Source organism: Beta vulgaris, chromosome 2 (assembly GCF_026745355.1).
Source record: "Beta vulgaris subsp. vulgaris cultivar EL10 chromosome 2, EL10.2, whole genome shotgun sequence".
Taxonomy (NCBI): Eukaryota; Viridiplantae; Streptophyta; class Magnoliopsida; order Caryophyllales; family Amaranthaceae; genus Beta; species Beta vulgaris.
This window is the reverse complement of record NC_079203.1, coordinates 51,863,680-51,986,021: the sequence shown is the minus strand read 5'-3', so window position 1 is coordinate 51,986,021 and position 122,342 is coordinate 51,863,680. Positions and strand designations below refer to the sequence as shown.

At 33.5% G+C, this 122,342-nt stretch overlaps 8 protein-coding genes and 1 non-coding gene across 14 annotated transcripts; 3 read left to right on the top strand and 6 right to left on the bottom strand.

The window, feature by feature from the left end:
* Window positions 1-2,938: 2,938 nt before the first annotated feature.
* Window positions 2,939-5,151, bottom strand: LOC104906661 (heavy metal-associated isoprenylated plant protein 21). The gene is made up of 3 exons (XM_010695448.4): window positions 5,024-5,151; window positions 4,376-4,451; window positions 2,939-3,329 (listed from the first exon to the last, which is right to left on the bottom strand). Exons 1-3 carry the CDS (start codon window positions 5,093-5,095, stop codon window positions 3,034-3,036), a joined length of 444 nt encoding a protein of 147 aa, XP_010693750.1. The 5' UTR covers window positions 5,096-5,151; the 3' UTR covers window positions 2,939-3,033.
* Window positions 5,152-9,078: 3,927 nt separating this feature from the next.
* On the bottom strand, window positions 9,079-13,587 carry LOC104906667 (uncharacterized). Its single transcript, XM_010695453.4, has 11 exons — window positions 13,396-13,587; window positions 13,258-13,320; window positions 12,402-12,536; window positions 11,749-11,851; window positions 11,485-11,555; window positions 11,287-11,391; window positions 10,915-10,948; window positions 10,434-10,534; window positions 10,288-10,347; window positions 10,025-10,228; window positions 9,079-9,532 (listed from the first exon to the last, which is right to left on the bottom strand). Exons 1-11 carry the CDS (start codon window positions 13,501-13,503, stop codon window positions 9,413-9,415), a joined length of 1,104 nt encoding a protein of 367 aa, XP_010693755.2. The 5' UTR covers window positions 13,504-13,587; the 3' UTR covers window positions 9,079-9,412.
* Window positions 13,588-20,051: 6,464 nt separating this feature from the next.
* Window positions 20,052-23,087, top strand: LOC104906679 (mitochondrial intermembrane space import and assembly protein 40 homolog). The gene is made up of 4 exons (XM_010695467.3): window positions 20,052-20,247; window positions 21,941-21,972; window positions 22,081-22,206; window positions 22,756-23,087. The coding sequence occupies exons 1-4, from the start codon at window positions 20,154-20,156 to the stop codon at window positions 22,933-22,935; spliced, it is 432 nt and encodes a 143-aa protein (XP_010693769.1). The 5' UTR covers window positions 20,052-20,153; the 3' UTR covers window positions 22,936-23,087.
* Window positions 23,088-24,063: 976 nt separating this feature from the next.
* Window positions 24,064-31,460, bottom strand: LOC104906689 (uncharacterized). Its single transcript, XM_010695480.4, has 13 exons — window positions 31,217-31,460; window positions 29,996-30,078; window positions 29,751-29,808; window positions 29,609-29,668; window positions 29,038-29,167; window positions 27,921-28,144; window positions 27,722-27,814; window positions 27,550-27,621; window positions 26,650-26,682; window positions 26,352-26,492; window positions 25,659-25,715; window positions 24,747-24,842; window positions 24,064-24,615 (listed from the first exon to the last, which is right to left on the bottom strand). The coding sequence occupies exons 1-13, from the start codon at window positions 31,310-31,312 to the stop codon at window positions 24,577-24,579; spliced, it is 1,182 nt and encodes a 393-aa protein (XP_010693782.1). The 5' UTR covers window positions 31,313-31,460; the 3' UTR covers window positions 24,064-24,576.
* A 5,397-nt stretch (window positions 31,461-36,857) lies between these two features.
* LOC104906695 (pyridoxal kinase) lies at window positions 36,858-44,150 on the bottom strand. Its single transcript, XM_010695486.4, has 13 exons — window positions 43,841-44,150; window positions 43,618-43,735; window positions 43,037-43,130; window positions 42,830-42,934; window positions 41,933-42,016; window positions 40,874-40,947; window positions 40,625-40,689; window positions 39,949-40,012; window positions 38,811-38,876; window positions 38,502-38,558; window positions 38,121-38,165; window positions 37,984-38,037; window positions 36,858-37,359 (listed from the first exon to the last, which is right to left on the bottom strand). The coding sequence occupies exons 1-13, from the start codon at window positions 43,924-43,926 to the stop codon at window positions 37,219-37,221; spliced, it is 1,053 nt and encodes a 350-aa protein (XP_010693788.1). The 5' UTR covers window positions 43,927-44,150; the 3' UTR covers window positions 36,858-37,218.
* Window positions 44,151-45,720: 1,570 nt separating this feature from the next.
* On the top strand, window positions 45,721-53,826 carry LOC104906711 (transcription repressor MYB6). Of its 6 annotated transcripts, XM_010695499.4 has the most exons (8): window positions 45,723-47,092; window positions 47,329-47,466; window positions 47,559-47,709; window positions 48,632-48,789; window positions 49,908-49,988; window positions 51,886-52,034; window positions 52,220-52,349; window positions 53,146-53,826. In XM_010695499.4, the coding sequence occupies exons 6-8, from the start codon at window positions 51,905-51,907 to the stop codon at window positions 53,483-53,485; spliced, it is 600 nt and encodes a 199-aa protein (XP_010693801.1). In that variant the 5' UTR covers window positions 45,723-47,092; window positions 47,329-47,466; window positions 47,559-47,709; window positions 48,632-48,789; window positions 49,908-49,988; window positions 51,886-51,904; the 3' UTR covers window positions 53,486-53,826. The 6 variants fall into 6 exon arrangements, 3 of the variants coding, with proteins under 3 accessions (XP_010693801.1, XP_019107766.1, XP_048495416.1); XM_019252221.3 differs by lacking the exon at window positions 49,908-49,988; XR_007271621.2 differs by lacking the exons at window positions 51,886-52,034; window positions 52,220-52,349; window positions 53,146-53,826 and adding an exon at window positions 47,811-47,873 and having other exon boundaries at window positions 45,722-47,092.
* An 11,479-nt stretch (window positions 53,827-65,305) lies between these two features.
* On the top strand, window positions 65,306-66,716 carry LOC104906722 (hypothetical protein). The gene has a single exon (XM_057392777.1). It carries the CDS (start codon window positions 65,453-65,455, stop codon window positions 66,101-66,103), a length of 651 nt encoding a protein of 216 aa, XP_057248760.1. The 5' UTR covers window positions 65,306-65,452; the 3' UTR covers window positions 66,104-66,716.
* A 15,809-nt stretch (window positions 66,717-82,525) lies between these two features.
* On the bottom strand, window positions 82,526-82,632 carry LOC125495313 (small nucleolar RNA R71). Its single transcript, XR_007271954.2, has one exon. It is a non-coding gene; the product is annotated as a small nucleolar RNA R71 (small nucleolar RNA).
* Window positions 82,633-92,580: 9,948 nt separating this feature from the next.
* Window positions 92,581-93,421, bottom strand: LOC104906731 (uncharacterized). Its single transcript, XM_010695531.4, has one exon. The coding sequence runs from the start codon at window positions 93,163-93,165 to the stop codon at window positions 92,935-92,937; it is 231 nt and encodes a 76-aa protein (XP_010693833.1). The 5' UTR covers window positions 93,166-93,421; the 3' UTR covers window positions 92,581-92,934.
* Window positions 93,422-122,342: the final 28,921 nt, after the last annotated feature.

The following is a 122,342-nucleotide window of genomic DNA, read 5'->3' as shown; positions in this document are numbered from 1 at the left end:
TCTCTTTGTCTTTTAATGCTACATTGTGTTTTACACGAGATTTTAGGCAATGTCACTTTTAAACTTTTTGACCCTTTAATGTAAATAAGAGGAAAAGGTTAAAAAGAGTATTTTTTGGTGGAAAAAGTGAAGAAAATATTATTACTTCTTGGTAGGCCAAATACTCTAAATAAGGAAAATATAAAGAATATAATAAATAGAGAAAAACAATTATTTAAATAAAATGTAACAATAAAAAAAATGAAAGGAGTCTTCAATAAGGTAGAGTATTTGATGTTTGATATGACAGCACCACCATGTTTGAAATACATGGATAGCTCACTTTTGATCATGTTGAGATCAATTGTATAGTTTGCATCTAGCACGTTATTATAGTCCCTTCTTTTAAACTGAATTGAAATTAACAATAACAAGGTTTTTTTTGTAAAATTAAATTTTTTAAAAACGGTTTTTTTTAACACATTTTTCTAATAATAATAATAATAATAATAATAATAACTTAATTGAAAGTAAGTCTAAAAAAATAGGGCTTATATGATTTAACTATATTATCGGTTGAAAATTGCTTGAAACCTTATCTTATCGGAAGCATGTCAATAGAAAACCCACATCACCACATGTGAGGTTTGTGTTACATGGAAGGAGATGAAGGATGACTAATTAGATAGTATTAAATTTGAGGGGCTATTATCTGTTAGGTTGCTATTTATTGGTTTTATCATGCATGGAATTCTTTTAGATTTGTATGAGGTTAAACTTTTTCTTTAGTGAGCATGTATTTGCAGTCTTATTGAAGATATGTTAGAACATATATAATTATGTTGATATTGGTAACTTATTATAACTTATCATAAACTTATTCAAATGTACGTAAGTTAATTTATCTTAATACTATAAGTTGATAGATACACATTTAGTGCGTTATCCCTTATTTCGAGAAAGTACATGTCTTTTGGCAAAAAAAAGAGTAAAATGTACGTGTTTCTATATGTTCCATTTTACGTATGTACGTCTTTCATTTTAAAGAAGTGTTATTTTTTTTTTTTTGATAAGTTTTCTCATTCATTCAACAAGAGAATCAATACAGCTTTATCTCAGAATCTCAACAAAATTCCACTAAACCTAAGGCTAGCAAAAGATGAGGTTAAAACCAAGCGACAAATTCTGAATTCCTGTTAAGCCCTTGTTTTGCAAGTGCATCTGCCACTGCATTTGAGTTTCTGCTTCTGTGATGAATTTGGATTTTTAGTCCTCTCATTGATGCAGATCTGATGAAGTTGAGAATGAAGGATAAATTCATGGCCCCTTTATTGCTGTTGCACCATAGGACTGCATTTCTTGAGTCTGATTCTATTTCAATGGGGTGGGATTTGAAGGTTGGGTTGTTGAGAGATATTTGAATTGCCCTATGTATTGCCAAGACTTCGGCCTTATTGATATCCATAGGGGGAATGGGGCAGGAGAAGATGCAAAGAAAGTTCCCGGAATTGTTTCTAGACTCCTCGATGGCGGCGCGAGCGGTTGCGGGGTTAAGTGATGCATCAACGTTCCATTTTAGTGTGGATTGGGAGGTGGAGACCAGTTTTGCGGAGGTATTCGGGATGAAGGGTTTGGGGTTTTCAATTGATTCCATTTGAGGCATAATGGGTTCCTTCTGACTTCATCTGATGAAAAGGGGAAGTTACATTCCCAAGTTTTAATCCACCACGACATTCTCAAGGATATCATCTCTTTGATTTCGTTCATGGAGCTAGGGGCATTCTTGAATACTCTTGAGTTCCTTTCTTTCCAGTTTAATTAACATATCATAAGGATTATCCAAGTTTAATTAACAATTACGATAAATACAATTAAATTTAGCTAAGTTGAGATTTTTGTAAATAAGTTTACTTAAATTTACTTATTGTAATAATTGGAACTTTACTATATTAATGTAAGGACAAAGAGTCAATCAGGTCAATAAGTTCCAATTAGATTCAGTAAGTTTCAATTAGGTTCAATCAGGTCTAATAAGTTGAATCAGGTCCAATCAAGTTTAATAAGTTGAAGAGAATGCATCCTTAGCAAGATTTAAATTCAAAAAATTATAAAATTTAAGGTAAGAGTGTTCACAAGCAACTACACTAGGACTCTAGTCTCTAGGATGAGGTGTTTGAACAACATAATTACATAATGAGACATGATAGAATTAGAAGATCTTTACTGTTGTGGCAAAACAACTCGCCGCGCTGCCACTCTTGAAATGGACATCAAAAATTAACTTTATCCCAACCTTTTCTCTCTTTTTGTCCAAAGTCCAAACTTGTGGCAATTGTAAAATTTGTATTTACCTTACTTTTATAAAAATTTATGATCATAAATAACCTCAAAATAAATTAAATAAAAGGCTATCTGCATTAATATTCATGTTTCTTTAAAATTCTGAATATCAGTATTAATACTAACATGTTGCACGCATCACGTGCATACGAATTAGTGCAACAAATTTGAACTCAAATTTTATGTCCAAACTAGGATCACTTTGAAATCAATTGACTATATCTCATCCAAGTTTTATATTCATCAAATTCAAATTACTTTACATATAATAATTGGGTTTTTCTAGGTGGTGCATAAATTTAGCTATTTGTTTTTAACTTTATTCAATAAAATTGATGAATATGACATAGTTAATTAAAGATATTATTCTCGTAATAGAAATTAAATATCAATTATGAGATTTATATCATTAATTAACTATGCCATATATCAATTCTGTTAAATAAAAGTAAAAACAAATATTTTATTCGTTTCAATTTAGTTGTGACACTTTTAAAATCACAGATTCTTCGGCAGTTTTTTGAGAGGAAAGAGATAGAGAAAGAAAATGAAAGGGTCCCATGTGATAGGAGAAAGATAGAGAAAAGTTATTACCCAAAATGAAAGTATCAGAACTAAATTGAAACGGAAGAAGTAGCTAAATTTTACATTAGGTACACTGGTAAAGATTGTTACATCATTAACAAAACTAATCATATATTGCACATAAAATTGTTACATAATAGAACAAGCATTAGGATTATCATCACTAAATAGTGAGGACATGTTCTCTTGTGGTACACTATAAGTAGGATAAGCTTGAGGAACATCTTTACAATAGCCAGCAGGTGCTCTCTTATCATATGCTCCGGCAATATAAGGATATGCCACTAAGTTATGCTCAATGTAGGGCCAAAATTCAGCTCTTTTCTTTCCTGTGTTCTTCACTTTGTTTAATACTTTGTTTGGATCTACGTGCCCTGTTACTGTCACCTTGCTTTGCTTCCTGCTTATCTCTACTGATTTCACTCCTACATGAGAAAAATTACAAGCTATGAGATTATGGAAAACTCTTACTCGACACGAAACGGTTTAGTAGCGAACAAGAAAGTGAAAAGATACCGGTGTCTAACTATGTAGATGTAATATCATTTTTGCCTTCTATCAAAAATCAATTAAAAAGTGCGTAAATGTTATTGCATGCATTTTTTGGTATATATCAAATCGTTTCAAGTTTAATAATTTCGTTACGGAATTTTAAATGACATTATAAACGTTTTTGTCACAATATGCTTAGTTATGTAGTTTTTTATCATTTATTGTTTAAAGAATGCAAAATACAATGTTGATATATATTTTAGGGGAAATTATATAATAAGGAGAGACGTGGAGTAAAATGAAATAAGAAGTCCATGTGACTGAGGATTATATATCAACTAAAGTATATCGCACTCATTATTTTTTCTAAATAAATTGTAGTCTGTAATTTTATTGATATATCGTTTTTTAAAAATAAGATGAAATATCCCTCTTAGCGAGGGGTGAGACTCGATCTCATGATTTCTGGATTAAAAATGATATCAACACCACTAGACTAGCACCTGTTGTTCTTTAATTATATTGATATTACCTTCTATTGATATTATAATAGTAGTGTCATATAGTACTATTATAAATTAATAATATGTCTAGAAAAAGTTGGCAATGGTTCAAACATAGTCTATGATGATTCTTCAAAGTTCAAACGTTGTTCACTTTTTCAGAAAAACTAAAGAAAGTATTGATAAGAAGAAATCTTTTGGGTTATCCTCGAATATGACTCCCACTTAAAGACCCATTATAAGTCAGATATCCCCAACCCCCTCCCTCCCTCCTCCCCTTAAATCCCAAGCAAATGACTGGAATAAGAATTGAATCCTAGATTCTTTTGAGAAAGATGGAAAAGCTCGCCATTCAAGCCTATCCCAATTCGTAGTTTGTAAATATGTAATGGCCTAATCATACATGTAGTTCAATGGAAAAGAAATACTCCACGAAACTAATTGGGGAAGAGAAAAGTATAGTTTATGAAGAGAACCTTTGAGATTGGTGACAGCATTTTTCACTCTTCTTTCACATCCATCACAGTCCATTTTGACTTTGATCTCTACAGTCTTAAGACAACAAAAACAACATCAATGATCTCATAAGTATAATATTTCCTGTCTAAAAATAAGTCATATTAATTTTAGATTTTTTCATCCTACTGCCCCTACTCCTTTGCTCTCATAATATTTGCTTCATCTACTTTTTTTTTGTGTGTTTTTCTTTTAGAAAAACTTATCGTAGGTTAACTTGGCATTCAATATATATAGTGGATATAATACAGACCTATTACTATGAAAGTACCCTTCTACCTTTTACAATATAATATTATCCATTTACATATAATATTATCCAATACGTGTATTTTCAAAATAACAACTTTTTTATAACTTTTGTTATCATGTAACCAAAAGAATTAATGATCAAAGTTTTGACTTGAAAATCGTAAAAACTAGTTTGAGATGGAGATACTAACATAATTTTTAAGAAAAAACTAGTTTAAATACAACAAATGAATATTTTATATCTCATAAATAATACTCTTTTGTTGCGTTTAAAGCGAAACAGAGGGGTAGAAGGAAGTTTCATTAGATGGGTGTTGTATTTGTGAGTTAACATGCTAAAGGAGGTGCTTAATTACCTGAAGAGGTTTACGCCTGGTTCTTGTGCTGGTGACAGTGCAAAAGTCGGCAAAATAGTCGAGTGCACCCATTTTCTTGTTGTGAAGAAAAGCAAAGCATGCACTTCAAGCAGAAGACATATATAGTGAAAATTATTGCACTATATAATAAAGTTTAATATTATTCAAATGTCACATAAAGTAACTTGCCTTAGTTGTATTAAGAGGTCCAAAACTTGTTTAGTTGATTTAATATGCTGACAGGGTTGTTTTGGGCCAGGTTATATGGTGTAATTACCTATTGCCAACTTTCTGTTCGAAAGAAAATAGAAATTAAGAGGTTTGTTTATAGAATTATAGAAACTGTCTCCAAATGCTTTAGAATTGTTTCTGTTTTAACAGCTTGGATGAACTAATAATTAGTCTACTTAATTAACCTTCTTCCTTGGATTAATTATGAAAAGTGGAGTTGTATAAAGATTGGTTTTTTTTTTTTTTTACATCGAGAAAATTTGCATAAAAAAGATGGTTTACATACTACTTTACTATTTGGGTCATTAGTTTGCATAAAAAAAAAACTATTTGGGATCATTAGTGATCCTTACAATACTTAGAAGAGAAAGTAAAACCAAATTACAATAAATTAAAAGGGTAGGAGAAACTCCTCCGTTGTAGGGTTACTTAGGTTTTTAGGATTTTTAGGATTAATGATTAACAGAGTTAACCGTTGTTAGTCATTAAGGATATTTGGATGTATTTTTTAGAAAGTTATGAGTATATATATGGTCAATTTGGGAAAAAGTTGGGGTATTTAGTGAATAAAAAATTTTGTCAGGAGTGTTTGGTGAAAAAACCGCAGAATGTAAGCTTCGAAATTGAGATTGGTTCGTAATGGTCTAAGGGAAACTATTTTAAGGTATAAATCTAAGGCGTTTATTTTATTTAAAACTGATAATAAAGTTAACTGTTAACATAATAAATCATTGTAAATTAATTTTTCTTTTTCATACACATAGCGAATTTTTTTTTTACTTTAACAACAAAACTAGCGAAATTTACATATATAATTTCATCAACATGAGCTATGATTTTATCTCAAGGAAAAATGAAGACACATATAATATTCAATTAATAAGTGTACATTCTAGCTAAGATATTATTCTAAGTCAAATGAAGAATAGAATCTATCAAACAACACCATCTTAAGCAAGAGAAAATGATAAATCTAATACTACTATAGTTGTTAGATAAAAAGGAGCTTGAATGATTGATCAAAAGTATATATCATCTAGAAATTAGACCAAATTTTAGATCAAAGATGCCCAAATTGCATGCTATAGTGTCTTGATATTAACATTTATGAGTGGGTGAGGTAGCTTTTTTTGATAAATAAATCATTGATTAATGTTAATGGGGAGAGGATTTTTGAAAGTGCCTTTGTTTTTGCTTTCATCTTTGTTCGTTAGATGTGGTTTTGCTTTCTAAAACAAATTTATTATTAGAAAGGGGGCCCGAATAAGTCAATAATGTTGCATAAAAAAAGAATTAAGTCAATAATGGTTGTACAAGGTTGATTGTCTCCGTGTAATTAGCAAATAATCCTGTGGATTTTGTCTTCATTATTGCATGGATTTCCTTCTCACGACCAAGAGATCATCTTGTTCATGGAGTAAAGATGTAAATGTCAGTTAGTTTAATCGGTAAAGTTATATAAAGATGACACTCGAATCCTTGGATCGATTTCCATTAATAGATCTGTCTCTATGAAACTCCATACACCGAAAGAAATGAGTAAAATAGATGATGATAGATTTTTTGTAGACTAGTAATGTGTTTTAGTAGCCTCATGCATGCATACATACACACGCTCACTCTCATATATGTGGTATATAGGCTCATACCAAGTTAATTCACCAAATTGCTCCCTTCTAATTTGTTGGTCGTTATTTATTAGCTTTCGAGCCTGACTTTGTTTTTGCTTGGGTTTGCTTATTTATGTTTCGTGTTTAGACAAAGTTGAGCTCTAATAAATTGCAAATTGGAATGGTTAATTTACACACCACCTTATATCGATCAATCTTCAATCTTAATAGCCGTCTGACCTCATAACTATAAATTCTTGGCTTCTCCCATGGGAGAACTATTTTCTAGATAGCCCAACTGATTTAGAAACATTTCACAGATATCTTATTTTCACTTCTGCAAATCTTTTTGCTGATATCACTTTCTGAAATTTCAAGTTTGTGAAAATCGACTATGTGATAAACTGATCACTGTAGCGTGTGGAATCTGCAAAACAGCATAAAGGGTGTGCCCTACATTGGCTACATATTCCCTGATAATTCCTCATTAGATATGATTACAATTCACAAGCGGATACGAAGAGGATCAAACTTCGTCACTAATCCTTTGGCGAAGCATATCTTAATGCATAGAAGCTTATGTTAGGTATATGAGGTACTTCCTCCGTTTCGTTTTAGATGCAACAAATGAGTATTATTTGTGAGATATAAAATATTCATTTGTTACATTTAAAATGAAACGGAGGGAGTATAATGAAATGAAATGAAATGTCTGCCTTTATTCAATGAAATAGAAGAGTGACAAAGTCTAGAGATAAATGTACTTTAGATCATATACCCGGAAGCATGATGTACCTGATGCACCGAGTTTATGTTCTTGCCATTACACATGCATGTCTTTATTTATTTTCCTTTTTTTTTCCAGGTTCTTAGCATAATGATTTTCTGAAACAATTGCATGTTTTTTGTATGATACATTTATATTCTTCTAACTTGGAAATGCATGTGTAATGAAAAGAACATGTGCATGGATAAATTTGAACAACAGTTAAGTGTCATTAATGCTCTCGGGTCTAGGATCTAAGTGTTCGCAGACAAGTGGGAAGTAAAAAAAAGTTTAATCCTGCTTTACCCTTATTTGATAGCTAAAATTTAGGTCCTGTTCTTTTGGACTTATTCTCAGTTCAGTTCAGTAATTTCCGCTCACAGTTTTCATTAAGTTCAGTTCAACGCAGTTCTATTCAATTTGGTCTAAAAGAACAGAACCTTAATCAAATAATCTTAAAATACCGCCCCAAAAAGGTTGGATCACTATATCAACATGCACGGTGCATGGAAGTTTCAGTGTTCTCCCTCTTGATGAGAAAAGAAGCTGCCTCCTAAGTCCTAAGTCCTACCAATAATGAGCATTGAACCCCTAGCTAATTACCAGGTTTGAATACCACTAACACACAACCTCAAAAGAGCATCTATATAATGCACTAAAAATGATGACTACAAATAGTTCCTTCTATTTTGGCGGGAGGGATAGTTTAGCTAGCTTTAAAAAGACCCTGCTGTAAAAGTACTAGGAATATCATAATATACCCTAAAAAGAAAAAGGAACCAACATAGATTATGATGACCTATTTAATTAGTTTGGTAGGTTAATGGATAAAAAAAAGGTTCCTTTCTTAATAAGCTTTACAAGACAGAAGCTTAGTACTCGTAGAGATGGCGAATTACTCATTGATATTGCCTATCGGGTTTGGTACAGGTCAGGTCATATTTGAAAGGCGAGTTATCTTATTCACAAGGCACATTAAATTCAGGTAGTTTTTGTTTTTGTTTTTAGGCTTAATATTCTATGAATGACTAATCATGTTAATTTTTAAGTGTAATCGGTCCATGTCAAAATTGGGCTATGTAATTCAAATGCGTCTTAGTCTGAGTTAGCTATTCGGATCATGTCATCTTGGTTAGGTCAGTTTTGGCAGGTCGATATTTTTGTCTGTTTCTCTTAGTTCATACTCTAGACAAATTCAGTCCAAAAGAACAAGGCCTCAGCAATGCATACACCAATAAAAGAGGAAGTGAGCAACTTTATGCTTTTTTTATGATGCATCTAGTTTTTAAATGCGGTTAAGCATAGGCAGCACATAATGCATCCCAAAGAGTGAAGGGGACTGCATGAGACAAGCATAAGCATCTTTAATATGCAATATAAAACCACAATTTTCCTCCATGCCATTGCACCCCCTTATTCCCACCAAAATTTTCGATGTATAACAGAAGTAAAAGACAACACAGTAAGATTTTCATCATAAAAATATTAGGTTACATATTATAATAAATCTGCAGGTATCAGATGTATGTATCAGATAAATTGGAGTTCAAAAGAAATACACATTACTAAGTGGATGAAATTTATTTGGACAATAATAGTCAGTAGATAAATAAAAGAATGAATTACTAGTGCACAGGAAGAGCAGTCAGTCTTGCCGAAATTCTGCATGTTGTTATAACTAGTTCTTCAACTTCAGTAGATAACTAATTCTGCATTCTGCATGAAGCTTATTTCTTCTCTAGAACTTTTCAATGAATGGAAGAAGCAATTACTTACTCACTTTTACGCTTGTGACATTGCAGCTTCCTTGTCTTTAATGTTTTTTAGCTTTTGACCTCGCAATCCATTCCAAAATGCAGCCGACTTCACTACTTTTTTGCCTGGTAGCTGAACTTCCAGGACCTGCAAATGTAATTCATATTCAATCCTGGTTAATGGACAGGGTAGCACACTGAGCAAAAGGTATAGTCAACTTAAAAGGGTAGCTGAACTTCTAGGACCAGCAAATGCATTTGACATTTAGTCCGGTTAATGAACAGGATTAGCTCACTAAGCATAAGAGTATAGACAAGTTAAAGGATTTTTATCGTACTGGACCTATGATGGACAGTGTCTTCATTAAAGAGGGTCAGTATAAAACCAAAAAAGAAAGCCAAAAGGAAAGATAGGGTACGAAAAATCCGCTTATGGTTTAGTTTTACATGTGCTAAATAACCAAGTCTAATGACGTCATCTCCCACTTAAAATCTAAATGACAATGTTGTATTCAACAAAGAAATATTTGATTTTTAGTTATCCAGTCTTGGAAATCATACTCAGCATGCATCTCTTACAAAATGCACGGTGAGGACAATTTATTACTACTTGTAAAAGTTTGAAGATCAAGAATCTGACCTCCAAAGCTGTGCCTCCACCACACGTGAAGATCAATGCACCATTTCTAAAAGCCACGTAATCTCCCTTAGCATTCTCAACACTAGAATTGCTGGAAACTTTAGTTGTGATAATTTTAAGGTCTAGGATATTCTCTCGAGCATTCGATGCGTCCACAACTTGAACTCTAGCTCGAGTTCCTGGCCAACCTGCGAAAGCCCGGACCTGGAAATGTGGTGTCATGATTGACTCACATCACATAAATAAGAGTAAAAGAGTGTTACTTTATTATGGAGGACAGTAGCCTCCTCGTCAAATGATAGCCATGATTCTTCGGGAGTAATCTGCACAAAGGTATCACCCCTTAGCTCAACATGCATATTGAAAAGAAGCACAACATGCCATCTTTTGAGAATAAGAAATTTCACACCTTTGGAGCTAAGGTAGCTTTACAATCATCCTGAGGTTGCGCTTTATTTCTTGCTGTTCCGTCAAGTATAAAAGGAAGCTCGCGCAATAGAAGTTTTGATCCTGTATAAATAATATAAGTGAGACAACCGCAACACAGCAGCTAATAGGCACTTGCCTTTTGGGTGAGGATGGTTAATGTAATGAAATTTGAAAAGGATACAAACTACATAAGGGAGGATAAAATACAATATTACAAAATCCCAATAAAGGTCATCAACTATCAAGATATCTATCTGAACAAAAGTTATTGTTTCATACTATTTATATTTACATATAGCTGCAATTTATGAATAATATGAGTGCGTTCAGCATTATCGCATAATTGTTGCAAAGCAGAGGCAGTTAAGATCACTCATATAGCTCGAGTCGAGGTTAAGATATCAGCAGTTTAAGTAAGAGAACAGAAATTGGCAGCAATATAAAGGAAGTTAACAACGCACCAAGATCAAAAAGAGTATCCAGTAAATCTGGTGCCTGCATGCAAATTTGATTGGAAGGATATTTGTTAGACAAATGCACTCTGGTATATACATCGTGCTCCATAAAATGTTTCTGAACTTAAGTACATTTCACTTAGACTATCAATTCCAGAGTGCCCCATAAAATGCACTCTGGTATATACACAATTATTGAAAAGTAAGAAATGACATCTTTGTTGTACCTTCAGATACAAATTAACAGCATTTTACTTCTATGTCTAAGTAATTACACTTTCTTAAATAACTGTTACTTGAAAGTCAACACTTCACATAAACTCAGGTTCCAGGTACAGCTAAAAACCAAGTAATTGGGTTTCAGGTAAGTATTCATACCTTACTATCATCGTCAACACCAATTTTTTGAGATGTGATGACAGGCCCAGCATCCAGTGCTCTAACAGTGAACGCTAATGATACACCAGTTTCCTTCACACCATCCTGGATAAAAATTGAAGCACCCCAACATATGAAGATTGCAATAACAAGCATGCGTGAAGATATAAATGGAGATCTATCAAAAATTATTTCAACCTGCAATGCTCTTTGAACAGGAGCAGCACCACGATAAAGGGGAAGCAAACTTGGGTGTATATTTACTGTGCCTATACAGAATTTAGGTTGAGGATTGATGAGCAGAAAAACATGAAGGATAAGGATCACAGTGATTAGTTATTGTCTATCGACTAGAGAACATAAATTACCAAAAAGATGCCCTATCTATCACTCTACTATTACAGTCATTGAGTATCAACAAGAAATGAAGACTTACGCATTGTATGGAATTGACATACCAACCTTGCTTTGGAATGTTTAGAAATTTGCTCGATAGAATGTTCCCATATGCAGCTGTAACACAGAGTTCAGGTTCCAGGGTCCTTAGATTGGCCAAAAACAATTCCTGCATCAAATAATCACACATGATAATCAACCCAATCATCTCTTATCAGACGGTATCAGGGTTACAAAATAGGATACTGTTGAAGTAGCTATTGTTATAAGTTCGGAATCCAAAAATACTTGCAGTGCCAGTATGACCCCTGAGGTGAGGTATGGCGAGGTCTAATATACGTAACCTCCATACATTACACACTAAGAAATAAAAGACTACAATATACAGGGAAGCCTTTTTATCAAAATTATGAAGATTAAAGCATGTAGAATCTCAATATAAGTCAATGGCAAAATCAGGATCAATTTCATATGAAAAAAAAAAAGATACACAATGCATGAAGTACTAAAGCTCTAACAAAGGCCAACATGCACAAAATTTCTTATATATAAGGCAGCGCATGGGACCAAGAATTCCAAACTTCTATGCTCACACTACATCCACGAGAAACAATTACAGTTCCCTGGTGACTCCAATGTAATTTAAAAAGTTAACATTTCCATGCTAAGTCATCAAAAGCTTACAGCATATTCCTTAACTGTAAATCATATATAATCACCTCATTGGCACGCTGGGGTGTGAAAATGAGATCGGAAGAGAATCCCCTATCAAGGGCATGCTGTGCAACAGCAGAAGGCAACACCTTTCTACCCCTATTCTTCTGAGAAGGCGGTTGGGTGACAATAGCTGCAACCTAGAATCACATCAATTCATAAGAGTTTGAATAAAAAAGAGCAATTAATATGACACTCAAAATTTCGAAAGAATCAAAAAAGAAAAAACGAAGATTTCAATGTTTTTTCCATAGAATTTGTAGATTACCCAAGCAAAAATATCTTAAATCTCCAATTAATTACTCAACAGCTACAGCGGTATATATGCGCTTTCGAAAATTGAAGTTCCTAAAAATCAATATACATACGGAGAATTACAATAGACCGCACATTCAATCATTTGTCTGCTTATTGTTTTTGTTTTCATTACGAAAATGGCACTTGATTAGCCTATTTAGCATCGCCTAGATGAACCGGGAACTGCTCAATTTTGTAATGGCACAACATTTTCAAGGGCGTAATAAACTAATAATAACATGGAGGATGGTGCATTAGCCTAATTTTCTACTTAATCAAATACACAAGCAATCTGCAACAGTAGGAAACTAAAATTTAAAGGCACAAACTAGTGCCCAACGAGGGAAGTTGATTACATCCACATAAAATAAGCAATTAAAACCCTTAATTGCAACTAATAAAAGATTGAATCACTGAAATTAAACTCTTAATTGGGTTTGTAATGTCAAAAAATTGGAGAACATTTACCCATAACACCAATAAAGTTAACATCTTTGCTAAACATAACTCAATTCAAGCATAAAAAAATATCAGAAATTCAGAAAATAAAGGAATAAATTCGACCTCAAAAGATGAGTCTGAAGATTGGGATGCATTGAAGAGAGCATCAAGAACTTTTACAGACACCTGTAGAACAACCCACAAACATCCAATCAGAAAAAAAAAAAGAAAATTGGTATAGAGAGAAAGAGAGATTACAACCTGAGGGGAACCCAAGAAAACAAGAGGCCTCTTTTTGAGAGATGATGAAGAAGAAGGAATTGTTGTGCAACAGAAGCAGCGTCTCAGCAACAGGGTAGTGTTGTTCATTCTACTCTCTCTTTTTTTCTCTATCTAGTTGCAAACTACCAAAGTACCAAGTACCAGCAATCAGTATAGTAGCGTGTGGCCGATTTAGATGATTAAGGCCGGAGGGCGTGTCCGGCATAAGGTTTTTAAGTAGCGAGTCAAAATACTAATCATCATATATATATAATATTAAAGCAAGAAAATATTGTCCTACATGGCGATCAACAGTGAAATAAGGCATGAGAATGAACGACAATGCACAGAAGCAACCGAATAATTGCCACGTGTCAAAACAATACTGTGCAGTGAGAGAAGGAACCAAGATTTTTAGAAAAGATGAATCCAAATCACTTACTGGGATTTTGGAATAATTGCCTAATTTCAAGCAACTGATTTCTAAGTAAATCAATTAGAATCTTCATTTTAGGAAAGAATATAAATCCCGCGATGCAATAAATGAATTTCCCATAGACATTTAATACTTGACACAAAAAATTGAATCAAGATATTATAAACCGGCTAAGACCTTTCTTTCGGCATAAAACAGCTGAACTGAACTGAAAAGCTGAACTGAACTGAATAAAATTGAATGTAATAAATATATGAATAATATTTAAACCATAATAATATGAATATTAAATAATAATTATAATAATAAGTAATAATAGTGAATAATAATAATAGTATTTTGGATATTTTTAAATGATAGTTATGAATAAATAATATTAATAATCATAAATTAATAATAATAATAACAATAATAATTAATGATAATAATGATAATTAATAATTATTATTTAAAATTATTTATATTAATATATTAATACTTGATGATGATTATATAATAACAATAATAAATAAGAAATATATTTATATTACTATTTTAATAATTATATTTTATAATATAATAATATTTAGTAATAAATATAATGATTCGGTCGGACCACGCAAAATTGCATCATAAACCATTTTGACGCGATTTGATTGGTTTATGAGCTAAAAAACGTGGGTTTATTTGTGCTTTTGACCTAGACCATGTTCTTTCTAATAATAATAGTAATAATAATGAGTAATGCTATAATCATATATAATATTAAAGCAAGAAAACATTGTCCTACGTGGCGATCAACAGTGAAATAAGGCATGAGAATGAACGACAATGCGCAGAAGCAACCGAATAATTGTCACGTGTCAAAACAATATTGTGCAGTGAGAGAAGGAACCAAGATTTTTAGAAAAGATGAATCCAAATCACTTACTGAGATTTTGGAATAATTGCCTAATTTCAAGCAACTGATTTCTAAGTAAATCAATTAGAATCTTCATTTTAGGAAAGAATATAAATCCCGCAATGCAATAAATGAATTTCCCATAGATATTTAATACTTGACACAAAAAATTGAATCAAGATATTATAAACCGGCTAAGGACCTGTTCTTTTCGGCATAAAACAGCTGAACTGAACTGAATTAAGCTGAACTGAACTGAATTAAATTGAATTGAATGTAATAAATATATGAATAATATTTAAACCATAATAATATGAATATTAAATAATAATTATAATAAGTAATAATAGTGAATAATAATAATAGTATTTTGGATATTTTTAAATGATAGTTATGAATAAATAATATTAATAATCATAAATTAATAATAATAATAACAATAATAATTAATGATAATAATGATAATTAATAATTATTATTTAAAATTATTTATATTAATATATTAATACTTGATGATGATTATATAATAACAATAATAAATAAGAAGTAAATTTATATTACTATTTTAATAATTAGATTTTATAATATAATAATATTTGAATAAAATATAATGATTCGGTCGGACCACGCAAAATTGCATCATAAACCATTTTGACGCGATTTGATTGGTTTATGAGCTAAAAAACGTGGGTTTATTTGTGCTTTTGACCTAGACCATGTTCTTTCTAATAATAATAGTAATAATAATGAGTAATGCTATAATGAACAAAATAATATATAGAAATAATAATAATAATACTTAACAATAGTAATATATAAATAAATAATAATTATAATAAGAGTAATTAGTAAAATAAAAAGATCAACATATTAATAATATTTAACAAAATGGTTATAAAAGAATGGAGGTGAACAGAGTTGAACTGAACTGAAAATAAGCTGGGGAAAACATGCCCTAAATTTGGTCAATATAATGTTACGAAATATAATTTTACGACGATGTGGAGCAATAATCCCATCTGATGCTATTTTTACATATAATATTATAATGAAGCGATAATCCCATCTGATACTATTTTAAAAAGTAAGAAGATACTATCTTTTGTGATTAAAAAAAGAAAAAGAATCAATATAATATTACGAAATATTACAATTTTATATTTCATAAAATTCATTCGAAAAAACTATACAAATTTCGAAAGCAAAAGCAAAGCTATTAACAAATCGGTTTTTATATGTCTTAATTAACAAATCCGTTTTTGAATATTATTCAAAAAAACACGATCGATTATGGTCCTATAAATACTGATATCAATTCTTTAACGGTGACTACAATACAATGCATAAATCATCTCATTACTTAATAAGATACACGTTGACTATGGATGCAACTATCAAATTCACAAAGCTAGGCAAACTCCAAACATTTCAAGTAACTGACAACATTGAAATAGGTATTTATTGACATGGTCCAATACAATATATATTATTAATTTTAAATCACACAACTTGAATATTCAACCCATTGTTTATTATAGGTGTATTAGCAATAGTTATATATTTAGGTGTCGTGTAATTAAATATTTATAAACCCAAGTTTTGAAAAACAATCAACAACGACACTGTTCAAAAAAATTTATTTCTATTTCTTACTAGAAAATATAAGTTCAGATAATGAATAATATGGCTTAATAAGTTCAGATAAGTTGTATAAGGCAAAAACAAGCAAAGACAAAGTTTGACATACTCAAACAATAAATTCTAAAAGTTAAAATATGTCTAATAAGGATTAACAAGGTGTAATAAGTTCAGATTAGTGAGAATATTTATAGTACATCTGGGTGTACCATGGGCATGGTACACCCAAGACTATTTTCTCCAAATGAGCAAAATGAACAAATGAATAAATGAGCAAAATGAACAAATGAATAAATGAGCAAACATTTCTACTCATTTAAGAAAATGAGCAAACACTTTTATTACAAAATGAGCAAATTGAGCAAATGAGTAAATGAGCAAATTAAAATTCCCATATGAGCAAATTTGGTGTCAAATGAGCACCTGAAGTTCTAATTTATTACAAAAATACCCTTAGGTGTACCATGCTCATGGTACACCCGGGTGTACCATGAGTAACTCCAGTTTAGTTCTTAGATAAGTTTATTTAAGTTCAAATAAAATTACATAAGCAAAATAAGTTGAAAAACATATACAAGACCAAGAATGACAATTTGGAAATTATATAACTTAAAAAAATCTTATGTACATAAAAGATTCTATTACTTTTTCTGTAGGGTGTTGGCATAAAAGTTATTTTGCTTATTATGGGCAAAAGTATTACAATTCTATAATCAAGAAAATATTTTCTCTTAATCTTCTACAAAAAAAAAAGTATAGTTAAATGGGAATGTAACTATGCGTAATTCTGTAAATTTGCATTATTTTTGTGAAAAGTATAGTTAAACGTAATATAATACATAATAAAAACAGAACATTGTTCTTTTTTAACCTTTAGGTCTTTGTGGGAGTGAGTATTAACTATTAAAAAACGGGTCAAACTCTAATCCTATGATCTAAATGATATCTATGACTTTACAAAAGATATCATCAAACACGAAAAACAACCATTATATGTAACTAGATATACCTTAAATAGTTTAAAGCTCAAGCATATTGAGAAAATTAAAATTATTATAGCTAAATGGGCAGTGGTCAATGGGTGGCTAAATATGGTGCAGCTGTGGTGCAAGAAGGCAAGAGAGTGGGTGAACGGGATTGCCATAAGTGGGAGTGGAAGTTGGTGTATTGCCGAGTATCAGTCGTGGTGCGAATTGTGATTTTATCAGGGCCTCTAAAGGAAGTACTTTAGTAGACAGATTAAAGATTTTTTCAATTAACTCTTTTTTTTAAAGATGGGTCACGTGATCCACCATGACGTTAACTACTTCAACAATTGAACACACGGGTCATAAATCAGTTTTAAATAATTTAAATACATGAGTTTTAAATTTTACATCACGTTGGAGGCTCACCACCACGATTCTTGAAGAACTTCTTAAAATCGTCAATTTATAAAATGACCAACTTCCCGTGCAGTTTGCACGGGTCAAAAAACTAGTTAGAAAAAATAATAATATTTGGCAAGGTAATACTGTAAATAGCTTTTAATGGTACACGTAGTTTTTTAGTGGTGTTTGTCAAAAGCTACAAACTCAAACAATATGTAGCTTTTATGATAGCGTTTAGTGGTGTATAAATTATATTATTAAAGTTTTGTTTGAGTTTTTAACTAGTTATTTGTAAATTACTACTTTGACGGCTTCTTTTACCGAACATCAATATCTTATACCGTTATTTGGACAGCTAACAGTTACACACTAACGACTAACATCTACTCTCGCAGCTAAAAGTTACCACTACAACTACTGTTGCCGAACACGTCCTAAATCATACGGATCGGGTCATTCTTTAAAAAAAAAATATCGTTGGTAGACATGTACTTTAGTGTTTTATATTCGGTAATCGTAGGTGTTGTTTTTAATGTTGCTTCTCAAATATGACCATAATGATGCTTTATGGCTAATTATATGTTATTCTTGACAATAATAATTTATGTTTTTAGGTTGAGTATCGGTTAATATATCATACTACTCTCGCTCCGATCCATAACTCATGCAATCCTAGTAATTTTAGAGTATCAAATGTACTACTTTGACAATTAACAACTTTAATTATGTATCAATAAAAAAATTATGAAAGATTAAGCTAAGTTTTTCCTTTGTTTTGTCATGTTCGGATAAGTAAAAATTAACTTTAATTCCTAATTTAAAAAATTCATAATTACAATGATTGAGTAATAACTATTTTTGAGCGTGAGTCTTTTGTATAGGATTATAAATCTTTGCTCTTTGATATTTTCTTCTGAAAAGAATTTGCTTTGCTACGATGATACATGTGACTATTTATAGTACATGAGTTTTGGAGTTATTTGAGATAATTGTGATATGTGTTGTCGCTTGGAATAAGAAAGTGCATTCTTTTGAGTTGGCATCATCACTTGAATTTTGTAATTTTTCTTGAATGGAGGTTTTGTCTTTATGTGGAAGAATGAGTGCTTTTCTGATCATCCACGAAAGATTGAGTGCTTCATTTTGAGACATATTTTTGGTGAAATGGAATATTATGTTGGACATTGTTGATATAAATGACTACCTTTGTCATTGATATTTTTTTTTGGTTTGTGTTGATTGTCTGATAAGTCTTGCTTCATTATTAATCTGGTTTGCTAAACAACATCCTAAAATTTCCTAGTAACGCCTTAAATACGTATAATATATCGTATTTTCTCATTTTCAGTTTTTCTCCCCTTCTTTCTTCACTTTCCCTCCCATCTTCCTCCACATCCCCATTGGGCACCGGTGCCGACACACCACCGCCGCACCACTACTGGTGTCGCACCCTTCTTATCTCATCTTCATTTTAGTGATTTTTTTTTTTAAAAAAAGCGAGGCGTCCACCATGGATTCCCCCACCGCCGGTGGAGGTGTCCATGGCAGGCGCTCCACCACAAGGTGAGGCGCCTGTCATGGCCGCCTCGGCCTCCATCGATGGTGGGGCGTCCATGGTAAACGCCTCTATACTTTTTTTAAAAAATTTTCAAAAAAAAAAAAATACATCCATGGCAGAGGCTTCCATGGTGGACGCCTCTGTAATTTTTTATATAAAAAAATCAGTCTCCTCGTCACTTAGCACTATGGGCCGTGATGGTGGTTGTGATGTGTGGTGGTACGACGGTGGAGACACAAGTTCTGGTGTGGCGGTGGTGGTGTGGCGGTAGTGTTGATGGTGAAGGGAAAGGAGAGGGGAAAGAGAGAAGAAAAAAATGGAAGTATGAATATACGATATAAAAATACTGTAGTTAGGACGTTAGTAGAAAATATTAGGGCGTCAAATAGCAAAATCCTTGGTATTGATAAAATCTTTAAACCAATTTGTGACATTACACCTATGTAAATACTTCCTTTGTTTTCTTATCAGATGCAACAATTGCTTATTTCAATTTTATAAAAAAAACAATTGATTATTTTCGTGCACATATCAAATGTTGCATCTAAATACCAAGTAAGTGTTGGCTCAGTGGTGATGGGGACTGGCTTTGGTAGGACGGACTCGTGTTCGAATCCCCGCAACACCCTTAGGAGAGGAATGGAACATAACCACCCCGAACTTGGCCTCGATCCGGATGTAGCCCGAAGGGTAAACCGGGTGAAAACATTAAAAATGTTGCATCTAAATAAAAACGGGGTGATATATAATAACCCATGATAATTTTGGTCCCGTTGATATGGAGCTTATTTTTTCTTTCCTTCAAAGAAAGTTCAAAGCCAGTGTATTAGCTTAAAAAGAAAGTCCAATTAGAAACTTGGGTCGAATTATAGGAAAATGGGTCAATCTCAAAGTGATACATCCGCCATTGATGAGACCTCAAAGGAGAACACCAATGCTCCGCCTTCTTCCATGGAATCTCTGATTGCAGGTATATCTCCCTATAATCTTTGCTGGGTTTCGTTTAATTTTAGTCATTTGCTCTTTAATTGCTACTCTAATTGCACTTTGCTTTGGTAATTAATTTCGTTTAATTTTTGTTGATAATAAGAAAAGATTTGAAGATTGAATTTTAAGTTTTATGAGAGTTGTGATTTTGAGAATAATTGTGCTGATTTTTTTTCCAGAAATTCTTAATCTTTAAGCTTTTTTAGTTCTTATATCTATTAAATTTACAATTTTCACATGAAATTTCAAATACCAGCAACTAGAAAATAAAGTAAAGTATTACTTCTTTGGGATGCTTCATGCCAGCATAAAAACTCTTGAATTTTGAAGAAAATTGCATACAATATTGAGACTAGTAGTTCAGTGTCTAACTAGTTTTACTATATAGAACTATATGTACTTATGTAGTAGTAGTAGTACTCATTGGGGAGAATCGGCACATCGGTTTTGCTGTTTGAGTTTTCATCTCTCTGAATGATTGAAACTGTGAGCAGCATTGTTTGATTTCTTATGTGTTTTCGGTTCTTGGAGACGTGTTCGCTGATTGGTTGTGGACCTTGAATCTCTTGGAAGATCTTGCCATATGCCCTATCCCCTAGGATAGGATGATGGGAAGGGATTATATCTCTTTTTCCACTATCATTGACTAACCGAACCCTTGTGAATTGCAACATGGAATAGGTGATTTGGTGCATACAAATTACAATACATTTGGCTGATTTCACATAACTAGGTATCGAGTTGTGTTCCCGTTACTCCATTTTTGTACCGCCAATTAGGTAATGGTGGTCATGGAGGAATAATATTCTTACTTGAGAATATCCTGTAAAATCTCTCAAATCATCATGCATGTTGAATGCCTCCTGAACAAGATTGCCAAGCACTTTGGTTCAAGAGAAGTATCATTGACTGAATTACAGGGTTTAGATAAAATGATCAGATATCTGTTGTAGCTGTTGGTCCAAGCTCTCGAATTCTCTCTTCTAACAGCAGCCAATGAGGGCTTCCTTAGGCCTTCTTCCCACATTTTATTAGAGTGTTTTTCCCTTTATTCCTAGCTAGCAGACTTGGTATGGTATGTTTATTGGATACCATGGTCAATAATTAAGGAAATTTTAGAACTAATGTCAATTTAGTTATGTATTTGCGAACCAGAAACCACGTTGCTTAGGGAGGGTCATTGAGGTAGCCATCCTGTATTCCTGTGTTAAACGGTTTCTACTTAAAAAATTAATTAAGGATATCATTCCTTGATAGACATGTGCTTGAATGTATGGGTTCTGGAAAACTGATTGTACTAAATGGTATAGCCCAATATGCGTCAAGATGTGGGTATCACAAAGTACCTCTGGTAAGAAAAAAGAAAGTTGCAATGATATTTCAAGAGTATTCTTGTTTCTTGTACAGTGTGCTTGAAGGAGGGAATTTGGGGGGCAGGGAGAAGTGATGGATTTATTCTATTTACTTTCCTCTTAGAATAAAATTTTCCAACCTTACAGATATTTGAATCCCAAAGTCCATCAATGACAGAACATGTCTTTGCATCTTTCAAAATAATATCAAGATTCTTCTTATTTCTTGTAATGTCAAATTGATTAGCCTTGATGATTGTATCTCTCTTCCAATGAGAATGTGATTTGTTTTTGGACCATAATATGTTTCTTTTGCCTTTGCAGAGGCAGCAGCATATGGTGATGATGAGAACGAGGTCATAAAGCTTCAGAATTGAAGTATCTTCTTTGTTATATTCTGAAGAAATGATTTCTTGTGTACTTCTATAATTTCTTTCTAAATGAATTATATTTGTTCTTTTCAGTCTATTGATGCAAAAGCTCAAAAGGCTTTGGAATGCCCTTGTATAGCTGACCTGCGAAAAGGTTCATGTGGGAGTCAGTTCTCCGAGGCATTCCTTTGTTTTCTCAAGAGCACTGCTGAAGAAAAGGTGAGTGCACAAACCACACATGCTCTTCAATATCTTTGTAAACAACATGAACCAAGATCAAATCTAGTGACAACTTCAATATTTATATGTAGAAGTTGGATCTATATTACTCCATAGCAATTAGGTAGCCATTATTTGAACCTAGCAAGCCCTTATCTGCTATTTTTGAACTCATTTTTCCTGAAGTAGGTGAAATAGAGTAAGGAGAGCAGAGCCTTAGTCATTAACATTGTTTTGAGATGCTCGTTTGCATAAATCCCTCATGTCCAAAATGTATGTTGATAGTTCCAGATATGTATTGTTTCTGAAAGGACGCAAAAAATCTTCATCAGAAACTTGGTCAAAAGAGGTCTTCAACAGGTCCCTCATGTGCCTTAGCTTTTGGTGTAAGAAAACAATGATTGCTTGGGTGATTGCACACACTCAATTGACAGACTTGCTTTTATTAGCTCGAATCAGAGACACTCACTTGGACTTACTCCATTCTCGTGACTAATGGAGGACATGTCTTAGAATAATACTACTACATTTTTGTGTGTCCATTTTCAGGGCTCAGACTGTGTGAATCCATTTTTGGCATTGCAAAGTTGTATAAAATCCAATCCAGATGCATTTCCGAAGGACATCACGGGAGATGATCAAGTCAAGGAGGAAGAGTCTTCTGCTAATTACAGTATACTTCCACCAAAATGGGCTTTGGAATCACAAAGTCCTAAACCAAGACTTTAGTGTTTAGACCTTAGCTAGAAACCCCACCCCTCTCAGAAAAGAAAGAAAAAGAAAAAAAATTCCCTCAATTTTGCATCTGTATTTTTCTGTGGTATCTACGTACAACAAAGTTTATCGATCACACTCTTTGAATAGGAATCCATTTTCTGAAAGATCCTGGCTTTCGTGCTTTGGTGGGTCTCCGAAATCCTTTCGCAGCTTATTTTCATACATGCAATTTTTTTGGGTATGTCATTACACGAATTTCCTTTCATACTCGAATCTACAGTTTATAAAATACTTTGTTTAAAATTCTGCGGTCATACTACTTCCTATTTCTTCTAATGGTTTTCAAGAATGGATTTTGACCACGATTTCTCTTATCTTATGTTAATATAAATTTTGAAAACACTCTAAAACAATCTTGCCCCTTTTGGCTACCAAACTGAAACTATTGACATGCAAACACATGAACAAGGTATTTACTCGGAAGAATCGCATGAAAAGCAAGCCACATAATTACGAGAATGCTACTTTCAACTATTGGCACAGAATAGAAAGAGCGACGCTGCAATTTCGCAACTGATGAAGTTATATAGTGACATAAGATATGTGGTTCTTAATTCTCATGGCAGAAATGCCGTCCAGGTCGTACTTGTGTATCAAACCCTGAAGTGACATAAGATATGTGGTTCTTAATTTCGCAACTGATGAAGTTATGTATCAAACCCTGAAGTTGAACCAGGTACCTAATCTTAATGCTATCAACTCCACAACTCGATGCACAAGAAAAAAAATCACTTCTCCATTTGATCATCCACCCGCAGCTGCACACGTTTATGAATGTTTAACAGTGACTTTTTTCTTGTTTCCTTTTGTTTTGACGTAAAGTATCACCCGCAAATATAAGCCTGAAGCAGCATTAGTAAGCGCCCTTACTCTTCTGCTCCTCAGCAATTGATCCAAAGAGTCCTTAAGCTCCTTCTTAGGCAAGTGGAGTGACCTCCACTGATGCTCCAATTCGAGAAAAATGGGATATTGGCGAAGAGCCTTTAGGTTAGGCCGGTCTCATCATTGCATAAGCTCCATTTGGGTACATGCTACATGCTTTTTCACAAGAAGTTTTGTTGTCAGTTTGCAGCACAGGACTTTTTGATGCAAATCCTCTTGTTATTGTTTTGGATATAAATAATAGCATTATTCAGAAGTTCTACAGAGTTTACAGTTTCGAAATGCATGAATGATAGAATAAATTCATGCTAAGGCAATTTTTCCTACACATTAGTTTTAAAGTAGAATAAGACAATGAAAAGAACAATATCAAAGATAAGCAAAATTAATGAACAAAAGGTGAAGCTGCTTCGATAAGCAGGAAACTTCCTGAAGTGCGTCAAAAGCTATTGTATCCTGGAGCTATGTACCATCCTTTATCTGCAAACAGCCCACTGTTAACCCGCTCCACTCAGTGAGTGTACATTGCAGAGAGGCCATTTTTTCCGCTTGTCGAGGGTTTAATCCAAGGGGTGAACATTGACTTCTGTTGAAGAAGAGGCAGATTTTGAGGGGGGCCTCCGACAAGGATGTATAGTTCTGGACTTCTGGTTACATAAAGCAGTATAAACATCGTATTAGTCATCTCAAGCTGTCAAGCAATTGCTTCATCTAGTTGGATTCATCCAGCATCTCAATCACTGGGGCATACTGCAAAAGTTCATCCAAGGAGAGAAAGTGGACAGAAAATGGTGAGGATGCAATTGTGCAATTGAACTTTGTTCTGTAACATATAGAAGAGAGTTTTTATACATTGGAAAAAATCAGAGTATCAGACTGACCTCATCATCTTCTTCAAAATATAACCCGTACACATCACTTTTTTTTTGGAACTCCCAGCCAAGTGTCTTCTCAAGCAATTCTCTGAGTTTTCTGGTCTGTTAAGATTATGGAACAAAAAGGTGTTAGGTTGTCATCAATCTCCTCACCATAAGTGCGTGCATAATTTTTAGCAAAAAAGGGTATGAGAATCAAGCATGAGCATATCTTCATTGTTTGGTTTCCAATGTGTTCTTTCACATGATCACATCCATAGAGATAAGTATGATCAGAAATAAGATTGTTGTAAGAAATGTGTGTAAAAGCCTACAATAGCAATGCAACAGTCCTCTTTCATAGAGCCGGGCTTGTGCGGCCCGGCCTGAGTTCGCTACTAGCCCAGCGCGATCTGGGAGGCACAATGGTGGGTCGTGGGTCATTTATGAAGATCATTTTCGAACTTTGGCACGACCACAAACCAAAACATAAACATAAAAATGTAAAATTCTTAAAGTGCCCGGCCCCACACATGGGCGGGGCGGTGGGCGGCGTCTCTTTCAAAAATTTGGCATGAGCCCATCACTACATGACTTTTAGTTTTCCTGCTCAAGGCGTAGCCGAAGCAATACGAAGCCGCTAGCCTGGTCATGGCGCCTGGCGGCATGTGCCCAACTCTACGCTTTAACTGTAAAAGTGTCATAAGATTGGAGTAACCTACTTCAATAAAACCACAACCAACTGCAATCCCAAAAAGGAGAATTCTTACACGCAATTGCTATAAAAAAACCTAGATAGCAAAATTGCTTTCTATACGCATTCTAATACCGAAATCAGGTACCGTAGCACAGTAACATTGCTTGAGAATACTATAAAGGAAGCATATCAGAAAGAAACACAGTTATAAAACACTTAGCTATAGTATATTAAGCACTCACCCATGTCAAAAGATCACCATCAATAACTGAGGCCTCATTAACCAGCAAAAAAAATTCCTGCATATAGGCAAAGAGAATGTCTAGAATTAGGAGTTTACCACCAGCCAAATAGTAAGATCTATCAAGTTCCAGATTAACTCTATTCATCTGTCAATGTATGATCTTATGAAGCAAAAGTGTTCCACACCATCCTCTGCTTCAATTGCTTTCTTTTTTATTACTATGCCACTATGTTCAAGGTCGTCGACTTTACCTGGTGCTTGGTGGATGACGATTTAAGGAGGTTATTATTTAATTAATGTACCCTTACCCATGTTACCCGGACTTAGTATCGCCCAATTCCTCTGTTTATCAAATATTCAATATTTTGGACCATAATGAAGTATCAAAGTATCCATATCCATGTTGGAGTGTCAAAGATCCAACACGATCCATACCCATGTAGAAGTGTCGGGGTTTCCAACACGGATACTCAAGTTAAAATGAAGAGTCTGAAGAGAAGTATAGGCTACTAGATGAGCCTTACATGCTAAGAGCATCAAACATTACTGGAGAAAAGTTTGAGCTCGGTAATTTCAGGAGATACAATGCTCATAAGCCATAAGAAAGGAGGCAGGGTCCTTCAGCGGACTCAAGTTCTAATAATTTTGATTCTGTATATAAACATGAATATTAGTTTGGTGGCAAGATTACCTTGCAAAGATGATGCAGAAAGCTATCAGAAGAAAACCATGAATCATCAAGAAATAATGACGATTCCTTCTCTATGTCGCTGTTCCTTGCTTGGTCCCTTTGAATACCATACTTTAGCTGATAGTATATGCACTTGATGAACTGCAAGAAGTTTTCTGGAAATTAGGAAGGAAAGAAACAGAGGAAAGTACCAGAAACACTGCCCGCATGAAACCAATTACCACTTATCCCATCTAAGGCCATGATCCAAACTTGAAACTGGAAAAATACAGGGAACTTACAAATGATTATATATTACCTTTACAAATAACTGGCTCCTTGTTTGAAATGGCTGCAAGATATAAGCAAAAAAGTAGCAAATTAGAAAATTTGTTCAAATGAGCATAATTTCATACTAAGCAGTTAAGCACACTTAGTATTTTCTAAAATAAAGCCATAGATTTTCATATAAAATCCCAATGCATCACATCAACACACAGAACACTTATTTCTGATAAAACCTCGTGTTCCAGAGAGCTATGAAACTGACACTTCAAGGTTCAGAATTTCGATATTAATATTGAAAATCTCAAAATAACAAGGCTATTAATGGCTGCTAGAAGGTCATGTCAAATCATCACTTGACCCTGCCAGTTTGAAAGTAGTCCAGATACTCCAAAAGGGTCCGTGGACGTGGCTGTGGCCATTCTTACAACGTAAGAGAAAATGTCGTTTCAGTAACGAGCATTATTGGGCTCTTGGCAAGTTTCTGTCTAAAACTCTGAAACTATAATGACATACTGCATGACATCTCAATTTCATGTTCAGTGCTGACAGCAATATTTCAGCTTGGACAGTTGGACCATGGAATAAATCAAATTACAAAATTTAATCTGCTTATATTGTGAAGTAGCAAGCCAACAATGAATTCCACATCAACGGTCTAGCAGAAATAAGGACAAAAACCACATAGATTTGAACGCCCAAATCCCACAAAGGCACACACCTTGTGAAAAACAATGGGTTGATGACAGCTATGGACTCATTAACTTCCGAAAATGTTGAAGATGTACAACTGCTTAAAACAACCCACAAATCGTTACAGGAACATCAACCGCTGGAAGTATTCATCACGGAATTCATATCTTAAACACATGGAATTCTGATAAGATGATTCTAAACTGTAAGGCAGGGGAGAATCATGAGTAAGCGAACTTACAGCTTCGGTACATCCCAATAAAAGACTAACCAAAGATTTCCATTGTAGAAATCCATCAAGTGATTGCCCCATCTGTGAAAGATTCCAATAGTCATCAAGACACTGGACATAGGAATATTAAGATGCTACTTTTACAAGGTGACTTGATTTATTACAGTTCTTTATATCATACCAGAAACGCAATAAACGCAAACTGCAGCTCACCGAGAAGTCTTTCTTCAACGCCATCATACTCTTTCATAAGAATGTTTTCCAGAATATAAGTCTGAATGAATAGGTGACAGAAGCATCAAAGCAAGAAAAACAGAATTAATGGCAAAAGTCAACAAACTCTGTTTAGCACAAGCACAGACAGGCAATACTCTAGTTACCTTATCAAGATTCACAGAGGTAAGCTCTGCTCCAGAAATTCCTTTCTGCTTGATGACCCGAGGAATTGGTGTATAGTAGCATCCGTTCCTTTCTGAACTCTCAACCTCTCTATGTAGTTTACTATCTTTCAATTGTTCAGCTAAAGCTTTCTCCATGGTGGTCTTGGGAATGCTACCAACTAGGCTTGATTCACATGCCACAGTAATTTCCCCACCTATTGGTTCTGTGAGATAGGACATAAATGAGATCAAATCCTGTAAAAGATGCAGATAATTCTTTGAAAATCTTCACAGATAATCATGAAATTCATGATAAGGAGAGAATAGAAAGGATACAAGTTCACATTCCATTACTACATATTATTGTTTCGAAAGTGAAAATTCTGATTTAGGCAAGGAACATTTGTGGTCATGAAACTAGGGACAAATAGGAATGAGATATCAATTGGATGTTAAATAACCTCCAACAAGTTCAACTTAAAAAACAAGCTAATATGATCCCAAGTTCAGCAATTAATGCAAAAGGTGCTAGGTTAGCAATCAAAACTGCTGAATCCACCTATACAGGGATGGAATATGCTTGAAAGGCAATATGAGGTAAAAACCTAGCCGTCAAACCATCAAGATTCATTCTCTTACTTGAGTTAAGGCATTCAATTGAACCAACTACTCCGGTTCCATATCATAAGCTTCACATTCCCCATTATGGACCCTTAACCCTTGCTCCACGCACATAATAGTCATATTAATATTGTAAGCTATTTTTACAATAACAACTTACTTCAATCCACAAAACCAACCATAAGGATTCATTCTCTTACTTGAGTTAAGGCATTCAATTGCACCAACTACTCCGGTTCCATATCATAAGTTTCATATTCCCCATTATGGACCCTTAACCCTTGCTCCAAGCACATAATAGTCAATTAATAATTGCAAGCTATTTTAGAAATAACAAGTTACTTCAATCCACAAAACCAACCAAAAAAGAAGGCAATGCTGATGGTCAACTCAATAATAATTGTGAAGTTCACAGGCCAACAACATACACAAATAAGTTGGCCTTACAACACAAAAATGTAAAAGGTCGCGTACAAAATAGATGAAATGTTCATACCAATACGCTCAATGACATCCTTACAGATGTAATTCGACAAACGTTTCCAATCTCCATAATCATTTAATGAGTAAGGACCCAGATGCCTATCAAATTCAAAATGTTTCACAGCCTGGGCATATCTCTCATCCTGAAGTGGATAAATGTCATTAGAAAGTCAAAGTTGGAAAACAAATCACATAACAAGGGTAATAACTTCTCACACAAGCTCAAAATAGTGAGCTGTCAAACCAAATAATTTTCAGAAATGAAACAACCACCAACGTGTATATGCTGAACATGAGCTTCTCCTTGCCAAAATGAATGTTATAGATCTAAATCGACTAGTCCAGAATCATGACTAGTAAAATATGTCATATACGTATGTGGAGTTAACCAGGCCAGTAACCCCAGTGTTAATAACTACAAGATAAACTATTTTATGCACAAAGTTCCTCATATAATAATAAGTAATTTATGTCATATGTGTTATGCTCTACTATAGGAAGCTAGATAGCTGCAACATCATCAAATCAAAATGAGAGTGACTATAAGGATCGTCCATTAGCACATCGATGCAACAAGTTCTAACCTCTTCTTCTGGAACTCTGATCAATCTTTCTTCTAGTAGATTCCACTTACGAACAATAACCTGTTGTAACCAAAGCAAATGAGCTGCCCCCAGTAATCGGAAACCGATTAATAAAGTCAAGGGATTTAGTAAGCAGCCAAACCTCGGATGGGGAAGTCTCAATAAAGAAGCCAACAATGGGTGAAAACTCCTTCCCATCTCTGCATGGAAAATGAAAAACTCCATACAATTAAACCACTCATCTGACAGATTAAATGGCCGACCCAGAAAGAAGTAATGAACAAAATACAACTTAGTTCAGATGGACACATTTCATCCAGAGAATACAAATAAACAATTGGCAAAAAAAACTCAGACACAAACAAAAAGAATAAGCAGGGAGCATACTTATTTGACGAACTGTAAAATACAAAGTGAATGCCTGGAGGAATCATCTTGATACCCTTGAATTCAGGTCCCACGGAGAAAACCTGAAAGAATAAATTAACATATTCAGCAAGTTGCATATCCATCAATGAACCAAGGAACAAACCCTCATGACAAAAAAAAAAAGGTTACATGGATACTCCAATCAAAGTAGTGTGCATGATTACTAAACAAAGGAGCTAATATTAGATAGAACAATTCAAACGAAGGAGAGACTAAACATACATGGAGTACAAATTTAACTAGCCGTATTCAGATGTAAGAACACACTTCCATGGGATTTTGTTGATACCGTACGGAGCCAGTGTCGTGAACAGTATAACATGTGAAGGGGTCTCAAGCTCATAGGAGGTCACAACTCTCCGTCTTGAGTTTTTTCACGCCGTAGTATAAAAACCCCAAAAACGAGTAGGTCTCATCACAAGTTATAACTGACTTGGCAACTATAGTTGATCACTAATCCAACTCCAAAACGTCACTATAACTGTTATAGGCATTCCATAGTGAACTATTAAGTATATTTCAGTCTCTAGATCATTTGATCAGCAACAAGCCGAGTATACTTCCACAAAATTCGACTTTTACCTAAGTTTTCTACAAATTCTTAGGTATTCTCAACACACCTACAGGCTACAACTCTACAAGGTTACTATTTTTTACTCATTTGCCTACCAAAAATCCGGATAGCTTCGAATGAGCAAAATTAGCCCTGAAAATGGGTGAAAATTTTACCTTCAGTATGCCGAAACATGATAAGACTTGTTGTAAGTTTTCACCCAAATTTTAAGGTGACATATAGCCCTTTTTAAATTACAGGAACCTAGCCATTATTTCAGTACTAGTATCATTTTATCATTATAGTGAAACAAAATGAAGTACAAAAAGTACACCAATTCAACAGGAAATAAAAATAACCCAACCATCATAATCATTGTATACCTAAGTTTCTTGCACATATGAAGTGATCAATAATCCTAAATAAGCTAAAACAAAACAAAAGCTTAGTTCTTTTAGACAAACCATAACAAAGATAAGTCTTTACCAATTAATAAAACCCCCTAAACTTAAAAACCCAGCAACAAGAATCCAAAAATGTAAACAAAAAACAGAAAAACTTGTTTTTTCTTCATTATTTTCACGAACACAGAAAAAAAAAAGTGGGAAATAGAGAAGATGAAGGACCTGGGTGTCAATGCCAACGAGGGTGTACTGAGGAACGTCGAGAAGAAGGAGAGTTGAGCCATGCTTTACCAATTCTGTAGCTTTTTCTGGATCCATTTCTCTTATTTCGACTGAAAATTTTTTCTGCTCGAATGTTTGCAGTATAAAAAATGGTAGCTTAACTTCGTTTTTTCCAAACTAGAAGTCTAGAACTCTACGACTACGAGTCCAGAAGTGTCTTTGGAGATAGGTGTGTGAGTGGGCTTGGACTGGGTTAGATTTCGTAACTTTTTCTTGAGTTCAAATTCAGTTTAATTATTGTAATATCTTCTTTCTTCGATTTAAATTCAATGATTCACAATGTTTTCTTATACTTCCTCCGTTTTTTTTTAGATGTTACACTTTCTATTTTAGGAAGTTTTAAATTAGATGTTACATTTTTATTTTGGGTAATAACTTCTCTCTATCTCTCTCATATCACTTGTTCACATGGGACCCTTTTGTTTTTCATTCTCTCTATCTCTCTCCTCTCCAAAAATCACCTAGGAGTCCGTGATTTGAAAAGTGTAACATCTAATAAAAAACGGAGGAAGTAATTGAATTTGAAAAATTAAACTCATTATATCATTTCGTAAAATAGAACATATATATCTTTTATATTATATATAAAAATATGTTCCCTCAAAAAAAAAATATATAAAAATATGTTTAGACTGGATTGGACTGAATTTGGACTTATTGGACTTCAAAGAGATAAGTCCAAATCCAATATAAAAATATTTGGACTCGAAAATTTGAGTCGGGAGTCCAATCCAAAAAAATTTCAATTCAATCAAATCCGTAGTCCGCTTACACCCCTATTTGAACTATTTGAAGGTGTAGAGTCTAGAGAACGAGAGATGAGGGTTACAAATTTATCTTACGCTTGCTATTTAATTTTGTTGTATGATGACCAAAAGGTCAAAACTGATATAATCAAAGATATTACTCCACTAAGGTAATTATTTTTGTTCAAGTAAGATGACCATAAGAGCATGTCCATTGCCTACTCATAGTTTTTTTTACATAAAATATGGGGTTGCATTTATGATTTTTTCATATTTGTTGTTTGGGTCAAGTTATGACTCAATCTATGGTTGGTCATCTTATGATTCAAATTATGGTTGGTCATCTTATGATCCAAACCAACCATTTGTGGACATGTATTAGTGCGTCATAAAGATTACTTTTGGTTATTCAAATTTTGCAATCTGAATAACTTTAAAAATACAAATTTAAAAAAATTGACCAATGGTCCTATTTTTTTTAGATCTATAAATAGACATCCATTTTGCTATATTTTGACACACTTTTGAAATTAATTATTTTCTCTTTATATTATACACACATGAATAATTATTTTGAAAGCCTTGATTCTTAAAGATTTTTTTTAATCAAAATTAATTACTACTAAATGAATTTATTTAGGATCGTAAATACGCAAAATATATTATATTATATTATTTGGAAGATCCCATGGATGATCCATTCTATTGTAGTCGATACAGCTAAAGATTTGGGTCAGTTTGAAAATGTGCAAGTTAGTCATGTTTTTAGGGAAGCTAATGCGGCAGCAGATTGGATAACACTCGTAAAATACTATGAGCCATCACATTGCTATCTATTCTAGAATCCATAAACTGCAGCATAAAATTAGAAGGGCTGCGAACAAAATCCAACCTACTATTCAAATGCTCTCAAATACATTTTTCCATTAGACCAAGCACCCTTCACGGCAAAAACAGGGAGCATGTTCAGAAATTTCGTACAGTGGGAAACATCACGATTTAATGTTAATATACCTATTACTATAATACATGTTTTTGTATTTTGTAGGACGCATTGCGCGCATCTTAATCTAGTTACCTATACTAATAGCCAGACAAAAGCTTTCTCAATTGTGAGTTATGGCATGTTTTCTTTGACATAAAACAACTTAAGTGAATTGAATTGAACTGAACTGATTGCAACTGAACCAAATTGAACTGAATTGAACTAAATTATAACTAAGAAATGATAGTCGTTGGAGCTGAGAACTAAACTGAATTGAACTTAACTGAACTAAACTGAATTGAACTGATTGCAACTTAACTGAACTGAAAATAAGCTAAGGAGAACATGCCCTTAGTCCATTAAACTACTGCTACTACATTATTTTTTTAAAAAAGAAAAAGAATCTGATACTTTATAGTATTCCATATAAACCGATTATTTTTCGATTGATTTAGACGATCATTAATTACTAGTTATATTTTTCGTTTAATCTTTTTATTTTTTGCGTAATGAAAATACTTAATGCCAGAAATTGAAGGCAAATGGGAATTGTTATATAAAATTTTGTAAAAAAGAAAAACTGAATTCATCATAATAATGCTAAAAAGCAAGATTTTCAATAGTATATATTCAATCAAAGTAAAATTATAACACTCAATGTGAAGATTATGCTCCTAGAGCAAGAAGACAAGTAAAATCCCCACCAAAAAACCCAAAACAAATAGTTGACAATGACAAATATACGAAAAGAAACACCCTCAGCATTAAGTAGATGATGATTACACAAACTATTCTGTTAGGAAACAGGGTGTTGTAGTTTGATTAATGCGGAACAGAAAATCAATGAAATAATAAAGGTGAGTAAACAATAAAGATGAACAAACAAAGAACACAAGGATTTACGTGGTTCAGTCAAATTTGACCTACGTCCACAGATGGAGTATTATTAGAGCTTTTTCACTATTATGTAGAAAATCAGAGAGAATGATACATAGAGTCCTAAATTCTAGAGGCTAAAAGTATTTCATAAGTTGTGGGTAAATAATGAGCACCAAGAGGTCCTTTTATAACATAAGGAACCCCCACACAAAAAAAAACCCTAGAATATACTCCGTACAAAACCCTAAAAAAGAAAACTGATTCGGAAACCGATCTCACACACCGCGAGTCACGAGGGCTCTCGGCAGTTCTTTGTAAAACGGGTAACCATTTATAGATTGAGAGATATGTGCATTCAAAGTCAGCCTTATACCATTCACAAGATTTCAAGTCACAAATAACGGAATCTATACTTATCTACTGTAACCATTGTTTAGCATGAAGGTGATCGATTAACATAAATAATATCTTCAAGCTCAGGTAAAGTCTTCAAAGTATTTCTCCAACTCCAACCAACCATCCTCTTGATCATTGTAGTCGCAACCAATGTCGTCGTCGATGAGATCGATAGTCGAGACATCAACTATAACAACCATCTCATAACCTAAGCTATAACCATTATCACTACTACTAGTATCTAAATTGATATACTTGAGTATGTAAGATAACATATCCTCTTTAACATGAGTCCAAACCCCAGGAGTCACATAACCTGGTAAACCTTGTTTAGTATCAGCAGTTAAAACTTCAAAATTGATTGTACTATAATTGATTCCGAACGTAAGAGTAGCGTAAAAAAACACCCGAATCCATATCATATTCTTTCGAGATCGAATTTGAGTTAGCTCGACAAGGGCAATCTTGTTTTTTATGGATTTCACGCCAATGCTGAAAATAAAGAATAACGGAGATGATGTTGGAATGACAACTACATTTAGTCATGCAGGCTTTGGTGTCGTCGAACTTAACCGTGCATGTAGTCTTCCATGGTAATGACTAATAAATGCAGAGAATTGAAGAGGGAAATTAAAGAAAAGAAATTTATGAGGTACGTAATATTTGTATGGAGTTATATGAGCTTATAGTTCATTATATATAGATTATAGGCTATGCGATGATCCCAAGTCCTAAGCATACTCGCATTAGGATATGACGATATGTAATCAGAAGTGTACTAGGTTTTGGTATTAATTAAGTTGTCCTAATGATAGTGGCTTAGTGGGAAAAGAGAAAAACGTGGTCCTAAATTTAACTTGTATAAGTTTATCTAGTTACCTTGCAAGTTAAAATTGTAATATTGACCATTAGATTCCATATCTAGAGTTTGTCTTGTAGGAGACCGCCTACTTTTAAATTAAAATTAGGCAATGGTTAGCCCAATATTAAAAAAAATAGTCCAATAATGACTAAGTTAATTTCTTTTGGTGACTAGTTTAATTTAATTCATTTAGTGACTAGGTCTATTTTTATATTAAAATTAGACCGTCTGTTTTAATAATTTTTGTCATATCTATCTATCTATAATAATATACTGAAGCAAAAATTAGAGATGATACATGTCACTCTCTCATCATACATTTTACCGTTTTAATCATTTATAAGGTATACTTCATTGCATAGGGTTTACACTTCACATCTTACACTTTGATTATCTTTGGTGATTTATATTTTAGGAAAAACATGGTCATATGGGATCTTGTTAGATTTGTCTCAATGTATATTTTTTTAATATTAACTTTTTACTCATTGATAATTAAAAATATTAACGTTTGAACCATGTATCGACAAGTGTGAAAACTTGAAACGGTGCAACTATTTCTAAATGGAGGAAGTATATATTAAGTAAAATCTACAAATGCTCCTTTTTAACGGGAAGTTTATTTAAATAATCTTCTTAAATTGATAAACTGATTTTATGAAAAATATTCACATTTAATATAACCATTTGTTTCCTATATATTATATTTTTTTTTGAGGGATCCTATATATTATATATAACGAGCTAAACTCGAGCCAAAAACTAGTAATATAGTAGTATGATGGAAGAATTCTTTTGGGGTGATATATATTCATAAGTATAGAGTATAGATAGATGTGGATTAAAAATCGAATACTCCCATATCACTGGAGAATTTGAAAATACTCATGTAATATAGGGGGACTTTTTAAAATACTTTTATGTGGCTAATTATTTTTCAATACCCATATAGGCATATAATTAAAATTTTAAAAAGGGGGACTTACCGAGTCAGCCAACAACCGAGCCAATTCACCTTGATTTAGAACTAGTGCTACTCCGATACCTTCATTTATCTCAAAAACGGGGTGTCGTGTCGTGTCCGACATGACACTTGGATACTTTAAAAACTTGTCTTTTTTCTATAAAATAGCCGAGTCGGACACTTGGACACCCGTATCTGAGTAGACACTCAATCCGTGTCTGAGTAACATAGTTTAGAACACCATTGGACCCACACCATACAAAGTGCACCTTACTAACTTGTCGTGCCGCCGCCATATCAGCACCTCGAGGGAGTTGGTTCCACGCACCACGCACCACGCACCACGCCTAAGAGTTGTGTTATCCTCATTTATGTCACTAGGTAAAAGCGGCCCAAACACCACCCTCACAAAAAGGCTCTCATGTCCTCCATGCTGCTGGTGTTGTGTTGGTGCATGTAAAAATGCATAGCAAATGACAAAAATTAAGCCGCCTATATATAACGAGTCTAGATGTTCAAAGAAAAATTCTTTATTTATACTGTCACAAGACTGCTACATCGTCAACTCATACCTCAGTAGAAAACTACAGGATGTTAACAGTTCAGTCATAATGAACATCAGAAGTTTATAAACCTGTATACATGCACAATGCAGAATTTCAATCTCACTCTCAACCAAGATTAGAAACAGAGAGCACGCAACTGAGGTTACTTTCTCCAAAAGAGCATTAGTCTTTTGGGGAGTTAAGTCAGACGAATAGACGATGTGGTACTTATTGAGCTTCTGTGCAGATATAATAAAATTGTTTTTACAGTTGGGTACAAATACAATAAGTGTCTGATTGACAGGAAAATCAATTGAAGTTATAATAAGAGGTAACTATGAATCTGGAAAGGTGCTTGGTTGACCAAAACACCGAAAGTACAACTTCCCGAGAAGTCCAGACAAAAAGATGTAGCTTCCTAACCTCCATAGGTGAACGCGACTTCATATAGGAAGTTCTACTTCCGAATGTCAACCAAAAAATTGGAGCACTTCCTGAGAAGTTAAATTCTAAGACTTCTTCAGAACTGCAACTTCCAAAAGTGAACCAAACAAGGTAGCAAACACTAACTATATATCTCAGCATTGAATTTGACATGGGGGTTGCGGATATCATCCTGGCTCTGAATCAATCGAATCTCTAGACTGCTGGTCTTGGGATCAAATCCTGCAAGTCTGTAGTCGTTTATTGTCTTATGCAGAAGTGCCTGTGGAATTTGATGTTCTGTAAGAGAAGATATATGCAATGCAAAACAAACATGGCACTGACCATATAAAGGCCAACATATTGAATCATGTTCTTTATTTTATTTAAGTTGCATCCAAGCATAAAGAGACATGGGATCAGGTTAAAATCAACAGCCTCTAGTAGACACAACATTTCAATGACAAACTCAAAGAAAACAAGAGCACACAGCATAAGCAGTCTTTTGTAATGAAGTGATAAATCAGAGAATAAACCAGCCCATCACTCAATCTATTTTACTTAACTCAGCTAAATTCTCTCGGATCGCGTTCTATCCAAGTATCAACTCGGCTATTTTATGAAAAATTTCAATGATTTTGGCCTAAAATGAAGTGTCAGTATCCTAGCCATGTTGGAGTGTCCAGAATATGACACGGGTACTTGAGATAAAATGAAGAGTCCGAGTAACATAGACTTGGTATATCATGATGAAAACCAAAAGTAGAGCACCAACTAACCCACAACTCAAATTTCCCTGGGTTACTGTCAGAAATTAATTTCATTAAGTGATGCAGTATAAAGGTCTGTCATAGTGTATTTCATCATATGACTCTATTACAAGCAAGAAAAATAAGTGGGAAAATACCTGCAAGCTTGAAACAGCAAGCTCTGCTGCTTTAGCAAGATTATCAGGATACTTCTGTACAACAAAGATGCCAAGGTAAGCTAAATGAGTAACACAGAGACCAAGTCAACTTAAGCAGATTAAGGAAAGAAAATTACATTGCTCCATCCGAGTAATAGTGCAGTCATTAGATCTCCTGTTCCCTACATAAGAAGAAATCAGTCTCAGGCAACGGGAACGGCATTATGAGATGTAGAACTTCAAACAATGCAATAAAGCACAGTTGGCCAAACACTAGAAGAAGCTTCCAACAGTTGCAGTAACATACATAACTGATAAGGTTTATACAAAATCTACAGTGCGTCTGTCAGTTCTTATGAGTGTCAATGTGTCATACTATTTACAGACAGAAAAACAGGTGATGGTTACAGCAAGGTACATAACTCTTATGCTTGAGCAAAAATTATTCAGATTAGCAAACTTTAGGTTTCTCTCCTGTACAACAGAGTGACAGATAGATAAGATAAGAAACTACATACCGTAAAATATGCTGGGATTCTCGGTATCATTATTTTGAATTGCTCAGGAGCCACATTCTATATACAATGGTAGCAAAATTCCGTCAATAGAGGTTTATTCATGCACAATGAGATCATTAAATCAACTACTATATGAAAACCATGTCCAGAAAGCAGTATCTCATGAAGATCCCATGACTAAAAAGAACATTATATGATTTTCCAATAAAGGAACTATAATGTCAGAACACGGATGCTGACATAGCAGCTTACATGCTGAAATGAAGAAAGCAATGCAGGAAGAATTCACAGGATCAAATTTACACAAACCTTTTCTTTCTTACTGCTGCCAATGAGGTAGAGATTACCATCAATATTTATACTCGTGATGACAACCTGGAAAGCATCATCCACACTCATCACAATTGGATACAGTATGAAAGCTGGATCAAGATATATATATAAAAAGGAGAAGGAAAAAAAGTCAAGAATGATCAACTCAGTTGCCAAGCAAAATTTACTTGTATATGTTGTCATTAAATAATGACCAGTATCCATCTATTCCAGACTGTAAAAAGGAGACTCATACTATCAGACACTCAGTAATACAAGTCCAAACTCCAGAAAGATAGTGGTCTTGTCATATTTGTGTCCCTACTCCCAAGTATTTCCTCAAGTACTCCAATAATTTTTCTTAAAAAACTTTATTCCCACTTTCGTAACATGAGCTTTGCCTGATTTTCAGCTTCAAATCTTTTTTTGAGTATCTTCACAAGTTTGACATCGTCGAAAGCCTGGATTACATGGGCGTTTCCTCATATACTCTCTCAAAAGTCTATACTTTCCCAAGGTTTAAGATGCAATCTTCCAATGACTAGTTGCAGAGAAGATCAGTGATCAAGGGTTACTCTACATAAGATAAGGGATACTTCTATTTCAAACCTTTAAGAGCAAGGGTGACTTCAAAAAAATAAAGAGGTAATCTCTAATGAGGAATAAGATTTTTTCCATCCTATTGTATACACTCATCTTCTTATTAGACTTGGTTTTTGGTCAATTAAGCAATCCACTACTTTCTGCACAACCCGCAAAGTTAATCGTTAATTATGGGTGACACCCCCAGCTAGCATTTCCTCATCTTGGAAGAAGTAACAAATACCCTATAATCCTGTATTGTAACATCAGTACGCATGCTAGGTTTTTTTCAGATTAGTGAATTACAATCAGTCTTAAGCCAATAATATCAGCCAGCTTAAATATCTTAATACCAGATGAACTGCATGGCATTGCATTTTTTTTTTTTTTTGGCATTGCTTTAGGCCTTTGGCAACAAAACATATTGACACGAATTACACATATACTTATTACATAGGAGTTACATTACCCAAGAACACTTGAGATACCTTAAATACAAAGCATAACATCTTTTTAAAACTTAATCTCATGATAGAAGCACAAGAAGAAAAACCTTTGCTGGTCCAGCAGCATGAAGTTTGCTACAAGCTTCCCTGCCGTCTTGTTCTGACACAATCCTGTAACAAATACAGGTTCCAAAGGTGTAGAACACATATATTGAAAGACTAACTTATTTGCAGATTGCAAATATACGAAGGGTAGGTTCATTCCCAAACAAAATTCAGTAAGGAATCACATTGCAGGATGTGTCACTTCGACCAACATTAAGAAAGAAAAAAAGAACTCATTAACAAAGAGTCACTCATGTATGTCAACAATCTTTACTTGCATGCCAAACAATAGCATAAGATTGTACAATCATTTGTAGCAATATTCTTAAAATGACGAAAAACCTTGCACCACAAGGTCCTTGTTTCACATTATATATTGAATTGCAAAATATGTCAATGTGTATCATCTACCTCTAAAAATGCCATGTTTTCAGCTTTACCTAGCCCAGTAAAAAGAATCACAAAAGAACATTAGAAAGAAAGACAGCGAAAATGTGGGAGAAGACTGCAAAAAGAATTCTCATCTTTCCACTGAAAATTTCCCCTCTTATTGTTGTTTACTTAAGTAACAGTATTAGTGCTTTAAATAGAAGAATTTACTATATAGAATCCTCAAGTTCAAGATAAAATAACTGGCATGACAGATCTTAGGATGCAGAACCAGAAAAGGGATGATACCTCAAACCAGTCAGCAGTTCAGCTTCAAACTGGTTAGGTGTCAACATTGATGCAACAGGAACAACCTAATCAATAAATTGATAGCAGATATCAATGAAGCTATAAACAAGACCGGAATTGAGATCTAAGAGCCTGTAGTTTTGACCGCTGAGGCATACTTGCATGCTTGACATCTTTAAAATAAAAATCCTAAACGTTGATACTGTCTTAATCTAACATAATGGATAAATCTACAGATAAACCACACACCTTTTCCCTGTATACTGACACCAGATCTTCGGGAACATAGAGCTTTCCTTCATCACCCATGACCGGATCACAAACTGAAAAGGAAAGAGCCTAGCTGAAAGTCTAAAACAGACATAACCTTCTCAATTAAGTAAAGATATGAAAAAGAGCAAATAAAGTCCCATCCATCACAAATAAAGTTCTGCAAACATAAAAGAAACTACAAAATTACAATACTCTACTAGGAATTATAATACGATATTAATGTTAAAGCACTAATACTGTCCATGAGGAAAAAGAAAAAAGAAAAGCTGATCGAAAGTTGTTTAATTCCAAACATAATACTTCTTTGACTGGATAATTTGTGGAGGGAATTCGCAACAATAAAAGCAAACAGAAGAACCTTAGCTATAGTGAGAATTTATTTCTTTTTTACTCTTATATTTTTTTTAATCTGGAAGAGAAATGTAGTAAAAGGGGGAGTAGATGCAGCTCTTTAAAACAAATACACATGAAAAGTTATCCCCCTTGAAATTGCTTTTAAAATTCCTGTTACATAATCAGGATCTTCGAATAATGCAATTTGAAGCAGTAAGCAAAGCATTAGTTGAAATTTGCTACTTGCTAGCGTACCAAATATATCGTAGTGTGAAATATATCCAGTGGCACCGGTTCCTTAATGTTTAATCCATGAGGATATGTAACCCCATGTACCGACTACTGCAACTCATAATTTTCATCTCAAGTCTAGTCTGCACTTCCCAAATTACACATCTATGATGGGATAATACAGTCAATATGAGAGCATATACAACATATTAGACCCCATGGCCCTAAGTTTCTACATTTCAATCTACACTGTTCTGCAGTTTTATTGATATTCCTTGTAGCTAGATGATTTGAATTTTAAAAGACAAACATACTTCTAGCGTGAATTTGCTAATACACCTAGTAAGGTCAACAAGAAATAAGTCCCAAATGAACAAAAGTCTCTAAAGAAGAGCTTCAGAAAACCATATCACTATCGAAGAAAAAGAACTACCTATATCATTATATGAAGAGAGAAAGTGAGACTGTTACCATAGAGAAGCCCAGGATTCACGGATCGTAGTTTAGTAACAACTTCCAAGACATTATTCAAAAAGGAGACTGAACCAATGTAACCTGCAAAACCAAAGAAAGCAACTTAGATTTTCAAGGGGGTCCACAAAGAGAGACCTACCTCTAGGAAGCGTCACAAGCATATAATAAACATATACTTCTAAATACAGTGTAGCTCAAGGAAGCATGATGACTCATGTGCATAAAGCACCACTCATAGGCTAGAGCATAGAAAGTAGAATGGTGAACATAAACCTCATATTGTTGGCTAACAGGATTTAACTGATATTAGTTGCCAGGTTGCATCAGAGCTGATCTGAATGGTTTTAAATTTCTAATGGTATAAATGCCTATTCTTATCAACCAAAAACATGTCACGGAATTCCTGCGGATCAACTGTAGCGATTTGAGATGGCTATTGTCCCCATAACAAAACTAGGCAATTTGCATATTATGATGCTCTTAAAAAAACTGAACCTCATAAAGAACTTAATTGTTGGAAAGTTACAGATTAGTTATCCAAAGATGGGGAAAGTGTTAAACATACAGGGAGCAACAGCTACAAGCCTACAATTCTAATGCATATAAATGTCTCTCTTACCAACATAAGAAAACTAACCCTGGAGATGTATAGACCCCATGTCTAACAAAAACACGAGGTCCACCTTACAAAATGAACCTTACCAATATTGGCTAGCTGAGCATTAAGTTTTAGATAACCTCCAAATTTATCCTATAGATAATATATTCGGCCTTCTGATGAACAAAAGACGATGCACAAGCTTCTTCATTTTGTATCACTTGGTAGTTTCCCATCTTCTACCAATGTCAGAATTCGAGAAAACTATTTTACATGAAGCATAGCCCATGATTTACCTGTCAATAGATGAGTGTAGAACAACAGACCATTTGCTTCTAGACCTTCTACCAAGTCCCATAGTTCTTTCCCATTTAATACCTGACCTTTAAATGTTGGATATCCTGCATGGTCCACAGCTCAAAAAGTTAATAAGCAGAAGAAGCTCATCAAATGTCAAAATTTCTGATGGAGGAATAAAATACATTGGCATTAAACCAGCTTGCCTGTGTGATTCGAAAACTGTACAGAATTAATCGGGTCTACATCATATCCAAGAAGTTGAAGCGGAAACACAGCCGATTTATTGCCTACATAACCCTGAATACAAGGGAGCACAAAATCACATGATTCAGCCTTTTGGTTGATAAATAGCAACAAAAGGCAGTGATACCAAAGGGATTCATTTCCCACCTCCTAAGACTTTACAAACTAAGCTACTCGGAATCGCATTACAAAATCCCATTACTAAAGCAATCACCAATTCCTCATACATATAGATATAATCACCAATTTGTCTTAAAAAAGATATAATCACCAATTTATCATACATATAGATATAATCACCAATTCATCATACATATAGATATAAAAACTATCATTATGTCATAGCTTACCCTTACCCACCAAAATAATTGAAATTTCACTACTGGTTAATACAATCATTTATTCAATTACCCACCAAAATAATTGAAATTTCACTAACTGGTTAATACAATCACTTATTCAATTACCCACCAAAATAATTGAATTTTCAACAACTTTAGCATAATCCAGATTATATTATTTGGCAAAAAACTTCATTTACCTGAACAGTATGAGACTGAATGCTGAGAACACGACCAGTCTCAGAAGGCAAAGCAACTGATAAAATGGGAGGCTGCGCCATTGACGAATTCATAGAGCTTATTTTCCAATTAGTTGACCTGATCAATCAGCACAAAAGAAACCCCATTTTTAATCAATTTTAAACAGTTCAATGCAAAAAAAAAAAGTACAAATTAAAAAAAAAACAAATTTTTAAGGGTCACCTAAAATTGCAGGATTTTGGGATTTTTGAGGATAAAAAAGGGTGAGAATTAATCAGCAAAATGGTAGAAGAGTGAGAGTTACACATTCAATTCTCAAAAAGAGTTCATTTTTATCTTGTTCTTCAGTTTTTAAGTTATTTTGGGTGAGAAAGAGAGATATAGCATAGAAAATTTAGGAGAGTTTGACTAAATAAGTTATTGTTGACTAGTGAGGCTGCTAATGTCAAAGGAGATGAACTCATTCGTCATTCATGATACATTTGATACCAAATTACCAACTTTTTGTAGTTAGGGAAATTGCCAATCTTTGTACCCTTATAATTATACGGTTAGTTATACCATCTAAGATTTGAGATTGGATTTGATTTGATGTGAGATGTTATTTTTAAAAAAAAAAAAAATGTTTGGAACAAAAATAAATTGTCATGTGCTTGAGAAAAAGATCAATTTAACTCATTTTTTTTTTTTGTTTAGAAAGATTGAAAAAAAAAAATTGGAATAAGAGGAATCAATAGAGGAGCGTGGCCGCGTGAGATAGTTTATAAGAGCATAACTACTCATGTTCCAAAATAAATTTATTTGGTAGTAATAATTTTGATTAAAAAACTTCTTCAATAATAAAAACATCCAAAAATAATTATTCATGTATGTATAATATAGAGAGAAAATAATTAATTTCATAAGTGTGTCAAAATATAACAAAATGGATGTTATAGATCTCAAAAAGATAGGACCATTGGTGAATTTTTTTTTTTAGTTTGTATTCTTTAAGTTTTTCATATTACAAAACTTGAATTATAAAAAATAATCCCTATGACACATTGCCACATGTACACAAATGATTGGCTTAGGTCATGAGATGGCCATCCATGGTTTCGGTCATAGGATGACCAACCATGGATGAGTCATAGCATGACCCAAATACAAACATAAAAAAAACCATGAATGTAATTTCATGTTTTTTTTTAGCAAGGTTCATGACTCAAATTGATGTCCAAAAAAAACCATGAGTGGACATGCTCTTACCTTTTGGTTGTAAAGGAGAAAAAATAACTACATTAAAGCGGATTAGGGTTGATTTGACAGCTATATTAATATATTAAAAAGCCTTTAAAGTGTTTAATTCCATGTAATTCACGTACAAACAAATATATACATGTAATATATAAGATTCGATCACATGAACACAAGCACATATATTAAATTCTTAAGCATTAAATCAAGTAATACTTGATGTTATCATTTTAAAGTAAAATTTAATAAATGAAAGATATAATTATCATGGATGCAACCCGAGCCTAAAAACTAGTATGTGATAATAAATAGTCCATAAGACTTTGCAAACGAGTCAATGGATAAATTGAAGTGATATTTTTTTTAAGAAGTAACTGGTCGTGTTAATTTATTCTTCAAATATGAGATTCATAACTACATTAAACGGTTTCCTAAGTATATGATTGGATGTGAGTGCAACTTTTTATATTCTCGTAGAGTATATCCAACTAACTATGTAAGTTAACATATGAGCCACGAAGGCGGTACAAAGTACAAAGAAGGGGAGGGGGGATTCGAACCTGTGACCTCGTTCACAGCACCTCAATCTTAACCACTAGGCCAAGACATCCTTGGTAACTTGACATTATGTTAGTTATTGTGAGTATTATAAACATGTAAAACTAGTACTGCCATGATAACTCATATACGCACAAAAGTTAAACTATACTCAGATGAGAAACAAGCCAAAAAAAACATTATTAAGTTTAATAAAAATTGCACATATAGTAAAAATATCTATGTACGCCTTACATTGAACTGAACTAAAGTAAAATTATAAGACAAAAATAACTTAACGGAATAAAGCTAAATTGAAATGAATTGAAACTAGGCCAATAAGATTAGGATTCAATTTCAATATGTATATGGCCACCAAACACTAGTGAAACATAAAACCTCATGGACGATCTTCAATTCTTCATGTTGTGACAATTTGGAAAAATTTGATCAACCAAAAACCGCCGAATGAAAGCTCAAAACCTTCATTTTCTAACACAAAAGCATTCATATTCATTCAACAAAACTATGAAGCGCAAGAAATGGTCAGAACTCGAAGAGAAAACCCTCTTGAGCAGATATTCAGAGCTCCAAAATTCAGGGACTTTAGCAAAATTAAAAACCAGAGAGAAGAAATTCAAGCCAATTGCTGATCATGTAAACGCAGTTCATCATCTTCAAGATCCAATTAACTACCCATTTAAGTGGACATGGAGAGATGTATCAATCAAGGTCCAAAATATGAGGCACCAGTATTTGGGGGTGAAGCAGAAGATCAGAATTTCAAATGGGGATTTTAATTGGGAAGATGGGGAGAATCATTGGGAAAATTTTATGAAATATAAGGAGGTTTTTGGGGATGTTGAGCTTGAATTGAAGGAAAACAAGAAATTTAACGAAATTGGGTATTTTGGGGGAAATGGGGATGATGGGTTAGGGTTAGGGTTAGGGTTTGAGATTGATTGTGATGAATTTGAGGAGAATGAGGAAGTGGGTGATGAAGAAGAGGAGGTGGGAGATTGTGGGGATTTTGTTTGTGGAGAGATAGAAGAAATTGATGGTGGAGGAGAGGGAAAGAGTGAGAGTTTAGGGAAGAAATTGAAGAAGAGGAGGATTGCAATGTTGGGTTCTAGGGTTGTAGAGTTGAGAGATGTTTTAGTGAAGAGGGAAGAGAGGAGAAAGGAGAGAGAATTTGCAAGAGAAGATTGTGTCGCGGCGAAGGAGGGAGGTAAGAGAGAAATGGAGAATTTTAAGGAGAAGAGGGTGAGTGAGGCAGAGGAGAGGGTGGAGGAGAGAGAGTTGGAGTTGGAAGAGATGCAAATTAGGTGGGCAAGAAAGGAATATGATAGGCAGTTGAGGTTGGAGAGAGAGTTAGACGAGGAAAGGCGGTGGAGAATGAAGATGGAAGAGAAGAGGGAGGAAGAGGAGCTTGAGTGGAGGGAGAGAATGTTGGGTCTGCAAATTGACCATGAGAAGCAAATGATGCAAATGCATGCTGATGCTTGTCAAAACCAATTGCAGATTCTTGGGATCATGGCGCGCTTTATGTGTCAATTTTTCGGATCAGCTGCTGATGGTTTGGGTGGTGGGCTAGGTGGTCTTCCTCCTCAGATTCTGCAGAATCTGCAGCACCCAGGTCCAGGAGATTTGGGGGATATCAGCAAGCCTGACTCCAATTCGCCTCCGGAGTTTATATAAATTGTAATGATACTATTGCTTATCCTTTTTAGTTTTTATCTTGGTTAATAAGCACAATTGAGATGTTATCTTGTTGATATCTGTTGTATTGTATAGTATTGAAGTGCTTTAATTTTAAAATTGGATGTTTTAGTCTTTCATTTCAACAGCTTGGTATCCCTAGTAATGTATTTCTGCTAAGTACGTTCAATAAACTTAATGGCTACATTTGAAAATCCCCGCATTGAACAATTTTGCAGCTGCAATCTTAGCAGTATGATCAATTTGCAGCAATCTTGGCCAATATGGCGATTTACCTCCCAAAGTGAACAAATTTGCCAAGAATCAAGTTTTTCCTTGCTCTAAACATGTTTATATCATTATTTTGTTAAGCGAAGGTATGAATGATGAAACTACTGCTGCTGTTACCTATGTATTCTTTCTGTCTCAACCCTGCATTGACCTTTGCTCCATCACTCTCCCTTTGCAGTAACTGGTCACATGCGCTTTGCTGATGCCTCGCTATTTTATCATAGTTTGTTAAGGATATCAAAAGTGGCTGATCAGAAGATCAAAATTGCAAGAATGCACTTCGTCAGCATAATCATGCTGTTGCTGAAGTTCTACATGCTGAGCATACCGTAAGTTGTGATATCTTTGCATTAGTTGACATATGGCCCCTCCCCTGTGTCTAGCACAATTGCTTTCACCATCCAATCTAAATGCTGGCCTGCGTTGCAAGTCCTGAGTCAACAGCATCCAATAATCTCTGTCGATCCGCCAGCTTTCTTACATATACAGCAAGGTTAACATCATCTTCCCTGCTTAAATTTGTAGCCTTCTTTTAAGTAAAAGGCTCTATATCAACAATGCCAAAGCTGTTAATATCAGTTCTATTAGTTAACTAATAATCTGATAGTATTCTGGATCAAGGTCATAGTAACCTTGCATTCTTTGACCACAAGTGGAAGTACGAGTCACCTTAATGTCAACAAGCCTGACTAGGTCAAAGTGAGAAACGTGAAGACTTCACCATATCCACTAAAACCAAGAAAATTTTCATGAAGTTTGTTGCTGCCTTCATCTCTCTTACATGATTGAAGAGCTTAGCAGCTTTCCAATAGTTGTGGGCACTCAATATGTGTTCCCGTTGCTTGACCAATTCACATTGAATTTCTCTCTTGATGTGCTGCTTATGCTGGTGAACTGGTACCAAAATAAATTAGGATTGCAGATGCTTAACCTGAAAATAACGTTGAGCAGCTGATCTGAATTTTAATCGGTTGCAGGAAAAATAAAGTTTTCTTTTTTCAAGATGAAGGGTGGGGAGAGGTGGGGTGGTGGTAGTTAGGGCTTAGACTTAGCGTCTACCATGATATACTTGCTTATGATTCATGTGATGATGAAGTCTGAGCTTTTAATTCTATATTTTAGAAGAACTTGGAGATGAAGTTTTCTTTTAACTTGCTGACTACACACTTTTATCTAAAATTCTGCATTCATTGGGATTTGAAGACACGATGTTTGGTTTCAAATCCGAGTAACCTAAACATTTTGGAACAGGGTAAGTCTTTGCTGCAATCAGGAGCAAGATGAAGCTGGATCTGCCTTTTGATGAGAAAACCCTTTGAATGGTAGGAGGCAAATGATTATATTTAGCAAGAAGACATCCGGTGAAACGTGGCTTACAAGTTACAACTGCCTTGTCAGAGTTGCATTAGGTGATCCTTCTTCTATATTTTGTGATTGCATTAATGCATTTCATTTCTTCTGCTGAATCCTTTAGTATTTCTTCTTTTACTCCTGCTAACATGATATTCGCTTCATTTACAAATAAAAACCCGTGAAGCTTGGGCTGGCATATGTTGGTAGAAACTGTAGAACAGTAGAAGTATTAACAGAAAAAAGTTGTTTGATAGATAGGTAAGTGGAGGTGGGGTAAAATGTACATTCAAGGTAAAATGACGTTTATATGTGAACAAATCAAAATACATCATTAAGGATAGGAGTTAGCTACCCTGAGGTCAGGGGTTCGATCCTTAGTGCTGGGGTATTTCCTTAGCATGCTATGCATGCCTTACCAGCCAATGTGTTGGTGTTTCCTACAGGCTAGTAGCCTTGTAGGGGTTAGTCATTGGGCTGACTTAATTTCCTAATCAAAAAAAAAAAAAATCAAAATACTTCATTATACAAGGTGTCTCTGTTTGTGGTTGGAAGTGTTATTATGGTAACTGCTAGTGGAGTGCTATTTCATGCATATTGTATTCTATGCTCCCAAAATTGTCAATGAAGTTATACAGGACGAGAAGAAAAAGGAAGTAAAGCAGTTGTTTTTCATAATTTGCTGGGTGTTGTGCAATAAAATGTGCATTTAGGTTCAATGAGTGAAAATTTCTTTTGTGTTCTATTCTAATAATCAATTGCAATAATTGCACTTGAGATTGGTTAGAGTTGAAAATTTTGTATGACTGTATATGAATTGTCTTTCCCTTGGATTAACTAGTCAAGGGTTTGTTCTAGCTAAACTAGAGGTTTAAGGTTCGAGTTTTGGAAAAGTGCCAACATGTCGGAAGAGCTTTGGCCCCTTGATCCACTTTTTTCGGTTCAAATGTGAATTAGTTGGAATCTTATAGACTCTTGACCGGTATTTATCACCAAAAACAAAAATAATTCTCCGTCTTGACAAGTTGAGTGCTAAAAGTTATACACCTTTTTTTTTCTTTTTTGGTTTTTAGTGTCATGCACTTTACAAGTTGACATAAACTTCCTTCCAATATTTCCCGAGTTTTTCATCCAATTACGAAAGACAATGAGTTGATTCATACTTCATGTAATCCAGGTTGATAACTTGACACTATTATAGTCGTTTCCTTCCAATATGCTTGTGAAGACTGACAATTTTGTTCATAACTCGATCAAGGTATGTTTATTAATTATAAACCAACTCGAAGTAAGTTATAAGCTTCTTATAACAGGAGTCGAGCTCGATACCTTGATCATTACATTGTTCTACTCGCTATAACAACTCGATTGTATTTGTTATAACATTTTTTTTTACGCATCATTATTGGCTTACGCATCTATATGTCCATCTGTGAACGATAGGTCACAGGTTCGAATCTCCCCTTCCCCTTTTTTGTACTTTACTGCTTTCATGGCTCATATGGATAAAAAAAAATCTATATGTCCATCTGTCATTATGTATTTTACACCAACTAAAAATTATCGCTTAAAGTTCTGACCTCTATTGTCAATTTTTCCTGTTATAATCGTCGAAAAAACCCATCCTGAGCAATGATAGGAGAAACTTAAAAGGTTATTAGATATGCTAACTATTTTTAAACTCACTTTATCCAAAGAAAGTGGAAACTCATGCTATTACCAAATTCTTAGAAAGAGACAGGATGGTAATTTGCTATTACCAAAAGGTTATTAGATATACTCTATAGTGCTAATTTGCTATGAGAATACTGGATGGTAATCCAACAATTCTTAAACAACTAGTCAACCATGAATGCCTTCTCCACCAGTCATACACACTCATACTTGTGGAAAACGCAATATTTTGATGGTTTTTTCTTCATTCTTTTTCTTTGTATAGCTAGAAAAATAAGTTCCAGATTAGTTACCTATTCTTTTGATGAGAGAGCACTAATCACTCAAAAGTCGAAACCTATATCGTATACCTAAGGCTATTAGCTCAGTTCGAGAGCAAAACACATTGTTTTCTCTTGTATATGGTACATTAGTGTGTATAATATTAATCGTACATATTTACTAGTTTAAAAGTGTAACAATGTGGCATTTCACTTGTTTTCTTGAACTACTTGATTATTTAAAATGTGAGTATTGTTAATTCATTACTTTCATTTTTATACTAATATACGCCCAACTTTCTTATTTAGCCAAAAAAGTACATTTCAATAACTTTTGTACACATTGAGGGGCTTGGGATAAGTTCGTTCATATATCTTTAACTATTTCTATTACATTATTATAAAATATTAATGTTATGTTGAAATTAAAATTTTTAAGATTTTCTTAAATATTAATCACTTAAAACCATCAAAATTTCCATCTGACCACATGAATAGCAAAACAATAACAAGTATTACAAGTATATTACTATATCACAAGAAAATAAATCAACCAATGTTTTGTAATCCTTTGCCAAACTTTAAGGACTTGGAAGAGTAGTGCATCATATATACTTCATCCGTTTCGTTTTAAACGCAATAAAGGGATATTATTTGTGAGATATAAAATACTATTTTGTTGCTTTTGAAACGAAACGGAGGAAGTATATTGATATGCGTGCAGTTACCCACTACTAAGTTCTAACTCACATTCAGCCTCTAGTCCTGTGATACATCATCCATATTGCATATTGCATAATGCATAATGCATAATGCATATAGCTTAACAAATCAAATCTTTCTACAAATTGCATGCAGTTTTATCCACTCTACCTCTAATTTATTGCAGCTACTTACTTACCTTGTTTTCCTTCATTCATCCTTCCTTACGCAAAGGGTAACAAGTGAATACATGCTGTGACCCACCTAATTATCATGCATGATAAAACCGCCAGTCCAAGTCAACCTAATAAGTCATATGGCTAACTTTGTACATACTCCTATATATATGCATTTGTTTTCTCTACTTCTCTTTGTTATAGAACTATATACAAGTATTATACAAGAAGATAATGTGAAGTTGAATTTCTTCATTCTCTATTTTTCTCTCTTATGTACAAACATCTAGCTACACACACCTCTTACTTGACGGTATATATATTATCACAATTTCGATTTCAGAAAACTAGAACTAAAGAAGATGAGGAAGCCATGTTGTAATCAGGATGGAAGAAACAAGGGTGCTTGGTCAAAGCAAGAAGATCAAAAACTCGTTGATTACATTAAACTCCATGGTGAAGGTTGTTGGCATTCTCTCCCCAAAGCTGCAGGTTTGTTCGTTACCGACCTATACCTCCTCCTTTCGCATATATTTACACGTAACTTATCTTTGTACACTATCCGATGCTATATCTATATCCATATCTATATTTATTTGTATTATTTATATTACGAATTTAGTTGATATATGCTTGTTTTTTTTGTTTAACTTGGGGTGTTCAACTAATTCTTTTAGGATTAGACCGTTGTGGCAAGAGTTGTAGGTTGAGATGGATAAATTATCTAAAACCAGATGTTAAACGAGGAAACTTTGCTCAAGATGAGGAGGACCTTATCATCAAACTTCATGCTCTTCTTGGCAATAGGTACATTATTCATCTCACTTATAATCATCACTTTTTTAGTCTGTTTCTTTCTCTACCAAAAGAATCAATTACAAGGGATGGATGTATATTTGTTCACGTGCCATGGGCCCATGTTAGTAACTATTTAGAAAATTTAGGTTATCATAAAATAAAACTTCTACTATCATAAAAAAAAACTTATACTAAAAAGGTTAAACCTTAATCTTTGACATAATTAATTATATTAACATGAAAATAAATTCATCCATTTCATAATTTGTGTAGCACTTGCAATTTCAAGGTCTAAATTAATTAATAAAATTGGACCACAAATTTTATCATTATATAGGGAAAGATAGACAGATGGACTCTTGTTAGATCTATAACTAATTATTAGGCTCGGGCTATGTTCTGAGTAAGAAAAAATTTCATTTATCAATATAATACTTTATGATAATAACACTAAATACAACTTAGTCTAGTGGTTAAGACTTTAGTATATGTACTTGAAGTCTCGGGATCAAACCCCTATACTATGCAATTTCTAATTTTTTTTTATTTTACATGAATTACATGAACTAAAACTCCCAAGGGATAGAGCGTCACGTGACACATTTTCTTGTTTATGTACGCCTTTTAATATATTTATATGTAGATATTTACTCATCCATACAATCGAAGGTATTAATAATCATAGTAGGTCATCAACAAAACCGCGTCATTGCATGTGTGTGCTTGATGATGAGCATTTGCATACTGAAGTTCCTTAAATTTTTGTTGTTATTACAATTGATATTGCAATATATATTGCTATTAGGTGGTCATTGATAGCAGGAAGATTACCAGGAAGGACAGATAATGAAGTGAAAAACTATTGGAATTCTCACATAAGGAAGAAGCTAATTTGCGAGGGAATTGATCCTAATAACCATAAACTCTGTCATCATCATCTTTCTCATCCACAAATGTTTCCCATCACAAATTCATCTGAATCAAAGAAGAATGATTCATGTAGTAGTAAGCCACCATCGAAACCTTGTGGGAACAATGCTCGTGATATTAATGGCAAGTATGAAAATGGCGCGATTACTTGCGTTGAGGAAGAAACATCGTCTATGTTGGATTTGAACCTTAAACTCACTATTCATATGCCCTAACATATACTATCCTATTTCTTAAAGAAAGAGTGTGAAATAATCAAAAGTGTGCACATTTTCATGAATTAACTAGTTATTAGGCTTTGTGATATCCCGAGTTACTAATATTTTCATGTTAAAAAAAGTAGTATATAATGTTGTATATTTTATTGGTTAGAACTTTACTTTAGTAACTTGAGGTTATGTGGTTAAATCTTGTAAGGAGCATATCAGGTTTCTAATTTTTTTAATATATGTTGATGACAAGGAACAGAACTAAAGGGACAGTGTCACGTAGCGTGTAAACTTGTCAAGAATACTTTTTAATATATTTGTATAGATTACTCCATCTGTTTTTATTAGTTTATCCACTTCTCTAGGCACAATTGTTTTAGCAGAAATAAGTATGTGGTTCATAGAAGGAAAGAGAAAGTATTAATTTATTGGTAGATTGAAGTTAATGTTGTAGGTCAAGAAAAGTAGAGTGAGAAGTTAAAGATATAATAAATAATTTGTGGGATCATTCCAAAAAGCAGAATAAAAGAAGTGGTTAAACTAATAAGGACAACCCAAAAAGATAAGTGGATAAACTAGGTGAACCGTTAATTGTGAATTTAAATGTATAATTGTTAGTTTTAATTTTATAATAAAAGTTAATTAAATAAATGATGTAGATTTTAAATTAAAAATAAATGGTCTAGATTCCTAGGCCATGGCTATAATTTTAGGATAGTCATTGTAAAATTATTCCATAAATATTTATATCATATTAAAAGTATTTGAAACATTGACTAGTAAAAATTCTCCAAGTATTTATGAGAGATGAGGTTACTAGTCAATCCCTCAAATAGTTGGATTATTTGGGTTATAAAAAATATGACTCAATCCCTCAAATACTTCAGATTATTAAATTTTTACTATCATATATGAGGGATGATGTTAAGAAAGTTTTTATATGATTCCAATAGTTACTTGTAAAGGCATGACTCTTTGGCATTTCTTTTCTTTTTATCAAATCCAACTAGTTTACTTGTTTTGACAAGAAAGAGAATTTTACAACTCTTCTAGAAACTCAAAATAATAAAACTTGGATTATTAAATTGATTTCTTGGATAAATTGAGTTCATGTGATTAGGTCATTTTCATAATTCTCATAGTTAGTGCTTCATTCGTTCTGAACAAGCAAAGGCCCTCACTTGCCCATAGTATATACTATATAGACAGCAAAAGCGAGAAGTTGATTTCTCTCTCCATCCACTATGAGCTTTTGCAACAAAAGAGAGATTTGTAAATTGTAATAGACATTTGAGCAACTATAATGAAAAACTATAATCATTTGTAGCTTTGTAGGTTTGTGTGTAGGGATGGCAATCCAATCCGAATCCGACCCTAGTCCGCTCCGATTCAAAGGAAAAAATCCGAGTTAACTCCGACGAAAAAGTAATCCGACTCCGACTCCGTTTAAAAAATCCGACTCCGAGTCGGAGGAGGGTCGGAGTCGAATCTCATAAAATAATCCGACATCCGAATCGGACTCTGACTTTGAGTCAATCAATCATTTTTTCTTATTTATGTAATGTATTATTTATGTATAATCTGACTTCGACTTTCAGCCAGTTGTATTATATAGCCTTTTCCCACAGAAAAAATAATTAAAAAATTGGAAGAAAATAAGTCGGATCAGGTTCGGAGTCGGATGTTCGGATTTTAAGTCGGATGTTCGGATTTTAAGTCGGGTCGGATCTCGGAGTCGGATGTTCGGGTTTTAGGTCGAGTCGGATGTCGGTATTTTCAATAGTCGGATTTCGGTTTCGAGTCGGATCTCGTCGGATCTTCGGATTTATAAAATCCGACTTTCTGTAGGGTTGGAGTCGGATTATGCATAATCCGGTCCAAGTCCGACCCGTTGCCATTCCTATTTGTGTGACACATTAGATTTTCAAGTTACAATCTTTCCTAATAGAAAGCTACTACCACTTATAGTTTTTGTGGGTTTCAGTGGAAAGTTAAAACCAATGAAAAGTGAAAAGTGAAAAGTGAAAAGTGGGGCCACAAAAGTAAAACAAAGCAAGTAGCTTTGTGGAGCTACTTGGCTTTCCCAAACAACATGTTTTGCACTCCAACAATCAAACAACTAGCTTCAGCTTTCGAATTTTTTCCTTAAATAATGCAAAAGTGGGTTTTAATTCCCAAAATATGCCCAAAAAAACTAAAATTCCCTGCGTACCGTCCACGTAGGACGGCACGCGAGAAAATTATTTTTTTTTGTTTGAACCCACGGACGCCGCTACTCTGAGTAGCGGTTTAATTTTAAAATAAACCGCTACTCTGAGTAGCGGTTTACCTGCGCAAAATATGGTAAGCAGATATCAGTTTTCATAATAAACCGCTACTCCGAGTAGCGGTTTACAAAAAAAAAAAAATTCTCGGCACTTGTAAACCGCTACTGCAAGTAGCGCTTTCACTAAAAAAAAAAAATTCTCGCGTGCCGTCCTACGTGGACGGTACGCAGGGAATTTTAGTTTTTTTGGGCATATTTTGGGAATTAAAACCCAATTTTGCATTATCCAAGGAAAAAATTCTTCAGCTTTCTCATATTTGCAAGTTGGGACCTCAAATAGTCCGTTGGAGTGATCTTAGACAATTACTCCTTTTTCTATTAGTGGAGCAAGAGTAACTCGAGTGGTTTAATAATTATCTATCTTTTGTTTTTGCTTTTGACTTTATTATTTCCTAACTTTACTACTCCCTCCTTCTCAAAATATAGTTCTCATTTCCATTTAAGTTGTCCTAAAATATAGTTTTCATCTCTATATTTAGTTCCACATTTTTCCGTAATCTATTTAGGAAAACCGTGTCCCATAATTTATTTGCTCCTTGAATTTTGTTTTTTCCTTTGTTTATTCAACCAAAATGTTACAATTAATGCTCTTTCACCAATTATCTCCATTCTCTCCTAAAATCAGCTTTTCCCATATAACATTTATTTAAATAAACAAAAAATCTTTACTATTTCTCTTAAATCCTACTACTTGCTTAAATTACCGTAAAAAAAGAGAAATGGGAATTATATTTTGGGACAGAGGGAGTACAATTATTTAAAGGTTGTTTGGTTCACTTCAAATTCCCTGAAATTTGGATTTCCTAGAAAGTACAATATAAGATAGTTGTTTGATACGCAAGGAAATAGGGAATTCATGGAAAATAGAATTTCCAAGAAAATGAAAATTCCTATGAAGTGTAGGGAAATAATCACCAAGCCCCCTTGGTGATTAGAAATTCATGTGTCAATACAAATTCCTATGCTCAACCAAACACTAAAAGCCATTTTCTAGGAAATAGACAAAGTAATTTACTTCCCATAAAATAAGACTTTCCATGAAAATTAAATTCCAACAGTAACCAAACAAGCTCTTAGTTTAATTTTCATCTTTATTCCATGTAAAGCTTGCATGATTGTATAATGGTGTAACATGTTCCTTATAAGTAAATCTCATATGTAATCTAATTACTAAGATATGCATTAATGACTCCATATGATTATATAATTATCATTAGTAGCCATATATGATATATATGAATTACTAGTAACCCAATAATCTCATATTATCAATCGATAACTTGTTTGTTAATTAATCAATAATAAGGGTAAATCGTACCATCAACTAATGATGTAGCACATTACACATGAAAATATGTATTTTGTTGTGAAAACAGTGGAATGACCAATTCCACTGTTGAGCACAATGAATTCCACTGCCATGCATTCAATGCATGGTAGGTTTTTCTCGCCGTATTTGTTGATTTATGCAAATACACAGTAAGTTTTGTGCCTATAAATACTACCATTTGTGAATACACCGAACATCAATGCAATATACAATACTCTCTGATATATTTGCATAACTTCTCTCTCTATTTCTCACAACACGTTATCAGCACGAGTGTTCTACCGGAAATTTTTTTTAAGGTATCTTTAAAATTTTTACATCCATTTTGTTTTTAAGTTTAAATTTTTTTCCAAGCCCAACCTTTTACTACCCAAATGGACCAACAAAGTAACGGGATTAACATTGTTTTACACAATGTCTCTGTCTCGGGTATTATTTTTGGATAGAGCGAAACAATGTGCCATTCACTACCAACCCAGCGAGGGGAACTGTAATACAGCCCCGACCCAGTAACCGTAACAACGGTACAAATACTCATACCAGAGAAAACCCACAAACCCCTGTTCCCAACACCAATAATAACCCTCCTATACAACCAGCTGAAAATCAACCTCCGCCCAGTAATAAAAGAGATAGAGATGAACAGGAAGAAACTAGTAGTAAACGTCACCATACTACTAACGCAGAAAACAAATAATTTTAACGCCACCTTCATGGAGGGCAAGGACATTTTATTTACTTTTTTTTATTTTATCTGCTCTTAAACCGCCTATATGGACAGGTTAATTTTTTTATTGCCCCTATATGGACGGCCTAGTGAAATGATAGCATTATTATGTCTTATATGTGCAATAATGTCGTATGTATGCAGGGAACAAGCATTCAGAACATTATTATATATTATTGTCTCTAATCTTCTACTTTTTTGCATTTATAGTTACATATATTATATTACCAATTTACTAGCATCTCTAATATATATTTGTCAATATTAGAATTTTATTGCTTGTATATTTTTTAACTGTATATGAACTGCACAGTTAGGGATAACCCTCTATAAAAGCGGATTACCATCCCCATTTTCACCACATATCCCTTATCTTCTTCCGATTTTTTCTCTCTAAACCCACAAATTTTTTTCCTTCTTCCTCAACCTTCCGGCCACCATGTTTAACGCCGACGACAACCGTCCTCCACCCTCATCTTCCTCTTTTGAAGAGGATTTTAGGAAAATAAAACTCTACTTATTTCTTATAGCCGGTTTCTTTTTCCTCCTCATGGCATTAATGATATATCTCCTAATACATAAATAGGAGACAAAAAAAAATTTCCCCCGGAAGAATGGCGAAAAATGCACATGAATATCAATTTTTTTGTCTTTAAGTGCATTTTAGGAATTTTTTTTGTTTATTCACTTGTTGTATTTTGTTTCTATTTTTGGTATTTTCTTGTTTTTTTTGCTTAGCTTCATTATTGTTGTGCGCTATTTTCAGTTTTTTTTGTTTGTATTATTTATCTATAATAATAATGATATAAATCAGGGGGAGATAATATATATATGTGATTTATCATCATTACTAATTTCAAATATTTACCTATTTGTAGTCAAAAGAATGGGAGATCTAGTGAAAAGACAATTTAACATACTAGATCTATCTGGGCAAAAGTTTTTAGAATGGACGGTGGACGCCCAAATGAATTTAAAGGCCCAAGGACTGGAACATACAATTAAAGATGTGACAACCCAACAAGGGGATGCAACTACAACAGCCGCATCAGTTAAAATTGCGACTGTACAAGAAAAGGCAAAAGCCTTAGTCCTCCTAAGACATCATTTACATGAAAGTTTAAAAAGTGAATATCTACTTGTGGATGATCCAAAAGAACTATGGGATAGCCTAAATGAAAGATATGGGCATCACAAAAATGTGCTTCTCCCAAAGGCACATTATGACTGGACCAATCTGAGGTTCCAGGATTTTAAAACGGTCAGTGATTACAATTCAACATTGTTTAGAATTGTATCATTGTTAAGATATTGTGATCATCCCATCACAGAAGAGCAAATGATAAACAAAACGCTCTCCACTTTCCACGCCTCTAATATCATATTGGCAGAACAATACAGGTTCAGAGCTTTCAAAAAGTACTCTGAGCTAATCTCAGTACTACTTGTGGCTGAACAAAATAATGATCTTTTGCTGAAAAATCATAATCTTAGACCTACGGGGTCTTCAGCCACTCATGAGATAAATGCAATAGAAAGCTCTAATCCACCAGAAGCAAATGCTATACATAGTGGTGGACGCGGTAATTACAACGGTCGTGGGAGAGGACGTGGTAATTACCGTGGCCGAGGGCGTGGACGTGGAAGAGGCCGATTTTCCCCAAGAAATAATAATTTTAAACATTCTGATAAAAATTGGGGACAATCATCTGGAAATCAAGGCAGACGTCCTATAAAGGAAATGATACTTGCCATAGATGTGGCATGACCGGGCACTGGGGCCGCACATGTCGTACTGCCAAACATTTGGTAGATCTATATCAAGCTTCAATAAAAAACAAAGGAAAAAATGCTGAAGCAAACTTTGTTAATGAAGCCACTACATCCATGCCCAGCCTTGATGTTTCAGATTTTTTTATGGATGATGCTGAAGTTGAAAATAAGTTTGTTTAGATCACAATCGATTAATGTGCTTAGTTTATTTAAACTGCTTCAATATCCACTTTCATGTATTTTGTTCCTTTATTATTAATAAAAATACGTATTTTTCTTATACTAATCATCGTATTTATTATTTATGAAGATATGAATTCATCAGAAGTTGGAACTAAAGAACAATGTCTCCTGGACAGTGGGACAACACACACCATATTGAAAAATAAAGAGTATTTTTCAAAACTTACAATATTCCAAGCAAATGTTAGTACAATTTCTGGGACAGCCAAGCTAATTGAAGGCTCTGGAAAAGCTTGCATTATATTTCCAAATGGGACAAAATTGATAATTAATGACGCATTATATTCGAGTAAATCTCGAAGGAACCTCATAAGTTTCAAAGATGTACGTCAGAATGGTTACCATTTGGAAACAATGACAGTGAACAAAGAGGAATTCATATGCCTAACGGCAGAGAAAAACGGCAAGAAATACATCTATGAAAAATTGCCAGCAATTTCCTCGGGACTATATCGCATAGATATACGTCCGATTGAAATTAATATGATATCTAACCAGAAGTTAGATAATAGAAAATCATTTACTCTATGGCATGACCGATTACATCCGGCACAGGAATGATGCATAGAATCATTGAAAACTCAAATGGACACTCTATAAAGAATGTCAAAATTCCTCGGTCAAATGAATTAACATGCTCTGCATGCTCACTTGGCAAATTGATAATCAGCCATCTATAAATAAGATTGCCACTGAATCTCCAATGTTTTTAGAAAGAATTCAAGGAGATATTTGTGGGCCTATTCATCCTGCATGTGGACCATTTCGTTATTTCATGGTATTAATTGATGCCTCTACTCGATGGTCACATGTGAGCCTTCTGTCAAGCAGAAATGTTGCATTTGCAAAACTTTTGGCTCAAATAATTCGATTAAGAACTCAATTCCCAGATCATACAATAAAGAAAATAAGATTAGACAATGCTGGGGAATTTACATCCCAAACATTTAATGACTATTGCATGTCTATTGGGATTATTGTTGAGCACCCTGTACCTCATGTACATACACAAAATGGTCTTGCTGAATCATTAATCAAAAGACTACAATTAATTGCAAGACCATTAATAATGAGGTCAAAATTGCCATCTACTACTTGGGGTCATGCTATATTACATGCGGCAACATTGATAAGATTAAGGCCGACAGCCTATCACAAATTCTCACCATTACAATTAGTATCTGGTCGAGAACCGAATATCTCACATTTGAGAATTTTTGGGTGCGCTGTACATGTACCTATTGCTCCGCCCCAACGTACTAAAATGGGTCCACAAAGAAGGATGGGAATATATGTTGGATTTGAATCTCCATCAATTATCAAATATTTAGAGCCAACAACTGGTGATCTATTTACGGCTCGATTTGCCGACTGTCATTTTAATGAGTCGGTATTCCCATCCTTAGGGGGAGAGAAAGTGGACCCACAAAATATAAAATCGGAAATTACATGGAACGCATCGCAAATGTCGTTTCTGGACCCGAGAACAAATTCATGTGAACAAGAAGTCAAGAAAATTGTTCATCTGCAAAGTATTGCAAACCAATTGCCAGATGCATTCACAGATTCTAAGAAAGTGACAAAGTCACATGTACCTGCTGCGAATGCTCCGGAACGGATTGAAATTCCTAATGACAATAAGGCAATTGAAAATGAGTCAATAGCACGTCGAAAACGTGGCAGACCACCCGGTTCTAAAGATTTAAAACCGAGAAAAATGAAAAGGCAAGGGGAGACAACGAACGAAATTAATATAAATCTCCCAACAGAGCATGATGAAAACAAAAATGAAGAGAAACGTGTTCAGAAGAAAAGGAACATGAAAGCTAGACAACAATGAAACTTCAATTAATTATGTTTCTACAAAGAGACAATGGAATCGAAAAGATGTTGTCTTGAATGAAATTTTTGCTTACTCGATAGCGGTTGAAATGACATACGATGAAAATGATGTAGAGCCAAATACAGTTGATGAATGTCGCCGTAGAAAAGATTGGCCAAAATGGAAAGAGGCAATTCAAGCAGAATTGAGATCACTTGAAAAACGTGAAGTATTCGGTCAAATAACCCAAATACCAAAAGGTGTAAAACCAGTTGGGTACAAATGGGTATTCGTGAGAAAACGAAATGAGAAAAATGAGGTTACTAGATATAAGGCAAGATTAGTAGCCCAAGGCTTCTCAAATGCCAGGGATTGATTATGATGAGACATATTCTCCAGTAGTCGATGCAACTACACTAAGATTTCTGGTAAGTTTATCAGTTTCGAAAGGATTGCAAATGAGATTGATGGATGTAGTGACCGCATATTTGTATGGCTCACTTGACACAGATATTTATATGAAAGTTCCTGAAGGACTAAAACTACCAGAAAATTGCATGCCCAAAGAGATGTTCTCAATAAAATTGAGAAAATCACTCTATGGGTTAAAACAATCTGGAAGAATGTGGTATAATCGTCTTAGTGAATACCTATTGAAAGAAGGATTCAAAAATAATCAAATCAGTCCCTGTGTTTTCATTAAGCGATCTAAATCAGGATTCGCGATCATTGCTGTATATGTCGATGATTTGAACATTATCGGAACTCCTAGAGAACTTGAAGCGACTGCAAAATACTTGATGAAAGAATTTGAGATGAAAGATCTCGGGAAGACAAAATTTTGCCTTGGCCTGCAAATGGAACATCTAAGAAATGGGATTTTTGTCCATCAATCAAACTATACAGAAAAAATCCTGAAACGTTTTTTCATGGACAAAGCCCACCCAATAAGTTCTCCAATGGTAGTGCGTTCCCTGAATGAGAAAGATGATCCATTCAGACCACGAGAAGAAAACGAGAGATTCTTGGTCCTGAAGTACCATATCTAAGTGCAATTGGTGCTTTAATGTACTTGGCTAACAATACTCGACCTGACATAGCTTTTTCAGTAAACTTGTTAGCTAGATACAGCAATGCACCAACCAAGAGACATTGGAATGGAGTCAGACACTTATTACGTTATCTTCGAGGAACACAAGATCTCGGATTATTCTATCAGTCAAGACCAAATGCGTCACTCATTGGATATGCAGATGCTGGCTACCTCTCAGACCCACAAAAGGCTAAGTCTCAATCCGGATATGTATTCACTTATGGAGGTACTGCAATATCTTGGAAATCTACAAAGCAGACTTTGACGGCCACATCATCAAATCATGCGGAATTAATTGCTCTTTATGAAGCTGGAAGGGAATGTGTATGGCTAAGGTCAATGATCAAGAATATCCAAGAAGAATGCGGGATGGAAACAATAACAACAAATCCAACTATCATCTACGAAGACAATACTGCATGCATCACCCAAGTAAGCGAAGGGTACATCAAAGGAGACAGAACTAAACATTTATCACCAAAGCTCTTCTTCACTCATGACCTCCAAAAGGAAGGGACGATCAACATTCGACAAATCCAATCATGTGAGAATCTTGCAGATTTATTCACCAAATCCCTTCCGGCGAAGAAATTTGAAGAATTAGTCCGAAAAATTGGAATGCGTCATCTTCTGATTATGCTAATTCAGGGGGAGTATTATATGCGCTGCACTCTTTTTCCCTTCGATCAGGTTTTTATCCCACGGGTTTTTCCTGACAAGGTTTTTAATGAGGCAGTTAATTTTAAGCATATAAGGATATATTATAGTTATACTCCTTTCCCTAGTTATGGATTTTTCCCACAGGAATTTTCCTAACAGCATTCTAAATAGGACAACATCTGTTATGAGTTATCAGTGGACATTCAAGGGGAGTGTTGTGAAAACAGTGAATGACCAATTCCACTGTTGAGCACAATGAATTCCACTGCCATGCATTCAATGCATGGTAGGTTTTTCTCGCCGTATTTGTTGATTTATGCAAATACACAGTAAGTTTTGTGCCTATAAATACTACCATTTGTGAATACACCGAACATCAATGCAATATACAATACTCTCTGATATATTTGCATAACTTCTCTCTCTATTTCTCACAACATATTTTGATTTGTTTAGACCTATTTAAGAAGATAATTCTTTTCACACTATGTCACTCTTGTGGTGTAAGCATCACAGACAATTTTTCTAAAAAGAACTTAAAATATATAAGACACACATATGTAGTTGATGTTAACTTTATTCTCAACTAACTTGTGGTCAAGTTATGGTGTGCTAAACAATAAACATATAATCTATATATCCCAAAAATTATCAATGATAGCTGCATATTCAAATTGTTGCTAGCTATCAATTATCATCATGCTTCTACTTCAAGGTAGGGTTACTAGATATAACTATTTCTATTCGAGGGTTAAGAGATAAGGATCATATATAATTAACCGATTGGTTAATAGATAATGAGTTGCTCCACCTGCGTATATTATAAGGGACTTTTTTTTTTTTTGGAGGGGACGCTATATGGAAGATTACTTACATTTAAAGTTGAAGTTTAACCTATAATTTGAACTTATTAATTAGTTTTAGAGTTTGTCTTGTAGAAGACTGCCTACTTTTAAATTAAAATTAGGTAACAATAAGCATAATATTAAAAAGAGAATTAGCCTAATAGTGATTAGATTAATTTCTTTCGGTGACGAGTTTAATCTATTTAGTGACTAAGTCTAGTTCTATATTAAAATTAGACCGTCTTTGTTGAAACTCATTGAAAGTTCACTTGTGTGTGTCCCACATTGGAGAAAGATGAGAGAATAAACCACTTTATAAGATTATGAGTTACTCTTCCTATCACCAATTGATTTTAGGATGGAACCTCCTAGCTTGTAAGTGTGCTAAACTCTCCTCCTCCTTATTGTTTTACCCATAAACTGGCTATTTGATCGCTATCTTTCACTTGTACATAATATTTCAAGTTATTAAGCATCAAATGACTTATATACCTTCAATTACTTGTAATATATCAAATTTTCATTTGATATATTAAGTTTTCGTTTGATATAATCACGTTTTATATAGTCAGTTTTTGTATGATATAGTAAATTTTCGTCTGATATAGTCGATAATTACTTTTTCTATGATAAAGTTAATCTAGATGCACAATAAAGTTTTATGAACTCGCCAAAATTTTTTTTTACATGTATAAAGAAATGGAGTTAGTATATACTACCTCCGGTCTTTATTAGTTTACCCGTATTCCATTTTTGACGTTCTTTATTAATTTACCATTCTATTTTGTTTCTACTTTTAGAATGAGACCATTAACTTTATATCACAGATACATTTAACTTTAATATAAAATAATAGTTTATGTCTCACTATATCATTTCTCCTAAAAGTTTATACAAAAGAAACGGGTAAATTAATAAAAATCGAGAGGAGGTAATACTACTTCAGCAAATCCAAAAGAATCTTGTTTGCATTCACACTTTAATCACATCACCTTCCTAAAAACCCAATTCTCTCACCAGGCCACCACCCCAAAATAAAAGGATACTTCTATTAAACAACACACACCAAACAAAAACTAATCATTTCCTCATTCTCCTCTTTCTTCTTCCATCTTATCTGACCCTTTCTTCTTATTTTTTAGGAGAGAGAAAAAATGGGCAACAACATGGGAAGTGGAAGCAATAAAGCTGCAAAAGTAATGAAAATCAATGGCGAATTCTTCAAATTCAACACACCCGCAAAAGTTATCGACATAACCAAAGATTACCCAGATCATATTTTATTAGATTCTGAAGAATTCCTAAGATTTAATCTTAGAGCTAAACCTCTTAACCCAGAATACCAACTAAAACCCAGAAAAATCTACCTTCTTGTTGATCTTCCCAAATTTCCAAATAACAATCTTAGGAGGGTGCAATCTAGTGTACTCGCTAACACTGTAACAACAAGAGTATCTCGTAGATCTGTTTCTGATGATCTTACGATCAAGACGAGATCAACGGTTGATATGAGAAGTTTTGATGATGATGATGATGAAAATGGTGGGTCCCATTCTCCTGTTGTGGGTCCTACAAGAGTTAAGATGAGACTGCGTAAGACGCAAGTGGAGAAGATTATGGAGGAGAGTAGTGATGATGTTGAGGTTGCTAAGAAGATTGTAAGGCTTTGTTTGGAACAGAGCACTGCTGGACACGTGGCGGAAGAAGAGGAGGAGAGAGAAAGAAGACATTATTGTTTGAGTGTTTGTGGGATGTGTAGTCCTAGCTCAAGTTACCGCACTAAGTATAAGAAATTAACTTTGTAGTGGTAACTGGTATCCCAGGTCAGTCAGTCCAGTTATACAGATTAACTGTTGAGAGTAAGGGGTGATAAGGAAATCTCTACTCCGAAAAATATGTTAGTGTTGTAGTGGTAACTGGTATCGCAGGTCAGTCAGTCCAGTTATACAGATTAACGGTTGAGATAAGGAAATCTCTACTCCGAAAAATATGTTGTTTTAGTATATGCCGCCTTTTAGAAATATCCTTGTTAGAATTGAAGATTGAGTAGCATAAAATTTGTAGGAGTGAACTTTTTGTATTATCTTTTTTAATGTTGATCTTATTAGAACTAGACGAGGTTAAAAAAATGGGGGTGTTAATCTTGGTGTGTATGTAAATAGTATGGTTAATGGTAAGATGCGATGAATTAGGAGTTTATGTGAAAACGTGGTGATTAGCATGGGAAAGCTATTATTAGTCAGCTACATATTAGAAAATTAGATGCATGTATGATAAGATTGTGTGGTGTATAAAGCATTAAAGCTAATCAAGTGTGTTCTATATGAAGTAAAACTATTGTACATAGTTTGGTCAAAGTTCTTATTGTTCAAGGAATTACAACTTACAAGTATATATTATTAAAGAAATTGCCAAGTATATTTGCGTGAAAATTTTGTATTGTTAGCATGAGATTTGTTATTGATGAGTTGTTTCACTTTTTGTTTTTTTTTTTTTTATGCTAAGAGTTGCTTTTCTTTAATATTATGAAGTCAACAACATAGAAATATGTTAATCTTACAAGTCTATGTTGGTCTTCTATTGTATAGTTAATTAAAACGGTTCAATCAAAGGAAATCGCATGAATGTGCCGCTATAATCATGGTTGTTAAAATCTCATTTGGATCTTACTAGCCGAAAAAGTTCCCTTTGTCTCTATCCTTAGTATGATTTGAATGTTTGGAAATGAGGTAGTCTTTACTTCTCTCTTTCAATCACTTTCAAAGCTTCAACAATGACGACGCCGTAGAACTCCGTCAGCGATGCACCTACTATTGTGTTCGAAGCTTCAACAATGGCGAACTCTGCAGAATTCTCACTCGTTTCTCCCTTTGGAATCTATATTCATAGGTTTTAAGAAAGCCTATGTGTTTTCTTAGCAATAATGAGTAATATCATTTAATCTTATGAGTAACCCTAAAAGGTTCATAAAAGGAACCGTATTTATTCAAACGAGTAACCCCATTCATTCATAATTTTAAACTGATTAGTAACTTCATTTATTCACATTAGTAACCTCCTTTGTTCACAAAAATAATCTCGTTTTCTGTATGAGTAACATCGTTAGTTTACAATAGTAACCTTATTTAATCATTCGATGATCCTATTTGATCAAGTAATCCTAATTGTTTACAAAAGTAACCCCATTTTATTATATGAGTAACCCCATTTTTATCATATGAGTAACTCGATTAATTCATATTAGTAATGTCATATAATCTATGAATAACCTCATTTAATCTTATGAGTAACCCAATTAACTCATACTAGTAACCTCATCTATTTATACAAGTAACTTCAATTAATCATACAAGTAACCTCATTTACTCATGTGAGTAACCCCAAAGGTTCACAAAAGTAACTGCATTAGCTTATAAGAGTAACCACATTTTTTTCATAGGAGTGACACCCTTTTATTGTTAAAAGTAACCACGAACTCATACAATCAAGTAACTCCATTTGGTCATAAAAGTAACTCCATCTATTCATAAGAGTAAGCCCATTTGTTCATAAGTATTTATGCATAAGGGTCAACTTCAAAAGGTCATATCTCACAGCATACATAATGTTTTGGGAAGATTCAAGTTGGAGATGAAAATTTGGCCGATAGCTTTCCAACACCTAGTCAAAAGCTCGATTTCGATGAGAAACAAGTGAGATATGATCATTTGAAAATGAGTTGATGGGTTGATAGACTGATAGACTGTTGCGCGCGATCACACTTGTAATTTCGCGTGTGGCGAACCACACGGAAGACTCACTGTACAGCTAATACAATTGAAAGTAGGCTGAATGGATAATGATTTGGGTCGGTAGTTACAGTTTTTTGAATTTTGACTAGTAAAATTAATTCACCAACCACAATCTTCAAAATTCAGTCAAAAGAGTTTGCTTTCTCGATTCTCCACCAAAAGTTGCTAAAGGTTAGAGAAAAGAAAATTACACAAAGCAACAAAAATGTGGTCAAATGAGTAGGAGTTTGATTTACTAAATTGATATATCCTACTAAGTCTAACTTAATTATAATTAATACTTAATACGACTTAGTGGAAGTGCAGCAAAAACTCCACGAATTGCCAGTCATGCATTATAAGGATAGACGATGAAGGTTCTTAGATCATACTAATGACACTTCATGTGATTACGACGTACGTTAATGGTCAATAAATATATGTAATTATCGAATTAATGTGTGGTTAATAACTTGGTTATTATTCTTAAAAGAAGACCTTGTAATTATCAGTAGAGCTCATATATTTTTTTTTATTCATATGAGCCACGAAGGCGGTACAAAGTACAAAGAAGGGGAGGAGGATTTGAACCTGTGACCTATTGTTCACAGCACCTCAATCTTAACCACTGGGCCAAGACATCCTTGGTAGTAGAGCTCATATTAATAGTGTTTGATTTGATCTTGGCCATTGACATAGCCATTAGCCACAATTGATTGTTGCAAATCTCAACATTTACCTTTTTTTTAAGCTAAGGGTGAGAATTTGACAGGAATCGTCATTGTAAATTTAGTGCTCGTTTGGTTGAAGTTGGGAAGTATAACTACCTATGAATTTGCATTTTTCATGAAATTTTACTTCCTAGGAATTACATTTTTTTGTTTGGTTGAACATGGGAAATTCCATTTCCCATGGGAACTTCCACTTACTTAGGGGGGGCTTAGGTAAGTTATTTCCTCCATTTTGCAGGAAATAGAACTTCCTAGGAAGTTTTACTTCCCATGTTTTTGCCAATCAAACAACAACACATTTACTTATTTTCTCGAAATTTTAATTTCCCATGTATTTGAAGGTTAACCAAACAAGCTATTCCTTGATTGCTAAAGCAATAAACGGATAAATACATACAAATTTTGACCATCTTCGAGACGGAACTCAAGTTATATAAGTAGTTGATGTGACTAACAACAAAGAGATCAAGGCTGTATAAAAATATATAATAGTGCCAAAAAATATATACTCTCTTTATATATAAATAATTATTACAATTACACTTTTCACTTGTATCAATGCAAAATTTTGAGTACTAAAAAAGTACATATTAATAAAATGCATATTAAGGACGATTCTAACAAGCTTTTACATGACTATGTTTTTTTATTCACATATAATATACAAACGACTATCAAAATGAAACTTGTGAATAGTGTAAAATGTCAAAGTGTAACAATTTAAAACAAAAGGAGAGAGTATATAGTATGAGAATTGGCACATGATTTTTTTTGAGGCCCCGCTGAAAGAGCCCATGATAAGATAAAGGACACTGCCAAACTGACACTACTCGCAGGTTAACTCGGTTTGGATTAGCGTACAGACACTTTGAAATTGAAGGCATTATAAGGAAAAATCTAATGGGTATGTGATGGGGATCGAACCCCAAGTTTGAGTTTGAGAAATGGCACATAGATGTATTCAAAATGAAAATCACATTATCTTTTTAGTTCGTTCTTTAGTAAGAGATCCGAGCGATGTAAGTTGGCCCAATTAATTAATTAGTTGAAGAAAGCTTCTGACTGGACATGAATTTTATTAATTGATAATATTATTATTTTGATGCTAGGGTTGACTTTATTTTAAAAGTAGGACTATTCTCATACGTGTTGATTTGCACTTTTTTTATTTCAAAATTCGTTTCATATAGATTTTTCAATGATATTCAAAGTCTTTTCAAAATAACTAAGAGACTTCATACACTCTTCACCATAAGTCAATAATCAATTCATCTTAAACTCTCTATTTCCAATATTTCTCATCAAATTATGACTGCTTTATTGGAGTAAGGCTTTGTAGTTGGTACCAGAAATTTTCATTCAATTAGCTAATTAAGTCTAGCTAAGCTAATCACCCAGGGGCGGATCTAGCGTGGGTTCAGTGGGTTCAACTGAACCCACATAATTCCGTGAAAAAATCTGGAAAAATACGCTAAAAATTCATAAAATTGTAACGTATATATTAATAACACGCCCTTTTTATTCAGTTGAACAACTCTTGGTTTAGTGGTTCTGACTTCTGATGTCCCGTGTTTTTTCGTAACATTTCCGTATGACGCGGGATCAAATCCCAAATACAACATTTTTTCATTCTCTTTTTCTTTTGCTTTTTTGACAACTCCTCATGTCATTCTTATTTCTTCGACTTTGTTTATTTCTTTTCTTTTTCCCTTTTTTTTTTTTTTCCTTTTGTGTACTTTCTCTAAGACTTCTTTTGGGTTGTTTTGTTTTCCTTCCATTTTGAGTTTTTTTAATCTCATTTTCCTTTTTGTTTCTTTTATAACTCCTCTACTAATATATTTTATTATATGTCTATCAATTTATTATATGTCTATCACTCCTCTACTAATATATTTTTATACTTGTTTTGTTTTGAAATAAGTAAAACAATTCTCTCTTTTATATAAGAACTTTTTGATAGAAGTGTTTAACTTATTTCATAATTGAGTTAGAGGCCATCATCATATCGGTATCAATAAAAAGGTCTTGCAAATTATCAAAAAAAACTTATTTCATAATGGAGGAACTATTATTTTCTTATAACTTTTTATTGCAAACGGTTGATTTTTCTTGTTTCTAATAAACCTCTCTCAAAATGTTCAATATTTTTTTGTAGTCTTTTTATACATATGTATTTTTGAATGCTTAAATTAGTGCTAATCAGTTGCTAATTATATTGTACATTATTTTGTTCATTCCGGGATAATTTGAACTCTTCCTTTTTTTTTTTTTTCTAAAACGGGTTTGATCACTTTCAGTTTTAAAATTATTCATCTATCATAATGTTGGTTTTCAGACATCACTTTGGTCCACATAATTGATAAATGTAAGCCAACAGGTTAAATTTCTAGTCACCGATAGTAATTTATAATTAAAATAAATACATCGCAATATTTTGATTAATACTTACTCTGTTTTTTTTTTTTATAGATGCTACATTTCCCTTAAATGTAAATGTCATAATAAATGTTACATAACATAAATGAATTCCTTTTAAGTTTTAACCATAAAAATCTTTTTAAAATACTATTAAAAAGTTGGTGGTCTCTCACTTTCTCCTTTAAAATACCCATTCTTTTCTCTTTCTACATTTCTTAAAAATCACACACTTTCTCTATGTAGCATGTATAAAAAATGGAGGAAGTATATTTTGATTTTTTTTTAACGACTTCGAACCCACGCAGTTCAATTCCTGGATCCGCCACTGTAATCACCTTGTAGTGTTTCGGAGACGGAGGGAAATCGATCAAACCCCCCAATATCTATGTAACTAGTTCCACAGGCACCAACATGAATTTCTCAGTTGAATTATGTAAATAAAAAGAAGAAGCTTTAAGAAATTTTAGGACATTAGAGACTTTGTATATCTTCTTGGGATATTTTTTATAAGTATCTTGTTATATATATTTTTACATATGAATCTTGAAATGAATTCCATAATCACGTGTCAATCAGGATAATTAATCTTTAGATTCATTTAATATTTTTAATTTTAGTTATCTTATCTAATGCTCCAAGAGCGCTTGTTAGCTTTTGCCTATTTATAATTTTTGAGCTGAGAAATCTATACTAATATATATTAAAAGGCGTGCCTAAGCCAGAAATGGTGCCACGTGGCGTTCTTCCTAAGGGAGTTTTACTCCATGTAATCCACAACAATAAAAAAAATAGAAATTGCGTAATGTAAGGTTCGATCTCGAAACCTCAAGAACATAGACTAAAATTTTAACCACTAGACCAAATAATATTTAGTGTTATCATCTTAAATTATAATATTGATAAATGAAAATTTTCCTTACTGGAGCGTAGCCCGGGCCTAATAACTAGTTTATTGTTAAATACTGACACAATAAATTCAAACAAGGGACGCAGGAGTTCACTCAAGGTACACCCAGGTGTACCATGAGCATGGTACACCCAGGGGCATTTTCGTTATTAATCAAAATTTCTGTGGCATTCTCGTAATTTCCGAGGCTTATCATCATCTTCCTTAGCAGCAACAGAAGTTAAACTTTCCTCAGCATCTTTCATGGAATGATGATGGATCTTCCTTCATCTTTTGGAAAAGCATTTGCTTTGTGAAATTCAACGCCGGCGAAGCAGATTTCCACCGGAGATTCGATCTTCTTTCTCGCTCATTTCTTTGTCACTCTTCTTTCGCTGGAATCATGAAATCAAAACTTGGAAATTGAAACTTCAATTCCCAGATTTGAGTACTTTGCATTTTACTCATTTGTTTTGTTTGTTGTTGTTTTGCTCGTTTTCTTCGATTTATTTTTGCTAGTTGTTCGAAGTGAAGACTTATGAAGTGGAGGAGAGAGAATCAACCACCATTGTTGAGGTGTTTGTTAATGGCATATTATAATTGTTGTGGGAGGAGAAGAGATAAAGTAGTTTGTTCATGGTGGTGGTGGTTTAGAGCAGTGCTCATTTACATAATTTGTGCTCATTCAAGTTTGCTCATTTTATAAATGAGTATAAATGTTTACTTATTTGCTCATTTTGCTCATTTTGCTCAATTGCTCGTTTGCTCATTTTGCTCATTTGGAGAAAATAGTCTTGGGTGTACCATGAGCATGGTACACCCAGGTGTACTATAAATATCGCAGAATCATAACCACAATGTTGATAGTTAATTAAATCAGAGCATACCATGTATGATGCATCTTAGGTTCTCTCAACCCTCTTCCAAATAATGTTTATATCATATATAATTACACATTTTATAAAAAAACTATCTATATATATGACTAGGAAAGATTGAGATTAATATTTTATTTTGTGGGGAATAGCGAGAAGTTCATTAATTCAAAGACAAAGTATCCATCAATATATAAGGGGCAACTACTTCAGGGAAGTGATTCTCCCACACTTATTCAATACCAAATGGAACTATTCGCTAAATGATACGCAACACAATTACCATCTCTATGATCATGAAATCAAACCAAATAAATGAAATTAGAATAAAGCGACAAAATATCTTCTAAAACAATAATCAAACCAGCAACAAAAGCAATTCCTTTTGAGAGGTGGTTTATAAGGCCTTAACAATCAGAATCCTAAAGATCGAGATTAACATAGCTACCTACTTACCTCAAATCTTCCTCTCTATTTTTCCATATTCGATGCAATAACAATTAATGCAAACAATAAATCACAATTTGAAGCTCATATCTTTAATCAAAATATTGCATTTTATATGTAACAACTCCAAATATAGTAGCACCAATTTATGCCGTTCTATAATTTGTTGAAACTATTATAGCACCCAAAAAAACTCGCTTAGTTGCTTAGACGACATATATTGATATATATGACATAATAGTTGAGGACCAACCTAATAAAGAAGGCTCATATCATTTTCTTGATTAATGGTCATATTAATCTTTATTTCTCTTGTCCATCTCAATCTCCTCATTTCCTTCTTGGGCTATTTTCTTTGGAATACAAACCAAACATGTTTGTATGATAGGCTTCTTGTTTTGGGCCAAAGCCTAGTTGTCTGGGCCCAGATTATGTCAATTTACCACTCATTTGTAGATATCTAAGTGGACTTCTACTCATATATCACTTCAGAATAGAGACAAATCTTGTCCTGTTTCTACTGGCTTTAAGTGGATATATTATTCGAGAATCAATGTTTAAACGGCAAAGACAGGACTTTTCTGTGATTCATTTTTCAGTAAGCTTGACGATGGCAATATGGCGGGTCTAGGTCCGGGTCCAGGTTACGACATGACAAGTGTTTACGTACTCATATTCTATCGATTTTTATTAGTTTATTCGTTTTGACTTTTAACACTACTTATATACATGACTTAAACTATTTATTGTAATTTATACTTAAGGAAAAATATAATCATGTGAGATATTTTATATTCGTCTTAATATGTAGTTTTCACTTATTGCTGATTAGAAATATTAAGGTTTAAATTAGTGTCTCGACAAATGTGTGTTATATAAATAGATAAATTAATAATAATAGGAGGGAGTATCTTGTATATTTTCTAACATTTTAAATTTGAAGAGGGTGTATTTTCTAACATGATAGTTCAATAATTTTGCTAAGAATTAATCATATATTGAATATCCATCTATTGTTTTAAATTCTTTAATTAAATTATTCCTCTCACATGCTATATCAGAGAAGCTTGAATTTTGAATCTACTGACTTTTTCTTTCTAGATTAAGATTTTGATATTATTGTTTCAAATTTTCAAATTTAAATGCACAATGATATGCATTAAATATTACTCTAGTGTGTGAATTAAAAAAAAAATACCCAAATGTGTAAATTAAAAAGAAACATAAAAAATATATTAAATTGAATTAGCTCTCAAATATAATTCATTGTAAGTAGTTTGGCAAAAAAAAAAATCCCCATCTTCATCGTATATCACACTGCAAAGAACTTGTGCAAGGAAGTTCGACTATTCTACTACATTCTACACAAAACGGCAAAATGCTAGTCATTTCAAACAAAATTTCCCAAACATTGGACAAAAGAATGAAAATGAACACACACGAATTTTTTTTTCTTAACATAGAATTGTCAAAAAGTTACAATAGACATGTAATTTCATTTTTTTTATTCTCACTGGAACTTCTATATGTACAAAAATTCCACACTTTAAAGCAGCACTATCTCAAATATACAAGAAAATATAAACTTACTTAACATTTTGTACATCATCATAACTTGTATAAGTGAAGACATTATTAAATCAAAACAAACTAACACAATAACAAAAGCGCAAGGGTAACTCATGAACTCGTAGCTATTTTTGGATGACGAGTTTATCTTAGATAGCGAGCCTATCCCGGGCCCATGTATACCACACTGAATTCTAACATCAAAAACTCAACAAAATCATTACCACTAAGCAAATTAATTAAGAGACAACCACCTGTTTATTATTGGAGCTAATTATCTCGTTCTTTTCACATACAACAGATTTATCAGGCAAAAGATTTCCCTCAGAATCATACTCAATCTTGCCAGAAAAATCAAATGGTTTACATTTCTCCCCTTTTATAATAGTCTTCTTCCAAACAGCACCTTCCTCTACAAAACCATCATCATTAACAGCAAAATAATCATGATTCTTATTATGATTATTATCATAATAATCATGTTCATCGTCTTCTTCATGTTGAACTTGTTTTCGCCACGAAACCATCTTCAAAAGAGCCTTACTACTAATACTATTAGCTTTAGATAAGCTTTCAAGCAAATTTTTCCTACTAATAGTAAGTTTTTTCCTAGTTAAAACCACCTCTTTTTGCCTCCCGTGTGATGCACATAAAAATGTCACAAGGGAAAATATGCTCAAAGTTGATAATACCGCGAAAATTATGTTAATAGAGGGGATTATATGAATTGATGAGGTTGATAAGATTGGAAAAGGCCTTGCCATGGCTAAAATTTATGTGAACTTTTTTTTGAAAGAAAGTTTAGAATTTTATAAGGTTTAGATTGGTAGGTGTTATATGAGTGTATATATAAGCTAAGGGTGGAAAAAGGAGAGGTGAAAGGTATGGAATTGGACTAACAGTAGCGTACGAATAGGGAGGGTTAATACTAGTTGTGTTTGAAATTTGACTGAGTTGTAGTCTACAAACTAGAAACTCGTTTCATTCTTACTCTTTTTCAAGACCATAACGTAAATTACTGCATGTGTTTCGAAAATTTTCCTTTATTATTCACCATGATAATGTCACATGCATTGTTTGTTGCTATAATTTAGATGTATGTTTTCTAGTACAAGATCATAACTATTGGTGAAGCGCAATTCAACTCAACTCATCTACCGTCTACATAGGTGTAGGTGTACCAACTGGGGTTTGTGTGAGTGGTTAAGAGTCTCTTGCTCCTTAATCATGGTCTCAGGTTCGAGTCTTGGGTATGGAAAAAATCCAAGCCGGAAGGGATGTTGTCCTTTGAGCTACCCATGTAAACTCTCGCAGGAGATTAGTCCACTCACCAAAGGGAAAAACTCCTTGTAGAAGACAGAAAGAAAAAAAAACATAGGTGTAGGGGTACGTGTTATTGGTGTATGGTATATCAAATGCTAATTTTTGCCTATTTGGAGTTGTAAGCCGAAAATGTCATTAAGGATTTGATATCTTCACATAAACTAAACTTATTAAACCTGATTGAAATTAATTCGTCTAGATTTTACCTTATATTAACATCTTATTACACATGGTTAGACTCGAATTATTTTTCAAGGTGAATAGAACATACCTTAAGTGTATCATGCATACTTATAATCTATTTGTAATAACTAATATTTTTTCTCTAAGACCTAATATGTATTACTCCATTTTTTAATACTTATCCGAGTTTGATTTACACGTTTGCAAATGTATAATTTTTACAATTAAATTCTTTAGCTATATATAAGCGCAAGTATATAAATAAATATCAATATTATGTTGTACATATATATTGAAACAGATAATGTAATAACATTTTACAAATTAATATTTACTTTTATGAAATTATATAATGGGAAAAGATATATGCAATCTTAAGGGTTGCATATAAGAAGTTAAAAATGGAGATAAGTTACATTAATTGATTATTTATTTCATCGATTGATGCATAATTTTTCTATAAATTTACAATTTCTTTCTATTTTAAGTAGTATATTTGCATATAGCATAATCCTTATATAATTAAAGAAAAATTATGTCAACAATGAAAAAGTTAAATTGACTTCGCTATTAAAAAATGGATGGAGTATAATTGTTGATGACTTAATTGTCTAAGCCTTTCGATTAATGGCCATAAAATTGCATATGGAGTCACTTTCGAGATTGGAGGTGGTTTCTTTTTGACGTTGACCCAGTTGACTTAACGGTGGACCTGAGAAAGATTAATAAGTGAAGTCTTTGTTTGGTAGTTATCTAGTGGTCCGGGTTTTAGTCGACCTTATTGTGTTACCTCAATCAAACTACTTCCCTCGTTTCATAAGTTTTACATTAGTTGCTACACTTTTTTTTTGGACATTAAACTTTCTCTATCTCTCTCCTTTCATATAGGTCCCTTTTCTTTTTACTCTCTACCTCTCTCTTCTCCAAAAATTGCCTAGGAGTCTGTGAATTGAGAAGTATAGCGAGTAAAATGAAACGGATGAAGTATAACATATCTCTATTATATAAGTCAAGGGGAGCTATAATGTCCATATAAAAAGTCTTTTTGTCCTTAGCTAAATATATAATTTCATATTCAGATTCTCTACAATTATATCCTTTCCTAATATAAAGATGGGGTCATGGTGTGTATTGGCGTCTCCTTAAAATTCCAATAATAAACTAAATAAACATTAACTAAGTAACTTGACAAAATGAAAAAAATGATTACTCGATTAGAAGACTTTTACAAATTTATTTGACTATAAGACTTTACATCTAAATGTTTTTCAACAATTTCTAAACACTTTATAGAGTACATTAGGTTGTACTATAACATTTATAAATTACACTTTCAAAATTATATTTAGATGAAATTTAAAAATATACCAAAGCAATCGATGGCGTGCATTGAATACTAGTATCTTATATTTGGATGTATTGTGGGCAAAATATATTAAGGTTATTGTTAAAATATGTACTTACTATGTTTCAATTTAGTTGATACTTTTAAAATCATGGACTTTTAGATAATTTTTGAAGAGGAGAGAGATAGAGAAAGAAAATAAAAGGGTTCTATGTGATAGGAGAGAGATAGAGAGAAATTATTACCCAAAATAAAAGTATCACAACTAAATTGAAACTTTCTAAAATAGAAAGTGTCACAACTAAATTGAAACGAATGAAGTAATTAAAGGCTAAATAATTAAAGAAGTACAACACAAAGATTTAATTAGTTAAACTTAGCATTAGATAATTCAAGACATATTTTAACCGTTATTATTTGCTCGTCATTCATTTGAAATCCCGTAAACAAACAAAATATATACTCAAAAGGGAGAGTTAGCAAAAAAATAAACTTAGTTGTACCATGCACAATAATGAGTGTTTGATGAATATACGCAAATAGTTAAACAAAAATCATTTTAATTTTTTTTTTTTTTTTTGATTAGGAAATTAAGTCAGCCCAAGGGCTAACCTCTACCAAGGCTACTAGCCTTGTAGGAACTACCAGCACATTGGCTGGTAAAGCATGCTAAGGAAATACCCCAACATAATGCTGGGGGTAAGGATCGAACCCCTGACCTCAAGGATCAGAGGGGAGTGCTCTACCACATGAGCTAGCTCCTCATCCTTACAAAAATCTTTTTAATGGCTACGAGTGACTTTGAGTGAAGGACTGAGGCTACTTTAACGAAAATGTTGCTACTCTTAAAAAATTAGAAATGCTAACTCTATACAACAATTGATTGAGGAGAAAAAAAATTCTACTGCATATTAAGTGATTATTTGGTTTATATAAAAAATTGATGTAAAGTTATTAGTATTTGGTTGAAGAAAATATAGGAAGTTACACTTCCTACAACTAAAATGAAGAAATATGTTTATTTAGGTCTATCAATCTATTTGATTAATCAAATGACTACCAAATTTACATATCTTCTTAAATTGCGCTTACATCAGATAAAGTTACTTGTTAGACTTAGGGGTGCTTATCGAGCGAGCCGAGCCCGAATAGCACTGGGCTCGGCTCGAGCTCGTTTAAAATTTTCCAGGCTCGGCTCGGCTCGTGAGCTCGCCGAGCTTGGGAGAGCCGAGCTCGAGCTCGGCTCGTGATGGAATTTTGGGGCTCGAGCTCGGCTCGCGAGCTCGTTTAGGCTCGGCTTGCGAGCCCGTTTAGGCTCGCCTCGCGAGCTCGTTTAGGCTCGCCTCGCAAGCTCGCTTAGGGCTCGGCTTGGCTCGAAGTAGGTGAGCTTGTTCACTCACCCATCATATAGTTTTATAACTTGATTTCCCTCTTAGCATTGCTAAGATTTCAATGTGGGACTTCATGGTTTGTTAAAGAAAAACAAACTCATTATCCCCATTTCAATGTGGAACTTTATGTTTTGTTTAAGATAAACAAACTCATTCTACATATGCTTAGCTTATATAACTTGGAATCCCTCTTAGCATTGCTAAAATTTCAATGTGGGACTCCATGTTTTGTGAAGAAAAAAAACTCATTATACCCTTATTTTGTTTACATATGCTTTTATAACTTGGAATCCCTCCTAGCATTGTCAAAATTTCAATGTGGGACTCCATGTTTTGCTAAAGAAAAAATTATCAAATATTTTAAGTATTAAATAATCAACTATTTAAAATTATACTTCATTCCCTCTATGAAGAAAATACATTATAGTTTTTGTTTTCCAACCAAGGAGATACAAAATTAAACTTTAAGTTGAAGTAAGGAATAGTAGCTATTTATAAAGAAAATAAGGTTGATCCTTGTTTTCTTAACCAATGTGGGACTTTAGTGCCTAGTGGAGTAGAGGTGAAGTTGGATCACAAATTAAAATATATAATTTGTAATCTAAATTAAAATATAAATTAGTATTAAATTTTTTAATATAAAATATTTATTTAATATAAATATTTTTTTAATATAAAATAATAAACGAGCTGCTCACGAGCTTTACGAGCCGAGCTTTGCCTAGCTCGGCTCGGCTCGTTTAAGTCTCGAGCCGAGCCCGAGCTCGAGCCGAGCTTCAACGAGCCGAGCTTTGACCGAGCTTTGACCGAGCCGAGCCCGAGCTGCTCGCGAGCCTGTCAGGCTCATTATCACCCCCTAGCACTTAGACTTGTCAAAGAAAGGTGGAATCTTTGGGCTACTTATGACAATTACTTATGACATCAAATATAGGAAGGGTTGAAATTAATTTACGAAATCTTATATATAGTTCATTTTCATTTGAATCCGTATTTTTTAATTTAGTTTAAAATTCAAGTACATTTTCTAGATTCAGATCAGATTTCTAGTCTAGAATTGGGATGAATTTCAATCATATTCATAAGTTTATTTCAAGGTTACATTTGCTCTATCAAGACTTCAAACCATTGGAATTGTAAACTATTGATTGCTTGAAGGAGATAATATCTCTATTATATAAGGGAAGGGGGAGCAATGGTGTCCTATTTTAAAATGCCTATTTTACCCCCCTTCCTTTTCTAAATTACAAAAGGAATGTCTGATAACACGTTTATATACTCATTTTTATGTGATATATTTGTGTGTTTCCATCATATTTTTCCCATATATTTAATCTCTTAGAGCTATTATTCTTTACTTTTCGCTATTGCTCTCCTCGGGTGTATTTGTTTTGTTTTTGTAGGATTATGGCGTTTATTGGAGTTGATTGGATTTGCACGAAAGCTTGGATGATTGCGGAGCATTCAGATGGATTGATAGCTTTATCGGCGATGATTTTGAAGATATATTGCGATATGGGTTGGTAACCATTAATTACCATGCCTAAGAAGCTACAAAATAGACTTTTGATAGCAAGAGAACAAAAAAACAGCATAAACCGCCACCCTTTGGCGGTCCTTTCAAGCTTACCGCAAGGCCATGGCGGTCTCCAATTTCAATATTACGTAATCTTAGTTTTAGAGTGTTTTAGGAGTCCAAATCCTAGTCAAACTCCTTGTATTTGGATAGATATAAATAGGTTTTGGATAGAATTTGAAAGGAGATTCTTTTAGAGAAAAATACGTAGATTGTTTTTCCTTGGACGCTTCACGTTTTATCACGCCATTCTCCATTTTTTCTCAAGTCTTGTTTTCGACATTCAAGTTTGCAATTTCATCAATTAATTCAAGTATTATTTTCTCTTCTCTATTCTATTTATTATTATTGTTAATCATGCTTTCTTTTAATATTTATTTTGTTTATTCAATCATCATGTGTGAGTAGTTTTCTATTCTAGGGTTAGGTTGAACCCTAAATGAATTGATGCTTGTTTAATTCCCAATTCCCAAACTTTGATTAATTTATGATTCATTTATTTTAGGGTTGGTTTTAATTATCAATTTATGACTAGAAATAGTATAATTGAATGTGATTATTTTTGCAACGAAAGTTGAATCTTAATCGAATCTAGAACCCTAATTTAAGATAAAGGAAATCATCACGAAAGTAGTTGATGGAATTTATTAGGATGTTAGGATGCTATGTCTAAAGTCCTTAATTTGCATGACTCCATGAAAATAGGCATGATTGCATTGTTAGGGAAGCTATTGATTGATCGAAAGAAATCCTTAGTATTATTAGGGGCTCTATCCTATGAGTTATTTATTAGTTAATTAAGGGAAAAGGGATTGTTTGTGGCATTAATTCGTGTTAGTGGGGATACTTAAACCTAGATGTCTTTAGTCTTTGATTCACTCTTGATAATTTCATTTGCTTTAGTTATTTAGATTAGTTCATCATCACTTATATTGATTACTTGCTTAGTATTAATTAGAGTCAATTTAACTACTTTGAATCAGTTAGTCTCTTGGGATTCGATCCTTACTTGCCCGACTACATTAGTTAGGAGGAATAGTTAGGTTATTTTTGTTAGGTACGCGACAGCCTTTCAAATTTTGGCGCCGTTGCCGGGGACTAACGGTATTTAAATTAGTTATTTTTGATTTTATTTTTGCTAAGTTTTTCTTTTAGTTTGCTGCTTCGGCTATCATTTCTTGTTTATTTGATCTTTTGTTTTTAGTTCTTTCTTTGTTGCATGCAAACTCGACGTAGAGGTCCAAGAATTTGATTCCTCTAGATCTTGAAATCGAAGCCACTGCACGCAAGCAAGGAAGTACAAAGAGACGAATTAAGAATAAGAATCAAGCAATGGGTGAAGAAGCAACTAAAACTCTTTGGGAGTATGGTGTACCAGATACTACAACTGGTGCATTATCGAGCATTGTTCGACCTGCCGTCAATGCTGCAAATTTTGAACTTAAGCCTCAATTCATCCAGTTCATCTCCAACGATTCATTTGCAGGGTTACCCAATGAATGCCCTGTGAGTCACATTGCTAGTTTCTTGGAGAAATGCGACACAGTGAAAATCAACAATGTGAGTGAGGATGCTATTCGACTACGCCTTTTTCCTTTCTCTCTTCGAGATAGGGCAAGGGAGTGGTTGAGAGATGAAGGTGTCGGAACTTTTGATACACGGGGGAAACTTGCCAAAGCATTCTTGGTGAAGTTTTTGGGGCAAGAAAAGACTGCGAAGCTGAGGAACGAGTTAGCAACCTTTGAGCAACATGACGACGAATCATTGTATGAAGCATGGAGAAGGTTTCTACGTTTGCAAAGACAATGTCCTCATCACGGGATTCCTGAATGGATGTTGATACAGACTTTCTACAATGGTTTGACACATGAGTTTCGTATCTACATTGATGCTGCTTCAGGGGTTCCCTTATGACTAAGAACCAACGAAGCAAAGGAGTTGATTGAGAAGATGGCGGCCAATGACAACTACCATCCAAATGGTCGCAATCGTGCTAAGAAGGGGGTAAATATGATGTTGATGCGCTAACCACTTTGACTAATACTGTGCAGGCACTATCTCACAAGTTTGATCGACTCCAAGCTGGTTCATCTATGATGGTCTCATGTCAGATGTGGGAGTACAAGGACATGCTGCTACGAATGTCAAATCAACAATGATAGGATGACAATTGAGCAAGCCAATGCTCTTTATAACTCCAATCCAAAGCAGCCATATGATCCTTATTCTAACACGTACAATGAAGGATGGAAGCATAATCCTGCATTCTCATACAAGAACACTCAAGCACAACTCAATCCACCTCCTCCACCTCGCAACAACTTTAATGCACCACCAGGTTTTCAAGCTAGAGCACCATTCAATCATCATGTCAATCAAGGTGTTAATCAGCAACCTCCTCCAATTCAACAGAAGAGCAACTTGGAGATTATGATGGAGAACCTTTTAGCCCAACAAACTAACTTCATGGCTCAACAAGGTAAGCAAAATGAGAAGACTGATAACGCAATTCAACAAATTCAAGCTCAGAACAAGCTCTTGGAAAGTCAAATAAGCCAACTTGCACATCAGGTGGGCCAATTATCAAAAGTTCCAGGTCATTTTCCAGGTAATAGTGAACAACCATCTAAGGTCATATCAATGCTGTGATTTTGAGGAACGGAAAAGAGCTACAAGATCATCCTTTGAAGGAGCCATCAAAAAGAACTATGGAAGAGATGGTTCAAACTGAGAAAGTGGTAGATAACGAGATTGTCGAAGAAGAGAGGAAGGAACCTACTCCTCCCCTATTCGCCATACACGCCACCAGTTCCATTCCCATAAAGGTTGTCCCATGCAAAATTAGAGAAGAAATATGAGAAGTTCCTTGATATACTGAAGAAGCTGCACATAAACATACTATTCTTGGATGTTATCTCTGAGATGCCTCTTATGCAAAATTTCTAAAGACATGCTCTCAAACAAGCGGAAGATCGAGGAGAATGCAACTGTTTCACTTACAGCAGAATGTAGTGCTATTGCAGAATAAGCTTCCCAAGAAGCTAGGAGATCCGGGTAGCTACTCTATTCCTGTGAAGCTTGGAGATATTGAAATAAAAAAGGCGCTTTGTGATCTTGGGGCAAGTGTTAGTCTAATGCCTTTGTCAATTTGCAAGAAGCTTCAATTGGGTGAACCAAAACCCACACGCATCTCCTTACAATTAGCAGATAGAACTGTAAAGTATCCACTTGGTATCCTTGAAGATGTTCCTCTCCGTGTTGGGAAGTTTTTCATTCCATGTGACTTTGTAGTAATGGAGATGGAGGAAGATGCGCAGGTCCCTATCATTCTTGGGAGACCTTTCCTGGCCACTGCTGGAGCCATCATTGACATGAAGAATGGAAAGATTACCTTTGAAGTGGGTACTGAGAAGATGGAGTACAATCTCACAAACTCCATGGAAGCTCCTTCTATGGGAGAGACTATCTATAGAGTGGATGCTCTAGACGAGACGATAGAGGTAAAAGCTGCTAGTCTACTGCTTAATGATTCACTACAAACCGTCCTCATGGGAAGTGCTGATGAAGATGATTGGGAAATTATGGAGTACAAGAGGCTCTTAGAGGAACCACATTCATTACCTAGTGTTGAGCCTATCAAGGAGGTGTTGACACATGGAGAATCTAAGGAAAGTACTAGCTTCCTGAGGTAGAGTTAAAAGCTTATGAAAACTCAAGGTTGTACAAAGAACGAAGGAAAAGGTGGCCTGACAAGCATATCATGCGGCGAGGATTTCATGAAGGAGAGTTAGTTTTACTATTCAACTCTCGATTGAAGCTATTTCCTGGTAAGCTTCGCTCAAGGAGGTCTGGTCCATTCAAAATCCTTAAGGTCTTTCCGTATGGCTCGGTTGAGATTTGGAGTGAAGCAACTGGCTCTTTTAAGATAAATGGACAACGTCTTAAGCACTATCGAGAAGGTGAACCTATTGAAGGGAAGGCGGTTTACACCCTTTCCGACCCTTATTCAGAGTGACGTGAAAAGGTGGTCAAGCTAGATGACCTTAAACTAGCGCTTTTTGGGAGGCAACCCAAGTTTTCTCTTTCTTTTTCCTACTACTTATTTTCTTTTCTTTTTTTAGTTAGTTTAATATTGTAGTTGTATTATATGATTAGTTAGTTTAAGTATTAGGTATAGAATTTAGAAATTTAGCATCTTATTTTTCTTTTTAGAGTTTAATTCTCCTAATTTTTATTTTTTGGTGTGTTTTTGTACAGGTGAAAAAAAAAAAAAAAAAAAAAAGAGAGCTGAGAACGTCCCACAGATCAGTGTGTATTGCGAAGGGGCCGCAATTCGTCATCCCCTACTGCCACCCTCTCGCATTTCCTCCTGTATTCCAACGCAGCCCATCGAAAAAAAAACAAAAACAAAACCCCAACTGCCAGCCCATCGCAGTTCAGTTCTACCATTGCCACCACCTCGCATTCTTTGCTGTGACACATGAAATCCATCGCAGCAACACAAACCGAAACAAAAAAAAAAAAAATCCTCCACCCCCTGCAATTCGACGACCCCTACCGCAGCCACAACACCAAAACAACAGAACTCCATTGAAACAAAGAACGCAGAGAGAGAAACTTACTGAAACAAAAACCGAAGGTGGGATTCGTGCTCCATTGTTGTTGATTCTTGATGCTCGAATCTGGCACTTCAAGGCTGAAACCATTCATCCCTCCCTCCTTCGTGTTTCTTTTTAGTCACTGAACTCCATTGAAATTGGTGATTGCTGGTTGTTTCCCCTGTTCTTGGTCGAAATTGGGCTATTGGGTTCGGTTTTCATCTATATTTGGCTGAAATTGCAATCACTCCTGCTTACATTCGCTGCCCCTTACTCTCCTATTGCATTGGTTTCTTGAAGTTTGATGAATTGCTGCGAATTTCATCGATTTTAAATAACACTTGACTATTTTCATGAATACATTGCTGCGAATCTGATGTTTTGGGTCCTTCGTGCTTAATTCGCTGCCCTCAATTCGAATTATTAACCGGAATTTGACACTAACGAATTTGGGGCTCTATTTCATTGCTGGACTACTTGGCGAAAAACAATTTGGCGTGATTTTAGAATATTTCGAGAATATTTGTGACTGAATTGTTCGAGTGTTTTGGTTTTGATCGACAATATTGTATGTGGGACTATTTTATTCATCAATCCACACGCCACTAAGACTTGTTAGTGCATTCGCTATATTTTAATGGCGCCCCCTCAAAGTGCTTGACAAAAGAACGTGCTTACAAGCTCCACTTGTAAGGTCACATATGTTTCTATGAAAAAGGGTCCTACTTCTAAGCGTCAACGAGCCGAAGGACATGATTAAGCTCTTGGAGAATTTTAGCACTTGGATGCAATCTGGAGGGTTCCCCAATCTTCCATCTCTCCCTCCTCAGCGAGATCTTGTGAGTACCTCTCCCCTTTCTTTTTATTCCTTACTATTGCACTGTGGACATTGCAACATTTAAGTATAGGGGAGGGATTCATTGTATATAGTCGTTTGTTAATGGCAATCCAAGTGAGAACTTTGAAACACATTGCTTTGAATGTTTTGTTATGAATCGACTTGCACTGAATTGATGATCTATTGCATGAAAGATAGCATAAATCCCTCTGTGATTTGGTTTGTGGCTAGAATGGTCTCCTTTGATATTGACTCGACCGACAATAATAGCTTGAGTACCTTGGTGAGGAATTTAAGCCATATTCGACTGTTGCACATTATTTCAGTCGTGTTCTTTTCATGTGTGTTAGTTATCCTTCATGTAACTTGAATCTTGGATTTGCTCTGTGACTATTTGAGACTTTGCGATGCAATATGGAAGAATGATTGATGTTCTATCTAGATGATTAGAGCTTCAACATCTTAGGGCCACAATAAATTTTTTCCTTTTTACATTTACCCCTAGGATGAACCAATTTGAGCCTCATAATTGCCTTTTTGATAGCCTTACATCATATGCCTTAGAGCCTTTTTTTTTAGGTTTTGTCTTGAAGGTGGATCAATTGGTATGCCCTATGAGTAATTCGAAACTTGAAAAGGAAAAAAAGAGACATCGATTCTTGAAAACAAAAGGAATTTGAAGAAAAAAAAAAGAAAGGAGATGAATTTGAGAAAAAGAAACAAATTGGGGAAAAATGAAGAGAATATATCTATATATATATAATCCCCAAGTATGTGCATTATCTCCTCAATGTAAGTTTCAATGTTCATACAAGTTCCTTGGTTTTGTTTGAAAGAAATTATTTGTGAAGAAAGAAAAGGGCAAGCTTATATGGAGTTTGGTGGATATAAGGTTGGATTGAACCCGACATTTGGAATCTGTAGTGGGATTAAGTTTTCTTTTATTTTTGACACCACTTCCCAAATAACGTTATCCAACCCCTTTAACCAAGCCTACCCTTTTTATAGAACTCATGACTTCCGTGTTGCATCCTAACAGTATAAGTGGAGAAAGTCAATTTGCAAATCTAAAGAAGACAGTTACGTGAAGTTGATGTGCTTTATTGCATTTAGGATGAGTGATTCTTATTCTAACCTCTTAAACACATGAGTGGCTTCTTTGTTTTGTTTTACACAACTAGAGTGAGAAGCTGTTATTGTAAACTGAGTCAAGTTTGGGAGATGTGTGGTAAGACTGGTTGATCGCTGAGGGTGCAAGTCTTGTTTGCATGAAAATTGATTTGTGCTTGTTGGTTTGTAACGCATAAGTTGATTTCGAAAGAAAATGAATTTTGTTTCTCATGACTATCTTGTTTCTATTCGGTTTGGGAATTCATCATTTGGCTTTGTAGATATGCCTTCTGAAAGCCTTCACGAGACCTTACTCGTCCACTAGGGTAGCCTAGGGGTTTAAAGGGCTTGTTGCACGTGCTAAGTGCAATCGTGATTCCTACGACAGATGAGTATAGTTTTATGCTTCCTTAGAATAGTTTTTTTTTTTTAGTTTCTTTTCTCGAGGACGAGCAAAGGTTAATTGGGGGAATTTGATAACACGTTTATATACTCATTTTATGTGATATATTGTGTGTTTCCATCATATTTTCCCATATATTTAATCTCTTAGAGCTATTATTCTTTACTTTTCGCTATTGCTCTCCTCGCGGTGTATTTGTTTTGTTTTGTAGGATTATGGCGTTTATTGGAGTTGATTGGAATTTGCACGAAAGCTTGGATGATTGCGGAGCATTCAGATGGATTGATACTTTATCTGCGATGATTTTGAAGATATATTGCGATATGGTTTGGTAACCATTAATTACGTGCCTAAGAAGCTACAAAATAGACTTTTGATAGCAAGGAGAACAAAAAAACAGCATAAACCGCCACCCTTTGGCGGTCCTTTCAAGCTTACCGCAAGGCCATGGCGGTCTCCAATTTCAATATTACGTAATCTTAGTTTTAGAGTGTTTTAGGAGTCCAAATCCTAGTCAAACTCCTTGTATTTGGATAGATATAAATAGGTTTTGGATAGAATTTGAAAAGGAGATTCTTTTAGAGAAAAATAACGTGAGATTTGTTTTTCCTCGGGGACGCTTCACGTTATCACGCCATTCTCCATTTTTTTCTTCAAGTCTTGGTTTTCGACATTCAAGTTTGCAATTTCATGAATTAATTCAAGTATTATTTTCTCTTCTCTATTCTATTTATTATTATTATTAATCATGCTCTCTCTTAATCTTTATTTTGTTATTTTAATCATCATGTGTGAGTAGTTTTCTATTCTAGGGTTAGGTTGAACCCTAACATGAATTGATGCTTGTTTAATTTCCAATTCCCAAACTTTGATTAATTTATGATTCATTTATTTTAGGGTTGGTTTTAATTATCAATTTATGACTAGACGTATATATTGAATGTGATTATTTTTGCAACGAAAGTTGAATCTTAATCGAATCTAGAACCCTAATTTAAGATAAAGGAAATCATCACGAAAGTAGTTGATGGAATTTATTAGGATGTTAGGATGCTATGTCTAAAGTCCTTAATTTGCATGACTCCATGAAAATAGGCATGATTGCATTGTTAGGGAAGCTATTGATTGATCGAAAGAAATCCTTAGTACTATTAGGGTGCATCTATCCTATGAGTTAATTATTAGTTAATTAAGGGAAAAGGGATTGTTTGTGGCATTAATTCGTGTTAGTGGGGATACTTAAACCTAGATGTCTTTAGTCTTTGATTCATTCTTGATAATTTCATTTGCTTTAGTTATTTGGATTAGTTCATCACCACTTATATTGATTACTTGCTTAGTATTAATTAGAGTCAATTTAACTACTTTGAATCAATTAGTCTCTTGGGATTCGACCCTTACTTGCCCGACTACATTAGTTAGGAGGAATAGTTAGGTTATTTTTGTTAGGTATGCGACACGCCTTTCAATGTCAAAATCAAAATCGGCAATCAAAGAAAACTACCGAAAATTAATTTACAACACTCACTCAAAAATCACTTAAAAGAAGAAACTTTACAATCACTCATACAATTGAGAAAATCACGTTATATAAATCACGCAAATCACTCAAATAATCGGAAAACTTTATTAAAACTTAAAATTAATATACAAGCTAAAACTAATAACCTAGAACGTCAATACATACAAAAACATTTACAAAAATTTACTTACAAATCACTATTCTCAAGAACCATTCACAATTAATGGTGGGTCATGATAAAAATAGAGGTGTATTTGTAGTGAAATCAGAATTTAGAAGCTAGACAAGGAAAAAAATTATTTAATTTTTTATAGTGTTTAGAATTTAGTACTATACTTAATTCAAAAATCAACTAAAGAATTATGATATTAGAAATCATAAATAAATTCAATAAAATTTCTATTTTGTTCATAGAATTTAACTTTGAAAAGTAAAAAAAAAAAGACAAATATAATGGTGAGAGACTTAAGTGACAGAAACTAAACCAATCAAAATTTGCAACTAAAAACAACTATACTTCATATGTCTAATGTTCAAATTTTGACTCTTATGTTGAAGAAATTTGAGTTTCTGTTTCGAAAAAAATTCAAGCACGCATCGCGTGCAAAAAATTTCTAATACACTATTAAGCAAAGTTCATTTTTCTACCAACCATAAACAGTGTAATACCACCAACTTCAAGTTTCCCCCTTAATTGGCCCACTTATTAGTATGTATCGTAATTATCTTTCATTTATGCAACTCCACTTTCTGGTGATATGATCAACACCAAACTAATAAAAGGCATATGACTATATGAGTGATTTCAGTGATATGATCAAAAGCCTTTTGTGTGGAAATAATGGCTTGGAAAGCAAGGTCGTTTCTCATATTTTTCTAACACAAGGTACTCATAGCAGTTTAGTTGGGCCAAAGCTAAGTTGAAAAGGAAATAAAGAAAAAACGAGTTGGAGTATAAACATTTTCCTCCAAGAATTGAATGCAAACTATTTTTATCCGATCTTTCTTCTCCAACATCTTCATTTTCCACTTCTTAACTTAGCAGTTTTCCATCGAACCAAATAAAAAAAACCAATATTTATTTGTATTTTCCATCGAAAATTATTTTTCGTCAAATCAAACAGACTTTAGAAGAACTTGTGTTAGTGACACTAGGTATTGGCGTATCTCCACGGCTCTACCTCTTCACCCATTGAAGCTCAAAATTTGTTAAAATTGAAATTCTTGCAGATTATAAGTTATAAGAATGGACTATGACTAATACCCCTTGACTAGTATGATTAATTTGACATGATAAGAGAGCAATTGAATATAAAATATAAAAAAACCCAACTAAAGATCAACTTAGGCTATGTTTAGTTCACCTTATTTTTGCTTATTTCAGATCTAATCAGATCAGATCAGATCAGATCAGAAAAAATAAGTTCAGATCAGATCAGTTCAGATCATGCTTATATTTAAAAATCATTATATATTTCATTACATATTAGTGAAAATGATAACAATTGAATATTAATAAAGTACTCATTGAGACGAATCAAACAAGACCCCACATGACTATATTTTTTCTTATATATTGAGAAAAATCTAAACGATAAGATCATGTAATCAGATCAGTTCAGATCAGATCAGATCAGAAAGAATAAGTTCAGATCAGATCAGATCAGATAAGTTCATATCAGAAAATTTCAGATGAACTAAACATAGCCTAAATTAGCTTACTGACTCATCATTAGATATGACCAGAATTCAGCTTGATTTATTGACTCATTACAGATATAACCTAAACCTAGCACAATTTGGATTGTCCTAGATAACCTTTTTTTTGTTTATTTTATTAATTATACAAGTTAAATATACATAAAAATTGTTGTGAGATATAAATTAAGGCTCCGTTTGGTAGGGCGTAAAACATTTTCAGTGTAAAATGATTTTCATGGAAAACAATTTACAATGGAAAACACAATTTCAAAATTAGTTTTCCGTTGTTTGGTTCGATGTAAGAAAAATGATGAAATGAAAGGAAAATGAAAGGGAAAGTAAGGAGGTAGTGAGAGGAGTGTACAAGAGAGATAAGGAAAATAGTTTTCCCTTCATTTTGAAAGGAAAATGGTTTTCCATCATTGGGAGAGTAATTTTACCCCAAGGGAAAATGATTTTACACTCTTTTGCCAACCAAACAATGTAAAACTGAAAATAGAGGAAAATAGTTTTCCGGGAAAACATTTTACACCCTACCAAACGGAGCCTAAGTGTAAGAAGCTGAAGTTTTAAACCTCGAAGTCTCATATTTTTCACGATCCGTCACTACACACTTCTAAAAGTTATTTTATAATAAAAAGGGAACTACTAACTAATCTACTAATCCAAGTTCATTAATTGTTGCATAACTGGGCCTGGGAACCATTTCAACATGGACTTTGACCCAAAATAATTGGTTCAGTCACAAAGTAGTATATGGCAAACATGATCAAATGATTTGGGCTTAATGTAGGTATGATGAAAGATTTTACATGGCCAAAACCTCTTATATATCAATCCGTCCTATATTAAGCATGCTAACACATCAAGAATGACAAGTGAACCTCCAAACTTGAGACTAAAAGTTCTCTCCTACTTCGAGTTCGAGTTTTGACGACAGTTGCTCAATATTTGACAAGTAAATTTATTTCATGTGTTTTCTTACTAGCTTGAATTTGTGTTATTTGAATATATATTTGAACATATAAAATTACTTTATTTTTGTCTAAAATACGCTAAATCAAGTCGAACATGCTCAACTTAAAATAATCAATTGATCATCTCTTTCGCGTCAAGAACCTTATCGATTAGGATTTTTTTTTTATTAGGATTGTTATTATTGTCTATAAGGAGTAAATAGTAACACATAGGAACACTTATTATATGTTTATAGTTATTATCTATAAATGCTTCACACTTACAAAAACTAAACATAATGCTCAAATTATCCCTCAAAATTCCTATTACTTGCTCTTTTCTAAATAGTAGCCCTTTATAAATCGAAAGTCAATCTAAAAATATACTTCCTCTGTTTCTTTTTACTTGCAACAGTTTGACTTGCACGCTTGCCAATGTATAATTTCAACCATCAATAAGTTTAATTGCCGATAAACAAAAATTATAAAAAATATATATTCGAAAAATATACATTCAGACGAATCTAACAAGATCTCACATGAATATGTTTTTTCTTAACTATAAATCACCAAACATAAACTAAGTAGAGTTGGTGAATAGTATAAAAGTCAAACTGTTGCAAGTAAAAAGAAACGGAGGAAGTATGCTAAAATATTTAAGCTAGTGTTTTTCTATTAGCAAGGATTGGTAGATCATGTTACAAGCATAGTTGATCATAAAGTTTCAAAAGACCAACAAAACATCCACATTCCACCCCTTACACCTTACGATACTTACATAGAACACAAAGGAGTCATTCAAGCAAAATAGTAAAAAGTTAACACGTGTCTTATTACCAACTGAAATATAAAGTAACACATTTATAATTGGTCAAAACCAACGATTACAAAGTTAACGAGCCAAACCAAGACCGAACATAAGTAAAGCTCCAACCGAGCTTAAACTCGAGTAGTTCACGAGCAGGCTTCGCTCATTAGTCATTAAACAAAACCCCTATCAAATAGGAATAGCATTACTAACAGAAGGATAAACCACAGAAGCAGGATGACCCATTATCTTACGACCTTTCATATGCTTAAAAGGGTACACCAACAACCCCACTGGCCACTCCACCACTGCCGCCACAGCAAACGCTAAGAACCCTACTGTGGGACCCACTATTTTGCACCTACAAGGGTTACTCCTGGTCCCACACTCCACACATATTGGAACCCCCAAAATTGGCATCTTTTTTTTTTTTGGTTTCTTTGGAGCAAATGATCGAACACTTGATGTGCGTGAGAATTTTTTTTGGAGATTTTAAAAGTATCTAGCAATAGAAGGTACAAGGAATTCGTAAAAAAGACAGATTATGAGAGTGATTTTTCTAAATATGATGAAATTATAAGCTAAACGTAACATGATTTTATAGATTGATGATGATGAAGAAGATAAAGTTTATTGTTTATTGGGAGTTTTGAGGTGTTAATTCTTTTTTTCTGGGTTTTGGATTCGATATTTTAGGGATTTTAAAAGAGGCGGTGCCAGGTGTCGGATAACTAGAGCTTTATCTTGTAAACGTGTCACTTGCTCGTCGTTCTGAATTTCGCCCTTTCTGGAAATATCTTTTTGCCATTGAATTAGAAATGATAATAATAATTTGACCTTTAAAGTTTGAACAAAAGTTTGTACAAAATGGTTGAGGGTGGTGTTATCCAAAGGCCCAATATCAATGATAGTTTTATTGTTTTAAGCCCAAGATTTTGGTGTGTTTGAAATTGGGTTGTAGCAATGTCTTCGTTGAGATTGGATTGATGTCCAAAGTTCTAAGTGTGAAGTAATTGTTGTCATCTTCGTTATTAAGAGCATGTTTGGTTCAAGTGTTACGGAATAAAAGAAAAGGGCATTAAATTGACAAGTGGAATTGTACCAAAATTTGTTATCTTATTGAGTGTTTGGTTCGAGCTTTGCAATGAAAAGGGAAATGAAATCATTACTACAATAAATTGATTTTGTTACTTGAGTGAGGGGGAGGGAAGGTAACAAACTAGCGCAATCCATTATCACTAAGTAATAGTAATGGATTGGGGAGAGGTTGAATCAAAAAAGAAAGGGTATTTGATTTTGTTTTTTATAGCCCAAAATTGTTGAACTAAACATGCTCGGAATAGGTATCTGACTCAGTTTCTTAGAACCCGAAATTGATGAGCCTAAAAAGCTCTAATTGTTGTACTAGTTGGTAATAACTTACATTATTAACATAACAACTTGAAGAAGTCGATGTTTAGTAAAAGAAAATACTTTAATTGGTTGGATTAGCAAAAGGAAAAATTGATTTTATCAGTCCCAACTATGGGCGCCCTGATAAAAACAATCCCAACTTCGATTTATTATTGTTCAGTCCCAACTTTTGGGGGTATTTTACAATAATGGTCCAGGTTAACCAGTAACCGGTTTAAGAGGTTACCTCCCCTTCCCACCTCCCCTTCCCCCTCCCTTGCCACCTCCACTCCCCTCCCTGCTCTAACCCCCCCTTCCCACCTCCCCTTCCCCCTCCCTTGCCACCTCCCCTGCTCTAACCCCCCTCTCTCCCCTAACCCACCACCCCCAACAACCCCATAGCCCCAACACCCAGCCCCCCTCCCCCTCCCGCCAGTCGCACCGCCCCCCTCCCCTTCCCCGCTAGTCGCGCAACCCCCCTCCCCTTCCCCGCCACTCGCGCAACCCCCCTCCCCTCCCCGTCCCTTCGCGCACAGTCCTCTTCGGCTCTTCTCAGTCGTCGGTCTTCATCTCCTCTCACTCAGCCCTCGTCGAGTCGTCGCCTCCTCTCGGTGTTCGCCTCGTCGCTTCGCCGCCTCGTCACCGTTGCAGCGACGTTTGCGGGGAAGGGGAGGGGAGGGGGGTTGTCGGCGGTTGCAGAAGAAGGGGAGGGGGTGTTACGGCAGTTGCAGGGGAAGGGGCTGCGGAGGGTGGGGAAAGGGGGAAGGGGTGCGACAGTTGCTGGGGAGGGGACTGCGGGGGGTGGAGGAGGGGTGGTGGCTGCGGGGAGGGAGCTGGTGGTGTTGGTGGTGTTGGTGGTTTTGGGGGAGGGGGCTGGGTAGCAGGGGAGGGGGTTGGGTGGCAGGGGAGAAGAGGAGGAGAGGGAGCAGTGAAGAGAGGAGGAGGAAAGAGGAAGAAGAAGAGTTTACCTGCTACAGCAGGTTAGAAACCTGCTGGGACCATTATTGTAAAATACCCCCAAAAGTTGGGACTGAACAATAATAAATTGAAGTTGGGACTGTTTTTATCAGGGCGCCCATAGTTGGGACTGATAAAATCAATTTTTCCTTAGCAAAATCAAAATTGAACTATATTCTACTTTGCAAGTTACTCCACAAGTTACTTTTTCATCCCTAAAAGCTATATTAGCCTTTACAAAAACACTACCATTTGCTAAATAGGATTGTCTTAAAAATTTACAGGGTCTTGTTCTAAAATGAAAAATTGGGCCCATTCTTTCTCGTTAGTAAGAAAAAAGAATGATATGAAGTGTTTGTCGTTTACGGTGTACAAAACATCATACTTTTTCAAATTAAGCCCTAAAAAACTAATTTTTTTAGGAAGGACCTGTGCAAAGGGGCTCTTTACACCGCCACAACTACGACCCCGTCTGTAAAGCCTAAAAACGTACTTTTTGGGTGTTTTTTCACCGCAAATGTTTGAACTCAGCAGCGCTATTCGAATTTTTTGGAACATAATAACCCAATTATTGAATTCTTTATAGGGTTCAGGCGTGCAATTCAGCAGGGGAAGGGAATAGGGAGGGGGCTTCGGGGGTGGTGGAGAAGGAAATGGGGGGCTTCAAGGGTGGTGGGGAAGGGGAGGGGGGCTACTGGGGTGGTGGGGCAGTGGGGGAAAGGGGAAGGGCTAAGCTAAGGGGTGGGGAGTGGTGGTTTGGGTAAGGGTTAGGGTTAGAGTATTAGATAAGGGGTTAGGGTTTAAGGTTGTTAATTAACGTTAGGAGGGATTAGGAGTTAATGACTAACGTAAGTCTAACACCATTAGTCAAAAGGCTAATTTGATGTATTTTTTGAAAATTGAAGGTTATATGATGAATTTGGAAAACTTGTAAGAGTATACGGTGTAAAAAAATAATAATATTAGGAGTATATGATAGAGAAAACCATATTATTAAACTTATGACTCACGCGGTATTAGTGATAGAAACACAACGAATGCACGCTATTTCCAGTGGAATTTAATAAAGGGAATGCATGACAACATCAATACATATCCTACAAATTCCTACTTGTTGTGACTTGTGAGTAGATTACGCCATTAGGGTACAATGATAAAGCAGGTAATATGTAGGCGTTGTTTTGTTAAAGAGTTGATAATCTTGTAGAATCTTCGGATTTGGTAAGCAGTGGCCTATGATGACTTCTGCCCAGCTGTTACGTGGTCATGCTTGAACAGCATATAATAGTATTTGGATTTTGGTGAACCACCACATTGTGTACAACTGTCTTCTTAGCTCATGTTTCTTTTAACTGCATCATTAATATAAATTTTTACTAACCACAAATATCTTTCATCACATATTGACGAAAACTATAAGTAATTATATAATAAAAATATATATTAAGACGAATCTCTCAAAATTATATGTGTATATATATAAAGATACTTGTAGGTTTGATGACAACTTTCTTACTTCTTGAATGCACTCTTCACAGTATGCAAGTTGATGGGTTTCGATTTCAAATGATATTCATTTTTACAGAAACGATAGTTGATGGTTCAATAGATACCATACCCATACGATATTTGTACCCTTTGGCTTTAATAACATCTATAGTGTATTTATGAAACTAGGGGTATAAATGAGATAAGACAATTCGCGAGCTACTTGAGATCGACTTGGTCAGAACTCGGTCAAAGCTCGACTCGAGTGAACTTGAATCGAACTTGATCTTGACTTGAGATGTTGGCGAGTCGAGTTGCACAACTCGATACTCAACTCGAGAACTCGTGAGAAGCTCGATTATCCAATTATCAATAGCAAAATACCCAAATTTAACAATTTTCTACCTTATGATTGCTTTTAACATGAACCACTTGCAAGCACCAAAAATCTACTAGATAAAAGCTCGACTTGGTCAAAGCTCAATTCAGTCAAAACTGGACTCAACTCGAGCTCGACTCGAAATGTTAACGATCCGATTTGAGTAAGCTAAACTCGAACTCGACTTGCATCATTTTACACCGCTGTAAAGCAACATTTATCATTTATGCACTAATTAACATTAGTTTTTAATCATGAGGAGAAATTTTCATCATTTGGAACTATATGTACTAGTTACTCTATTAGCTAGTTGTAGTTTGTAATTTTGTAAATATTATATCCTTGAAATGTTGCTAATGAACAAAAAAAAACTCCTAAGAATAAAATTTATTCATCAACCATAAGATAAAAAAGGGGAAGAAAGAAGATAGGGAAGTATGGATGAGACTTTGCAACAGAGAAGAGGGAGAGAGAAAAGTTTGGTTCACAAAGGAATATATGCCCAAGCTGGCAGTAAGATCATAAAGTTCTTATATAAGTACCAAAAGGAAAGAAGTTATGGCTAAGAATTGAAATTCTTTCTCTTTTTCTATGTTCTACAAAAAAGAAGCATTTGATTCTGTTGTAATGCAAACTTTTTGTGTCACCGAAGGCTTCCTAGTTCCTACTTCAGCTGCTTAACTTGCACAAGGTAAAACTAGAATTCACAATTTTTCTACTCAAGAGGTCTCTTGTCAGATCTTTTAATCTAGTTATAATACTAACTTTATATGTATTTTGTTTAATTATGTACCTCTGTACAACTTTATAGTCTAGTAAGGATTTTGTAGTATAAACTTTTTATAGATTTCTTTTTTTAATTTTTTGCAACTTATCTATCTATCTATCTAAAATTTGTATTATTTATTGGTGTTTGGTTAAGAGAGCTTTGAGGTAAAAAGATAGGTTTGGGATATAGATGATTAAATCAACTCGACCCGAATTTTGGACGGTTTTGGACAATTTTTTCCGGCTCGGCCCGATTTTTTATACTTTGGGACGGGTTTTGAGCAACACAAAAAATGACTTTCTAATCTATTTTTCCAGCCAGATTTGACCCAGAAGCCCGAACTTTTTGGTCTGAAATACCGGGCTTTGGACACAAAATTTTGGCCTGACCGAGCCAGCCAATGGGAAATTTTTTAAGGCACGACCCAACTCAGTCCATGATCACCTCTAGCTTTGAGATGAATATAGAGGTTTGACTAGTCCAAACATCTATGGGAGTGTTTGGTTGAGATAGGATTGAAAGAGAGGTCTGAGCCCAAAATACTAACTTTGAAAAATTCACTAATACTAGGAGCTATTTAGAAGATAGGTTTGTAAATTTAGTTCTGTAATGACCAATATATCATAAAGTTGGTCAAATTTACCAAAAAAAAAAAACTCCACCAATAAATTATTACGATATCCTTATTGGTAATTTCACCTAATAAAGTATCGATCAACTAACAACTATCTACCAAGCACTTTCACACAAACATATAGTCAAACCAACTAATAAAATAAGCTAACCGCTAACAGCTAATGCAAATAGCTAATCGCTAACAACTAACCTCTAATTGCCAAACAGGACTTATATATATGCTAGGTATGCTATAACTAAACAAAGTATATACTTGCTTCGATTTTTAAAGGATATGCTACATTTTGCCAAGGGGTAACTTTAAGCATCAATATCTTTAGTTATCTATGAGTTTTATTATAAAAATTGATATTTTGTAAATAATCATGAATCAAAATCCAACAATCTCTTACATATTCAACTTTCTTGTTTATATAGTTTGAAATTCTGGTGAAAGTTAATACATGAATAATACATATTCAACTTTCTTGTTTATATAGTTTGAAATTCTGGTGAAAGTTAATACATGAATAATACAAAAGTCAAAATATCGCAATCTTTAGAAAACATAGACATTATTCTTTTTCTTTTTGTATAAAGATAAACAAAGTATAATTATGTATGTAAGCTTAGAGCTAGTACTAGTACTCTAGTAGTATTTATTTTCTATCAAGTTTAAGAATGAAGAATAATGCCAGCCTCAAACTTTCTGTCACATGGACAAAATTAGAGTCCACTCATTAAATTAAAATTTCTATGGCTTGTATACATCATTAACTCATTAACATGTCATGTTTGAAGTTCCCATATTGTATTATTATATTATCTCAATCAATCACATGAAAATCAATAATTAATTAAGCTCTCACCAACAATTTAGGAGTACTTCTTATTACAAGGCCTACCTTTCAATATCACAAACCAAATGTAAGTGTAAGTCCATTGCCATTAAATAAGCCTAAATCGGATCAATTTCGTGTGAAAGTAAAGTTTGCAATTTCAGTCAAGGGATCGATTTCTTCAATTATAACCGTCCCATTAATCATTTAATCATGAAGTGCAACATTCTGGCCGACCATATATATACACTAGTGAGATTTGAAGTCAATAATAATGCCGGTTCATTCATAGGAAGGAATCACTTCACATGGCTTTCCTAAATGATCATCTCTACATCCATTTCACTTTTTGTATGTTTTGTCAATTATTCACATCCTTTGCCACAATTATTTTCATCTCTACATGAGAATTAGAAAGTAAAAGGGTGGTAATTAAGTCTTTCGATTTACGCAGGACCGTTCCAAACAATATAGAGGCCGTATGCTATTCAATAATATGAGAGCCCTAATTTTTTTTTTTGGAGTGACCTTGAAACTTTTTTTTTAATCAAAGCAAAAATGCAAGATATGTAGAATAATATTTTTAAAGCATTTGTAGATAATACGTAATATGTTAAAATTGTCTCACACAACACAAAACTCAAGAAATAAATCAGTACTGTAAACTACCGAGTATGACATAAAAAGAAATAAAAAATCAAATTCAACCTCCTAGTCTCCTTCCTATATGTATTCTTGTTCTTATAATAATAAATTCTCGTCATTCTAACAATCTTTGAGTCTAAGAATTCAAACATTCGAAAACGAAAAAGCAATTCTACTTTCTCACATTCTGTTTTCAAATTCCATATGACACAATCCGGCAAATTTTGAGTTGAGTTGGAGACTTGAGCTGAAATTACGAAGAAATCATGAAAGTAAACCACCAAAGATATTAATTGCAAGTTATATTTTTTTTTATATATTTACTCTGTATAAATCCTAATTTCATGGAGAAAAACCAATGAGAATTTTTCAGAGAAAGATAAGGAAGATACTCCGTAAAACGTATCAGCATTAATCTTGCATGCCATTCAATGTCGAACACTTTAATCCTTACTTTTTACTGCCTGTTGGGTTATAGCTTTGATGGAAGACGAAGATCATGTTTTTTTCCAAAGGAAATTGGGCTTCTAGAAAATTTGGGGCCCTTGAATTTATGAGGCCCTGTGCTAATGATCTGTTTGCACATGCCATTAGCCGGCCTTGTATTTACGGTGGAGGTTGGGTAGGTTGTACTCTAAATGTATTTTACAAAGTTATCGTCGTAATTTTTCTTATGAAAAAACAAGAAATCATAGGTATAGAGAGATGTATGACCTATATGGTATCATAAAGGGTTATATATACATGTCTTTCGAGTTCTTTATTCTAGAAGTGGCGATCGAGTTGCTCTGTCATTTCGAACATGTACAATTTGAATTCACTCGATTGAGATCATATTGAGGTGATAAAAATCTCAATTCTATTAGGTTAAAGTAACTTTAAGTCAAATAATATCTCAATGTATTGATTAGATTTCATGAAAAAACAATCACTCATTGTCATCATAATTTTCTATACTAATTTTCCAATTGGAGTAATACAAATACTGATTAATCTTGACAAATCTAATTTGACCTCTCCTTTTTGTTTTAACATTGGTCCGACCAACTCGTTCATCGTGTAGTAAAAGTCACAACAAAACATCCTAATCCAGCTTCTTATAACTGATTGATACAACTTCACATTCATAATGATCTCTTAAACATTATAGTAATTTGTCAACCACATGAAAAATTGAAAATCATCATCCACACACATACATAAGTCGATCACTAATTAGTCATATACTACGCGTACAACCAAAACCACAAAAGAAAGAAAAAGAACCTTCCACCCCCACTATCACTTTAGGAAATTCTCTCTTGCAAAAAAGTGAAAAGTCCACCTACCAATATGACCATTATATTACTCATATAACTTGACCTCAACACACACTTCCTTCCATGCACCTTCATTAACGTACAACAACCTAAAACTTCGCAATTTTTTTTCTTCCTTCTCTTTTTTACTTCATTTGAATGCAACAAAAATGTATTCAATCCAAAGAAAACTCCACAACCATCTTCTACTTGTTATATTTTTTCTAATCTCAATTTCTTGTCAAAAAGCACAAGAAATTGACTCACCAATTCCTGACCCTAGCATAAAGTGTGACACTTGCCCTTGTGATACATGTCCTGAACCACTCACCCCACCGCCACTGCCGCCACCACCACCGCCTCCGGAAGTTCCAATATGTCCTCCGCCACCACCACCACCATCACCACCACCGCCATCGCCACCACCGCCGAAGGAGCCACCGTGTATTCCTTGCATGAGCGCCCGGCCACCGCCGCCGAGGTTTTACTACACTCCGAATAACAATAACAACTTGTATGTGACTGAGTATAATTACTCAGCTGGTACTAGAGCTAAGGTTGTTATGAGTCTTGTGATGATGTTTTTAGTTGGAGTTACATTGTTTGAAGGGAACATATTTTTATGATAAATAAAATATATGATGGGTAAGTCATAAGTGTAGATTATTTTAGGAAATTGATGTTGGGATTATAACTTCTCATTTCTAGCGTTATTCTGAATTCTGATCTTAATTCCACTTTGTTAATTAGTTGAACTTAATCAATTTAATCATTTGGTGATGATTGGATCGTGTAACTTTTTGATTTTTCATATTATTTGATCATGTAGTTCTCTTCTATAATGAAATTTAATTCTTATTATTTTTCTAAAGAAACTTTTTTGGCATGTGAGAGCACAAGAGCAATATAGACGAGATCAAATTTCAAGTCTTAAGATCAAATCTTGAGTTCTTCCTTGATACCACCGCATTTCATAGTAAACTTTACCAAATAATCTAGCTGTCATTCATCATAACAACATTCTCAAAGCATTAATGTTGCTTGCATTATGTATACTAATATATTTGATTTTTTTGATATTCTTGTCCCTATCAAAAAGGAAAAGGAAAATGAAAAAAAAAATCATGCTTAATAAGACAAGGGAAATTATATATACGTAACGTAATAACTGCAACAAATGGATATCATATATGAGGTATATAATATTTGTTTGTTGCGGTTATTGTATTACGAAGGATTTTTTTTGAAGTGGGGAATAATTTCATATTGTGCTTGATGGAGAAGAAAAGAAGTGGTGGAGGAAGAAAAGGTAGATTCTATTCAAGTTCTATCAATAATGGAACAAAGAAAGTTGTTAAGGTGCATATAAGAAATTGGGTGGCAAGAATTCTTTGGTCAGAAGACATATAGGTTAGATTGCCGTGAAAGCAAGTTCCGCCATCATTTCTCTGCCTAATTTGTGATTGAGATCATGGTGCATATGCATAGTGTACTATCCTAGTATGTCAATCATATATTTGTATACATATTGATATGGTTACAAATTTTAAGTGTTAGTTGATTTATCTATTTATAGTAAGTGTTACATTACAATTGAGCAAGGGGCAGAGCATGCAACTTATTATGAGCATTATGCATGTATGGAATATGAATTGTGGTTGATTTAACCAAGGATGTCTTGACCTAGTGGTTAAGCTAAGGTTGAGGTGATGTGAACGATAGATCATAGGTTCAAATGACCTTTCCCCTTTTGTGTATTTTGTACTGCTTTCGTGGCGCCAATGGATAAAAAAAAAACGATGGTTGATTTTGGTACACAAATTATATTTTATAAGCCACTTTATTCTAAATCAAAAATATAAGTTCTATAACTTTGAATTTTTTTAGTTTCCATTCACCTAATTTAATTTGTTTGCTCCATAGCTTCAAGTCTTAATATCGTCCTCATATATTTCTTTTGTAGACAAATACATGTAATGATGTTGGTGGATAATTTATATTACCGGGTTTTACGCGCATACCACCATCCATCTATAACTTCAACCAATAAAACCCCCTCAGTTACTCATAAAAATGGATTCCATAGCTAAAGTAAATTAGCTTTATGAAGTGCATATAACTTTAGTACGCTCTCATTTTTTGGCATCATTCACATGTTTTAATCTTACCATAGTTTGTGATTAATTCGTAAATAAGAATATAATCATATAAATTTTGTTAAATTCGTCTCAACATACATTTTTTTAAAATATTAATTTTTCATAATTACATCGCATTCTACATAATTATGAATATCAATAATTAAAATTTTATATTGACAAGATTGAAAGTTAAGTGTATAAATTACAAAGAATTGGAGGCTGTGAATTGTGATTAGTTAAGAATATATAGCACAGGTATACATCACCATAACATGTTTGCACATGTATCATCTAAATTCTAACCTTCTAGTTCAAAATATACCCACAAACCTGTGACCCACAACACGTATGACTATAATATTCTCCATATTTATCAAAGTTGCGTAAATCGGTCAATCGTCAAATGTTTATTTGATGTCTCATCAATATTATTCATAGTCTCAAAATATACTAATATACTACCTCCGTTTCAAATTAATTGTTACACTTTGACATTTTATACTATTCACAAATTGCACTTTGACTCTCGTTTGTGATTTATACGTGAATAAAAACATAGTCGTGTGGGATCTTGTTAGATTCGTATTAGTATGTATTTTATTAATATGTACTTTTTATAATTTTTACAAATACAAAACTAAAGATATATATCCTCAAAGTTCTGCATCGACATGCGTGAAAAGTGTAAGTGTACTAATATAGAAGTTTTTGATGAATTGTGTCGTTTGTTTCAACTAGGGGTGAAAGTTCGGTGTACGGTTTAGATTAGGGCCTAATCCAATTCGATCTTAATAAGATTTGGATTTCAATTTTCCAATCCGAACCCAAATCAATTAGAGTTTGAATCCGATCCAATCCGATCAGAATCTTCATAATCTAGATTGGATCCGATCCGAAAATCCGATTATTTAAAACTCTAGTTTTTCGATGAAATAAATTAAGCACAACAATAACCTAGTAGATTTAGGAAACGAGGAATTAAGTGTTGTTAGGGTTTTAGGAGAAGGGTTGACGTGATATGCTTATTGGGCTATGGACTAGGCTTTTCTAAAAAACAATTCAGTTAAGTACTTAATCCCAATTTAGATACATATTACAAGGTATATATTTCTATATGGTTATATCGGATTTTTTGATCCAATTACCCTCAATCCAATCCGATCCGAAAATCCAATAGTTTTTCAAAAAATCCCAATCCGAACATAGTTCAAATTCGATCCAAATTACTAATTCGGATTGGATTGGATTTTGGATTTTATCCAAATAACTTTCACCCCCTAATTTCAGCCATAACTTAGAAAAAACTTTGTCAAAAAAAAAAAAACTTAGAAAAAAAAATAGCAAATAGGTCACAACAAAGTAAATAATTAGAGGAGAAAAAAATTAAAATAAGAACATCATCTTTTGGAAAAACAAAAACTAATATTATAATTGACGGAGTGAATATTAGTGTAGTACTATCTATGATATCAACCACATCCAATTCAAGTAAAGCTAAAACAAGCTTAGTCTACTTGCGTGAATATATACCTGTGTTATATTGTTATATGACTTATATCTCTATTATTGCTTGAGTGGGATGGATTGAGATGACCATGTTGACTATTAAACATATGAGCAATGATATTCCCATATCTGATATGGACCAATATCATGGCATTTATGTAATTTTTATGACAAAAATAATGTTAAAAAATTATAATTTTTTAGTTTTTCAATTTTTTTTTGGAGCTTGTTAGTTGAAATCTTATATCATATCAGTTAGCTATTAAATCATATTTGGATTACATCTAATCATATCAAGTATCCGATATGGAAAAAGTTGTCCCATATCGAATATGGGCAAATACTTTCTCTTAAACATATACCTCATAACTCATTCACTATATGTCTTTCTTTATTACTCCATGATTGAACACTATACATGCTTGTTATAAAATTATATCATATAATAAGTTCGTAAATTGCTCACGTGAACGAACATTAAGATATATGAATATTTGCATTTACAATCATCAAAATTATTGAGCAATTTTCTTATTTGTGAAAGACATTAAATCTGAAATTACATAAGGTGTTTTGAGTATGCAAAGGTTTTAATTAGGACAATGTAGGTAGACTACCCATAAGAAATAGGAATTTGTCTTGTAAGAGACCGACAACTTTTAAATTAAAATAAGGCAATAATAAGCCCGATATTAAAAAGAGAATTAGCCCTATAGTGACTAGGTTAATTTCTTTTAATGACTAATTTAATCAATTTAATTACTAGATTCACTTTTATACTATTAAAATTAGACTCTCTTTTAATAATTTTTGTAGAAATAGATAATTAATTAATGTTAACTTTACTGAATTGTATCCTATAAATTATTAATGTCTATTTCTAATTGGTGGATTATTCACTAAATAGAAAAAAAAAAAAAAAAATCTTTAAACTTGCGCGTCTCATCAATTTCTACAAAGACTATCACAGGACACAGTAATAATCACGGCTATAAGTTGCAGGAAGATCAAGCCGAAGAACCTTTGAAATCCTCGCACACCCTTTAGAAAATTCTCTACCCAAATGGCCAAATCTCATATGATTACATAATCATGCACCTATCTTACCAACTTACCATTATATAAACTAGTATTATATGCACGCAATATGTGCGAAAATATATGAAATTCTTCATATATAACAAAGATAGAGACACGGTGAATGGTGATCTTATTTATTTTTTGTTTAATTAAAGTAAGTAGTTAGCCTTCTTTGTTTTTTTTTTATTTTTCTATATTTAATTTTTTTTGGTGTCCTCATGTGTAGTATAATAGGGATTTTGTATTGAGAATCATGTGGGAGCCGAATGGTTGGAGCTAGGGCTGGCAATGATGCGAGTCGAGTTCGAGTTTGACTAAACTCGACTCGAACTCGAAAACTGATACTCAAACTCGACTCGACTCGAAAACTCGCGAGTTTCAAATTTTCAAGCTCGAACTTGAACTCGAAACCTAAACTCGAGCTCGAACTCGAACTCGTTTCCAGCTCGAACTCGTTTCAAGCTTTTTGGTCATTTGATATAGTTCTATTTTTTATAGAAAATTTTTTTTGCTTTGCTTTTTGGTCATTTTATACACTTTTTTTTTTCATTTTTTTTAAAAAAAGAAAAGTACAAGTATTTTTTATAGAAAAAAATAAAGTTAAAATTTCTTAAAAAAATTAAAAGTATGTATTTATATATATATATATAGGGGTAGGATCCGCTGAAAACACCTATTAATCTGAAAACTGAAAACAAGGGTAACTTTTAACCCTTTTAGGGTAACTTTTAACCACTTTTAGGGTAACTTTTTCCAGTTTTGGGGTAACTTTATTAGATTAAGGGTAGTTCTATATATTTCAAGGATAACTTTATTGATTATAAGAGTAACTATTACCATTTTTAGGGTAACTTTTAACTTTTTTAGGATAACTTTTAGCAATTTTAGGATAATTTTATATATATTTCAAGGGTAACTTTTAGCACTTTTAGGGTAACTTTATATGTTATAAGAGTAACTTCTTCCACTTCTAAGGTAACTATAAAAAAATATCAAAACAACAATAACTCGATTTATCAACACTTGCAATAACATTCAACGAATTTCGCAACAACAAATGCTTGATAAAGAAAAAGCAAATTAACTATCAATAAAAATACAAGCAACTGAAATGTTCCCATAAATATTTTGGAAGGAAATTAAGCACTGTATGGATTCATCATTCTTCATTATGCGATGTCAAAAAATTCACGCATGGATTCATCATCATTATATAAATATATCTTCTCATTTTTGTCCAGTGCAGTCAAAATCTGCTACAAATAATTCAAATAAATACATTAATTATGAAAATGTGATAGATCTTTCAAATCGCAAACAAAACAGATCGAATTGAACGAAAATTTCGATCGAAAATTAGCTCAAAATTAGATGAGAAACTGGGCAAAGTATATACAAGTAATCTCCAGATAAAACATTTCATGGATTCTTTAAGGTCCAGTCAGCGTCGCTATTAGAGAGAAAAAAATGAACTTTCTTGACAGAAAATAAATCTAAGATTCTGAGTGTATACAAATGTTCTGAGAGTAGCAAAAACCCAATAATTCAGTGTGATAATGATAACCAAAATGAGCTCAAAATTATCATAAAATTAACAATTACTCATCAAATCACATAACTCAAAAAAAAATTGTAAATGAAAATAAACTAAATCTAAACCAAAAAAAACAGAGGAAAACTTACTCGAATTTTGATATGGAATCCGCTTGATCTGGAATAAACGAAGGAGAAAGGAGAGAGGAGAGAGAAAGCTTGAGTTTCAGAAGATAAACGAAGGAGAGAGAGAGGAGGAGAAAGAGGAAGAGAGAGAAAGCAAACGAAGGAGAGAGAGAGGAGAATAGGAGAGAGAAAGTTTGAGTTTCAGATCAAGATAACCGAAGGAGAGAGAGAGAGGAGAAGAAAGAGGAAGAGAGAGAAAGCACGCGTTAGATTTTTTTTTTCCCTCAAAACTCATCCGTGAATTTCGTCCGTCAGATTATACTATGGATAATCTAATGGTTGAAATTGCTTGTTTTCAGTTTTCAGATTAGATAGTGGTTTTCACAAGATCCTATTCCTATATATATATATATATATATATATATATATATATATATATATATATACATACAAAATTTATCGAGTATCTCACGAGTTTCTCGAGTCGAGTATTGAGTTGCTCGACTCGACTCGTTAACATGTCGAGTCGAGTTCGAGCTCAAATGGAGCTCACTCGAGTCGAGCTTTGACCGAGCCAAGTTCGAGTAGCTCGCGAGCTGTCTCAACTCTCAACTCATTGCCAGCCCTAGTTGGAGCTCCCACCTCCCAGCCTTATGGTCAGGAGTTCGACTCTCATCATCCCCATATTTGGGGTATTTGTGTGGATATTTGTTTTTGGGTATAAATTTCACTTTTCAGTCTCTGGAAGTTTCCTTGTGAGTGAGTTAGGAATTATGATCCTCTTCTTACCCACTCATGAGGGCTGAGCCTGTTTTGGCCAGTAAATTACCGAATAAAAAAAAATAGAGATTTTGTATTGATTTTGTAATATTTGTTGATAATTGGGGATATTTAGGTAAATTAAAGACGATGGATACCAAAAGATTAGGAGTTCGCATATAGAATAAAGATATATAATTAATATAACTTGACCCAAGTAGCCCTTCCATTGACTTACAACAATGCTAAACAACTTCTATATTTCGTCTACGCAATCTTATTTGGTAGGATACTTCGTTGCGAATCCTTCCGTCAAATATATAATGGCTAAATAACAAAAATTTACATATCTAAACATTTGAAATATGAATCCGTGGAGAAATTTATATCACTGATCTTGAATTGAAGTCCACTATACTTCTAAGTCTCTTCTTTCAGAAATCACTCCAATCCAAAAGAATTGGTGTCGAGTTTTTGCAAATTCTGATTATTATATTTAAAGAGTGACTGTAGTCCGAATACGTTTATTAAGTAATAAAAAGGACAATATAATAGGACAAAACTAGAATATAAAGGTGGTCGTGCAATATCTTGAAAACAAAATTGGTCCTATTTCTGGTCCTAACCTAGGTTTTTTTTCTTTATAAACAAATATCGTTAAAACAAAAGGATTAAATTAAATTCAATTGATCGTTAAGACATTATCTTATACTTCTTATTGAATAATTGCAATAATTACTTAGCTTTTTTGCGGTCTTCAATAATAAGAAGATACTAGAATGATCGGGTTCACAATAACTTAGTATACACCAAATTATAAAATAGTCATATTTCATTTGATATAGTCAACTTTGTTTGATATAGTCAACTTCTTTATGCTATAACACCTTTTATATAGCCAATTTTTGAATGATATGATCAATTTTATGATATAGTCATTTTTTATATGATACAATCAATTTTTTTCTTTCTAATATAATCAGTTCATTATTGCAAACCCGGTCCACCCAAGACGTGTCACGTATTGCTTCACGAACGCTTTTTTTGATGGATACTTTTTCTAATTTGTGTATTTACAATTATGAAAAATCAATTTAAATTTTTGAAATACACAATGAAATAATTGTAACCAAATCTTATATATATGATAACAATATTTATTATACTATATTAGTGAAAAATAATGGTTAAACTTTGTGAAATTTGACTTAATTAAGTAAAGTGTTTATGAATACAATTCTAAACGTCCATCCACGCACTATGTAAATTTCTTTCCATCCCACTATGTAAATTTCTCTCCATCCCTCTCCCAAACAAAAAGCTAAACGATTACCTAATACCTAAATGGCTATTAATTTACCAATATAGCTTGACCTAAGTCCACCGTACCCTTGATTCTTGAACACTATATATTGCAAGAGTAGGACATTACAAGTTACAACAAACCTAACAAACACAATTCACAAGCACTCAAAACAACTCCCATATTTCTCCTCTTTACTTTCTTTTCTTAAGTCTCAACTTCATGTGTGAAACAAATTAAAGATGTTTGTAAACGTCCAAAATTTCCACATTCGGTTTCTTTTACTACTCTTTCTAATCACAATTATTCCATGCAAAGCAAACGAGGAAATCAATCCAACAATTCCATTGTCAAACCCAAGCATAAAGTGTGACACTTGCCCTGAAATACTTCCTCCACCTCCACCTTCACCACCTCCGCCGCTTCCCGAATGTCCCCCACCACCACCTCCACCGTGTGATCCTCCGCCGTTGCCACCACCACCACCAAAGGAGCCACCGTGCATCCCTTGCATGATTCAGCAGCAGCCGCCGCCGCCGCCAAAGTCCTACTATTCTCCTGGCAATAATTTATATGTGACAGGATATACTACGTACCCATCAGGTGGTACAAAAGTTTACGTTGTTATAAGTGGTCTTGTTATGTCTGTTATAGTAGCATTGTTTGAGACAATGATACTTTCATGATAAGATTTAATCATTTGATCAGTTTGGCGTTTGAGTAGGGTGTAATTTACTTTGAATTTCTCTATTATGATGAATTATAATTAAGTTGAAGTTCCTTTTTATCTTAGAGATGCTGCCCTCATACTACTCTCAATGTAGCTAAGCTCTATTTTTGTAATAAAAGTTTTCTGTTTTAGAAACTAAAGGAATTTTAATATTGATAGTAAGTTATAAATTAAACGATACGTGTAATAACATGAAGAAAAACTTATCTGTTGTAATAACTAATAAGAAAAAAAAAATTAGGTTGCTTGTTCAACAATGCTACTCCATATACAGAGAAACATGTATCATGAAGTATTGTATATATATGGGCGTTTGGTATGTGAATGTGACTTCGGGATTAGAATATACTTCTGTTAGGACATTACCGAAAATTGAGTTATCTAAAAATTGAATTGATAACTCTTTACTCCCCAATTACATTTGTAGATTCTTTTTGAGTTCCCTCTACGGTTTCTGCTTGAGAGAACTTTTTTCTCTCTATGGTTTATCTTTGGCATGGTTTTTCCTAGCCTCTATTACTAGGTTTTCTTCTTTTTTTTTTAAGGTTTTTCCTTCCTGCTTTAATTGTTTCCAATAAGTATATTCCATCCTTGCTTCATATGGTATTTATTTTTTAAAAAAACTAATATGAACTCGTGCACACTAATTAGTGTGCACCCGATCCATATCACGTGAGTTTAGGATAGTGTATATTGATATGATATAGTGTATGTTAAAATGATGTAGTATATGTTAAAATAATATAATATATGCTAAAATGATATAGTGTATGTTAAAATGATATAATATATGTTAAAATGATATAGTATATGTTAAAATGATATAGTGTATGTTAAAATGTATAGTGTACCTATGTATAATATAGTATATCTATTTTTGATACAGTGTATCTATTTTTGATATAGTGTGTCTATTTTTGATATAGTGTATGTTTCTGTAATGCGTTTAAGTAAATATTTTCCTATAGGATATAGTGTACCTGGTTATGATATATAGTGTACCTAGTTATGATATAGTGTACCTCTGTATAATATAGTGTAATTTTTTTTTTGATATAATGTATCTATTTTTGATATAGTGTACCTTTGTATAATATAGTGTACTATTTTTATGATATAATGTATCTATTTTTGATATAGTGTACGACCTATGTATCATATAGTGTATCTATTTTTGATATAGTGTATAAGTGAGTACTTCTTAACCGGTCACGTATCTGGGCCTGGTCCATACTATTTTTACTGTGAACCGGGTCCATGCAAGACGGATTGTTTATTTTAGGGTGTTCAATTTCTTTTTTGATGCGTCTAATGAAGGAGGAAGATCTAACAATCTCTATTCTCTATAAGAATCTATAAGACCATGGGAGTATTTTCGACCATTTTCAACCCAAATCTTTCCCACTTTACAATTTTTCTACTATTCTTTGTTCTTCTTCCATTTTCTTCTATTCTTGCTTTGTTTTTTCTTCTTTTATTTTTGGGTTTTATAGTCCCCCCTACTCTCTCTCCTCATTTCTCACCTAATTCGAGACTAGCAAGTGCTCTTCTTCTAAAAAAAACCCTTTTAATTCATGCTTTTCTAAACTCAACCCAACTCCTAGCACTACAAAAATTAAAGCATTATAGAAACAAATTATGGCAACAAAATTTTGAATTGTTGATAAATAGCAACATATATTATTTTTTTGTTACTTATTATAAAGTAACGTTTTTTAATCTAATTTTTCAACAAATAAAAGCAGCATATTTTTGATTTGTTGTGAGTGGAAACTGGTTTTTTTTACTATTTGTTGCTAGATAGCATCATATTTTCAATTTGTTGTCATATAACAACAAACTACGACAACAAATATTTGGTTTGTTGTCATTAGAAACAATTAATTTTACTATTTGTTGTTAGATGGCATCATATTTGCGATTTGTTGTCATTTAGCAACAAATTACGACAACCAACCGTGTCTCTGTTGACATTATGAACAATTAATTTTACTAACTGTTACTAGATGGCATCATATTTCCAATTTGTTGCCATTTAGCAACAAATTACGACAACCAATATTTCATTCGTTGATCACATTAGAAACAATTAATTTTATGATTTGTTGATAGATGACATCATATTTTCATTATTATTCTATTTAGAAACAAATATGGAAATAGATATTTGATTTGTTATCGTTGGAAACAATATATTTTATTATTTGTTGCTGAAATAAACATCAGTTTTTCCTTAAAATGTGTCCCACATCGAAGAAAGATTAGCCAAACTACCACTTTATATGTCAAGAAGTTTCATACACTATTGTTAATTTCTATTAATATCAGTATGCAAATATCATTCAGAATTGTAAGTGGACTGACTCTCCTTCTCTTTATTGATTTGCATAAATGTATTTATCAAATTATCAAACAATTAACAAAAGAATATAAGGTTAACCTACGTTATATGAAGAGTGCATTAGTCAAAGTGTAACTCTATAACAATTAAAAGTTTTTTTATCAATAATTTGTTACTAATGTCTAGCAACAAAACAATAATAATTTGTTGCGATATTAGCAACAATCATTTATAACTCGTTACTAGAGTTGGCAACAAATGCGCCAAATATAGAAACCAATATGGCAACAATATTTCAATGGATGCTATGTGGCAACGAAAATGTTTCAGATTTTGTAGCTAAAATCATATGGAAACAAGCCTTTTAGCAACAACTATTTTTTGTTTCAAATTTGTTGCTAACGCAAGTTAGCAACAAATTTCTCATAAATAGCAACAATTTTTTACTGTTGCTAAATTGCTTTATTTTTGTAGTGTAGAAATTCGCAAAAGCTATGTTGCATTATTAGCCACTTTCAAGAAGTATTCTTGGTTGAAGAAAATGAAACTCATAAACAAATAATTGTGAGAATTAAAGTTGTGAAATTAAAGATATGAAAAGGTAATTAATCTACATTTCACTTTCAAATTTTTTTTAACGTTTGAGTTTTAGTTACTAGAAGAGGGTGTTTTTTTGTTGTGGTGAGGTGGGTTGGTTTTTATTAGTGTTAAAGTGGTGGTTTCTAGGTCATATGGCGTGTTAGTCGTGGGGTTGGTTAGTGGGGTTCAATGATGGAATTTTTGGATATGTGAGTTAATTTTCGCGTGAAAGGTGAATTTGTGGGGTTGATTTTGTCATTTTCAAGTTATAGTTATAGTTTTTCGATTAAGAAATTTTAATAATTAGTTACATATTTTTGGCTCTTAGTTATGATTTCTGATTTATAATTATTAGCTTTTGCTTAATAGTTATGAAATTTGGATATATATAATTATGATTTTTAGTTTTTTAGTTATTAATTATAGTTAATAATTATGATTTTATGGTTGATAGTTATGATTCTGGCTATTAATTATTATTTTCTGATAAATAGTTATGATATTTGTGTATTTTGTTACTATTATTTTTTACATTAGTTATGACTTTTTGTTTTATAGTTCAAGTTTTCTGGCTAATAGTTTTAGTTTGAAAAATAATTGGAAGATTATAATTATAGCATATGAATAATTATTTATTAATTTTATGATCAGTAAAAATGATGCATGGTTTATGGTTATAGTTTTGATATTTGGTTAACAATTATACTTTGAGCGTTGATAGGATGGACGGTCAATAGTTATGATTTTAAGGTCATTAGTTTTATTTATTGTATGCATTAGTATACATTGTTTTTGCATTGGTTATTTGAGGCTGACATAACTATTGCAAAAATGCGATAGTTATTTAAGAAAGAGAGAATTAGTGCGTTAGTTATTTAAGAAAGAGAGAATTATTTATGCATGACAGTGAAACCAGGGCCAATAAAATGCGTCATATATATAGTCTGTTTTTTACGATAGAACTAATGTATTTTAGCGTGTAACTAATATACATCAGACTTAATTAATACAATTCAACACTTAACTAATTCATCCAGAAGAAAAATATAAGGCTAGTATAACTAATAAGTCCAAGCGCTTAACTAATTTTGCTGCTGGTTTGATGCACACGCATGATATCAACATGACATGAGTTGGTCTCACATTAACACTAACGTGAGACCGTCTCTTCAAAAATGGACTCATCCTTCATAAATGAAATCTTTTTTTCCTATAAAAAAAAAAACTCGTACTCCCATTACTGAAAATGATTTTTTTCAATGTTTTTCTTATTATAAATTGTACTCGGCTATGTTTGACACCATTAATTGAATAAAAAAACGAAAGTTGATAAATCACGTGAAACTAATAAATTGGTGGAACTGATAACTGTACAAGTGTGGAGAATAATTGTGTTAATCTTGAGTAGGTTAATCCTGACATTCAATATATATAGTGTTTACAATACAGACCTATAACTAGTAAAAGACCATTCTACTTCTTACATATAATGTTACTCTAATAATAAAACATCTAATTGCATGAGCTATTTAGTAGAATTGATTGTTTGAGATTAAAATTCTTATTAATATCTTTTTGGATTAAAATAAATTAAAAGAGGTCACTTTTGTGAATTGTGAAGCTATTCAAACTAGCTTATCAATTAAAGTCGTTATGAGTTCCTTAAACAATTTAAGGTACATATCAGACAATTAATGCTAATCATTTGAACACCTTCAACATCTTATTAATAAAGATAGTTGGAATAGGTATCAAACATAGATATATACCCTTGTTTTGGCCCTCATTATCTTCACTTCCTTTTCATTGAAGTAAACATTATTGACTCAAAAAGACTTATATTTTTTTTTTTTTGATGCAATCACTAGGACTTATATATAAAGTATTAAACGAAAGTATGTCATCTGTCTGAAACTATATGAACTTTACGACCTAACTCTATATAAACTTTTACACATTTTCTGTCAAAATTAGTTCAACCTTCATTTTATAATACATGCACCATTGAGAATTTTGCACTATTCTAATAATAACTCTGACCGCAGTATATTAGTAATATATATATAAGAAATAAATGCTATTACGTAATATATATGTTTTCGATTAGTTTTAATAGATATATTTAAAATAATAATTTTTTAATAAGTTTTAATAATCAATAATTAAAGATATTAATCAATAGTAAAAGTAGTACACTGTCATGGGTGAAAATCAACATATTACATGTATAAAAAAATAAAGGAAACATATATTAGCCATTAAAGTCCGAGGTTATTCTTCTTTTTTTTTTTTTTTTACCAAGTAAGGCTTGGCCTAATAGTAAAGATTTGGTCTCATTCACTCTCATGCTTCAGGTCATGGGATCGAATTCCACTATGAGCTCTTTGGGGTGAGATTTCACACAGGTTTCCCTTACCATCCTCCTTTTCCCCAAGGACGCTGATTGGGCCATCATTAAAGACTTAAATTGGCAATAATTCTATCTCTATTCCCTTAAATTACTGCATAAGGAAAATAGGGCCGTCATTTTTTTTGTTAAGCAATTGTGAAAGAAGATTGATAGATCCAGCCACAGACAGGATATCTTATACTCCCTCCGTCCTTTATTAGTTTACCCCTTTTGACTTTTGACACTATTCACATACATGACTTTGACTATCTCTTGTAACTTGTATTTAAGGAAAAATATAGTCATGTGAGATCTTGTTGGATTCGTCTCAATGTGTATTATCTAAATATCAACTTTTTGTAATTTTTACTTATCGAAAATTAGAGATATTAAGGTTCAAATTAGTATCTCGGCAAATGTGCCCCAAAGAAAGGGGTAAACTAATAGAGGACGGAGGGAGTATTACGTAATTACTTAGCTAATTAGCTTCGCCATATTTTTTGTTCTTGATAGTTGTTGTCTTGTTGAAAGCGAGGCAGGATTGTGGAGCAATACGTACGTTAAGTGCATCTGCATGGATGTTCTAACCATGAAAAGACGCCAAAAACTATATTCCCTCGATAGAGCCAAATAGCTGATTAGTCACATATAATGCCCACATTAGTACTTAGTTTTCACTTACAAGTTTTCAGAAGTATATAATTTCCCTTGGCTTTGATTTGTTTACTATTGTCAAATTATTTTTGATACTTATTGTCACGAATCAAAGTCAAGTTCCCTCAATGGTGATTTCTTCTTACTTTCTTGTAGATAGCTAAATAGATTCCATAATAAAGAATTTATGTGCTTCAGATATATACTTCTTCCGTTTAGAAATAGTTGCACCATTTTTATTTTGTGCACTATTCACATCTTATACTTAAATTATCTTTGGTGATTTATATTTTAGAAAAACATAGTCATGTGGGGGTCTTTTTAGATTTATCTTGATGTAAATTTTTTAAAAATAAACTTTTTATAATTTTTACTTATTGATAATTAAAAATATTAATGGTTGAAATCATACATTGACATGCGTGAAAGTTAAAAATGGCACAACTTAAATGGAGGAAATACATATAAGAAATCTGTAGGTATACACTTTGATAAAATTTTCGTTCAAGTTGCAAAAAATTAATACCAGTTATCTCTATTATATAAGGGAAGGGGGCCGGGAGCAATGGTGTCCTCTTTTGAGATGCCTATTTCGCCCCTCTTCCCATTCTAAATTACAAATTCACTTACAAATCAAAGGAGGCTTCAAACAAAAATACCAAAAATATAATTATAACAATCACTCACAAGTCAACTAAAATCATAAAATTGCATAATTTACGTTATGCAAATCACTAAAATGAGGAATCTTTATAAAAACTTAAAAATTCACTTACAAACTACAACCAATGAAAAAATTGACTTGAAATCAAAGTGTCCACTTTCTTTACAATTTATGAAGTACTGCACTTAATTCAAAAATCAACTAAAAAATTATAATATTAGAAAACGTAAATAAATTCAATAAAATTTCTATTTTGTTTATAGAATTTAACTTTGAAAAGTAAAAAAAAAACCAAAAAGAATGGTGAGAGACTTAAGTGACAGAAACTAAACTAATCAAATTTTGCAACTAAAAACAATTATACTTTGTATGTCTAATGTTCAAATTTTGACTCTTATGCCGAAAAAAATCGAGTTTCTGTTTTGAAAAAAATTCAAGCACGCATCGCGTGCAAAAAATTCTAGTTACTGAATAGCTAAAGTGGTACAAAGTAAAAAACTATAAACATTAAATTTAAAGAATAACACATGATACCAATATATATATGTTAAGACTTTTTTTTTTCCAATAATAGGGTCGGTGTTAGTTATAAGGATTTTTCGTCCATAACCATCTTACACTCTTTTTTGCGAGAAACTACTTTATTTACAAAATCTTGTACAAAACTTACCTTTATTACATTATTGTTTGTTGACCACTACCTAAAAACTTAATTCGATGTTCGACTGTAGTTTTCGGTCTGTAAAACCCATTCGCAATTCATTTGACTTGTTATTTTTATTATCTTATTCACTCTTCTATATTATTCCCCTTTTTTATTTTGTACAAAATCCATGTGCATTTTTTTTTTATCGGGTTTTGGCCAGAATTTTTCGGCCCGCAGGCCGGGCCGGGCCGGGCCCGCCCGTATTTTTTTTGGCTTTAGGCGGGCTTTGGGCAAGCCAAAAACGACTTTTTAGTATATTTTTTGGCCCAACCCGTTTTGGCCCGCAAAAGCCCGCTAATTTAGGCCCGAAATAGTGGGCTTTGGACACAAAAATTCGGCCCGAATTTAGGCGCTCGACCAATGGGCAAAATTTTTTGGCCGCGGCCTGGCCCGGCCCATGATCGCCTCTAATCTCTAGTTAGGTAAGGAGAGAAAGTGTTAGTTTAGGAAAAGAAGGGAAAAATAGAAAGAAAAATAATAAATCACGTAGCCTACCTGTACATAAGTTTTACTCACGGTGTTATTTTTTTAGATTATATGAAAATGGGCCAGGGTAACCTTATAAAGTGGTTTATTCCCTCCTCTTTCTTCAATGTGGGACACTCAGAAGTGGACTTTCAATGGGTTTCAACACACCCCCTCACTTGTGAGTGTCCTTAGAAATTCAGAGCTAACTGGAAAGGTCATCAGAAATAATCCTCTTAGATAAGGAGGAGGAGAGTTTATTCCACTTACAAGTTAGGAGGTTCCATCTTAAAACCAATTGGTGATAGGAGTTTCAACAAAGTGATTTATTCTCTCCTCTTTCTTCAATATGGGACACTTACAAGTTGACTTTCAATGGGTTTCAACACACGGGAAAACAACCGTAATACATGAAACATGTGCTAGGTATAGGCTCAATTCAATTGCACAATGTACTTCCCATAGGCCACACAGACACAGTAGTCAAAGTTGGAGAGCTCAAACTCAAAGCATTTGTCAGTGACAAAATTCCATAAGTTGGGCCGAAGGAAGAATTAAGCGCATAACTCCAGGCAGATCTACCGAGTTTCAAGTTTTTTTTTTTTTTTTTTCACGGCCCCATTTATCTGCCACAACCACTAGTTTTCTGTCTTGTTACATTCTTGTAAGTTTGTGTCCGACAAATTATTTTAAGGAATAGTCCGTCATCTTAATTCTTAATAGGGGCATGAATTTGATACCTACCCCATATTTTCCTCCTACCTTAGCCAAAAAGAGAGAAAAAAAAGTTTCCTTCCTCTTCTTTTTTTTTGTTTTCACATTGGCCTTGCTGTGTATTTTAAGTGTGAATTTCTGGCTGTTTCCTGTTGACTTATGCTTCTTAGCTAGTTAACTAGGGGTTAAGTTTCGAAATTATGTTAAGGTTATTAATTAGGAAATTAGTTAGTTAGTGGGCAGATGATACAAAATCAATTATATACTGTCTTTGTATTTTTCTTTTTACACTTAAAGGTTTCTTCGTCAAAGATTTAAAATTTTGTTTATCTTTAAAAGAGCATATTTAAAAAAAATTATAATCATGTATGATTTTATGAGATATATATTGATACATATTTTCTATATATGAAAGTTGAAACGATTTACGTATATATGTATTTGAGTATGTAAATGTTAAAATAGGTGCGTTGAATATTGTAAAAAACAACGGTAAAAAAAATACCAAGGGAGCCCATGATGTTTTTTTAAATTTTTTTTTAAGAAGATATCATCAACCTTATTGACTATAATGACTAGCTTAATCTATTTAGTAAACAATTCAATCCATACAATATTCATTTAATGACTAGTTTAATCTATTTTTTAAGACTAAGAAATTATTTTTCAAAATTGTCTACTGTAGTTCGCTCAAAGAGAAACAAAGTAAGGAGAAGAAAAGAGACGACTAGATTGGCGCAAAACGTCTAGGGATAATGCTAGGTTAGAATGAGATAATTTAAGTTTCAGTCCGTCTAATTTTATATTAAAGTTAAACAGTTTATTCTAATAAATTTTGTAATTCTAGAAACTCGTGGATCTTGCTATTGGGCCAGAAGTACGGGCCAGTGCTTACCGTCAAACTACGTGGCACTACAGTATAAGGCCTCCATGGGTAAGGTTAAAAGTGGAATAAGATTCGAATATTTGTACTATGCTTATGTAATCTATATACAAGTATTTTCAACTCAACACACCAATTATAAGATAATATAAACCAATAATAGTCTTGATATTAATCATAGAGTTGCTTTATTACTTTCTATAGGCCATAATAAGATACCTCCAAAGATGTCCCTTTCATTTCTCTTGTCTTTCTCTCTACTTTCTTGTTGTTACTATCATTTTTTAATGCTTACTCTTGTCTTCAAATGCTTAGGTAAGGATAATACATGTCCTTGAACATGCATCAAAGGGAATACTTACCAACTTGTTGAAATAATAATCCTATTCCTAGCCCATAACATCACATTTTCCTTTAGTTAATTACTCTCTCAAATGGAGGAGAAAACATAATACTTATCAAAGTATTATATGGTAACATTATTACTAATAATTTACATTGTTCACAAATGATTTCTATGCTACCTTTTCTTGATGTAGTTGAACAATGAGATTTTTCACATATCTCGCTCCGCAAAATAAAATAAATTAGTTAATAAATCTAGCATCACATGACCGAAGAAATTAAAAGCGACTAATCGACCACCTACGAATTACTTATAGCGAGTCCAACTTGTATGGGTATAATAGAAAGGGATTTCCCATATATTCATTTTGATCTATTTCTAGAGAAATCATTAGATCTTACGAAAATGTGTACAATAAATTAAATTGCACCACATAATATATCTATATCTTTCAAGATAAGTTTATTGGTCTATACGTCAATCTTTACTTTATTGAGTACACCAATCATTTATAGACTAATATGGTAATTGCAAACATAAGTAGATATTATACTTCTTTAATTTGGCACAAAACTACTATATAAATTGCTACCTAAATAATTAATACAAATACGATACAACCTAAGAGTAGTACTTGGCTCCTTGCAATGTCACTATATCATATTTTCATATCAAGTAGTACTTGGTTTATTGGTTTGATTTGTATCTCACAACCTCAAGGTTGTGGAATCAAACCCCACTAGAGGCACTTTGGGGATAGGGATTTCCTCTTATCATTCCCCCATACTCCCAAGGAGCTTTGCTTGCAAATCCGAATCGAATTGACCTATGCGAGGTTCTAATCTGATTAGAGAGCCTCCTTCTTAGCTTAGAAAAAGAAATATTACCTAGTATTTTTATCGTTCACTTTTTAAAAGATCAAAAAGAAAGTGATAAAGTATAGTTATCCTTATTTACAACAAAGTTTTGTCACTTAAACAATTTGCCATCATTTCCAATGTTGCTTTCAAAGTTTCTAACAATAATTCATTTCTTCCACCCATATAATGGCCTATCTTTTCAAGGGTACACTACCCAAAATGGTCCACAACATTTTCTTATAGGCGGCTTTCCCTTCTCCTTCCACATTTCCTACTCCTATAGTCCTATCTACTACTTATATTAGCTTTTCTCCTTGCCATTCAATCTAAAATCCTCACTTTCTTTGCCCTTTTTTCCTCACAAAATATGACTAATATGCCAAAATTCTCCCTACACATTTTTTTCATCTTACTAACAATAACAACATTACCACAAAAGTCATTACAAGACACACCTTATGTATGCCCATACCCTTGTCTACCACCACCCATAGGTGGTTCCACATACCCAACACCAACAACAACACCAACACCGGTCCTTCCGCCGCCTTCAAAAACCCCCACCACCACCACAAACTGCCCACCACCACCATTGCCGCCATCGAGCCCCGCCTACTACTACTCATCGCCACCACCGCCGTCGTCACCGGATCAATATAACTACTATTCTCCACCACCACCACAATCATCAGGATATAATCCAAGTTATGATTATTACCCTCCTCCAGGAGGATCAATGTTACCCTATAGCAATGGTCCTCCACCTCCTAACCCTATTGTACCTTACTTCCCTTACTACTTTAAGAATCCACCACCTTCACCTCAAGATATATCATCAGCAACAATAATGTATAAATTTCAATTGTTGGGTAGTTTTTGGGTGGTCACATTATTTTCCTTAGTTGCTTTTAGTCTATTGGTTGATGATCACTTGATCACACTTTGAGTGAAATGGAAAAAGTGAGGGAAGAGTAAGTTTTATGTCATTGATGTAATTATTTCTTTTGTAGCTTTTTAATTTTTTTGTACTTGAAGTTAATCGTAAAGAAAAGATAATGTTTACTATTACTTTATATTATATTCAACAAGGATGGAGAAGCTAATGGAGTAATATATGAAGTATATTGCACTTGCATTGTCTCCTTTAAAAATATATTGCTTTTGTCAAAGTCATATATTGCCGTCAAATAATAATACTATATGCGTATATATGTTTTATGCTTGTGATCATATAATGTTGGTATACCTTTCATGAGGTATATATGTGTATATATATATCTCAGTTGTGATGATTATTTATGTAAAAATACATTAAATTATAGACATATTTGATCAAAAAGGCTACCTAACGAAGTTGTTTACTTACACGGGGCAAAAATTGCTTGTAAACCTTCGTATTTTTTTCCACACGAGAATATGATGTTATTCCATCCTAA

What these genes read in the sequence shown, in the direction of transcription:
- LOC104906661 (XM_010695448.4), bottom strand. Translation starts at nt 5,095, where the DNA reads ATGGGTGCACTCGACTATTTTGCCGACTTTTGCACTGTCACCAGCACA. An exon ending in CCAGGCGTAAACCTCTTCAG is followed by an intron (nt 4,452 to 5,023) that starts GTAATTAAGCAC and finishes TGTTGTCTTAAG; the next exon opens with ACTGTAGAGATCAAAGTCAA. An exon ending in TGCTGTCACCAATCTCAAAG is followed by an intron (nt 3,330 to 4,375) that starts GTTCTCTTCATA and finishes TTTCTCATGTAG; the next exon opens with GAGTGAAATCAGTAGAGATA.
- LOC104906667 (XM_010695453.4), bottom strand. Translation starts at nt 13,503, where the DNA reads ATGAACAACACTACCCTGTTGCTGAGACGCTGCTTCTGTTGCACAACA. An exon ending in TCTAAACATTCCAAAGCAAG is followed by an intron (nt 11,556 to 11,748) that starts GTTGGTATGTCA and finishes AATTCTGTATAG; the next exon opens with GCACAGTAAATATACACCCA. An exon ending in CTACTGTCCTCCATAATAAA is followed by an intron (nt 10,229 to 10,287) that starts GTAACACTCTTT and finishes CCACATTTCCAG; the next exon opens with GTCCGGGCTTTCGCAGGTTG.
- LOC104906679 (XM_010695467.3), top strand. Translation starts at nt 20,154, where the DNA reads ATGGGTCAATCTCAAAGTGATACATCCGCCATTGATGAGACCTCAAAG. An exon ending in CATGGAATCTCTGATTGCAG is followed by an intron (nt 20,248 to 21,940) that starts GTATATCTCCCT and finishes TTGCCTTTGCAG; the next exon opens with AGGCAGCAGCATATGGTGAT. An exon ending in AGAGCACTGCTGAAGAAAAG is followed by an intron (nt 22,207 to 22,755) that starts GTGAGTGCACAA and finishes GTCCATTTTCAG; the next exon opens with GGCTCAGACTGTGTGAATCC.
- LOC104906689 (XM_010695480.4), bottom strand. Translation starts at nt 31,312, where the DNA reads ATGGATCCAGAAAAAGCTACAGAATTGGTAAAGCATGGCTCAACTCTC. An exon ending in TCGTTGGCATTGACACCCAG is followed by an intron (nt 30,079 to 31,216) that starts GTCCTTCATCTT and finishes TTATTCTTTCAG; the next exon opens with GTTTTCTCCGTGGGACCTGA. An exon ending in ATGGTGATCTTTTGACATGG is followed by an intron (nt 24,843 to 25,658) that starts GTGAGTGCTTAA and finishes TAATCTTAACAG; the next exon opens with ACCAGAAAACTCAGAGAATT.
- LOC104906695 (XM_010695486.4), bottom strand. Translation starts at nt 43,926, where the DNA reads ATGTGTAACTCTCACTCTTCTACCATTTTGCTGATTAATTCTCACCCT. An exon ending in CCAAAATCCTGCAATTTTAG is followed by an intron (nt 43,736 to 43,840) that starts GTGACCCTTAAA and finishes CTGATTGATCAG; the next exon opens with GTCAACTAATTGGAAAATAA. An exon ending in CTACACTCATCTATTGACAG is followed by an intron (nt 42,017 to 42,829) that starts GTAAATCATGGG and finishes TTGGTTTTGCAG; the next exon opens with GTTACATTGGTTCAGTCTCC.
- LOC104906711 (XM_019252221.3), top strand. Translation starts at nt 51,905, where the DNA reads ATGAGGAAGCCATGTTGTAATCAGGATGGAAGAAACAAGGGTGCTTGG. An exon ending in TTCTCTCCCCAAAGCTGCAG is followed by an intron (nt 52,035 to 52,219) that starts GTTTGTTCGTTA and finishes TAATTCTTTTAG; the next exon opens with GATTAGACCGTTGTGGCAAG. An exon ending in CATGCTCTTCTTGGCAATAG is followed by an intron (nt 52,350 to 53,145) that starts GTACATTATTCA and finishes TATTGCTATTAG; the next exon opens with GTGGTCATTGATAGCAGGAA.
- LOC104906722 (XM_057392777.1), top strand. Translation starts at nt 65,453, where the DNA reads ATGGGCAACAACATGGGAAGTGGAAGCAATAAAGCTGCAAAAGTAATG.
- LOC104906731 (XM_010695531.4), bottom strand. Translation starts at nt 93,165, where the DNA reads ATGCCAATTTTGGGGGTTCCAATATGTGTGGAGTGTGGGACCAGGAGT.